This window comes from Marmota flaviventris, chromosome 9, assembly GCF_047511675.1.
Source record: "Marmota flaviventris isolate mMarFla1 chromosome 9, mMarFla1.hap1, whole genome shotgun sequence".
NCBI classification, from domain to species: domain Eukaryota; kingdom Metazoa; phylum Chordata; class Mammalia; order Rodentia; family Sciuridae; genus Marmota; species Marmota flaviventris.
Window position 1 is genome coordinate 70,648,122 of NC_092506.1, and position 144,179 is coordinate 70,792,300.

Here is a 144,179-nt window from a genome sequence, read left to right on the forward strand (position 1 = left end):
TGGCTGCAGACTAAACTGGACTATTTTTCTTTGGTTAATAGTTACAAGAATTCTTTGAGGACTGGAAAAGTGTTTTCTGCGGAGGGTTTCCATTTGTTTCTGCCTAGTGCTTGGAAACACTATCAATTTGTAATTACCTTAAACTAGGTTCCCAACTTGAGGGGTTTTCAAATCCACCAAACAGGTGAATTTGAAATAGTTTGTATTGCTAAACTATACAGGAGTTTTCTCCGTTGCTTTGGGTTTACATCTGATTCGCCCTAAACTGAGGACCCACTGAGGTCCCACCTTAACGAGAATTTCCTAAACATATTAAGTTCCTTACAGAGAGCAAGTTATGCGCTTTATCGTCTGTCCCCAATACCTTACAAGATGATTGGGTTAAGATTATTACCTGAACATTTTGTTCATATTTTATGGCTAAACCATTTGTAAGTAAATCACAGTGTATGGCCTGCCATGAATTATCATTAAGTAATAAATATCCCAGGATTTATACTCTTTGGGAATGATTCTAAAAATCCACCCCCAAATTTCCAGCTTCTTTTATTAACCTCTTGAAATAATTACTGAATTTGTAAATATTGTACCTCATCAATTCTTAGCATTTTAGAACTGGAGAGACCTTGGAAATCATTTAAAGCAGTGGATCTTATCATGAACTATTCATTTAAATCACCAGGGGAACTTTTGTTTTATTTTAGGGGGTTTGTTTGTTTTGTTTTATTTTTGGTACTGGGGATTGGTCCCAAGAGTGCTTTACCACTGAACTAAATCCCAGCCCTTTTTATGGTAAGACAGGTTTTTGGTGCTGAAAGGCCTCAAATTTGCAGTCCTCCTGCCTTAGATTCCCAAGGATTACCAGAGTGCACCACTGCACCTGGCTACCTAGGGAACTTTAAGAGCATAAAGGGGGTGAGGACATGGCTCAGTAATAGAGCACATGTTTAGGATCTTCTATCCTCAGCACCAAAATAACAAGACAAAAAACAATGGTGCCTGGGTGTTATGGTTTAAATATTAGGTATCAGGAGCCGTCCATGGGTTGCATGTGGGTCACTGCGCATGGAGCCTTGTGGAGGTCTGGGAATGACCAGTGGATGTTTCCTCTGGTCAACTGCCCAGGGACAGTGTGAGTCTCTATTCCACTCTGCCAGGGTCCACACAGCACCTGAGATGAGTGTGACTTGCCAAGATGACTGCAAGACATCACAAGCAAGACTCTGCCTTTGAAACCTTATTCCTACCTTTGATGTACCACCTTAAATGAACCACTGGAGCCAATTTGCCTTTGTCAAGTTCCAGAACCCATGTGGACTAGATCTATCAGGGGCTTTGCTTTGTGTAAATATATTTCTGAGTATTTGTGTATTGTTATTCACTAATTATTTGAGATTTTAAGTTTTAGTGTGGCTTACACCCTCTGGGCAGGAAGAAGAACCCCTACTGAGACACTGGTCCTTGACCCCCAATAATTAGGTGCCCTCCAAAAGCTGATGTGTGAGACAATGCAAGAAGGTTTAGAACTGAAATTATTGGGTTATGAGAGCCTTAACCTGGTCAGTGAATTAATTCCCTGATAGGGATTAACTGAGTAGTAACTAAAGTCGGGTAGGATGTGGCTTGAGGAGGTCATTGGAAGTATGCATTAAGGATATATTTTTTGTCCCTAGAGAGTGGAGTCTCTCTTTACTTGATCACTATGTCCTGAGCAACTTTCCTCCACCATTCTTCTGCTGTCATGCTTTGCCTCACATTAATTCCCAAGGAATGGAGCCGGCTGTCTGTACTGAGACTTCTGAAACTGTGAGCCCCAAAATAAACTTTCCCTCCTCTAATTGTTCTTGTCAGGTCTTTTGGTCATGGCAGCAAAAAAGCTGACTAACATACTGGATCTCATCCCAAACCACATTTGTCAGAATTTGTGGGACTAGATGCCATGTATCAATAGTTATTAACCAGATGATTTTAATTTTCAGCCAGGGTTAAAAGCACCTGATAAATGCAGAAACAGACCCTGACTGCTGTAAGTATTGTTAAAGGTCACATTTATATAGCACAAAATTGAAGTTAGTAAGTGAATCACTTAAACTCTTAATCCAGCATTCTATTACCCCATTGTCATTAAGGGGGCTCAGACCCAGGAAGCAAGGTTCAAGCTCAATAGGTAGAAGATATAAGAGGAAGTTAGGATATAGACATGTTTATTCAGAGTGGTAACAGCCTCCAGCTTCAGCTTTAGCCCCAAGCCAGTTCCATTTAGCCCCCTTATTATATACAGTCAAAACAAAGAAAGGACACTGCCATCAGGTTACATTAGTGGGTGCATGCTCACAAGCAAATGTTTATGATCTCAAGTACAAACACTGAATCAGAGTGTTTCTGACCTTGACTACACACCAACCATAACATAGCCAATTAATGGCCTTTGTCACACACTAAAAACATAACATACTTCTCTGGAAGCCTCGGGAGGAAGCATATTTCTAGCCATTTGGGGCCTGCCCCAACACCCATTCTGCCTCCTTTTTTATTACATGTTAAACAAAGATTGTCAATGTTTCTTTGAATTCAAGGATCCATACAACAAACATCAAATGTTTTCTGTGTACTTGGGTACTGATAGTAGAATGAGCAGAAAGATATATACTGTGGACACCTGAGATTGGAAGGATAGTTGACAGAAAAATATAATTATTATTAACATTTTTTTCTTTAGAGTTGATGTTAAAGCCACTTCCCAGTTTGAAACTTCTACAAAAGGTCCCATAAAATGCTTTATTTAGACTTCAATATAAGGGGGGAATCAATAACTGTCTTTTGTTAAAACTGATAGTTAACTAATAAGAGGAACTACATTATTGACTCTCCTTTTTTTTTGCAAGCCAAATATGATACTAAGATAGAGCCATTGAATTAGGCTTTATGATTTGTTTCCTCTTTTACATTGATGTGAATTTTATTTTTAATATAACATAGGAGAATGTTTATTATTAAAAATAGAATTTTTTAAGTAGAAAATAGATATATATGCATATACATGTGTGTGTGTGTTTAAAAATCTACTCTTTAGCCTTAGTTCATTAAGAGATTGTTGCCAAGTGTGTTGCCAATTAATTTCAGTTATTCTGGAGACTAAGGCAAGAAGATGGCAAGCTTGAGCCAGCTTGGACAATTTAGTGAGATACTGTTAAAATAAAATGGACCAGAGATGTAGCTCAGTAGTCCTTAAAGCACTTTTATATTCAATCCCTAGAACTATAATAAAAAAAGAGAGAGATTGTTATCATTTGAGTAAAAGATATGTAAATTAGGGAATTTTTAAATATCCCTGGTGTTTACCTAGGAAAATATAAAAATATAGACACCTAAATTTAAGTAGAGAAGAAATGTGATGTATATAGTTTTCTACATCACCATCATTCATTTTATTTTTAGCTGCTGGTCTTTAGAGTCAATAACCATTTATTGAGCATGTAGTTGTGCAATAGGACTTGTGTTTGGTTCTATTTTTTTTATTGGTTGTTCAAAACATTACAAAGTTCATGATATATCATCTTTCATACATTTGACTCAAGTGGGTTATGAACTCCCATTTTTACCCCAAATACAAATTGCAGAATCACATCGGTTACACACTCACATTTTTACATAATGGCATATTAGTGACTGTTGTATTCTGCTACCTTTCCTATCCCCTACAATCCCCCCTCCCCTCCCCTCCCATCTTCCCTCTCTACCTCATCTGCTGTTGTTCAATTCTCTCCCTTGTTTCCCCCCCCCTTTCCCCTCAAAACCTCTTATGTGTAATTTTGTGTAACATTGAGGGTCTCCTACCATTTCCATATGCTTTCCCTTCTCTCTCCCTTTCTCTCCCCCACTCGACTCTGTTTAATGTTAATCTTTTCCTCATGCTCTTCCTCCCTGTTCTGTTCTTAGTTGCTCTCTTTATATCAAAGAAGACATTTGGCATTTGTTTTTTAAGGATTGGCTAGCTTCGCTTAGCATAATCTGCTCTAATGCCATCCATTTCCCTGCAAATTCTATGATTTTGTCATTTTTTAGTGCTGCGTAATACTCCATTGTGTATAAATGCCACATTTTTTTATCCATTCATCTATTAAAGGGCATCTAGGTTGGTTCCACAGTCTAGCTATTGTGAATTGTGCTGCTATGATCATTGATGTGGCAGTATCCCTATAGTACGCTCTTTTAAGATCCTCAGGGAATAGTCCGAGAAGGGCGATAGCTGGGTCAAATGGTGGATCCATTCCCAGCTTTCCCAGGAATCTCCATACTGCTTTCCAAATTGGCCTCACCAATTTGCAGTCCCACCAGCAATGTACAAGTGTACCCTTTTCCCCACATCCTCGCCAACACTTATTGTTTGACTTCATAATGGCTGCCAATCTTACTGGAGTGAGATGGTATCTTAGGGTGGTTTTGATTTGCATTTCTCTGACTGCTAGAGATGGTGAGCATTTTTTCATGTACTTGTTGATTGATTGTATGTCCTCCTCTGAGAAGTGTCTGTTCAGGTCCTTGGCCCATTTGTTGATTGGGTTATTTGTTATCTTATTGTTTAATTTTTTGAGTTCTTTGTATATTCTTGACATTAGGGCTCTATCTGAAATGTGAGGGGTAAAAATTTGTTCCCAGGATGTAGGCTCTCTATTTACCTCTCTTATTGTTTCTCTTGCTGAGAAAAAACTTTTTAGTTTAAGTAGGTCCCATTTATTTATTCTTGTTATTAACTCTTGGGCTATGGGTGTCCTATTAAGGAATTTGGAGCCCGACCCCACAGTATGTAGATCGTAGCCAACTTTTTCTTCTATCAGACGCAGTGTCTCTGATTTGATATCTAGCTCCTTGATCCATTTTGAGTTAGCTTTTGTGCATGGCGAGAGAAAGGGATTCCGTTTCATTTTGTTGCATATGGATTTCCAATTTTCCCAGCACCATTTGTTGAAGATGCTATCCTTCCTCCATTCCATGCTTTTAGCCCCTTTATCAAATATAAGACAGTTGTACTTTTGTGGATTGGTCTCTGTGTCCTCTATTCTGTACCATTGGTACACCTGCCTGTTTTGGTACCAGTACCATGCTGTTTTTGTTACTATTGCTCTGTAGTACAGTTTGAGATCTGGTATCGCTATACCTCCAGATTCACACTTCCTGCTTAGAATTGCTTTTGCTATTCTGGGTCTTTTGTTTTTCCATATGAATTTCATGATTGCTTTATCTATTTCTACAAGAAATGCCATTGGGATTTTGATTGGCATCGCATTAAACCTGTAGAGAACTTTGGATATCGCCATTTTGATGATGTTAGTTCTGCCTATCCATGAACAGGGTACATTTTTCCATCTTCCAAGATCTTCTTCTATCTCTCTCTTTAGGGTTCTGTAGTTTTCATTGTATAAATCTTTCACCTCTTTTGTTAGGTTGATTCCCAAGTATCTTATTTTCTTTGAGGATATTGTGAATGGAGTGGTTTTCCTCTTTTCCATTTCAGAAGTTTTGTTGCTGATATACAGGAATGCCTTTGATTTATGCGTGTTGATTTTATATCCTGCCACTTTGCTGAATTCATTTATTAACTCTAGCAGTTTCTTTGTAGACCCTTTTGGGTCTGTTAAATATATTATCATGTCATCCGCAAATAGCGATAATTTAAGTTCTTCTTTTCCTATTTTTATGCCTTTAATTTCTTTTGTCTGTCTAATTGCTCTGGCTAGTATTTCAAGAACTAAATTGAATAGAAGTGGTGATAGAGGGCATCCCTGTCTTGTTCCAGATTTTAGAGGGAATGCCTTCAGGTTTTCTCCATTTAGGATGATGCTAGCCTGAGGTTTAGCATATATAGCTTTTACAATGTTGAGGTAAGTTCCTGTTATCCCTAGTTTTTCTAGTGTTTTGAACATAAAGGGATACTGTACTTTGTCGAATGCTTTTTCTGCATCTATCGAGATGATCATATGGTTCTTATCTTTAAGTCTATTGATGTGGTGAATAGCATTTATTGATTTCCGTATATTGAACCAGCCTTGCATCCCAAGGATGAATCCTACTTGATCATGATGCACAATTTTTTTTTGATATGCTTTTGTATTCGATTCGCCAGGATTTTATTGAGAATTTTTGCATCCAAGTTCATTAGAGATATTGGTCTGTAGTTTTCTTTCTTTGAAGTGTCTTTGTCTGGTTTCAGGATCAGGGTGATGTTGGCCTCATAGAATGAATTTGGAAGAGCTCCTTCTTTTTCTATTTCTTGAAATAGCTTGAAAAGTATTGGTATTATCTTCTTGGTATTATTGGTATTATCTTCTTTGAAGGTTTTGTAAAACTCCACTGTATACCCATCCGGTCCAGGGCTTTTCTTGGTTGGTAGTCTTTTGATGGCTTCTTCTATTTTTCTTTGTTATTGGTCTGTTTAAATTGTGTGTGTCTTCCTGACTCAATCTGGGCAGATCGTATGACTTAAGAAATTTATCGATATCTTCACTATCTTCTATTTTATTGGAATATAGGGTTTCAAAATACTTTCTAATTATCTTCTATATTTCTGTAGTGTCTGTTGTGATATTGCCTTTTTCATCCTGTAAGTTAGTAATTTGAGTTCTCTCTCTTCTTCTCTTCGTTAGCATGGCTAAGGGCCTATCGATCTTATTTATTTTTTCAAAGAACCAACTTTTAGTTTTATCAATTTTTTCAATGGTTTTTTTTTGTTTCAATTTTGTTGATTTCTGCTCTGATTTTAATTATTTCTTGTCTTCTACTACATTTGCTGTTGTTTTGCTCTTCCTTTTCTAGGTTTTTGAGGTGTAGTGTGAGTTCATTTATTTGTTGGTTTTTTCTTTTTTTGAGGAAAGAACTCCAAGAAATAAATTTCCCTCTTAAAACTGCTTTCATTGTGTCCCATAGATTTCGGTATGTTGTGTCTGTATTGTCATTTGTCTCTAAGAATTTTTTTATCTCCTTTATGTCTTCTGTAACCCATTGATCATTCGGTAACATATTGTTCATTTTCCATGTGATGTAGGATTTTTCCTTCCTTCTTTTATCATTGATTTCCAGTTTCATTCCATTATGATCAGATATGGTGCATGGTATTATCTCCACACCTTTATGTTTACTAAGAGTTGCCCTATGGCATAATATATGGTCTGTCTTTGAGTAGGATCCATGTGCTGCTGAGAAGAACGTGTATCCACTTGATGAAGGTTGATATATTCTATATATGTCAGTTAAGTCTAGGTTATTGATTGTGCTATTGAGTTTTATAGTTTCTTTATTCAGCTTTTGTCTAGAGGATCTGTCTAATGGCGAGAGCGGTGTGTTGAAGTCACCCATTATTATTGTGTTGTAGTCTATTTGACTCTTGAACTTGAGGAGAGTTTGTTTTATGAACATTGCAGCACCATTGTTTGGTGCATACAAATTGATAATTGTTATGTCTTGTTGGTGGATGGTTCCTTTTAACAGTATATAGTGTCCTTCTTTATCCCTTTTGATTAACTTAGGTTTGAAGTTGATTTTATTAGATATGAGTATGGCCACTCCTGCTTGCTTCCGAGGGCCATGTGAGTGGTATGATTTTTCCCAACCTTTTACCTTCAGCCTGTGTATATCTCTTCCTATCATATGAGTCTCCTGAAGGCAGCATATTGTTGGATTTGTTTTTTTGATCCAGGTTACTAGCCTATGTCTCTTGATTGGTGAATTTAGGCCATTAACATTTAAGGTTACAATTGAAATATGGTTTATACTTCCAGTCATGTTTATTTATTTATTTATTTTAGTTTGGCTAGTTTTTACTTTTTGGTTATTTTCCTCCCCCTTTACTGAGATACCTCCCGCTGTTACTTTTGGGCACTATTTTTCAATTCCTCTTCTTGTAGTATTTTGCTCAAAATGCTTTGCAGTGCTGGTTTTCTGGCTGCGAATTCTTTTAGCTTTTGTTTATCGTGAAAGATTTTAATTTCATTGTCAAATCTGAAGCTTAATTTTGCTGAATACAGTATTCTTGGTTGGAATCCATTATTTTTCAGCGTTTGAAATACATTGTTCCAGGATCTTCTCGCTTTCAATGAAAAATCAGTCGTTAACCTAATTGGTTTACCCCTGAATGTAATCTGCCTCCTTTCTCTCGTAGCTTTTAATATTCTCTCCTTGTTCTGTATGTTGGCTATCTTCATAATTATATGTCTTGGAGTTGGTCTATTACGGTTTTGAATGTTTGGGGTCCTGTAGGCTTCCAGGTTTTGCCAATCCATTCCATCTTTCATCTCTGGGAAGTTTTCTAGGATTATTTCATTTAATAGGTTGTCCATTCCTTTGGTTTGAATCTCTATGCCTTCTTCTATCCCAATGACTCTCAAATTTGGTTTTTTTATGACATCCCATATCTCTTGAATAGATTGCTCGTGGGATTTAAACATCTTTTCTGTGTTGACTATATTCTTTTCAAGTTGATAAACTTTGTCTTCATTATCTGATGTTCTGACTTCTACTTGATCTAGTCTATTTGTAATATTCTCGTTTGAGTTTTTAATTTGGTTTAGAGTTTCCTGCATTTCTAGGATTACTGTTTGATTTTTTTAAGATCTCTATCTCCTGGTAAAGCTCGTTCTTTGCCATTTGAATTTGTTTGTTTAATTCGTTTTCAAAATATACTTTCATTGCTTGGACTTTCTGTCTCATGTCTTCTCTAATATTCCTTTCTGTCTGAGTTAGGTATGCCTTGAGTTCTTTCCCTATCCATGTTTCTGATGCTTCTAGGTCTTCCTGTAGATTTAAGTTGTCCTGCATTGTTTGTACTCCTTTATTCCCTTGTTTTTTCATGTTGTTCACATTACTTTCCAGCTCTATTTGATTGCTGTATTTCTGCTCTCTCCTATAGATTTGTTTTGGTTTTGTATATCTCTGTTGTCTCTCCTTTGTTTTGGTAGACTATGCCTGCTAAAGTGTATTCCTATGGGAAGGAATTCTGACGGCCGAGCTCCAGTGACGTCACCTCTCTGCTATGGCTGGCCCCAGGCTCCTTGCCGGGGTGTCCGAATGGGGGGGTGGGACTGGACTGTCTCTGGTTGGTTTCAGCTCCCGGTCACCAGCGGGCGGGCGGTGTCCAGCCGCCCAGTCGTGCTGGCAGCCGGCGGGCTATCGGTCGCTGGAGGGTGGGCGGACTCCAGCCGCCCAGTCGCACGGGCAGCTGGTGGGCGATCGGTCGCCGGCGGGCTGGCGGTCTCCAGCCGCCTAGTCCGCGACCAGCGGGTTGGCTGTCGCCAGCAGGCGGGCGATCTCTAGCCGCCCCATCGCGCGGTCGGTCGCCGGCGGGCGGGCAGTCTCCAGCCACCCAGTCGTGCAGGCAGTGGGCGGCGATCGGTCGCTGGGCGGCGTGCGGTCTCCAGCCGCCCAGTCGCGAGGGCCTGGCCTCTAGTCCCCTGGTTTCTCCTGCTAGTCCTGGCTTCTCCTGCTAGACCAGTCTTCCCCTGAGTGATGCCTCTCCGCAGTTCAAACTGTACTCTGGGCCTGCGGTTTGCTGGGTGTGGAGGGTGGCTATTGGGAAACCCCGGCACTCTATTGTTTTGATTTTTCCCGCTTGCCCCTCCCCCAGCACTGGCAAGGCAGGTTTCGTTTTCGCCGCTGATGGGAGGGGGAGTTGGAGGTCAGGTGTCTCTAGCTTTCCCCGTGTCTTTATGCAGGCTCGTTCTGATAATCCCTTCCCCGGAAAGCCTAGGAGAGATTTTATGCGAATTCCCTGCTGTATGGGAGATGGGTTGAGTAACACACACCTGTTTTATTGTTGCAATCTGTCGGAGACTGGCGGTAGTTACGTCAGGTCTCCAAGATGGTGGCCGCTGGCTTCCTTGGTGGAGTTTCCGTTGTGGGGGATAGAACTGGACCGTTTCCTTCCCCGCCTGAAATCCCGAACTCAGCCCGGGGCTCAGTGAGGGCACAGCCAGCAGGATTCCACAGAATCCGTAGCAACGATTCTCTCTGATTGCTGATCGCTTCTCGACAGCGCCCCGCCGTCTGTAGCCGTGGGGCGGGCTGCGCAGATCAGTCAGCCTGGATCTCCGATCGCACAGTTGGCTCGTGTTTGAGATTCAATTACCGGACCTCGGTGCTGGAAATCCTTCCTCTAGGTTTCGGTGCACCCCCATTTTGCTGTAAATTCCTAACAAGATAGTTTTTTGTCGTTCTAACTCGTTATTCACCTGCGCAGTGACGCGGTACACGGGGTGTGATGCACTCTATTTGTGGCCATCTTGGAGAGTCCACCTGGTTCTATTTTTCATTAAAAGTATTCAGCAAATTGTGCATTGAATTCCAAATTGTACCTGGCATTATGCAAGTTTTAAAATGATAATGCCCTCAAGAAGTTTAATACACATACCTAACATTATTTAATCCTCATAAAATTTGGTGAAATTGATAATGTTATCCCTATATCCTCTACTTGCTAATTTGTAAAAATAAATAACTCTTCAGGCTGTTCTAAAATTAAATTAAATCAAATTAGATAATGACTGGCCCCTGCTTCCAAATTCACTGTTCTTTCCACACCACCACACTTGTCACTACCAGGACTTTTTATTTGCTTTGATATGCCTCTTTGTTCTTCAGATACCATTTTAAATTAGCATTGCTTAAGAGTTGTAGTACCTTTGTCTGTTTCCAGTTTCTTGTCCCCATGGCCTTTCCCCTGTCTTTCTCCTCCTATTAAAATCCAAGTCTTCTTTTCTGTCGTCTCATACCACCAACCCCCACCCAACCCAACGTATGTTTTGAAAGGGTACCTTATCACTGATCACATTGTTCACTTGTGTTGGCTCATTCAAAATTCAGGTGTTGCCAATATGATAATATTAAGAGTTGGGGCCTTTAAGAAGTCATTAGAGCTCTTCCCTCTTGAATGGGATTAGACCTTATAAAACATGTCCACCACAACTTGGAATGGAACCATCATTTGACCCAGCTATCACACTCCTCGGTTTATGATACAGTTGATGCAGCCACATCTATGTTTATAGCAGCACAATTCACAATAGCTAAATTGTGGAAACAACTATATGCCCTTCAATAGATGAATGGATAAAGAAACTGTGGTATATATACACAATGGAATAGTACTCAGCATTAAAAGAGAATAAAATCATGGAATTTGCAGGTAAAAGGACAGAGTTGGAGAATATCATGCTAAGTGAAGAAAGCCAATCCCAAAAAAACAAAGGCTGAATGTTTTTTCTGATAAGTGGATGTTGATCCATAATGGGGGTGGGAAAGGGAAGCATGGGAGGAATAGAGGAACTTTAGTTAGGGCAAAGGGGAGGGAGAGGTAAGGAGGAAAAATGGGGGTAGGAAAGATAGTGGGATGGACATCATTACCCTAGGTACATGTATGAAGACCCGAATGATGTGACCATACTTTCTGTCCTGACATAGTCTCTGTCCTAATTCCTAGGTCTTTGAGAACTTTTGCAAGATTTATTTTTTCTTTGCTATCAAAGTTAAACCTGTAATGCAACACAGGCATGTTTACTGTAACTTAAGTTTCATATATGTAATAGCATCATCTTACCTTAGGAAACCATGTGGTCAGAATGGAGCTATTTTTAAAAATTCCCTAATAGGAATCCAATCATATCTGTAGCTATTTTCCATGCCTGTTCCAATTTTTTAAAAAATTTTTTTTAGTTGTCAATGGACCTTTAATTTTTATTTATTTATATGCAGTGCTGAGAATCAAACCCAGTCCCTCACACATGCTAGGCAAGTGCTCTGCCACTGAGCCACAACCCCAGCCCCGCCTGCCCCAATTTTAAATTAGCTAATCATGCATAGATTTTTACCCCCAAACTCTTCCTATCAGAGCTAGGGGAAGTACTTCCTTAAGAATAAATATTGGAGGACTGCCCACCCAGGTGTGCTTGCTTGCTGGATTCCCTTTAGGAGCTCACCCTTCTGCTGAGGTACAGTTTTGCCTTGCCAACCCACTTCTGAGCATGTGTTTGATATATTGCATCGCCTCGGTATTTCTAACACACTTTTGTTCAGGATGAGATAGGGATCTAGTTTCATTCTTCTATATATGTATACTCAATTTTTCCAGCACCATTTGTTTAAAGGGCTATCTTTTCTCTGATGTGTTTTGGACACCTTCATCAAGGATCAGATGATTGTATCTGTGTGGGTTTGTCTCTGTGTCTTCTATTCTATTGGTCTGTCTTTTTTATGCCAGTACCATCCTGTTTTTGTTACTATGGCTCCAGAGTATAATTTGAAATCTGATATTATGTCTCCAGCAGTGCTCTTTTTGTTCAGAATTGCTTTGGCTCTTCTGGGTCTTTTTTTTTTTTCATAAAAATTTTAATATATAAATGTCATTAGTATTTTGATAGTGATTGCATTGAATCTCTAGCTTGCTTTTCTTAATGTGGCCATTTTAACAATAATAATTTTGCCTATCCAAGAACATGTTTTATCCCATATTTTAGTATCTTCTTCAATTTCTTTCTTCAGTGTTTTATAATTTTCATTGTAGAGGTATTTCACCTCCTTGGTTACATTTATTTCTTGTCATTTTATTTTCCTTCTTGAATGGAATTGCTTTCATGGTTCCCCCTTCCCACACACACACAGTGGATTCATTATTGATGTATAGAAAAGCTGTTGATTTTTGTATTCTGTACTTTGCTAAATTTTTTTAATCTGTTCTGAAAGTCTTCTGGAGAAGTTTTTTTTACCTTCTGAGGATAGAATCATATTATCTACAAATAGTAGAAATGATAGTTTGACTTCTTCCTTTCCTATTCATATCCCTTTTATTTCCTTAGCTTGTCTAATTTCTCTGGTTAACACCTAGTACTATATTGAATAGGACAGGTAAGAGTAGATATCCTTGTCTTGTTCCTGATTCATGGAGGAACTGCTTTTAGTTTTTCCCTAATATGATGTTGAAATACTTTTTTTTTTCACTAGGTTTTCAGAGCATCACTCTTAATTACCATCCCATTTCATTAGCCAGTTCTTCTGTCCTTGCTGACTGAATGTTTGGAGTGCCCTCAGATTTCACTTCTCAGACCTCTTCTCCACTTATACTCTTTTGATGATGTCAGTGTCAACTTTCAATACCTCTATATGCTGTAAACTCCCAAATTTCTATATCTACCCTAATTTCTTCTGAAATTTCAGACATCTGCCAACATAAAGATTTTTATTTGGATAGCCAATAAACATCTTAAACTCAATTGGTTCTACACCAAATTCTTAATTCACTCCACTAACCAAATCTCCTCCCACAGTGTTCTCTCTATGTGAAGTGTTAATATAATACTACCAGTTGCTTTAGTCAAAAATTTCAGTCAGTTTTGACTCCTCTATCTTTAAAATACATAATCTGGGAATATTAATTATTTTAAGCATTTTAGATATAATTACAATACTATGGTTGTTTTAAAACTTCTTTTAATGATATATACTGAAATAAAAAAAAAAAAAAAAAGAAATAATTGTGGACTAAGTTATATGATGTATAGATGTTGCTTCAAAATATTACAAAATAGAAAAAATTTGTGGAAATATTGATTAAATGAAACTATTTATTGACAGTTGTTGAAAATGTGTCATATGTACATAGATGTTCATTATCTATTCTTTTATCTATGTTTAGCATTTTTCAATAAGAAAGGTAAAATATAACCAGAATATGAGCACTTCTCGCAATCTCCATACCTACTCATATGGCACAGCTCCCCTTCTCTAACCTGGATTATAGCACTAGTCTTCATAGATTATCTCCTTTCTGTCTTTGCCCTTTTCCATCTATCCTCAACAGAGTAGCAGGTTAATTGCTGTTAAAATATGTCAGATCATCTCTCTACACAAGATACTCCAAGGGCTTCTATGTTACTTTGAGTAAATCAAAGTCCTTGCTTTTTCAACCAAGGCATTACAATCTCCACCATCACTTCCCCTCAACCCTCACCTACCCTTTGCCTCATTCATTTTGTTTTAGCCATACTGGAATCCTTAATGCTCCTGGAGCAACAGAATTCTTTGGCCTTGGAGACTTTATACATTCTATCCTTTCTGCCTAGAGACTTTTCACCAAGTTCTACACATTGTTCCTTTCCTCATTTCCTTCAAGTCTGTTTTCAAATGGCACATTATCAATGAGAGCTTCCCTTGACCATCTAATTAAAAAATAGCAACACCTACCATCATTACATCTCCTTCTTGACATGGTTTGTTTTCTCCATAGTAATTATTACCACTTGTCTTAGAGGTATACATTTCTTTATTTTCTATCCCTCCCATACTATGTTGTAAATTAAATTCCATGAAAGTGATTTTTCTTAATTATCTTTGTTGTTGTAGTTTCAGTAACTAAAACACTACTTGGCACATAGTAAGTGGCTGATAAACAAAGACAAGCATTGAGATCCTCATTTTGATCATGAGGAAAATGAAGTAGGCAGAAGTTATGTTACACCAATTGTGCTTTCCATGTTCAAAGCCAGTTCTTAATCATTATCTTCGTCAAAACTGTATGTTTCCTATTCCAGCTGCTGGGACTACTTCATGGGGTTACAATAAAGATTAAATATAATGAGCATCAATAAGCTTTGCAGACTGTTAGTTTCAACAGTTCTTGGGGTTTCCTCTCTAAGATCAGTCGGAAAGACACTTGTTTCTCCAAGGTTACTTTTACCTGAATGTGAAAATACAGCTATTCTCTGGAAGCTTGAATAAATTCCAGGTGTGAAGATTTAGATAGGATGTCTTACATTATTAACATGTAGTTTCTGACAAGTAATGGGAATAAAATATTTTAGTTCATGAAATGTACTACAGTTCCTGAAATATTCAGATGTGAGTGCCTGGCCCTGGCCTTAAGCATACCCATGAGATTGTTGTTTAAATGTAACTCCATTTAAACAATGAAATGTTTCATCTCTCTGCTGCAGATATGTTTGAGGATATGTAAATATGTCAGGTGTTACGTTTGAATGTGTCCCCCAAAAGTTTCTGTGTTAATGCAGGAACATTCAGAGGTGGAATGATTAGATGATAGCTATAACCTAATCAGTCCATCCAAGTTTGAATGGATAATTAGGTTGTAACTGTAGGCAAGTGGGGGCAAGACTAGAGAAGGTGGGTCATTGGGTGCCTGCCCTGAAAGGGTTCATCTGCCCTGAGGCCCAACCCCATCTGTTTCCTGGCCAACGTGAGTTGAGCAATGATCCTCCACCAAGATGTTCTGCCTCACCTCAGGCCCAACGTGATGGAGTGAGCATACCATAGACTAAATCTCTGAAACCAGGAGCTAAAGTAAACTTTCCCTTCTCTAAGTTGTTCTTTTCAGTTATTTAGGTCACAAAAAGCTGACTAACACATCAGGTATAGTCTGCAAGTTAGCAAACATTGAATAATTTAATCAACTAATGGTAGGATCTTCAAGGTTTTTCATGATACTGTTTTCCAATTTGCCAAAAAAATAGTGGTTTTGGAGCATTACATTACCAAATGAGAAGGACAATGATCTGAACATTTAGATATTTGGGGGATAATCCATGTTTATATCTTCCTTCCAGTGATCTGTAATGATTTATATATGAATGAGCATGTTAAAATTTGACAAAAGCCTGCAATTTGCTCCAGTTAGTAATGGGAAAACCAGTATGCTAGGTGAACTAACCCGTCTAAATTCCCTTAGGGGCAATAATGAAACCGAATGATAAAAATTTTTGAATCAAAGTTTCTCCTCCAATTAGTAGTATTTGCCTTCCAGTGTCTGCTACATATAACTTACTAGATCATATTAGAATAATGTGAGATTGCCAATATCTGACTGGTTTTAACCTATAGAAATAGCAACTTCATATGGTTCAAATATTAACAAGAGAACACTTAAAAACCACAATGTACAAAATCAGAACAGAAATTTCTGCAAACTATCTTTTTTAATTTTTTAGCAATGGGGATTGAGCCCAGATACATTTACATTCTAAGCACACAGTCTACCACAGAGTTACACCCTTGACGTTTTTTTAATGAAGGCAGTGAAATAGCAAAGGGCCTCATGTCAACTATAGAGAAGGTGTCATTGGATAATAACACGAAATTATAGCACATGAATTTACAAAGCCTAATACTTTATAAATGCTATATGATGACAGATATGATTACAAATTGCCCATATGCAATTATATAAAAACAAAATGCTAATCCACCATCATAGTTTGATCCCTTCATCACCCTGTTACTGTGCTCCATAACCTACCATACTTTTAAAATTAACAATTAGTTGTAGATATTAATGGGATTCTTTGTAATATTTTCATATATGTAGACAGTATCCATTGATCATACATAATCATCCTTCTTCCACCCTCACCCTCACTCCAAGCATCCTTCCCAGTCCCAGGTAATCACAATTCTACTTTTAGGTTGACTTATTTTTTAAATTTCCACATAAGAGACAACATGTGGTACTTGTCTTTCTGTCTGACTTATTTCATTTAAAATGATATCCTCCAGTTTAATCTATTTTTCTGCAAATTACAGGATTCTACTTTTCTTTATTCTCTCTCCATACACACACACACACACACACACACACACACACACACACCATATTGTATATAATGTTCTACATGTGTATGTGTGTGTGTGTGTATATATATATATATATATATATATATATATATATATATATATATACACACATACATATACACACACACATATAACCACACCACATATATTTTTTCATCGTTTGTTGATAGGCACCTAGTCTGTAACTATTGGGAATAGTGCTATGATAAACATAGGCAAGCAGGTATCTCTTTTGTATACTGACTTCATTTATTTGAATATACACCCAAGAGTGGTAGAGCTGGATCATATGGTAGTTTATTTTTAGTTTTTTGAGGAACATCCATACTATTTGTCATATGGCTATACTAATTTACATTCCTAGCAACAGTATATGAGTTCCTTTTTCTCCACATCCTCACCTGAATTTGTTTTGTTGTTGTTGTTGGTTTGTTTTGTTTTTGTTGTTGTTAATAGCCATTCTAAGTGGAGTGAGATCATACCTTATAATTTTGATTTGAATTACCCTCATGGCTAATGATATACAGCATTTTTTCATATATTGCCATTTTTAATTCTTTTGAGAAGTACCCATTTTAATTTGATTTTTTTAATTAAGTTTGAGTTCTTTACATTTTCTGGATATTAACTCTCAGATAAATATCTGACAAACATTTTCTCACATTCTGTAGATTGTTAACTCTAATGATTATTTCTTTTGCTGTGCAGAGGCTTTTTGGTTTAATGTTATCTTGTTTGTCAATTTTTGCTTCTGTTGCCTGTGCTTTTGGAGTCTTATTCAGAAACTCATTGCCTGTACCAGTATCTTGAAGTGATTCGCCTTTGTTTTCCTCTAGTAGTTTCAGAATTTCAGTTTTTATGTTAAGGTCTTTGGTTCATTTTGAGTTGATTTATTTTACCAGGTAAGAGATAGTTGTTAAGTTTCAATATTTTGCATGTGGATATCAAGTTTTTCCAACACCTTTTGTTAAAGAGGCTTTCCTCTCTCCAATGTATATTTTTGGCACCTTTGTCAAGAATCAGTTGGCTATAGATGTATGGGTGCCTTTCTGGGTTCTCTATTTGTTCCATTGGTCTGTATCTATTTTTATATGATAACATGCTGTTTTGGTTATGATAGCTCAGCTTCTTTTTTTTTTTTTTTTTTTTTTTTGCTCAAGATTGTTTTGGGCATTTGGGGTCTTCTGTGCTTACAGATGAATTGTAGAAATGTTTTCTCTAGTTTTTCAAGGAATAGCCTTAGTATTTTGATGGGAATTGCATTGAATCTGTAGACCACTTGGATAGTATGGACATTTTAACAATGTTTTACCAATCCATGAACATGGGAGGTCTTTCCATCTTTTAGTATCTTCTTTAGCTTCATTTATCTGTTTTATAATTTTCATTGTAAAGGTCATTTACTTCCTTAGTTAAGTTTACTCAGGGTTGGGGCAGTGTTTGTTTTGTGGTTATTGTAAATTATTAAATTATTTCTTTCTCAACAAATGGGTTATTGGTGTATAGAACAGCTACTGATTTTTATATTTTGATTTTTGCATCCTGCTCCTTTTCCAAATTAATTTATCAGTTCTAATAACCTCTGGTAGATTCTTTACACTCTTCTATGTAAGAATCATATCATCTGAAAACAGAATTTAACTTCCTTCTTTCCTACTTGTATGCCTGTTATTTTTTCTCTTACCTAATTGCTGTAAAACTTCTAGTTCTGTACTGAATAATAATGTTGAAAGTAGACAATATTATCTTGTTCCTGATCTTAGAGGAAATATTTTCTGTTTTTCCTCATTCAGTACAATTTTGGCTGTGAGTTTGTCAGATATTTTATGTTGAGGTATAATTCATTGATACTGATTTGTTCGGAGCTTTATTGTGAAAGGATGTTGAATTTAATCAAATGCTTTCTCTTCATCTCTTGAAACAATCATGTGATTTTTATCTTCATTCTGTTCCCATAATGTATTACATTTATTGATCTGAGTATGTTAAACCATCCTTGCATCCCTGGAATGAAACAACTCAATAATGATAGTTTTTTTGTTTGTTTGTTTTTGTTTTTGTACTGGAGATCAAACCCAGGTATGCTTAACCACTGAACCACATCCCCAGATCTATCTTTTTATTTTATTTATTTATTTATTTATTTTTAGATAGGGTCTCCCTAAGTTGCTTAGGGCCTCACTAAGTTGCTGAGGCTGACTTAGAACTTGCAGTCCTCCTGCCTCAGTCTCCTGAGCCTCTGGGATTACAGGCAAACACCACTGCACCTGGCTGATATATGATCTTTTTTTATGTGCTCTTGAACTTGATTCACTGGTACTTTGTTGAGGATTTTTGCATCTATGTTCATCAAGGATACTGGTCTGTGTGTATGTGTCTTGTTGTGTTTTTGTGGGTAATATTGGACTCACAGAATGAGTTTGGAAGGGTACCCTCCATTTCACTCCATGGAGGATTGAGAAGAAAGGACTTCGGTTCTTCTTTAATAGTTTGGTAGGAATCAGCAATGAAGTCATATGTGGAAATTTCTTTTTTATAGACTTAATGATGATTCAGTATCACTACTTGTTATTGGTCTATTAAGATTTGTTTTATAACCTCTTGGTTCAATTTTACTAGGTCATATATGTTCAAAAATTGTCCATTCCTTTTAGATTTTCCAATTTATTAGCATATAGTTTTAAAAATAATCTCTAATGATTTTTTATATTCCTGTGTTACCAGAAATATAATGACCTGCATGATGTTTACTCAGTTTCCTCAAACTAGGGCAAGTGAGTCAGATTAGAAATATTAAAGGTATGAGAAATTTAAGAAATAAAGACAAGTCACAGAAATAAATGAAAAGTAGGGGGCATAGTGGGATGATCCAGCTCTGATGGGGACTGGATGTAACCACAAAATAGAGCCTGTGCTTTATTTATATGGGTAGGAACAACAGCGGGGTTCAGTGTGAAGAACTTCCTGAGGAAAACAGGATGAAAATGACAAAAACAACTTGGTTGGGCTTAGCAGGTTATAGCCTTCCAGGCTGCTGCGTTTGAACCTAGGGCTGTCTGAGACAATGGGCAGGGTGTCAGCATAAACTGAGCAAGCTCCAATCAGTGGGATTTCACTGAGAGTTCTCAGAAGAGCAACACCCCTGCCTTGAGATGGCTCAAACAAACCCATCCTCTTTCATCTCTAATTTATTTATTTGGGTCTTCTCTTTTTGTCTTGGTTAGTCTAGCTACAGGATTATCAATTGTATTTATCTTTCCAAAGAACCAACTCTTTTGTTTCCTTGAACTTTTGTATAGGTTTTTTACCCCCATTTATTTCTGCCCTGGTTTTTGTTATTTCTTTCCATCCCAAGTTTTGGTATGTCTTGTTTATATTTTTATTTGCTTCAATTTTTAATTTCCCTTTGGAATTCCTCAATGACCCACTATTTATTCAAAATTGTGTTGTTCAGTTTCCATGTATTTGTGATCAGAAAAGATATAGGATATGACTTCAGCTTTGTTAAGACTTGTTAAGACATTTTGTGGACCAGTCTATGGGCTATTCTAGAGAAAGTTGCATGCACTGATAGAAAGCATGCATAATCTGTTTAGAATGTTCTTTAAATTTTTATTAAATCCACTTGGTGTATAGTTTAAATCTGATATTTCTTATTTGTCAGGGAGAGGAGTTTGGACGATCTGTCCATTGATGAGAGTGAACTGTTAAAATCCCAAACTATTATTATATTGGAGCCTATCTCTTCCCTTAAGTTTAATAGCATTTGTTTTATAAAACTGATATTTCAACATTAGGTGCATATTGATTTACAACAATCATACCTTCTTTATGAATAAATCTCTTCATAATTATATAGTGACCGTCTTTGTCTCTTTTTAAAGTTTGTCTAAAAGTCTGTTTTGTTGGTGCATTGTAATTATACATAATAGTAGAATTTTTGATACATATTTGTACTTAACTACAATATAACTATATAGGCTAGTTAATTTTGTCCCCAGTACCTCCCATTTTCAACTCTCCTCCTTCCTCCCCCTGGTACCCTTCACTGTACTGATCACCCATCTATTTTCATGAGACTACCCTCCATCTTTTTTCCCCTGGGTTTTTCTTTTCCTCTCTAGTTTCCATATATAAGAAAAAAAAATATGACCCTTGACTTTCTGAGTTTAGCTTATTTTGCTTCACATAATACCTTCATGTTCCTTTCATTTTTCTGCATATGATTTATTCTTCCTTATGGCTATAGAACTCAATTGTGCATATACATTTTCTTTATCCATTTATCCATTGATGGACACCCAGACTGGTTCCATAACTTGGTTATTGTGAATTGTGCTACAATAAACATGTAGCACAGTAATATAGCATGTATATCACTATGGTATGCTGACCTTAATTCTTTAGGATAAGTACAGAGAGGGATATAACTGGATCATATGGTAATTCTATTCCTAGTCTTTTGAGGAACTTCCAGTCTGATTTCCATAGTGGTTATACTAATGCCTTAAAATCTGTTTTGTCAAATATAGCTGTTTCAACTTGCTTTAGGATTCCATTTGTTTGGAATATAATTTTACATCATTTCACTTTCACTGTGTAAGTCTTTACTGGTAAAGTGAGTTTCTTGTAGGGAGCATATTGTTGGGTCTTATTTTACCCAGTTTGACAGTCTATCTTTTTTAAAAAATTATTTATTCTAATTTGTTATACATGACAGCATATGTATTTCAATTCATAGTACACATATGGTGCACAATTTTTCATTTCTCTGGTTGTACACAAAGTAGAGTCACACCATTCATGTCTTCATACATGTATCTAGGATAATGATGTCCATCTCATTCCACCATTTTCCTACCCCCATATCCCCTCCCTTCCTTTCCCTCCCCTTTGCCCTGTCCAAAGTTCCTCCATTTCTCCCATGCTCCCCACTCCCACCCCCATTATGGATCAGCATCCACAGAGAAATATTCGGCCTTTGGTTTTTGAGGATTGGCTTACTTCACTTAGCATGATATTCTCCAACTCTGTCCTTTTACCTGCAAATTCTATGATTTTATTCTCTTTTAATGCGGAGTAATATTCCATTGTGTATATATACCACAGTTTCTTTATCCATTCATCTATTGAAGGGCATATAGGTTGATTCCACAATTTAGCTATTGTGAATTGTACTGCTATAAACATTGATGTGGCTGTGTCACAGAAGCATGCTGTTTTTAAGTCCTTTGTGTATAGACCAAGGAGTGGGATAGCTGAGTCAAATGGTGATTCCATTCCAAGTTTTCCAAGGAATCTCCATACTGCTTTCCAGATTGGTTACACCAATTTGCAGTCCCACCAGCAGTGTATGAGTGTGATTTTTTCCCTCACATTCTTGCCAATACTTATTGTTGCTTGTATTCTTAATAACTGGCATTCTGACTGGAATGAGATGAAATCTTAGAGTAGTTTTGATTTGCATTTCTCTAATTGCTAGAGATGTTGAACATTTTTTATATATTTGTTGATCTATTCTATATCAACTTCTGAGAAGTGTCTGTTCAGTTCTTAGCCCATTTATTGATCGGATTATTTGGGGATTTTTTGGTGTTAAGTTTTTTGAGTTCTTTATATATCTTGGAGATTAGTATGCTATCTGATGTCCGTGTGGTAAAAATTTGCTCTCATTCTGTAGGCTCTCTCTTCACCTGATTGTTTCTTTTGCTGAGAAGAAGCTGTTCAGTTTGAATCATTTCCATTTACAGATTCTTGATTTTATTTCTAAAAGAGTCTTGTTAAGGAAGTTGGAACCCAATCCAACATGATGAAGATTTAGGCTTACTGTTTTTTTCTATTAGGCACAGGGTCTCTGGTCTAATTTCTAGGTCCTTGGTCCACTTTGAGTTGAGTTTTGTGCATGGTGATAGATAGGGGCTTAATTTCATTTTGCTGCATATGGATTTGCAGTTTTCCCAGCATCATTTGTTGAAGAGGCTATCTTTTCACCAATGTATGTTTTTGGCGCCTTTGTCTGGTATGAGATAACTGTTTTTATGTGGGTTTGTCTCTGTGTCCTCTACTCTGTATCATTGGTCTACAAGTCTATTTTGGTGCCAATACCATGCCATTTTTGTTCTATTGCTCTGTTGTATCGTTTAAGTTCTGGTATTGTGATGCCACCTGCTTCACTCTTCTTGTTAAGGATTGCTTTGACTATTCTGGGTCTCTTATTTTTCCAAATAAATTTCATGATTGTTTTTTCTATTTCTGAAAGGAATAACATTGGGATTTTAATTGGAATTGCATTGAATCTGTATAGCACTTGGGTAGTATGGCCATTTTGACAAAATTAATTTTGCCTATCCAAAAGCATGGGAGATCTTTCCATTTTCTATGGTCTTCTTCAATTTCTCTTTAGTGTTCTATAATTTTCATTGTAGAGATCTTTCACCTCTTTTGTTAAATTCATTCCCAAATTTTTGTTTGTTTGTTTTCTTTTTTTGAGGTTATTGTGAATGGAATAGTTTTCCTAATTTCTCTTTCAGAGGATTCATCACTGATACATAGTAGTGCATTTGACTTATGGGTATTGATTTTATATGCTGCTCTTCTCTTGGTTTTGATATTCTTTGTTCTTTTCTTCCTTTCTTATTCATGCTTCGCACAGCTTACTGTATTGATGTTTGATTCTTTTTTCTCTTTTGTGTAATTACTCTTCTAGTAGGGTTTATACTTTCATATACTATCATGATTCTAGTTGTTTTTCTTTCACTTTTGAGTGCATGATTCTATTAAGCATCTTTTATAAGGCTGATCACATAGTCATAAATTCCCTTAGTTTTTCTTTGTTGTAGAAGATCTTCATTTCTGCTTCATTTCTGAAGGATAGCCTTGCTTGTTATAATATTGTTTGGCATTTTTTTCCTTTCAGAATTTACAATATGCCATCCCATTCCCTCCTGGCCTGATGGTTTCTGCTAAAAACTTTGCTCTTAATCTAATTGGGTTGCCCTTAAATGTGGCAAGGTGCTTTTCTCCTGCAAATTTTAAAATTCTTCCTTTGATCTTCTTTTGATAGTTTTATTATATGTACGATTAAGATCTTTTCTGATAATATCTAATTGGTATTCTCTATGCCTCCATATATAATTGTCCATGGCAATCCCAAATTAAAGATGTTTTCTGCTATTATTTCATTGAATATGTTTTCTTAACCTTTATCTCCTAACTTTGAATGTTGCAACAATGCAGATTTTGTGTTTAATAGTTCCCAAAGATCTTTAGTATTCTCTTCATTCTTTTTTCTTCTATTTTCTTGTTTGAATGGAATATTTCCAAAGAATGTTTTCAATCTCAGATATTTTCTTCCATTATTGTTAAGACTTTCAACTCAATTTTTAAATTTGACTTATTGAGCTCTTTTCCAAGATTTCTGTGCAGTTATTTTTCAGAACCTCTATCTCTTGCTTAATATCTTATTCCTATCCTGCATGTCTTCCTAATTTTATTTATTTATCTATATTTTCTTGGATCTTATTGAGCTTTTTAAGAATCATTATTTTAAATTTTTTGTCAGGCAGTTCATCCATTTTGACTTCTTTGGAATCTGTTACTAGAGAATTATGATATTTTGAAAGTGTAATATTGACTTGTTTTTCCACATTTCTTTTTCTTAATGTAGGGACATTAAGATTTGCACATCTGGTGGATCTAACATCTCTACCACTTATGGGATGGCCTTCAGAATCTTTCTCCTGAAAATGTGTCTTGGGGTATCACTTTGTATGCTTTTTATGCAATGTTAGCTTTATGTCAACTGGGCAGCATAGTGTGGTCTCCCTGAAGCTTCTTTAACTGTAATTAACAAATTTGGGCACAATGTGCACTATGTCACAGCTGGAGAAGCTCCACTATCTCTGTATGCCTTGCAAGAGTGAGGACACTCAAGCAGTTCAGGCAGGTGTGGTGTAGACCGCAGAGAGTGTGAAGGGCACATTGTGTAGCTACTCCTACAATGGGCGTGGTGGTCCCTAGCGGGTGATGGGGGTTTCCTCTGGCACTGTCTTATAAGGGTATGCGGCACTGACTATACCAGTAATAGGAAACAACCTGAATCTATTTTCCTTTGAGCAGATAGTGGTTGCAAGCCTTGGTGCTTCATGAGGAGAAGTAATGGCAGGAACTATAGCACCTACACTGTGGTGCTCACAGCTGGTCCTAACAGCAGTGTATAGTTGGAAAAGGTGCAGAAGAAGCCTGTAAGGGGAACTGCATAGGTGAGATGGTAGCAGAAATTGCAGTATCCCTATGTGCTGTTATTGTGGGATTTCCCACCCAGGAGCAGGACTTCAGTCTCTACTCCCCCACCTCCCGGCCCCAGCCATCTGCATCTGGGGGTACCATGACAAATGGGGCTTTTCTCTCCTGACTCCTTTAGTTAAAGTGCCTGCCATGGAGCTACTGGGAACAAAATGTGGTTGAAGCTAGGCAAAATTCCTCTTGGGCCTTCCTTGACTGTTCATGCCCATGGGTGTGGAAGACAGGTGGGAAATTTTTCACCAGCTGAAGTGCCTGCAGGAACAAGTGGGGAGAGGGATTGCAGCAGGCACTAAGCCCAATTGCTCTCCTGACCTTTGGCCAAGCATGCTAGGGGCAGAATGACAGCCCCAAACCCCAGAGCCCAGCCATGCTCAAAACCACCCCAGCATAACTCTGTGTTCAGTAAAGCAGTGAAACTACAGAGCTCTTTCTCTGCCCTGCGAGTGAAAGGCACCCGTGTATGTTGTGCTGAAGGGAAGGGAAGTAAGAACCACAAGAATGGCTGCCTTCAGACAAAGTTCCAGCATGAATCCATCTATAACCTGCCATGCCCTTGATCTCAGAGGGCAAGCTTCCTGATCTCCCACTTCTTAAGTGTAATACCCTTCATTCCCCTCTATGTCACAACTGTCCCCTATAATTTAGATTGCTCAGTGGATTTGAATCACTCTACTTAGCCACATTTTTTCAAAAGGTAGCTACTCATGTGGAATGTATGTGAGGTCCCAGAGATGGTATGTGCAGGGGTTTCTGACCCCTAAAGCAGCCCAAATTCAGACAATAACTCCCTTCTCAACTGCCTATAGCTTCCTGGGGGTTTTCTAGGAGATGTTGTGAAATCCTTTCCCAAAGCAAAACTATCTTGCAGATTTCCAGTTACTTATCTATTAGGCTGCAATACTGTGAGGGTTATAAAACTTTACAATAGCTAGGTTTGCCAGCATCCATGCTGATAGTTTGTTGGAACTCTCTGTTTCACACTTACCCCTACAAGGATATTTTGTTTCTCTTACTGTGCTTTTGTAAGAGGCATTCTTTCAAATCAATGTCACAGGCAAAGAGTGAGAGGCAAAGATTGGGATGGAGACGAATTTCAAGAAAAGGGAACTCTAGCAGTGAAGGTAGAGGACATCTGAAAGGCAGATTCCTGTACTTGCCTTATGCTCAATAAATGGTAAATAAATGAATGGATGAATGAATAAATGTCTTACTAGTGAGTAGGTAGTCTTTTTCTGTGAATTATAACATCTTAGGTGATATCTCTAAAAAACATAGAACCATATAATGTGTTTTAACTGGAAGGAGCCTTAAAAGTATGTTATCTGGTGCCCATATTTTGAACTTGTAAAATTTAAGGCTTGAAATAAATTTTTTACCCCACTGTCTAATAGTACTAGGATTTTTAGCTTCTCGGTGTCAGGACTAGGACACTGGTTCACAGTGTAATACTCCTTCAGTTTTATCATAGGTTAAAGCATCTATACTAGTATCATAAATAGCATAATTCTCACATTCTGAATATAGGAGAGTAGACTCATTTAGTGTTATAGTTGGAAGAGACCTTAAAGGTGATCTAGATTATCCTCTCTTTATTGAAGAGAAAACCATGATATAAAATATTGACTTGTTCCACTAAACCAGTTAGAGAATCAACATTCAAATTCATGTATCCAGATCCCCAAATCTAGTGCACATTCCACAATATGCTGAAGGATATTAGTATATTTAAAACCTATTTGCTTTTTGCATATTGACATGGCATATGACCCTCTAAATGTGGACAACAGGAAATGTTTATTTATGTACAAGTACATGGGAAAGCAATTTCCATTCAACTTTTAAAAAAATTCTTACAAATAAAAAGGTTTTGTTAAATACATTCATTCTTTGCACACAAAATACATTCTTTTTACTTTTTCTCTCGGTATGAATTATTTCTTAATAATAAAAACTTAAGCCACAATGAACAGTCAGATGGTTTGGCAATTTCACAATCTTTTTTCAAGAAGGAAAAATTTTAAAGACAACATGTAAAAAAAATTGTATCTCAAAAACGTTTCACTGAATCCTAAAAGATTGAATGAGTATTCCATTCCACCATGATTTACTGCTATCCTTAAAAACAATGCAAAAGACTAGAAATTCTGTGATGACAATGCAATTTCTACAAGACTGAAGCAGTCTTCAAGAAATTGATTATCATATCTACATGACAGGCTCATAGAAAAAAAATTATGGACATATTGGAGAGTTAGCCACTATTCAAGAGTCTCCTAATTGATCAAATGAACTAAGATCATAAGTTGCATTCCCCAAGTAGTAATTTAAGAGTTATTTTAAAATACAGACAAATGACAAGATTTGTTAGGCTAATTGCTTTTAAGAGATGTAAACACATATGCCCACACAAAAAAAAATTTTACATAAATGTTCATAGCAGCATTACTTATAATAGCCAAAAAAAATGGAAACAACCCAAATGTCCATGAGCTGATGGACAGATGTTATATATACATGAAATGGAATATTACTTAACCATAAAAAGAAACTATTGATTCATGCTACAACATAGATGAGCCTTGAAAATGTTAAGGAAGAGAAGCCAGTCACAAAAGGCCACATATTTGAGGACTATATTTATATGAAATGTCCAAGATAAGAAAATCCATAGAAACAGAAGGATTATTTGCTGTCAGATGTTGGGGAGGATGAAGAAGGAGTGACTGCTAATGGATATAAGGTTTCTTTTGGGGATGACACAAGTTCTAAAATTAGTGATGATATTGCACAACAACATAGTAAATACACTAAAAAAAATTGAGTTTTTTACTTTGAAAAGGACAAATTAATGGTGTGTATATTTATCTTAATTTTAAAACGAAACATAACTTTATTTTAAAATATTTTGTTCAGGTTTGTTTTTTCTCCCTGTCCCCCTTTTAAAATGTTGAGTGGGGGCTGGGGTTGTGGCTCAATGGTAGAGCGCTTGCCTAGCATGTGTGAGGCACTGGGTTCGATTCTCAGCACCACATATAAATAAATTAATAAACAAAGTAAAGGACCATCAACAATTTATTATTTAAAAAAATGTTGAGTGAATTTGCAATAAATTGTTTTTCTACAGAATGTTTTCAGCTAATTGCACTCAGGTCATCAGTGGCTTATATTTCTAACAGGCTTTTTGTTAAGTAAAAAAAATTAATACATGGACATAAAATATACATTGTACCGTTAATATTTGCATGTTAGCATTATAAACAAGTACTATGTTTATATTGAAGCTTATTAGATTCTATATGCTGATGTATACAGATTTTACTTAGATCCTATGTATAAAACCAATAGCCAAATATTAAGAATTGAGTTCATAAAACTCAATGACTAACCTGTGTTAAAATTGTGTATATTAAAGATCGACATTTTAATGGAAAGACAGAAGGGGGAAATCAAGGAATCTCTGAGTCTTCATAAAGCAGCCTCTCTAAATATTTTTAACTAGCTGCTGAGATCTCCAGAATTGTATTTTTGAATTTTATTTCATCCCTATACTAAAAGTCATGCATTAAAATGTGTGCAACAATATATAGGGCACACTTTTCCCCTTTAGATTATCAAAACTCTTCTTAATTCTTTATTAGCTGAATTTTTTAGCAGAGTGGATTTTTTTTTTAGCTGAAAACAAATTTTACTCATGCACTAGTACAAATACATTTATGCAGCTCCTTTGTATACCATCAAGAGCTCCAACCATGTGATATGTCTAGAGGACACTTCAGTGAGTAGAAATTAGAAGCCAGCATTCCAGTCATTTGATTTTTTTTTTCTTTAACAACAGGGACATGAAAACCCCAAAAGACTTAAGGGGATGAGAATTTTTTTAATTGTTTAAAGAAATCATTTGACATTCATTTGTCAAATAACCTACAAGAAATTTCCATTAGCATTCTGTAATTACATAGAACAAGAGAATACTTATTCCTAATGATTACATTCCAGAATGCAATATGATTAGCAGCTGTTTTTCAGAGGGCTTATCAAATTTACTATTGTTATTGAATCAGGCATAATAGTGTAACCTTAAACAAAAGCTGTGCACCATTCAGCCAACTAGTAAATTATGTTATCTGATCAGATTCTTACCTTGTGTTTTTCTGTATATGAATTTTTGCTTTATTAGGCATTTGGTACTCCAACTTTTATTTCAGAACATAGTGCACACATAGAAAGGGGGTTACCCTTTTGGGTATTGGTAATTACATTCATCAAATATTGTCTCATATGAAATTAACTCTTAAAGCAGATCCCAAAACGGGTATTCATGACTCCATTTTACCAAGGGATGGAAACAAGCCACACAACCAGAATTATTCTTCAGAAGCATACTTTGTTATCAATTATATAACTAAAGAAGAAAAATACATGTATAACAGAAGAGTTGATCAACATAAAGATTAAGATCTAAATCTGATATCAATAAGAAGCTAAGAGTTGGGCAGGGGGTGTAGCTTAATGGTAGTGTGCTTTACTATCATGCATGAAGCCCTGGGTTCAATCCCCAATATTGGGGAAAGTGGAAGAAGCAGCTAAGAATTAACAAAAACTTTCCTGACATTGAAGGGAAGAATGATTACCACCTTAATGAGCTTTTACCATTATTTAAGTAAAGTTAGGAAAAAAGAGCAATAATAAGTTGCAAATGTGTCTCCTTAAAAAGAAAGGGATCAACCCATTTTTCTTACCATGGAGAATGGGATCAAAGAGGAAAGAGGTTTAAATTGCACTGTGAGGTATTTCAGTTCTAAGATTAAGTTTCCTGATAAGAAGGAGTTTACAACCCTGCAATTGCCTATTGAAAGAATATATCTTTGCAGAAGTATATAAAGAAACAGTGACGGTAATGCCCAAAAGCAGATCAAATAAGTGATTTTCTTTTAAGGAAATAAAAAATGGAAGTGTTTTCTTTTAAGCCAGGAAGGTTTTTTGGTTTTGTCTCTGAAGGATCTATGCTTGTATCACACCACCCCAAATCTTTTTTGAGTTTCCCCAGATGACCTTAAAGTGAATATCCTGCCTCAGCCTCTCACATAGCTCAGATCACACACACATGCCACCATGCCCAGCTCCAAAATCTTAAGTAAGGAAGACAGAACTAATAGTTGAGTGGTTACTGTTTACTGAGCACTCTGTTCTCAATTTATCTCATCTAATGTTCACAATAATGCTGATAGATCTATCATATATATATATATTTTTTCTCAAGATTATGTGCTTTGCCTAAAGTCACAGCTAATTTAGGCATCTTAGAGCCCCGCTCACCTAAATTAGTGTTCCCCTTCTATACATCTCCCTACCTCAGTCTTTAAAATGTCAGAGTCATCACCTACAAAGGATTTAATCAGGAACTAGAACACAGCATCTTCAAAATTCTGCTTTAAGCTAGTGGGAACGTAACATTTTGACTTGTACGTCTCAGTAGGCCAAATTAGTGGGGGCTAGCCTTTGTGTTCTGACCTCTTATCCAAAGGAGTCAGAGGAAGGCTTACCCAAACTCAAGTATGTTTCTCCCCATACTGATTCAAGACCAGTGACTTTTTGGTTTTTAAACCAATGAAAAGCTATTATTCAGCCTAGCAAGAGTACAAGTTATTTTGTAGGAGGAATCATTTGGGTGATAGGCTTTATTAGCAAAAATTGCTTAGAGTTATCTCATTTAAAAGCAAAGGCCTATGCTTTGTTACTTTATACATGGAGCAATTTGGCCTCAGGTTTTTAAAACTCACTTTCAAAAGAATCAAGGAAACCCACCAAATGTTGAGATCCCAAGGACTGCTTTATGCCAATGACTCACCAATCCATATCACGGAAGCTGAAAAACTTAATGTTGTTTTATTTTGTGGGATCTTAAATGGAAGATTCTGCTCTGTTAAAAATGCCTATCCTAAAATCCTGAAGAGATCATTATCATTACACTGATACAATTTCCATGATTCATATAACTTACAAAAATAATACCTTTTTTAACTCAACAACTAGTTTGTGGTTTCGACACTGGTGAATGGACTGGCAAGCCAATCCCAGCTGCAGATCAGCCTCTTGGCTTAACAACACATAATCAACCTCTTCCCAGAAGGGTGAATATATTTGTGGCAGAAGAACAAAGCCTTTTTAAGAAAAGTATTAGCCATGGGTCAAAAGATACTTAATTAAACATATTATGAGGAGAAAAGTACTGTAATGTAGAATTTTAAGTTAATAGTCATTTAGTCAAACTTCTAATCAATGCTTGAATCTTCTCCACATTCTCTGTGCTCAGTTCTTATCTGTGCTCTGCTTGACAGAAGGTATTGCTTGAAGGTATTGTGGCCCCTTTCTCCCTGAAATAAAGCCTAAACCAGTGGCTCTGTAACTTCTATTCTGTGGGCCTTATTCCACCTTTTTGAACTACAGAGCATCTTGCTATAATAGACTAGATGTATCCACCTCCCCCCAAATCCCTCAATTATTCTTCAAATGTCTTAAATTTTAAGTTCCTTCACAAGCTGGTTATTCCTCGATTTGTTTTTAATTTCAAAGTATGGCTCCTAGGAATGATTATAACATTTCAACATCATGGGACATCAGAAAGAAGTGCCATTTCTCCTCTTCTAACATTACTATTTTAGTTAGTGGTTTGAAGGTATTTCTTAACTCAGTATGAAGAAATTATCAGAGTGTACAATGTAGCAGAAGGCAGCTTTCCTTTCAAATACAAAAGAGGCTCTTGTCAGAAATGAAATCCAAAGAAAATAGATCCTATATCTTTGCTGTTAAAATTAGTGTTTAACAATACTGCTTAGTCGGAATACATTTGTCAGAAAGATGAGATGCAAAATTTTTTTCAGTGCTTTTCTCTAGTTAATTCTAAAGTCTTACAGTTACATCAAAACACACCTGTCAGAACCATAACTGAGGAAAGTAACCAGTTGCAGTTAAAACAAACAAAAATTCTAGAAAAAAGAAATGGCAAATCCTAAATAAACCTCTTCCAGAAATGAATGAGGAAGTGATCCCTAGGTATATATGACCATGAAATACACAAATTCTATAAGGTTAAGAAATAGAACATGTCTATCTTTAAGGCCATTAATATGATACATGGAGGAAAAGAAGCAGTATTTTTTATTATTATTATAGATGACATCTCATTCTGTGGCTTAGTTTACCAAAAAAAAAGTTTAATCACAAGACCAGTTCAAAATCATTTGCAACTGGTTATTTTTGTTTTATTTTTGTTTGTTTGTTTGTTTTGTAACGGGGATTGAACTCAGGGGCACTTGCTCACTGAGTCACATCCCCAGCCCTATTTTGTATTTTATTTAGACATAGGGTCTCATTGAGTTGCTTAGCACCTCACTGTTGCCAAGGCTGGCTTTGAACTTGAGATCCTCATGTCTCAGCCTCCCAAACCACTGGGATTACAGGCATGTGCCACCATGCCCAGCTTGCAACTGGTATTCAGAGTGAGTCATTAACTGAAATTTGATGCTGGATCTGGAGGAACTATGGGACAGCTTAAAGGATAGATGAGGCAAATAATTAACCTAGCACTGTGGGGGTCACCAGTGTCCTCCCAAGGCATGTATTCATGAACAGAAGAAGAAAGAGAGATTCCAGTTCTATGTTGAATCTGTTCCTTCCTCCAACAAGTCTAAAATGATCCTAATCCAAATACCTTATTTTGGTCAGTAGCGTCTACCTTTCTTACCAAATCCTAAATCAGAACTTGACATGTTTTCAAATCAATCAAATTGAGTTTCATTTTCAGTTATTTTCTTGCCACTTTACTCAGGGAGAGATTCTAATGAAAATGACCAAAAGATTGGAAAAAGAAAAGCCAGGAAAAACCACTTAACCCAAATAATGTACAGATATTTGGCCTTTTATAATCACAAATTAAATGTTAATATAATTCAACAGATCTAATGGAAGTATACAAAGGAGCAAAAAGTCTTGCGTAGGCAAAGGAAAAGGCATGAAATCCTTTGAGGATTTATTTATACAAAGCCATGTCATTGATAACAGCAAATTATGATTTCATAGATTTTCCCAAGTCTAATTCTATAACATGAAGATGTTTTCATTGGAAGCTAAAAAGAGTTTTGCTATATATTTAAAAACTTTATTAAAAGAAGGAAAAGATCTTACCAACAATGAAAGGCATGGACTCTGGTCTTATTTGTCAGAGTCAAGCCAAACTAAACAACAATAAAGAAACTTTTTTTGTTTTTTAAATCTACTATTAAATAAGAATTTGATTTTTTCCCCCTAAGGAAGGCTCATCTCAGCAAATATTGCCCTAACAATAAGAACAATTAGGCAAACCAGTAAGTTTAAGTCCTGGCCTAAGTTAAGATGACTTCATTTAATTGTATTTTTCTCAAGTTCTACTTGAAGGAGTAGTTATTGAACAACAACAAAAAAGTCCCTCAGAGCACTAAATCATTTATTTGATATTTATTGCACCTGTCAGAGCTTATTCTCAAACTTGAGATACATTGGTGGACAAATGTCCATAAGGCCTAATCTGAAATTCACAGAACTAAGAAAAACAAAGCCCCACATTCTCATGTGTCCCTGTTGACAGGCCATGGATGGGTGACTATAAGCTACAGAAGACTAGAAGGTACCAAGAAAGAAAAAAGGCCAAGAAAACACTCTAATCTCATTCTGAGTCTGACCAAAGGTATATGGAGAGGGTTAAACCCTAGAGAATAAGATTTCCATAATACAAATATGGCCCAAGAAGCTGTCATTCTGGAACTAAATTAGTCCAATCCAACAAAGCCCTTTAAGTTTGCAAAGGAACTTTATTTTTAACATACTTGCTACTGTGAGATGAAGCTGGGTCATCATATGCTGGGGACATTGGAATTGTGCCAACAAAAAAGTAATAAATCCAGATTTAGGAATATTATCTTGCAGTTTAAAAAACAGGTTCTGCCCACCTTGATTAACTTATTTTTTGATACTTTAATTGCTGACTTAGTGGAAAGATGAGGAGGGAAAGGCAATAATTATAAATTATTTGGGTTTTTATTAAAGTTTTTTTTTTTCTTCTGTAGAGACAGATTCTAAAATAAAGTTCAAGCTTCTGGGATCTGCTTTTCTTTCCCATAGAATCATGAAAAACACAGTGAGGCCAATCAGAAGAATCAGTCTCTTAATGATATATGTAATTCCATGTGCAAGAGATTGGTCATGCTGAAACCTGATACAGAAATGCTAAAAATGCTTTATCAATACTGTGTTCTACATGACTCATTTCTTTATAATTAAATAGCTTTCAAACATCAACATATCAGGACCGAGATTGTCACCATCTCCAGCAACAGCAGAATTACATATCATACCCTTATTCCATTACTTAGCATCAATCAGGTATGCTAAGCAGCAAGCTACAGAAACATCTGACAGCATCAATAGCATTCAGGTTTAATTACTTTCCCAATTTGCATTTATATCAGTGAACAAATTGGAAAGTATCAAAGTATGGCACTGAAGAAACAGCAACACAGATTGAGCAGCACATCTTGCATTTTGAGTCCTCTTTTAAAACTGGCTAAGTAAAGGCATATATACCTCCTTTGAATTGGAGGAGTAACACATGCATATCAGGAAGGGAGAAAAAGAGGACCAAAAGGGAGACCAAGACAGAGAGGAAAAGAGAAAGAAACAGGAAGTTTCATGAGCCGGAGAGTAACCTTATTATAAAGAGATGATAAATGACAGCTCAACCTGCTTCCACAGCAGAATTTTTTTAAGGTTATTGAAGATACAAAAATGATTTGTGAGGCTTTTCATCTGTTGCTACTCGTACTTTTGCTAAAAATATCTACAAAAATCCTAAGCCTTGGTTTGTCCAAGAAGGATAGTACCAGAAAGTAAAAGATGTGACCTGTTATCAAGGACTGTGCTCTGCTTGGAATCCTGTTCTGCAGTCCATTAATCCACAGTATTTTGGTCATATCTTGTCTGTTTTCTCACACTATTAGTAATGTCTAAGAACTAATCTTTTATAGTAGAATATCATCAGTCATTTATACTTTTTTAATTTTCAAACTTTTACTTAAAGGGCAGGAAAGATTAGAGAAGAAAATTTAGAGATTTGAAGGGGAACATGAAAGAAAAAGTATTCTCTTCCTAGAAATTCATTCTAGAAAAGATAGTAATGAGACTTTGAAAAAGAGTGCCGATTCATGGAATTCCCCCATTTTTTTTTTTTTTTATTTCTGTGTAATACATTTAAGGACATCAATGTACTAAAATGTTTGGTCTGTGAAATAGCAGAATCATTAGCACCAAAAGGAGTCATGGAGCTTATATATAATTAAAACAATGATTGTTTTTGTTGGTCATGGGTAAAGGTTTCATATAATTTTTACATCCGAAAGTTCTTGAAAGTGCCTGTGGACAAAAGAAAAAACACTTTTCAGAATCTCCATGGGGTCATCATTATACACCACAGAGAGTACTTGGCCTTCCCAGTTTTGGTTTACCTGGCAGACAAGAAAACCAGGGCCACCAGAATATCATCATTGAAGCCCTAGAGAACAGCCCCCACATGCGCTTACTGATGTGCAGGAGGAATCCCTACAGTACGCTTCCCCCTGGACTGTGTTCAGGAATGCGCTTTTACTTGCTTTTTAAAAAAAACAAAAGCAACATGCTCTGCAGATCATGGAGCGCCTAGTGCAATTTTCTTCTCACTCTAACTCCAGACTGCAAAAGGATGAAACCATTATGTGTTCTGCTAATGCTGGCCTGTGGACGAGGCCCTTGGCCTGCCATGCTTTGTAAGCTCAGGAGCCCACAGGAGTCAGAGGGTCCCAGAGCAGGAGCCACAGTCATCGTCTGATCTCCCCAGCAACTCGTGGCCCATCGGGGCAGCTGCTGATTCCTTTTGCTTCTCCTTGCCTCAGCTGTTAGTTGAAATTACAACAAGTCAAATAGCTGATGCTTTTCCCTTCTCCAGGGAGGGGTGAAGATACATTGTTCACCAGTGTGTTCTGTCTGGCTTCGCTGATAAGTCGGCATGCTAAGTCAAGGAAGAGTTTCTCCACATTATCAGATTCCTTGGCTGAAGTCTCCAGATAATACATGTCCTGAGCTTCTGAGAATTCTTCTGCTCTCTGCTGGGAGACCTCTCTCCTTTCAGCCAGGTCAATCTTGTTTCCTATAACAGTGGTATGATCAAAGAAAGAATCAACACTTGACTTTCTGCCAGCTCAGAAGCATAAAAATTAACTTCCAGATCTGAAGTCAAGCCAGACAGATGGGCTAGTAAAGCAAAGCAAATGTGACTGTGATTACTGGAATGTTTCTTTTAAAATATTAGCACTATTTATAATGACAAAGAACTGGAAACAACCCCAATGTCCATTAGTAGGGTACTGGCTAAGTAAGACTGTACATCCACACAGTGGAATATCTGCCCCTGTAAAAAGCCATTAGGAATATTTCTATATACTACCATGAAATGAGGACACTAGGATATATTAAGCAAAAAAGGCTGAGCAGAAAAATATAATTTACAACTAAGAAAAAGGGAAGAATATGAATATATATAAAACACACATCTTAATTTAAAAGATAATGGTTACCTATTTAAAAGAAAATAAAAACAGGGTTGAGAGGATAGGAATAGAAGTCAGGCCTCTCTGAATATACTTTGTTTTATAGTTTTGACTTCAGAAACTTACAAATGTTTTTCATATTTACACATTTAAAATTATACAATTAATACAAAGTATAATCCCTAAAATTGAAAGCAAAATTAAACAAAGATGGCTTCCATGTAGTGGTATAACCACACACAACTATTTCAAGTGAGTGTAACATATGGTAATTTAACCATACATCCTTAGGTATACATGCTGAAGACAAAGAATTAAAGGAAAAACTCTCAAACAGTTCCACTAATCATTTTGTCAATGGCAGTGCTGCTACTGTTACTATGAGGCTGCTATATGTATATTACGGGATAAAGCAAATAAGTAATTATTCTAGTATCACTGGGAACTAGAATTTTTGTCACAAGAAGGAAAAAATACAGATATAAGATTAATGAAGTTTAGTAAAATTTCTGCAATCCTGAATTATAAGTGGAAGTTTCAGTATGAATAATTCATGATGTATTTTATCTTTTAAAAGATAACAGATGTTTTCAACACCTACTCTCCAGGAAACCTGATAAAGATGATGTCAACTATTTTACCTGGCAACATCTCTTAAATGACCCAATTGATAAATCACTCTGACCTGGGAATTCTGTGTATGAATTATAAAGACCTACTGGAATGCCATAACTTGGGCTTCCTGAGTGTGCTGATTCTGTCCTAAAAATCAAGCTTGTATAGTTGTATAGGATGGCTCCTATGGGGCACTGAGGCTTTTAGGCCAGGCAGATTCCTCACTTGTCTGAATTGAGCCTTGTTTCCTGACACTTGAATTGTCTAGGTGCAGGGAGAGTCCTGGAAAGCTGTGTGGACTACTATGAGAACTCCTTTCACTGAAAAGGTATGCCTAATGCTGACATGCCCGTAAGCCATAATGTAAGTGAATATGATGCCAAATGTAACTTATGAGAGTCTTGTCAGAATATTTAGTGGAGCCTAGTAAGACAACCCTCTTGTGCATGGTACAGAATCCAACATATGCACACACATATATCAGCCCTGCCCACTGAAAAGCCTAAAAAGAATGGCCAACCTACCAATAAGGGGAACTCCTAACATGTAGATTGTGGCCTCTAAATAGAAACTTACCATTAAAAAGAAACTATTTCTTAAACAAATGAGGTCTGGGGCAGAAAAATGCATGGATTTACCTGGAATACTTGTCATTCCAGAAAGCAAAAAAATTATCAAGGAATTCCTAGGCTCATATCAAAAGATTTCAGGAATTCATTTGAAGCAATTTCCACTATCAAAATTCAAACAATCAGTAATAATTGAAGAATCAATAATAATTACAAGGTAGTAGAATACACTAAATATATTAAGTCCACAAGTTCATATTCTATTAAAAATATAAACAAATTTCAATAGTTAATCAAAGGTCCTAGGGAATGAACTTATTACCTTGAAAAGCAGTGAATTTTTTAAAAAATCAGGTGTTCTTCTTTCTTATCCTAGAAGAACTGTACCTGAAATATCATATATGGGGTATTTTTGCTCAAAAAAAAATCCCCTAAAACAAATAAATCTCATCAGGCCTCTAGATTTATTTACAAATCTGTGAGAAATGCAGGTGAATAAGGGACATGTCAAATGACACCACAAAGAAAACAACTTATCCTTATTAACTCTATAGGACAAATGCTTTAGTGATAAATTCCAAGAGAAAAAGAAATGGCAATGGAACTTATAGATAAAGGGAGAATTAAAAGACAGCAATAAAGTATAGGGATTTGGATTTGATTTAAACAAACTTACCAAAAAAATTAGGAATATTTGAACATTGAATTTTTGAGGCTACTAAGGGATTGTTAATTGTTTTAGGTGTGAAAATGACATTGTAGCTCAGTTTTTTTTTTTTTAAATCTTATCAAAGTCACATACTGATATTGTAAGGTAATGCAAAAATTTGAGACTTCTTCAAAATAATCTGGGTGGAAAGAATGGACAGAACAGATAGGGAATAGATAAATAAGATTGGCCATGAGTTAGGTGATACTTTATGAAGTTGAGAGATGTATTCATGGGATTGTGTATACTGTTTTCTCTGATTTGCTTATGTTTGAAATTTCGATACCAAAAAATTTTTAAAGCCAATCCCTTTCATATTGAACTAACTTATCTCTCCTCAAATTTCCATTTAACTTTTTTGGATAAAATCCTAAGAAGTAATGCTTGAATTTGAGGGCTTTCTCTAGAAAGGGCTTTCTGTGTAACACAGAAAACACAGGTCCAAAGCTACAGGCTTTCAAACACTTCATGGCAAGGGCTCACCACTGTACACAAGTGTTTTCAGTAGTGGGCTTGGAACACTAGCTCATAAAGAGGCAGGTACTTAAATAGCAGCCTGAAGGAAAAGTCCAGCAACTTGTTACAAAGCAACATGGTACACAATGTGACCTTGGACAAAGAATTTCACATCACTGAGCCTTTACTTCCTAACTTACAAATCTGGGATCATGACATGTAAAGTTCCTAATATGATTCCTGGCATCTACCAGTTATAATGCTTGTTATAAAAAGTTTACTTAGTGTACTGTTAGCTATAATTTGTGACTTAATGTTTCAGAAGTTCCTTACGCATTTTTTTTTTAAAGTCGGGTCTTGTTAAACTATACAGCAATTCCTTCCCCAAAGGAAAACATTTACAACCATACAATTATTAAAACTTTTCATCACAACTAGGAGTTTTTAGTGATCTGGTTTTTACTGTAATTCCATTTTTAATGAGTATGTTTGTCACCACAGAAAAGCAAGGGTTGGTTTCTGGTTTTCCCCATGCTAGACAGAGGTTGTCTTCCTACAAAATGAAACAAACTGCAGCATTTTTCCCTTAGTGGACTGTTTCTGAAACAGAATTTCTCAAATCGGCAAAAATTTAAGAAAGGAAAAAAATTAATGAAAGTATTTTAGATAATAAATTCATTATTGGAGCAATTGCTTATTATCACCTTAGAAGAGATATTTTTTTTTTTTTAGAAGAGATATTTTAGATGGGTGCGGTGACACATACCCGTAATCCCAACAGCTCAGGAAGCTGAGGCAGGAGGATCACAAGTTCAAAGCCAGCTTATCTTAAAATATCAGTATGTGACTTTGATAAGATTAAAAAAAAAACTGAGCTACAATGTCATTTTCACACCTAAAACAATTAACAACCCTTAGTAGCCTCAAAAATTCAATGTTCAGATTTTCCTAATTTATAATTTTTTTTGGTAAGTTTGTTCAAATCAAATTGTTCAAAGCAATTTAGCAAGGCCCTAAGCAACTCAGTGAGACCCTGTCTCTAAATAAAAAGTACAAAAACAGGCTGGGGATGTGGCTCAGTGGGCTGGGGATGTGGCTCAGTAGTTAAGTGCACCTGGGTTCAATCCCCAGTACCCCCCCAAAAAAACATTTTTTCCCCTTTTTATACTAGCAGTTTCTACCACCTTGTAACTAGGTTTTTAAAAAATGTATAGCAGCCCACATAACTTTTGTGACCACCCAGCTTCTCCCCTAGAGCCCAGAGAAATCAGTAATGTTTTCTACTTTATTTTCCTAAACTATCATGATGAGATAGAACTGATTTTTTTCTCTCTTCAATTGCAGATGAACTAATGTTGGTTGCATGACTTATCTAGCTAGAGACTACATTCTTGTGGGCTGGGGTTGTGGCTCAGTGATAGAGTACTTGCCTAGCATATGTGATGCACTGAGTTCAATTCTCAGCACCATGTGTAAACAAACAAATAAATAAAGGTCCATCTCTAACTAATAATTTTTTTAAAAAAAAGAGAGATTACATTCTTGGAAGATAGCAAGGCATAAGCCGTATGTGATTATAAATTTTCTGATGCCCACAAATCACTTTTCCTCCTCATTTATGCTTACTTACCCACTAACACAGTGATGACCTTGTTGCTGGCATATTGTTCTATCTCCCGCAGCCACTCAGGAAGGCAACGGAAGGATTCCTCACAGGTAATGTCATAGGTAAGGATCAAGGCATTAGCGCTTCGGTAATAACTCTGTGTAATAGAACGAAATCTCTCCTGACCTGCAGTGTCCCAGATCTGGAGCTGTAAAGGCATAACAGAAGAAGCAGGTTGGAGAAGTAGAAAATAAGAGAGTATTAGCTTGCTTTACCTTAGAAATGAGGATATCTTCTCCCAGATAATTTCATGGTCATTTTATGCCATAAAGAAAGCACTTACAATTTGTTGTTATTAATGTTGTTAGGTGTTTCTGGTTAGAAAGAGGAGGTTATTTTGTTTGTTTGTTATTGTTTTCTATGCTATTAAGAGTTCCCTCTTTGTTTAAAAAAACTTTATTGAGTATGTTCCAAGCTCTATTTATGCACTTTGTATGCAGTAACTCGATCTTCATGATAATCCTATAAGGTAGGATATGCTTTCTCACAAGAGGAAACATGAACATAGAGTATAATCACTTGCTTGGTGTCTCAAAGCTCAACAAGGCATTATGGTCCCAGGCTCCATGCTGCTATACAGGGTAAGCTGTCATTCTGTGGCTATTGGTATTTCAGTCAGCAGAGATGGGGGAAAAAAATCCAACCTCACCACTCTTTCCAGTTCAAAATTCTAATGAACATATTAATGTATTATCTTTGTTAATGAAAACAGGACCATGCCATGGCAGACAAAAATTTTCCTTCTACCACTTTTAAGCTCTATGACCTTAGGCAAGTCACTTAATTTCTTTGGGTATCTGTTGTTTCTTTGTACAAATGGGTTGAAAATAAACAACCTGCTGGAAGTTCACATTTTCTAAACTCATCTACTAGTTCTAAAACATAATAATGGATGGTTTTAATAACCAAATAAAAAAAGGCCGAATAGTTCCCTTGATTCTCTGCACATAGCAGGCAAGGATTAGAAGAAACCTGTTTTCCAGAGAGACTGCTGAGTATACAGCAAATCACAGGGCCTTGAGAAATAATGTTAACACAACAGTAATCCCTTCTGACTGTATACATTTCGCAGGTCACAAGTGTATTTACCACCTTTTTTTGTGTGTGTTAATATTTCAATTTTATTTATTTTTAAAATCTTTTATTGATTTTATTTTTTAAATATACGACAGCAGTGGAATGCATTACAATTCTCACTACACATATAGAGCACAGTTTTACATATCTCTGTATATAAAGTATGTTCACACCAATTCGTATTTACCACCTTAACACCACTTCAGGGAAGGCCTCTCCAATCTACAGAATAGGTCAGGTACCCCATCCCCCACTCCCATTCTCCCCAGTGGCACCTGACACATTGAATCATCTAATAATTTAGTAGCTCTATTCCCCACTTGCCTCAAAACTTCATGACAGGGACAATGCCATCTTTGCCACTGCAGACTAATTTAAATGTACCTCTGTATCCAAAGTCGGGTTTTTTTTTTTTTTTTTTTTTTTTAAAAAAAAAAGAGGGAGAGAGAGAGAATAATATTTATTTTTTAGTTTTTGGCGGACACAACATCTTTGTTTGTATGTGGTGCTGAGGATTGAACCTGGGCCGCACGCATGCCAGGCAAGCGCGCTACCGCTTGAGCCACATCCCCAGCCCCCAAAGTGGGTGAGACAGATGGGTGACTAGTAGTCTCTGTCTAGTAGTAATCTTCAGCACAGACTCTCCTTTGATTTGAAGTGACAGCTACTCTTTGATACACATGAAAGTCTGTGTAAGCTAAAGGCAAACATACAGATGGAGTTAGTTTTTGTTGGGACAAAGTTATTTCTCTTCTCTGCCTCAAACCTAGGGACATGGTTCCTTTCTGTTAGGATGTACTTAGAATAGCAGACAATTGTTTTAAAGCCACAATGAGCCTCTAAAACACTTGTGATTGGATTTAGATGCTGTCAGTCTTAAGAAATCAGTATGTTCTCATGACTGGCACATCTTGGGAACAGCTTTGAGCATTTTTCTGGAATAATGATTTTATGACCTTGCCAAGATATGTTATTTTCTCAAAGGGGGCTCCCGACTTCTAGCCTGATAGTTGATTATTAAGGGTGTTCATACTCCACTGTCTTTATCACTCAACTTGGTTTCATTCTCTGCAATCCACTTGCCTTATTTCAGCATTTACAGGACATTAACCTAGGCAGGGCACTGCAGTAGGCACAGAAGGATACAAGATAAAACACAACCCCCATCTCAAATAGCTCAGTCTATAAACAGGCCAAATCCATAGTTAATTAACTAACATACAATGTGATATGTTTCATTATAAAGGTACCAGAAAGATGGTTTCTCCTAATGTTAGTCTCATGCCTGTCAATATATTTTCAGTATTGCAGCCATGGATTTTCTAACCACTCACCTCCAGCATGGGTCTGCTCCACTGTCTACTCTTCCTTGCATACCACTTAACCTCTACTGTCTCACTGTCACAATAATGCAATGTTGTCCTTGGTTTACTAGTCTGTCTCCCTTACTAGACTGAGTTCTTTGAGGATCAAGGGTATTTTCCATTTGACCTCATAACCCAAGTGCCTTCCTAAAACAGTAGAGGGGGACACATTTGAATGAAGATTAACTAAATGAATGAAGGTTTGTGGAATCACAAAGGAGGGATTCATTAATTCTCCTTAAAAGATTGGTGGGATATAAAAGAAAATTCCACAGATAAAATGTTATCAGAGCCAGATGATAGTTAAGTTTTTAGTGGACAAAGATTTACCTACCATAGTGCTAAGCATAAAGCACATACTATAACATGGGTGGATGGGCGAAGAGCTGAAGGAATCAATACTTTTATGAGTTGCCTATCTATGCAACATAGATCTAATTTAAGAGAAATATAGCAAATTTTCTATCATAACTAAGGTTTAAACGTTTTAAACAAAGCTTAGTTTTGCTTATTACTCATTAATTTATGATAAGCCAAAAAATTCAATGTATAAGAGAAAACTCTGTATTCCAATTTTTTATTATGCTTAAATATACAAAAGAAAATTTATCATTTTAGCCATTTTTAAGTACCCAGGTCAGTGGGCTACAAATGTTTTAATTCTATTTTCTGCCTGAGGTCACTTTCATGATGCATTCTACTTTAAAAGAAGGGCCTCTTCCTTAACTTTACCTCCAATGATTTAGCATGTATTCTCAGTAGCTACAAGAATATTTCTAATACCTCCTATTTCCCACTTTCAGTCTGGAAGCCATTCCTGAAAGACTGGTACTAATACGGAGGGACAAGGGGGCTGAAGCAGGAGAGAGAACCTGATTCACGGTCCTGTCACTTGCTGAGTGGGTGATGCTGCACCAACTGATAGTGAATTTTCTTTTCCACTGATTTTACAGGGTTCTGAGAAAACCTACAAAGTACTAGCAAAAAGACACTAAAACATCACCAAGAAGAGGGACTCAATAAATGTCAACAAGTATGACAATAAGACAGACACTGTTTCCTTCTAATAACAGGTTATTTCTCCTATATCCACACATTAATGAGGCTCTTGAATTAATAAGGATGAATGTAGTGATTTCATATCTTGAGTCAATATACTGGGTTAGAAAAAAATCACAGGAGGATTGATTTGAGGGCTGGGGCTGTAGTCCAGTGGCGGAGTGCTTGCCTTGCATGTGTGAGGCACTGGGTTCGATCCTCAGCACCACATAAAAATAAATAAATAAAATAAAGGTTTTGTGTCCATTTACAACTAAAAAAATTTTTTTAATTGATTTGACCTGGATTTAGAGGATTAGCCTACTCTCATTTTTTTACAAAGTTACAGAACCCTGAAAGAAGTATTAGGGACAGGAACTGCACTGCAAATACAAAGATGAATAAGACACAAACCTTGTTCTTAGGGAACCTGTGGTCTTGTGGTGGAGTCAGTCACCATAAAATGATGAACTCTAGAAATGTAGTAAGCTCTTAAAAATGAGGCTATGGTTTTCAGAAAGTAGAATAAATGGAATACCTAAGCCTAGAGATGTAGGGGGGACAAAAATAAGCTGCTTCTTTAACCCTAGGGGCCATTTCTTATTCACCCTTATTTCTGCCCAGTGTTTGCCATAGGTAGGTACTAACATTTCTGGTCAAACAAATGAACTCACGTATACAATGTATAAATGGGAAACTCAGACATCTGGAAGTAAAATGCATGAAACAGTAGTTATCCTTACCTGACTCCAGTTGGCAACTACCCCATCTCTGCTGGAACAATAGAAAGCAATAAAAGGCTCTTTCCACTAATGCCTCTAGAGCACACTCCTGTCTCCTTCCTGTCCCCACACCCTAGTTCCTTCTTCTCACCCCAAACACTATTTTCCTGACTTTCTGGTCGGCATTTACATGGATTTCACACCTTCCAGTTATCTTCCAGCACCCTGAGCTCTCCATTCACTATTGTATTTGTAGATGTTTTTGCAGTAAAGACCCATTTTGATTCAGGGCTGGAAGACATACCAGGAAAGCTTCTGTTATCCACTCAGAGGCCTCAGCCTATAACTTATTTGTGATGGAAAGTATCTATGAAATGCAGCAAAAACATTATGGACCTTCTATGCCCTTCCCAAGGCTCTCAAAAGGAGGAGGTGGATGAAAATAACATGGACCCAAATTTGGAATGCTTAGGTTGGGATCTAGCTAGAAGTCTGATGCCAGCTTTCATCATTGAGCTGCTTATGGCTGGATTTATTACTTCCTTCCATGGGACTCACCTCTAAAAAACCTGACAATGGAATTTCGATAAATGAATGGCAGGTAGAACACAGTGCCTAAGATCAATATCTTTATCCTCTTTTCATGTAATTTAGTCTCATTTCATATTTATTTCCATCACCTTCCTTTCCTTGCTCCAAGGTGATGAGCCTTTTGTAGCTTCATTCCCCTCTTATCCCATAACAGGGGAGATGGCAGGGAGGCAGAACAGGTTCAAATCCTCCATTTCCCTTCCTGACTAGACAGCCATGAATAAGTAAGTCACCTATCTTTTTTTGAAGTCTGTAAAACAAGAATGATGCCACTTACCTCACAGAATTTATAGTAAAAATTAAGGTAACTATAAAAACACATGTAAAAGCACCTAGCAAAAGCACTGGCACATAGTAGGTACTCAAGAACACAATCTCTCTTCTCCTGTTACTGGAAATACCATACTTCTTTCAGGTATATCAAGCCACCCAGAAGTCACCAAATACAGAATAGGGTAGAGATCATGGATTCTTTCTTGAACCCCTCTTTTATTATCTATTACTAGGAACAAAGGTACATGGGAGATAGGATAGTTTTTAATAAGTGACTAATATGGCTTCATTACCTAAAATGAAATTTTTCATGGACCTGCTATTATAGGAGGCAGTATAGTTTATTGACTCAATTCATGAAATCCAAAAAGAAATTTCTTGTTGTTATATCACTTCTGATATGACAGAAGATAGGACAAACTTGCTTTAGCCCTTTTTTCTGTTCTAATCTGTAAAAATATCATCTAAAATCCCTTCCTCCTCCCACAAAGGGACTAGAAATAAGTGTCATAGTTGAATATACTGTTTTCAATGTCGGTTTCAATCAGATTTTTCCCCCACTGCGGATAAAACCCACAGGTACTTTACCACTGAGCTACATCCCCAGGTTTTTTTTTTTTTTTTTAAATTTAGAAATAAGGTTTTGCTAAGTTGCTAATCCTCCTGCCTTAGCCTCCCAAGTAGCTGGAATTACAGGCATGTACCATCACACCTGGCTTTTGGGAGATTTAATAAATGTTATGAAAACATGACTACACAACTTCCCCTAAGCTTACACACAGCACACAAAAGACAAGTTGAACATTTAGCTTCTTACCTTTACTTTTTCACCATTAATCTCCACTGTCTTAATCATAAAATCAACTCCAATTGTTGCTCCTTGACCTGGGGGGAAAAGACCCTAAAGAACAAATAATTGAAACAACAGTTATGCCCATCCTTCAGGTAAATGAAATACTTCTTACATTTCATATTACCAGTACCAGGCTCTTCTTTTGGTTGAGCTAATTGGTAGAAAAAAGAATGTCGGCTGGTCTCATGGAAGCCCTGTTTAATTTAACATTGTATGTATGTTTTAAGAGGAAGAGAGAAGGGAGAACTTGGGATACAGAAATCCTGACAGAAGCAGAAACAGAAGGTGGATCAAAGAAATGGGTTGAGAGAGGGTGAAGGGGGAGAATCAGGAAAAGGCAGTGGGGGAAACCTGATTTTAATAAAGAAAAAGAAAAATCCAGGGAGCCACTGGAATGAGACTAGGATTGTTAGAATGGGGAGAAATGAATAGGCAAAATCAAGGAAGCTCAAAACTAGTTATCATGATTGGTCAACAAATATATGAAAAAAATGTTCAACATCTCTAGCAATTAGAGAAATGCAAATTAAAACTACACTGAGATTTCACCTCACTCCAGGCAGAATGGCAATTATCAAGAAAACAAGTAATAATAAATATTGACAAGGATGTGGGGGGAAAACGTACATTCATATATTGCTGGTGGGACTATAAATTGGTGCAACTACTCTGGAAAGGAGTATGGAGATTCCTCAGAAAATTTGATCCAGTTACCCCACTCCTTGCTATATATCCAAAGGACTTAAAATAGCATACTATAGTGATGCAGCCACATCAATGTTTATAGCAGCTCAATTCACAATAGCTAAGCTGTGGAACCAACCCAGATGCCCTTCAACAGATGAATGGACAAAGAAAATATGATATACATATATATATATATATATAACTGAACATTAGTTAGTCATAAAGAAGAATGAAATTATAGTAAATAGATAGAAGTGGAGACTATCTTGCAAAGTGAAATAAGCCAATCCCAAAAAACCAAGGCCAAATGTTCTTTCTGATATACGGATGCTAACATACAATAAGGTGGGGGAGAAGACTAGAAATTCATTGCATTAGACAAAGGGGAATGAAAGGAAGGGGAATGGGGATAGGAAAGATATAAACCATTAAACCAGGAGGCAGCAGACTTAGGATCTCCAGGTGACCTCAGACTAACCACCCTCCCTCTCTGGGCCTTGAATCTGATGAGCTTTACCTCAAACTGGAAATATAGCAGTTTCCAGAGGATAGGATATTAGCACAATTACATGCATAATGTAATTTACTATTGTATAATATTTCCTGTAAGCTTAGAGAGGAAGTTGTGGGTAGCAAGGAATTCTATCAGGAAAGAACTCTATACCTAGTCTCTCCCCTCCTTATTCATCCATATTCTAGAATGTCCAGAAATTAAAGCAAAATGGACATTATTAGCTCTGACATCTAAGACTGGGGAATCTCTAATTAAGTCCATTTCCTGACAAGAGCTCCTTAATTAAAGTTTGAACTTAAAAGGCTGAGCTTCAAACCAAAAGAAAATGTTCCATTGCATTTCTGCAAAAAATGTAAATATAAACATTCATAACTTTACTTACAAATATTGAATCAATTTTCTTCTACTTTAGCTTGGCTCAGATACAAGGTTGCCAAGCTTCAAGTTTATAGCTCCAGCTGTTTTGCAGCCTAACAAATGCCAAAAAAATAAATCCTTCCCAGTGCTTTTCCCCACCACTTTGTTTCCTAACCCTTCATGTCTCAAAAACAGCTGAATCCAATTCATTTTAACTGCTTACTAAATAACAAACAAGCTTGTCTATGAAATATGAACTTTGGGGGTAGTTGAGGGACTGGGAGGATAATAAGTAGACAGAAAAGAAAAATGTGCTTGTTGGTAAAAATTATTGTTCAAGAAGGAAAGCATTTTCACCTTCAATGATAGGGTTTGTGTTTTTAAAGAGAATGATCTCAGAGGTTAGAACCCACAGGACATAGAAATATCAGGCTGAGAACTAAGAGACCCAAATTCTAATCCCATTCTTGTCACTAGTATGATGTGAGATCATAAGCATGTCATTCACTCCCTCTACATCTAAGGTTTTCATCTGTAAAATGAGAGGACTGAATTGAATCTCTGACCTTTCAGTAATGAAACAAGGTCAAGGGAACTTTTGATAAAGGGATTGAAAATTTATCTGTATCTTTGCAGTTCCACAGTCTTGTTCTTCTCTTAAAAGCAGAAAAGATTACTAATGTTAGACAGATGTAAAACCAGTTGGAGTTTCAATGTATCTCCAAGGTGGTTAACTGAGCCCCAGATGCCTGTTAGCTTTTTGCTTTTGATTTCACCAGGCCAAGGCTTAGTAAAAAGCATGAGTTATTTTCTGTGTTTCTTATCATGGGAAAAACCCTGACATTTCCAAAGTGACTCTGAGCCATAAAGCTGTTTGTGTTATCCAATCTGCCTCTCCAGTTTTCCACAGACTTCAGAGCTGAAAGGGGCCTTAGAGTTTATTTGGCTCCCTCATGTGGAGCTGGGAGACCTGGGAAGGGGAGGAACTAGGACAAGGACCTGTGTTTCAGCACGAGCAGTGCTCTTTCCATGGCACCATGTTGCCCTAGACCTTAGAGGAGCTAGTCTTAACTTTCCCAATGTGTACTTTAGCAAAATACAAGCTGAATGAATGATAGCCCAGAAAAAGGCTTCATTCTCCTTTTCATAGGAAAACACAAAAGGTCAACTTTAGAATGATTTCTGATTTTCGAATTTAAAACAGAATGTAATCTTGGCTAGTGAGTTTCAAGAAGGCAGCCCCAAAGGAAACTTGTACTTAGGTCATATGATAAGGCTTCAAACCAGAAAGGACATTCAGTTCAGAGAGTTCTTCACTGTTCTCATCTCATCCCCATTTATGAGGTTTAGAAAAATCAGCATATTTGGTTCTAAACCAAAATGATTCACGCAGTTTCTTGGGAGGAAATGAGGCATAGGCAGGGAGTTTGAGTTTAATTTGCATTAATTTATTTCTACCTTTGGATTATTAAGAACTAATCTATTTTTTATCCAATAAATTTTGAAACTTCATACTGAAAATAAAACCACTTGCTCCCAAGAGGTGTGGGAGGGTTGGTATTGACCCCCACAGCCAAGCTCCCTTGAGGGGATTTAGAAAAAGCCTAGGCTACAAAACTGATACCACTTTCAAAGGGTGTGTTAAGAATGCACAGCCTAGAGGCTGGCCCTGGGACCAGGCACCCAATCCATAAGATTCCTCTAAGGCAGGCTAGACAGATAAAACCCACTCTGGGATTCTGAGTGCTCTTACCTGAGTGAACCGTCGGACTAGGCACGTCTTCCCCACACCAGCGTTGCCAATTAAAACAATTTTGAACAGGAAATCATAATCTTCCATACTCATTTACACAGCTGCAAGGCAAATACAGGCAAGAGTGAGAAAGGCCCAGAGAACCCAAGGTGCACCAGCCCCTTCTCCTCAGGAATAAGAAATCTGACTCATTTGAAGAGCAATTTAATGTTCCCCTCTGGTGACCCTGCCAATGAGAGAGGAACACAGGTGTCTAGTCACAGATAGACTTCATTCCTCCCAGCTATGTCATGCCACAGGAAGTAATGACAGATGTCCTTTCACTTGGTAACCTTTATTCCTCCAAGCAGTCAGGTCACAAGTCCTCAGTGATAAGATCCATTTTCTTTCAGTATAAGAGAAACATCACCAGGCAAGTAGGGAGTGGTGCAGAGAAACAGGGACAAAGGAGAGTCCATCCAGAACTTTAAGGATGTTTATGTATTGTGCATGGCTCTGGAAAAAGTACTAGCAGCTAGGAGACTGAATGGACTGTAACTATGAAGGACCCTTTTGGTCTCCTTCAAGTCCTGGGGGTCTTACCAGTGGAAGTTATAGTCATCTTGTCCTCCGATCCCCACCTCATTCCTATATACTTTCTCCAACCACACAGATGCTAAAGGGACCCTGAAGTGCCTATCTTTTCATTCTTCTGGGCTTTGGCATTTATGAGTTTCCCCTGTCGGGATGCCTTCCCTTCAACATTATGAAGCCCTTCAAGGCCCAATGCAAATAGCTATTTCTCTCTGAATTTTTTACTAATCTTACTTAAATAAGGCAAAACACTTCCACCAATCTTCTGTCCTAAGACTTCACTTCCTATACACAGTTATTCAAATATCTGTCTCATCCTTGAGGGAAGTAACTATGTCTTTCAATTCTATATTCCCACCCTCTGGGACCGAGTTACCCTTCATAAATTTTTACTCTATAGAAGGAAAAAAATAATGGGCATATTGTTTAAGTATAGGCCTTAGTTTCTCCAACTGTGCTGAAAAGAATACTGTAAACTGTCTACTTGAGAGGACATTTTTTGAAGATTTTAAAAACAACCTCTCAAAGAGCCTTGGTACCCTATCCTGGTGAAAGCAAGTTACTTATTAAGTGTTTCTATAGTACTCTATCACCTGGGAGGTGGGCCACCTCAAAACCAACCAAGGAAAGTTAACAACAAAAAAGTTAAATAAATCATAGAATAGGTCCAGTAGACTCTAGAGGGAGAGGCAATGGATAGACAATGAGCCCCTGGGGTGCTTGAGAGAGTTAGAGAAGCCTCAAGGTCACTCCTACCAGGAACTAAAGCTCAAATGGCTGCAGGCAGAGAAAAGAGCCCCAGGGGTTGAACCTGTCAAATACTGCTAGGGAAGTAAATCCACTGCATACAAATGTGGTATCCAGTGGACTTAACTAGCTCTTGATAAGATGACTGGCAACCAAGCCAACACCCAGGTGGCCGCTCTTAGGGTTCTCAGTTCACTTAAATTGTGGAGGAAAATCTTTCTTTGTGTAAGAATCTGAGTCCATAAGCAGTGGTTTGTGCTGGCCATATGTCTGGCACTATGTGGCCCTTTATGTATATTTCCATTTGTTTCTGCAGTCCAGAGACTGAATTCTCAGGTAATATACAGTGTTAAGGTATATTACCTGAGCAAACTGAGATTAAGGAAAACCAAGGGGGCCCGAAATCATAAAACAACCAGACTTCAAGTTCCAAGACCATGTGTGTCATCAAAAAAACTTTGGAGCTGAAGAGACCCAGGTTCAAATCCTGCCTGTGCTGCTTTCTAAGTGACCATTTTCCAGAGCTTCAACTTCCCTATTAACAAAATGAAGCTTATATCACTTATAACAGAATAATGATGCGTGAAGAAATGAATGGAAACCTCAAGGACAGGACCAGGCCCTTAGTCATCCAAACTCCTTCTCTTGACTCACAAGTTTTCCATCAGCTGGTTTCCTCCTTCACTGCCGGCCTCATCTCTCACCAGCCTCCTTATAACACACACTTGAAGCTCACTGGATTTCTTCTCTTCCTTAAATACTGTAGGATTGATTTTCTCTTCAGATGTTCACACATACGTCTGCCCAGAACACATGACCTAATTTCCCATCCCCTCACCTAGTCCAGATAACTTTTACTTCCCCTTTAGGTCTCAGCTGAAACATCCCTTTCTCTAGTTACTTCTCTAACTTGATAGGGAGCAGCTTGGGCCCCCTATGAAGGTTCTCCTGACACCCTCTTCATCTCCTATGATAATACCCACCACACTTTACTATTAAATGCTTGCCTCATATTTCATCCCCATCCATAAGCACCTCAATACTACTGACACATTCATGACTGTGCAGCATGAGGGTAATGAAGTGAACTGCACCCTGATCCCAACCTATCATCATCATCAGCAGCAGCAGCAGCAGCAGCAGCAGCATCTCACTGGATATAAAGTCATCTAATATCACAACTATGGGGTAGACACTTGACATTCCTAAATTACAGCACAAGCGAAGCGAAATAAGAAGGCACTGAGGTTCCACAGATGCTAACTAGTAGGGTTGAGATTCAAACCCAGACAACCTGGCTCCAGCACCCACATCTTCGAACCACTAGATAGTGCCTCTCACTATACCTGGCTCAGAGTAAGACCTCAAGAAAGATGTGATGAATTGAATGAGGGAGGACAAGCATTTTTATAAATGTGATTTCCCTTTTCTCCTCCCCTCTAGCTTCAGGCCCAAAATTCTACCACATTATAATAGTTCAAGTAAGAAACAAAGTCAAACTCCTGATAAATTTCAGGGATGTGAGATGTCAGTTAAAACTCACTGTTAAAAATAAAAAGAAAATAAAACTCAAGCATATGCAAGGTTAGCAGGAAGATGAAGCTGTGTGGACCAGGACTCACTGCTCCCATGAGCAAATGAGAAACAGGAAACACCGGACTGAGCTGCATTCTTTTCCTGTGTTTTGCTTGTTTGATGCACATTTATTTCTACATCTTTGCCTGATGTCAAAAGAACAAAGTAAGAAATACAGAGAATTCCAAAAATAAAGAACTCAGAAACAGTGCTCCTAAGAGAAAGTTATCAGTGCCCAAACTATGTATCTTTATGAAGAGAAGAAAGAGGGGGCTCTGTCAATGCTGTGTCATGTGGTTACCACCTGGAGCAAACCACAGAAAAAAAGACATTTCCCCTTTCTAAAAGAAACTTACTTTCATGCTTTGTTGAATATGTTTCAGTTTGGGGTTTTTTGTTTTTGGAGCTGGGGACTGAACCCAGAGGCTCATGCATGCTAATCATGTGTTCTACCACTGAGCTATACTCCTAGCCCAAGTATTTTTTAAATGAACCTCTGAAGAAAATGGTTGTGAGTTTAAAACTGCAGGCTTAAGCTGGACTGAGAACTCCAGATTACCTGCTTTGATTAATGTTCTGTTTCTAACAGAAAACATGTGACTGTATGATTACACGACTGGTGTGATTCTACATCGTGTACAACTAGAAGAGTGAGAAGTTGTACTCCACTTATGTATGATGTGTCAAAATGCATTCTACAGTCATGTATAACTAATTAGAACAACAACAAAAACTTCTCTTAAAAAACAATCATCTTAGCTGGATACAGTGCTGCATGCCTGTAATCCCAGCTACTTGGGAAGCTGAAGTAGGAGGATAACAAGTTCAATGCCAGCCTTGGCTGCTTAGCAAAATCATGTCTCAAAATAAAAAATAAAAAGGCTTGGAATGTAGTTTAGAGGTAGAATATTACTGGGTTCAATCCTCTATACCAAAAAAAAAAAAAAAAGACAAATATTCTAAATAAAGGGAAGAAGAAACTTTTAAAAAGAAAACACATCTGAATTAAATGTTCATAGATTCTCTGGAAAAACCAAGCTTTGAGTAAGCTCTTCTGTGTAGTCCATAACATAACAAACAGCCCAGGCATCAAGGAATCACTTTGTGATGAGAAAGTATCCAAGAGGTGGGGAGATACCCATTCAGAAGTAAACTAGTTATAACCAACCCTAAACTGACAACAAAAGTCACACCTTGTCTCACATTTAGGAATGCCAAGTGAGGATCAATCAAGCACATTACGAGATGGTCTTCTGCCAAATTCTGGGGATTTCCCACTCTGTTACTGTCAATAATAACAATAATAGCTAACACTTATTCAAAGCTTATTATGTACCAGGTACTGTGTCACATGTAGTTATGCATTTAATCCTCACAACTCTATGATGTAGGTAATCTTTTTTAAATTTTTTTATTCTAATTTGTTATACAGGATAGCAGAATGCACTACAATTCATACTATACATAAAGAGCACAATTTTACATATCTCTGGTTGTATACAAAGTATATTCACAACATTTGTGTCTTCATACATGTACTTTGGATAATGATGTCCATCTCATTCCACCATCATTTCTAGTCCCATGCCCCTCTCTTCCTCTCCCACCCCTCTGCCCTATCTAGAGTTCCTCTATTCCTCCCATGACCCCCTTCCCTACCCCACTTATGAGTCAGCCTCCTTATATCAGAGAAAACATTTGGCATTTGTTTTTTTGTGATTGGCTAACTTCACTTAGCATGATATTCTCCAACTCCATCCATTTACCTGCAAATGCCATAATTTTATTCTCTTTTATTGCTGAGTACTATTCCATTGTGCATATATACCACATTTTCTTTATCCATTCATCTATTGAAGGGCATCTAGGTTGGTTCCACAATTTAGCTGTTGCGAATTGTGGCTATAAATGTTGATGTGGCTGTGTCCCTGTAGTACGCTGTTTTTAAGTCCTTTAGGTATAGACCGAGGAGAGGGATAGCTGGGTCAAATGCTGGTTCCATTTCCAGTTTTCCAAGGAATCTTCATACTGCTTTCCACATTGGCTGTACCAATTTGCAGTCCCACCAGCAATTTATGAGTGTGCCCTTTTCCCCACATCCTCACCAACACTTATTGTTGTTTGTATTCTTAATAGCTGCCATTCTGACTGGAGTGAGATGAAATCTTAGAATAGTTTTGATTTCTCTAATTGCTAGAGATGATGAACATTTTCACATATTTGTTGATTGATTGTTTATCATCTTCTGAGAAGTATGTGTTCAGGTCTTTGGCCCATTTATTGATTGGGTTATTTGTTTTTTGGTGTTTAGCTTTTTGAGTTCTTTATACACCTTAGAGATTAGTGCTCTATCTGATGTGTGAAGGGTAAAAACTTGCTCCCAAACTGTAGGCTCTCTATTCATCTCACTGATTGTTTTATGTGCTGAGAAGAAACTTTTTAGTTTGAATCCATCCCATTTATTGATTCTTGATTTGTAGGTAATCTTTTTATCATCACTAATTTACTACAGAGGAAACTGGTATACCGAGATATTATCCTAGATATAGCTAATTAGTGTTAGGATAGATACAAACCCAAGTCCATCTGACTCCAGAGCTTTACTGCTTCTCAAACAGAATACTGCTGCCTCCTGTCTTGTGATTGACAATATCACTATATCGGTCACTGGGGCTGGAGGCTCAGTTGAACTGATCCCCAGGCTCCTTTGAACTGCAGGATTCTAGAAATCCCCCAGCTCTGAAAGCATCACTCCTACATTGATGGGGATGCACACTGGTTTCACATCACATGATGCTCCTCACTGTGCCCCGCAGTCCAGGTCTCCCATAGGAACTAGAGTTAGACTTCCCTTGAATGCCACTCCCACAATTTAGTCACCAATCATCTGTGTAATTAAGTACCAGGTACAGAGGAATAAACAGGAACACCACTCAGATGAACAGGTAAAATCTCAAATATAATCACCACCATAGTTCTAAATAAATGGATATATGCATGAGATTCAAAAAGGAAAAAAAATCAATGAGGAAAAGAAAAAAATTAACTTCAAGACAATAACAGGAAATGAAAACTAGTATGAAAAGCTTAAAAGGAAGAAAACCATTCTAAGCAATATAAATTTGGTAACATTAACATAAACCAGTTTTTAAAAACGACTACATTCACTGTTGCACATCTATGTATTTCCCCCTTGCCCTCTGGGACTCAGCATAAGTCAGCAGCCAGGTCCCCTCCTCCCACCTCTAACCCCAGACTTTACCCTAAAAACATTGTGAACACTTGTCCCTGGTTCAAAAAACTGTGTGTCTCAGGCACGTTCTTTTCCCTTCCAGAACTTCCACTTGGTCTGTAAATGGAGAGTGTTGACACACAGGTACCATGGGCCCTTCCCATGACAGTATGTGGCACTGTTCTTGCACACCATTGAGGCTGCAGAGATGAAACCAGGAGGCCTGCATCTGCTAGAGAAAAGTTTCTATATTCATAAAATGGAAATAATAAACATTAGAACCGGGACTGGGATTGTGGCTCAGTGGTAGAGTGCTGGCCTAGCACACATGAGGCACTGGGTTCAATCTACAGCACCATATAAAAATAAAAGTATTGTGTCCATCTACAACTAAAAAGTAACTATTTTTAAAAATAAATAAAATAAACATTAAAACATATATTACTGAGTTGTTTGAGAAGCAAATAATATATGGAAAATGTCCCTTTAAAAAATAGAATAAAAATTTTTTAGTCCTTCTGTCAAGTCATCTTTATCAACTGTAGAAAATATAGACAAATATAAAGAAAAATGAAACCATCCATAATCTTTCCCTACCCATACCTCCTCCTAGGTATAAATAACATTTTGCTATACATCCTTCTAGTCTCTTTATTTATATACCCTTATAAGTACGTATATTTTATTATAAATTTTTGGATTTAAAAAAAAAACAGCATCATAGGATCATGTAAAGTTTTTTTTATATATATAAATTTTGTGTTTTCCAAAACCCCAAATCAGAACTTAGAGTCTGCAAAATAGAACTCATTATCAGACACCCTCAGCATTCTTTCAACATCTGCTTCTATAACCCTAACTACTCAAGAAGGGAGGGTTTGTGGAAGATGACTTCACAGTGACATAACTTTGAGGAATGCTAAATACTATAACCCAATCCTGAAGATTTAAAATGTTCTGGATCACAATTAGAATAACTTATACTCCATTTATATGTGTCAAAATACACTGTGTTTGGTATATCCAAAAAGATTTTTTAAAAAGCAAATTTTCAACAAAAAATAAAATGTTGTGAAAATTCTCATCATGAATGAAACTGGCTTTGTTTAGTTCATATTTACAAAATATGATTTTAGCTGAGAATTCTTTTCTCATGTAACGCCTTTCAATATCCCTTGCTATATAGGGTTGCATGACACATGAATATGTTAAATGCTATTTTGTATTACTTAAAATCAGGGCTGCCCAGGCTGGGTTGCCAAAGAAAGTCAAGATATCACTTAAGTTTCAGTTTCAGATAGTAATAAGTAAATTTGAATATGTTTGTTCAATATGTTGAATGAGATAAATGAATGACTTTTTAAGATATAAGTGTAGCCAGGCACAGTGGTGCATGCCTGTAATTCCAGGCTCAAAAGGTTGAGGCAGAAGGATCGCAAGATCGAAGTTAGCCTCAGCAACTTAGCTAGGCCCCAAGCAACTCAGCAGAGTCCCTGTCTCTAAATAAAATATTTAAAAAGGGCTGGAGATGTGGCTCAGTGGTTAAGCACCCCTAGGTTCAATCCCTGGTACCAAAAAAAAAAAAAGAAAGAAAGAAAGAAAAAAGGAAAAAAGATATCAGTGTGATCCAAATATTACATAAGACCTACACACACACGCACACACACACACACAATGTTGTTTATTTAAAATTCAAAATTAATTAGGTAGCCTATATTTTATTTGGAAACCCTACCCAGGGAAATTGATTAGCTAGGTCATAGCAGAAACAGAGGCCATAAATACACACCACTCCCATAAAGAACTGTGAAAGGAGATGAGTAGGGCATGAAAAACAAGATATCTCTACCAATCTAAAAGAGAAGCAAACAGGAATAACAAAGGACAATAAACAAAATTTCTAGAAGGCAATACTAGGCTGGGCTTCCTTAGAATCTGAGCCAGACTTCAGGGGCTGGGTTTAGACCAGTATACAGTGAGCTGCTCCATCCTTGACAGTTCTAGAGCACTCTGGACCTTCCTCTGACTACGTTCAGCATGTGCATCTACCTGGTGAAGGGGACTGTGCCCTGCATGTCTATCTTACCCCTACCGTCCTTAAAGGTAAAGACTGTACGCCAACAAGACACTCATCTCTGCTTACTCTATTACTGTGTTCAATTAGTATACATTGAACTGAAAGCATTTGATCCATCTTTCACTCTAACGAGGTTCTGTCCCAGGAAGCTCATTATTGCTTAATTACGAGGAGGCAATTACTAACCATTACTATAATCAACTGCTGCAAGCTCACTTGCTTTACATCAGCTGCTAATTTCATGTTATTGCAAGTTAATTATTCTCCTTGGCCATGGATGTCAAATACCCACCTGCACCATGGCTGCTCCTCATTCACCAGGCTATAAACTCCCAACATTTTGTTATATGGCTCTTTATAGTTTACAAATGCTTTCACATGCATGCTCTAATATGGATATCCCAACAACTTCATGAACTACTTCTTATTCACTATACAGGTAAGGAAACAGGGATTAGGTAATGAAGTGACTCACCTTAAGTCACACACAAGTGAGATGCAAGGTGACAATCCTGGCCACCCAGAACTTCTCTTTTCTAGAATACACTATTTTCCCATGTTCCTAGGACCTTGGACCATGATTTGAACACACAGGGTGCCAGAAACAATGCTAAATGTTTTTCATATTTCATCTTATGTAATCCTTGCTCTAGCCCTTTACACAGGCATTATTATTCACATTATATAAGTGAAGAAATTGAGGTTCAAAGAGGTAAATTTATTCAGAATCATACAGCTCATGAGTAGAAAGTGCCTTGATTCCAAACCTAGGTCTTTCTGAAAAGAAGTTAATTTGGAATTAGGTATCCCTCTTTATACTAAAATAAACTCTAAATAGATTCAAGGTTTGAATCTTTAAAAACTGAAAGCATGGGGCTGGGGTTGTGGTTCAGCGGTAGGTGCTCGACAAGCATGTGAGAGGCCCTGGGTTCGATCCTTAGCACCAAATAAATAAATAAATAAATGAAAAATTGGGGCTGGGGTTGTGGCTCAGGGGTAGAGCACTCGCCTAGCACATGTGAGGCCCTGGGTTTGATCCTCAGCACCACATAAAAATAAATAAACAAAATAAGAGTGTTGTGTACAACTAAAAAATAAATATTTTTTTAAAAACTGAAAGCATGGAAATACTAGAAAAAAATGTGTGCATGTGTGTGTATAAAATCTTGAAGTGGGGAATTACTTAATATCAAGTCTAAATTGCAAAATAAATGATTAATTTTACTAATTTTAAAATAATTCTGCAAAACAGTAAAAATGAACTAAAATATCTGTAACACATGTATTTAAGTCTAATTCCATTAATTGCATAAAGAATTCCTATAAATAAAAAACAATAACCCAATAGAAAAATGGACTAAGGACATGAGCAGAAAGTTCACAAGAAATAAAACAGAACTTTAAAAAAAAAGATCAGCCTCACACATTAGTAACTGCAAACTAATTTTTGAGCTATAAATTATAATTAAAATAATCAATAAATGGGATAGAATCAAACTAAAAAGTTTCTTCTCAGCAGAAGAAACAGAGAGCCTACATCCTGGGAGCAAATTTTTACCCTCACACATCAGATAGAGCACTAATCTCTAGAGTATATAAAGAACTCAAAAAGCTAAGCACGGAAAAAACAAATAACCTAATCAACAAATGGGCCAAGGACCTGAACAGACACTTCTCAGAAGAGGATATACAATCAATCAACAAATCATCATCTCTAGCAATCAGAGAAATGCAAATCAAAACTACTCTAAGATATCATCTCACTCCAGTCAGAATGGCAGCTATTATGAAGACAAACAACAATAAGTACTGGCGAGGATGTGGGGAAAAAGGTACACTCATACATGACTGGTAGGACTGCAAATTGGTGCAGTCAATATGGAAAGCAGTATGGAGATTCCTTAGAAATCTGGGAATGGAACCACTATTTGACCCAGCTATCCCTCTCTTCAGACTATACCCAAAGGACTTAAAAACAGCATACTACAGGGACACAGCCACATCAATGTTTATAGCAGCACAATTCACAATAGCTAAACTGTGGAGCCAACCTAGATGCCCTTTAGTGGATGAATGGATAAAAAAAAAAAAGTGGCATATATACACAATGGAATTTTACTCAACAATAAAAGAGAATAAAATCATGGCATTTGTAGGTAAATGGATGACATTGGAGAAGATAATGCTAAGTGAAGTTAGCCAATCCCAAAAAAACAAATGTTGAATGTTTTCTCTGATATAAGGAGGCTGACTCATAGTGGGGTAGGGAGGGGGAGCATGGCAAGAATAGATGAATTCTAGATAGGGAAGAGGGGTGGGAGGGAAAGGGAGGAGGCAGGGGATTAGCAAGGATGGTGGAATGAGATGGACATCATTATCCGATATACATGTATGAAGACACAAATTGGGTGTTAACCTACTTTATATATAGAGATATGAAAAATTGTGGTATATATGTGTAATAAAAATTATAATGCATTCCACTGTCATGTATTTAAAAAATAAAATCAATTAAATAAAAAAAAGAAAGGACATTTTTCATCTCAAATTGGGGCAAACTTCATTCTGTACCGGGATACAGAGAAATGAGGCATTTGTGTACTACTGGTAGAAGACAACTCAACTCAAATATGATGCAACAAACCCTTGCTCCAGCAATGCACTTCTAGTAATCTAGCATATATCCATACTCACTGATACACTGATAACTCATACCTACATGTGAACAAAGGAACATGTAGTAGGATGTTCTGCATTTGTAATTACAGTTATAAAAATCAACCTAGAAGTCCCTCAGCAAAAAAAAAAAAAAAAAGAAGAAGAAGAAGGATTATGGCAACGATAAATTATGGCATATATGTCAATGGGCCACACAGTCTGCTTTGGATGTGTGCAAGGTGTATTATGTGAAAGAAACAAGATGGAAACAGGGTGTGTATAATATAGAAAAAGGGTAAGAGCATATAATTCTACATCTGTTGATTCATACGATATTTTTGGAATGAAACCAAAAAAACTAGCAAGAGTGGTTTCCCCTGGGAAGGCTGTAAGATTTAGCTTTTTCTAGGAAAGAAGAGAACCTCTAACTCTTGAATTATATTCTACCCTTCCATTCACTATCCAGTAGTGCTTGAAAGGAAGACAGTTTTCCTAATATAGTAAGAAAGGCCTTTTAAAAAATCAGTTTGGGGAATTCTGTTTCTATCTTTCTCTTTGTCTGCCCTCTTGGATCCTGGATCCAGGGAAAAAATATTCCACCAGAACTCCAGTATTGCCTTTCCTAGTTCATTGTGTATACCATTGCTTTCTCTGTTAAAGCATGCCGCAGTACAGCAGCTCCCTAAAAAGGAAGATTCATTCTTGGAGACCAACATCCCTTAAAACCAAGTATCCATTATATAAAAACCAAAACCAATGGATCAAACAATAGTTTATTTGTGACACTAATTTAAAAATACATTTGTACAGCTTGGAAATTGCTCTCACTGCCCTTGACATAAAATCTTCCTGAGTAAACATGAGGAGTCTGTCTTTTTCTCCCACTTCACGGAGAAGGCATTTGAAACCAAGAAAGTAACTATAGCCTTAGGCCAGTGGCACATAAGCAATGAACTACACAGGTCCTCTGACTCTGAAGCAGGACTGCTGCCAGTACAAATAAAGTCCACAAATAAAAACCCCTACTATGAAAGACCACGGGCATAACCATCGTAGGTGGCTGGCATGGATTCATGCCATGATTAGGGGTGGAATAAGGACAAGGGAACTCAAAAGCAGCCCTTAGAATATTTTTAAGACATGCAAAGAAATAAAAATGAAAAATAATAATACCATATTATTTTTAAAAATCAAGACAATAAAACACTTTATTTTATTCTTGGTATATATTGTCTTTTATATTCTCATATTTCCTGGAAACACAAAATAGATTTGGGATTACAAACATGTAAGAAAGATGAAAATTAACCTATGAAACAGCATTTCATCAGCATTAACCAAAGCAAAAATCTGAATTATCTTCCAGTGTTTTCACTTGCTATAGTGAAAACCACACAGATTTGGTTTTCCATAGACAGTTGGCCCCCAAAAAGGGGCTACTGCTTAGGACCCACTTGGGCTCCCACTCAGTTCCCCAGGCAGAACCAATTTGTTTTGTACCACAGCACCTAGGAGCAGGTGATTGTCAGAGAGACTTGCATGCACCTGGAAATACTGGCATTTTCTTTCCTGGGGAAAGGAAAATGGATACCCTTCCCACTTGCTAATCCCTCTCCAAGTTGGGGAGCTTCTGTCTGCAAAATATGTTTGTTGAACAGATCTAAAAATGGTACTTCCAAATCTAACTTGCTGTTTCCGTCTTTTGCACAAGCAGGCAAGGCTCCCTCTGTGGTCCTCCTTCAACAATAACAATACCACTGTAAAGAACTCTGGGGTTTTGCCCCACTGCCCTCCCATCTGTGTTCTCTAAATCAGGGCCTGTGTCTAATCTTTCTTCTGCAGAAGCTTTTCTGTGACTGTTTGGCTGGACCAGAAGGGCCCCCTTATCAGCCTCCTCAGTCTCCTCCCACAGACTGAGCACACAATGCAGCCTGGCCAGGCAGACAGAGGTCAGGGCCAAGACCCAGAACTGGGCTCAAGCATTTCCCCTGATGGTCCTCGCCCCAGAGGCCTATCAAGGACAGAGGTGTCTCCTCCTAGCAGGAAGACTGTCCAGTGAGACTGGATGCTTCCCTCACCTGTTCAAATACATTCCCATTGGAAGTAGGAGAAAAAGTCAAAGCAACATAAGAGTCTACATGCTCTGGCACCCAAATGGATGAAGATAAAATACGGGAATTCTCCCAAGTTTGTGACAGTTCTTAGGACATTCAAAAGAATGACTATTCGTCTAAAGCCCAGACTTTACACACACTGGCTCATTTCATCCTTAAAACAGCCCTATTAGGTAGGATTTTGTAGGTACTGTCACTATAAGTAAGTTTTTACATCTACAGATGTAAAAAACAGAGCACTTGTAGTTTACTAAGGGCTTTCCTGTGCATTATCTTGTTTGTATCCTGGCAAATTCCTGTGGGGAAGGCAGGATACAAATTCTTCCTCAACATGGCCTTCCAATACACACACACACACACACACACACACAACGCATGCTCTAAACCACCTGTTGCCAAGGCCTGCAAATTTTTTTTTGTCAGAAATATTGCTTGAATGCCCTCTGCCCCCCACCACCGGTTCCTGCTGCACCAACAAGGCTCAGGCCTTCGTTGGCTCTCACCCAGCCAGTCTACTAACGACTTCTAACCAGGTTCTCTGTGGTCAAATGTTTTCCCAAAAGTATCTGCCGATTCTCAGTCTTGAGGATGAAGTTTAAATTCCTTAGGGTTAGTATGATAAGGCTTTTTTTTTTTTTTAAGTTGGACACAATATCTTTATTTATTTATTTTTATGTGGTGCTGAGGATCGAACCCAGGGCCTCGCACATGCTAAGCGAGCGCTCTACCGCTGAGCCACAACCCCAGCTCCCTGATGAGGCTTTTTATAGTCCAACACAATTTACCTTTCTCCAATCCCCACATCCTGTAAGCTCTATTACATAGATTTTTCTCTTTTCTCCAAACACCCCATGTCCTTTCTGGCTTGTAGAGCTCTGCACATGTTCTTGCCCCTCCCTAACCTATCCTTTCTCCTATTAAAAAATTCCTTTTTATCTTTTCAGAAGCTCAGATGCCCTTTCATCCATAATTTTTTCCAAATCCTACCATGTAGAATGAAGGTCTTCTTTATTTTTTCTTTTTAGTTGTAGATGAACACAATGTCTTTATTTTATTTATTTAGTTTTCTATAGTGCTGAGGATGGAACCTAGTACCTCAAACATGGTAGGCAAGTGCTCTACCACTGAGCTACAATACAACCCTAGCGCTGAATGAATGTCTTCTTTCTCTGTTTCCAACTACCCTCTGTAAATAAAATAACCCCAGCACCCATTACACATTGTACTTATCCATCATCTTTAAACCCTAAATTCCTCAAACTAGAATTCAACAACTATTTATTGAAGAAATAAGTGAGAATGGAAAATTTTTTAAGCAAAAATAGGAATTGTTTTTCGAAGAGTTCTAGATTTCAAAAAGTTGAAGAAATCTAGAATTCATGTAAACATGTACAGGCCACAGTTTAAGAACTGGGTGGAAGATACAGATGAGTTAAATTTACCAACAGATGGAATCTGAGGGAGAGCCTCAATAAAATAAATAAATAAATTCTAGGATTCTTATCCTAGGAACAACATGCCCAGGGACCAAAAAGCAGAGGTCCAAACTTCATTTAAGATAAATAAACGATAAATGGCCACTGATAACCTAGTGAAGGCAGGAATGACATCCAAACATTAACAGGTGAAAAAAAAAAAAAGTGAAACATAAAGAGCACAACTTCTCGCAATGGCAAGTTTTAAAAATTCATCAGAAGCCTTAACAAGGTATTGGAGTATGGCTCAGTGGTAGAGTGTTTGCCTAGCATGCACAAAGCCCTGGGTTCAATCCCCAACACCACATAAATAAATAAATAATCCTGAGGTGATTCTTAAAGAAAAAATAAAAAGCCTTAACAAACTGACCCAGCAATCCTGCTTCTAGAAATTGTCCCAAAAATCATTCCAAAACGTGCACAAGGATTTATTCACAAGAAAGTTAATTCTGATAAAACTCAGACTAGACCCCCAAGATAGAGGAAGGACTAAAACCTCCATCTAAATGTAGATAAGTGGCCATGCCTCTCCACTGAGCCACATGATGTAATATTATGAAATAAATGCTTGGAAGAAATAAATATATATATATATATATATATATATATATATATATATATATATATATATATTAGTGTTGGGATTGAACCCAGGGCCTTATACATGCAAGGCAAGCACTCTACCAACTGAGCTATATCCCTAGCCCCAAGAAATACATTTTTAAAAAATCCTTACCTCTGAGTGGTGGGAACTGTGAATAACTTGCCTCATTTATACATTCATATATTTTTTAAATTTCAATAACATAATTTATTCACTAAACTTGACTTATTTAAAAACAAAGCACATTATTAAAATATAATAAATGCTCAACAGCCATGAAAGAAACACAGGGCAGGTACATATGTACCATACTAGTAACCATGAAAATTCAAACAGCCCTTCCAGAATGTAGAACTTACCAAACACCACAACTGAGCTCAGACTTTTCATGCAGTGAATTCACTGTTGAGAATTCACTTTAAGGAAAGAAATTAAGAAACTCAAAATGTTAAATGTACAAAAATTCTCATTACATCTTATCTAAAAGAGTTAAAGAATTGAAAGCAATACAATGTCCAAAGAGGGAGAGGCGAATTCAGCATAGAATATACGCACCATGGAATTCAGGGAAGCTATTAGAAATGCCAATTATGACAACTATGCAAAAATATTAAATAATGTTGACAATAGGCTGTAAAATGAAAAGAATACACAAAACTGCATTTGTTAGGGCTGCAGTTATGGAAAATCAGTGTATATATGAACAAGGGAATTCAAAAGTAAAAACATATGCTGTGTAAGGATTATGGGATTCCAGGGAGCTTTTTATGTTTTAAGTCTTGTCCTCATTTTTCTTTAACAAATGTTTAACATTTTGCATGTACCACAGACACATTTTTTTTTTAATTTGGAAAGGAGAAAATAGATTACCAGTAGGAACACAATCACTGTCAGCATTTTGATGTGTTCCTCCTTTTTCCTATGTACTGGGTGGTTTGGCTTCATTTTTATCATCATTGTAATTATATTAATATTTTCTTTAAAGTTGTTTCACAATCATTTCTATCTTAAAAATGACAGAACTTGGATTGATGATGTAACTTAACATGAGCCCTATATGAGGACATAGCAGGGGTTTGCTTTAAGGGTCATTAAGAGTACCCACATAATGTCTGAGTTTTTTAGAAAAAAAAAATATATATGTGTATATATATATATATATATATATATGTGTGTGTGTGTGTGTGTGTATATATATATATTTTAGAAAATATGTATAATATATATATATATACTATACATATATAGTAGTTGGATACGACACCTTCATTTTATTTATTTTTTTAATATTTATTTTTTAGGTGTAGATGGACACAACACAATGCCTTTATTTTTATGTGGTGCTGAGTATCGAACCCGGGTCCCACCTGTGCTACGCAAGGGCTCTACCGCTGAGCCACAATCCCAGCCCCATTTTATTTATTTTTATGTGGTGCTGAGGATCAAACTCAGGGCCTCACACGTGCTAGGCAAGCACTCTACTGCTGAGCCACAACACATTGTAATTATATTAATCATTGTAATTATATAATGTCTGTTTTTAAGCACAGAACAAATAATGTGCTCTTGTGACGAAATAGATGGACTTATCAAAGTTCCTAACATTATAGATGATCCTTAGGTTATATCAGTAAGCATAAGCCAAGAGCTTGGAGAGTACTGTGTCACTAAAGTTGATGTAGTTGAAAATTGAGGATTTTTAAAAATTTATTTATTTATTCTAATTTGTTATACATGACAGCAGAATGCATTTCAATTCATAGTACACATATAGAGCACAATTTTTCATGTCTCTGGTTACACCATTCGTGTCTTCATATATGAACTTGGGGTAATGATGTCCTTCTCATTCTGGCATCTTTCCTACCTCCGGCGCCCTCCCTTGCCCTCTCTCCCCCTTACCCTATCTAAAGTCGCTCCATTTCCCCCCCAGTTTCCCCCGCCATCCCCATTATGAGTCAGCATCCTCATATCAGGGAAAACATTTGGTATTTGTTTTGGGGGATTGGCTTACTTCACTTATAATATTCATAATTCATAATATTCTCCAACTCCATCCATTTACCTGAAAATGCCATGATTTTATTCTCTTTTAATGCTGAGTAATATTCCACTGTGCATATATATTCACATTTTCTTTATCCATTTATCTACTGAAGGGCATCCAGGCTGGTTCCACAATTTAGTTATTGTAAATTGTGCTGCTATAAACATTTATGTGACTGTGTCACAGTAGTATGCTGTTTTTAAGTCCTTTGGGTATAGTCTGAAGAGTGGGATAGCTAGATCAAATGGTGGTTCCATTCCAAGATTTCCAAGGAATCTCCATACTGCTTTCCATATTGACTGCACCAATTTGCAGTCCCACCAGCAGTGTATGAGTATGCCTTTTCCCCCACATCCTTGCCAACAGTTATTACTGTTTGTATTCTTGATAGCTGCCATTCTAACTGGAGTGAGATAAAATCTTAGAGTAGTTTTGATTTGCATTTCTTTAATAGCTAGAGATGTTGAACATTTTTTTCACATATTTGTTGATTGACTGGGAAGGATTTTTACTAGACATTGAAAACAGAAAGATACAATGATGTAATAAGTTTCAGACCAGAAAAATGTTAAAGGGAACAAACCTGCTTTCCATCTCTAATGTTCGTTTCTCCTGTTCATCTGCCCTTCACTGAAGCCAAACGCTCATAGCAGGCAGCAGCTGCTGTGCTCAGCCTGCTCCCCTTATCTCTTCTGGCTCCCCCCTTGCACGGTCCTTACTCCATGCTGCGGCCCAGTGCACTGCAGATTGCCACACACAGACCTAACATGCATCTGTGCCACATGGACTCCTAGAAAAACAAGGATGGGGGGAATAGGGAAAACACTACCTAAGCAATAAACTGCTCTGCTGCCTGTGAAATGAATATGGCCTGAAGAAAGTGAGGAAAAGCTGAGTATTGCCTCCAAGGAGGGGCTCCATGGCTGCAGAAATGTGAATCTGTAGTGCTTTCAAACAATAGGGTTCTTCAACACAAACCAACTATTCATTTATTACGTGCCTGTCTGCCAAGGACTCTGCCTTCTGTTCCAAGAACAGAGGAAAAGCTGTTGTGTTGGAAAAGCTATGACATGGTTTGCCACCACTAAGGGAGCTAACCTCCTTAGAAGTCCAAGAGAAATGGAACTTGGCATTTGTTGCTTTAGATGCTTTTAGACACGAACCTCTGTTCAAGATGCAATGTGACTCCACTGCAACCTTTCTGAAGAACTAATCTGATCGTGTCATTGCCACACTTAAATCTCCTCAGTGGCTCCCAGCTGCTTCCACAGTCATCTCTAAAAAGGAAGCACAGTGCCCTGGTTCAGACGGTGAACTCTGGAGTAAAACTGAGTCAGAATCCTACCTCTGCCCTTTGGGAGCTGGGTGAGACCTTGGGCAAGTTTGATCCTCTTGGAGCCTACGATTCTTTATTTGCACACAGGGATTTTAACAGCTTGTACCTCCTAGGGTAGATGTGTGGATGAAAGGAATACAATGAAGCACAAAAAAGGAGAGCCTGGCATATAAGAGGGGCTCAGTGTTAGATGCTGCTGCTGTGATTGTTACTGTTGGAGAAAGTTCAAATCCCCTAGCAGGGCACACAGAGCACCTGTGACAAGCCCCTGTATGCTCTCCAGCTTTGCTTTTCATGACCTTGTGCCATCACCTCTGCCAAGCTCCCAGAGGGCAGACTGAGATAGGTTTCTCCCATCACGCATTTACTCACAGGGCTCTCCTCTTCTTGACTGGTGTGAAAGGGGTCTCTGAAGACTCTCACCATGTGAGTTAGTCGCTCCTCACTTTGTGTCTCCTGTGTCCCTCAGAGAGTCTTCATAGAAGCTTTATATGCTCCTTGGTTTATGTATCCTGTTTCATCCACTAGGCCTTAAGGACAGAGTCCCTGTGAGTTCCTATCTGCATATCCATTGCCTGGCACTTCAACAGACTCTAAATAAATGTTTATTAAATAAATGCAAAGGAAAAACTGACTAGTACACAGTAAAACTAGGGATGCTTTTCAGAGAACCTGAACACTAGGAAATCAAATCCCCAAACACCCCAAACTGTTACCAAAGGAGAGTTAATTGGCAAAGACCATATAACCAAAGAGAAGAAGAAAGTGATAATTTCCCAAGAGAAAGCTAAGTCTTGTTATAATGCAGTGACTTTGTACTGGGAGAGGGGAAATAGAAGTGACAGTAAAAATAGTTTTAACCTAGCTGATATTGACTATTCATTAAACAGTGCTTTTTAAAACCTTCTTTGGAAAAAAAAATCTAGAATCATAGTTGACTGGGAAAAGGAAAAGAGTGCTAGTTATTTAAATATAAAATATAGAGGACCCAGAATGCAAAACAGAAAGAAAACGAATCTTTGTTCAAAGTCTACAATACTTAAAAATAAATATAGTTTCTACTTATTAAACAATATATGCTAGACACAGACATATTTACTCTATGTGCATTATCAAATTAGTCAATGTAAGTCCTCCACAATTCTGAGACGTAAGAATTAGCTTCCATTTTGCAGATGAGAAGAACACTCTCAGTCATGCTATACCTTTATACTAAGCATTTATTTACTCTACGCAAGTCACAGACCCAGAAGCAGGGCACAGGATGATGAACAAGCAGACAAGATCCCCCCTCCCATACAGCATAAGAAAGCAGCAATAAATGCCTGGGGAAATGTAAGTATACATAAGTGAACAAGAGAACTATCAGATAGTGACAGGTGCTGGTAGAGAATGAAAATAGGACGCAGGGATTATTTTAGTCTGAGTTGTCAGAGAAGGCCTTTCTGAAGTGGCTATATTTAAGATGAGATTTGAATAAGAAAGCCACACATGCAAAGACTGGAAGAATATCTCAGGCTGAAAGATCAGCTAGTGCAAAGGCCCTCTGGTGAGAATGAACTGGTGTGGTCAAAGAACCAAAAGGAGACACAAGGCTGAGTGCATCATCAAGGAAGAGAGGGCAGAAAGACTGATGTGGGGCAGGTCATGTAGATCAGGAAAAGCCAGCACAAGGAGTTTGGATTTCATTCTGAGTGCAGTAGGAGGCCATGGGGTGGGATGGGATGGGGGGGGGGGGGTGTTAAGAAATGTGACACAAACCAATTAACATTTAAAAAAGACTTCTCAGATCTCTACAAAGGAGGATATTGTGGAATAGTATAAGTATAAGCAAGGAGACTAGTTAGAAGTCTACTGCAAGTAGTCTAGTTGAGAGAGAGTGTGGCTGGGCCTAGGGTGCTAGTAGTGATGAGGAAAGAAGAGAGAAATTTGGAAAAAGTTTTGAAGACAAGACAGAACTTGCTGAAGGACTAGCTGAGGATGGAGAAGAAAGAAGGAAATGAAAAGCAATGCCTTGGTGTTCGGGCCCAAGTATATTGGGGTTGATGGCACCACTTACTGGAGCAGGGATTAGAAGAACAGAAGTCTGAAGTGGAGGCTGCTTCAGGGGTCCTCTTTTGGCTGTGTTAAGCTTGAAATGCCTCCTTAGACATCTATGTGGACATGAGTATGAGGCTCCAGAGAGAGACTGAATCATTAGCAAATGGATGTCATTTAAGGCCCCTGGATTAAGAGAGGATATCTACGGAGAGTGAATAGAGAAGAGAGGGGCCCACTTCAGAACCTCGAGTATCCTATCCATTAGAGGCTGAGCAGAGCCTAGAGAGGTGGGAAGGAACCCAGGAAAGTAGAGTGTCACCAAAAATAATGATCAGCTTTGTCAAATGCTGCTGAGAAGATAAGTAACAGATAAGTAACCTTAGATTTGACAACTGAAGGTCAATGGTTGACAGAGACAAGGACAGTACTGGTAGGATAATGGGAAATTATTTGAGAGGGAAAAGTCAAAGCCAAAAACATAGACAATTTATAAGTTTTAATCAGAAAAGGAACAGAGAAAGGAGGAGCTAGTGACAGGTGGATACAATGTCAACAGATTTGCAAATTAAAAAATGAATTTATTTTGCAATATTTGGAGAGATGAAATTAGAAAAGATTTGTGAATTTGGAGGAGTTGGTTTGTCCTAGTAAGAAGCACTAGTGCATGAGTATTTACTACTGAGGATTATCCAGTGGTGAGGGTAAATTTAATGATGGCAGAGAGATGGAGGTTGTACCAGAGGTTAAAAACAACAAACAGCAAAAAAATTGGTAGGCAAGTTTCTGGAATACTTACTAATCCAGGTCTGTTTTGATTCCTAAGTGTATCTTCTTTCTGTCACATCATTAACTTTAATATATACAGCAGCATTTGCAAAAGATCCCCACTCCAGGCTCTGAAGATAATCAGAACAGAGTTGGAAGGAATCTTCAGAGAACTTGAGAGAGCCAACGCAAACACACACCCCCTTCTCACTTCTATGTGAGCAAGCTCTGTTCCTCATACAGACTTCTATTATTGCATTTTCTCTCAAATGTCACTTATGTTTGCACATCTGGCAGGGGTCCTACAGCTAGCTGTAGGACCCTCGATTATTGCCCTTCTATGTTCAGATTGGGTTTGAAGAAAGGATGGGACACTAAGAAAAATCACAGTGCAATATATGTGATAAAACTATAGGGAATAAACTCTCCAGTACTTAATAAAGCACTAAAATGATTTTTAAAATACCATTTATGTACTTATATTCAGCAAAACTGAAGATGAAAATTATAGTACATGATCATTTTGCTTCTTTCCCCTATGCTTGGCTATCTCAGGTGGCAAGTGGTTGGGAATGTCCTAGGAAATGGCCTTCAGTCTCCTCCTCCCCAAGCCTCCTCTGTTCTGCCACAGGGCAGCACAACCCCACCCCCCTCCTTTCCGCAGCCATTCTTTTCCTAGCTTCCCATTTCCTGTCCTAGGTTGCCTCTTCCTTCAGGGCAACAGAGATACCATCTCCCCCTCAAAATTCTTCCTGGCCTCTCCTCTGAAGCTTTATAACATGAGGTTACAGCTTTTGATCATATTAGGTTATAAAACTATTCTGATTCAAATATCAGAGTAGGAGTAAGAATACTTTTCAGTAGGAAATTTAATGTAATGTTGGCCACTGTCACTTTGAGATTCAAAGAAAGATTCAGATGGATTTGATTTGAAATTATGGCTGTGTTCCATCTCTTACAAACTTAATGACTTTGGGGCAAGTCACTCTCTGAGCCTTGGTTCCCTCAGCTAGAAAATGGGAATAAGATTACCTACCGTAAGGACTACTTACTATGAGATTTAAATATTTTTGTAAATAATTTGCCACAGTACCTGGGAAATTATAAGTGCTCCATAAATATTAATTCCCTTCCTTCTAATGACTTTGTAAATGTCAGTTTTATCTCTTCAATGAGATGTTCTTGGAGACTGATAACAATTTACATATTTCAGTAGATTGTCCACAGTCCCTAGCACACAGTTCAAGACATTGTAGGCACTTCTTTTTTTGATCATAAGTAAAATGATGATTGTAGCTACACCTCACAGCACACCAGAATCTTCCCAATGATGATACCTGGTAAATTACATAAAACTAGCCTAAAGAGTTTCTTAAAAATAAAATTGCTACATCCCTTTCCTAGATACTCTGACTAAGGAAGTCTGTTTTGTTAACTTCCAATAAGTGAGAAAAGGCTTTCCATTTTAATTTAGATATTGTTTACTTTCTCTGTTTTCACTCTTTAAGTTTCTTATAAATATGATTTATTTTGTAATTTTTAAGTAAAAAAAGAAAACTGGAATCAGAAGTAGAACCTAGACTATTACAAAGAGGTTCTTCCATTAGTAATCAATAATCAAAAATATAAACTAAGTAAAAGCATTCCCTGGTTACAAAACTAGATAAAGATGAAGATGGTCTTATAGTAGATGATCAGTTTGGTTTTTGTATTAGACACAATAATTTTGTTGTCTCAAATATTTCTTGGAAGATAGATGCTTCATTTGGAATTAAGTATAACAATGTCCGCAACTGACTTTCAAATGGTTCAGCATACACACACACACACACATACACTTGAGAAATAAGGTGAAAATGTTAAAACTCATCTACTCAAAGATTGTTGAATATTTGGATGTTCATTTTATTACTCAATTTTTAAGTATGAATAAAATTCTTTTTCTTTTACTTTTTGAGGTGCAGGGGCTTAAACCTCTTGCATAGAAGTCAAGCACTCTGCCACATATCTATACCCCCAGACCTGAAATATTTCATAATTACATGTTGGGGGATAAATAGTCTCAAGTGATCTGTGACAATCTGGTTTAGGAACCACTGCTTTTACCTAAGAGATTTATTCCTAGAGTTGTGAAAATAAGAATTCTGATATGTATGATATATTATAAATGTTCTAAAGTCAACAATATTTAAAGGAATCTTATGTCACTATCTCTTCATAAAACATTATCTCCCAATTAATGTTCATAAACCTACAAAAGTAGACTTGAAATGTCAATTAGTGAAAGAAGAGGGACACATAAACAAAAAGCCTGGGAGTTGAATTTGACTCCTCTCTGCTTCCTAATACCTACCAAATATTTATCAAACCAGCCCCCTCTCCCCTCCTGTCTTGCCCTAGCCCAGGGACAGACTTCATCCTATCTCACCTATAGAACCTGTGAGAACTACAGGTGATTGCCCCATCTCTTGCCCTACCCAGCTCAGATTTACTCTCCAACAGGTTGACACATGCTAGACAGTTCGGTCTTCCGTTAAAAAGCCTACAGTGGCTTTCCATAGTTTTTGAAATCAAGTCCAGAAATCTTCAAACTCCTCTCAACTTCTCCAGCTGTACTTCTTACACATCTCACACTTGAAGCCCCAGTAACACTGAACTACTCACGGTATTTCTTACCCTTATGCTTTAGTTTTCTGTTGTTGCTGTTGTTCTTATATTTGTTTCAGTCCCTTCTGCCCCCAAATGTTTCCTCCACCTTGCTTAGGCACGGCCTTCCTCCTTTCCTGGATTTGCCACCTTCTACCTCTCTCCTCCCACCTGCCACACATACCTTTTCTATCTGATTCTCCCATAGACCTTGAACATAGTTCCATTACTGCAATTATTCCAGTGTTCATAATTATTTATTTTACAGAACCTTCCACTCTATAAAATGGGGGCTTTGGGAGGAAATGGCTGAGTTTAGTTGATTGATTGATTGATTGATTGAAGCCCCAGAACTTACTTCTACTTTGTCTTTCTGATGCTCTACTTCTTCATTTATAAAATCGGAAGAATATCATGTACTCAAAGGTTAGGATTAAGTTTCAGCATTCAACGCTTACCACAGGCACACAATAGGCCTTAAGCACATTTGATTCGCATTCTCTACATCTCCTGTTTTTGCTTTCTAGTTCCGCCCTTCAGGAGCTGCCTCTTACACGGGCTGGCTACCTGTCCACGTGCCTGAGCAGTGAGAGTCTCAGGCTCCAGACCTCTCCTGGGCTCCCTGTCAGAGCCTCTGGACTCTAGGATGGCTCACCAAGGGAACAGTGCAGGGCTGCAAAACATTTCTTGAATACTTTTGTGCAGGACACAAAAGGGAAGAGGTAGGAAGTGACAAAACACATCCAAAGAACAGGGAGAGACAGGGAGGCAATTAAATGATGCAGGAAGTACAATTCAAAAAAGGAAAAGATTCTGTATCTCTGTAAGTAGATAGGACATCCTTGGGAGGAAGCACCATTTGAACAGGACCACAAAGGATGGATTCAAGCTAAGGAGCCGTTTCCGTAGTTACACTCTTGCTTTTACATCTCACAGATGAAAAAAAAAAATCAATTTAGGAAATGCTGCTTATATACAGCCCTCTCAGAGGTTCACAGTGCATGACAACGAGGCTCTGGGAAGTCTAAAAGTAAGGGAACCCTGTTTCACTGTGTTTATCCAACATGCCAAGTTTGTTTGACCACTACTTCCCTATTTCTTTCCTCCTGAAAGATATGGTTAGCATCTTGAGGAATATACCTGAAGAAACAAAAGGTTAAGTGTTATCCTTTCAATGTTATATATTTGCATTTTTACCAGGATCTCACATGGACAATATGTTAACATCAGACTTTTCAAGAACATAATTGGTAATTTCTAAAACTCTCCTGACATTTTGTCCAAAGGGGAAGAGCAGTGGAACACACCGCAGAGCTAAGTAGCTGTCTGAACAGAACACATTCTCTTTCCCTAGTATAAAGCAGAGTGCAGAACACAGGCCTTTCTCTTGGGGAGGGGAACAGCACATGTCCACTGGGTCCATTCTTTCTTTGTTAGGATGTTTACACTCAGAAAGCCGCCCTCCCTCCCTCTCCAACCTGCTGACTGGGTAAAAAACACCAGACTTGAAAGCAAAGGGGACAACGTTGTATAACAAGCCAACAAGGCATATTTTGCTCTAATTTTACCAAATAATTGTTCTTGAAAAAAGACAAGAAGGAAAGGGGCATTGTATGCTTATCTGTCTCCACCCCCAGAAGCACAATGCTGAATTATCCTTTCAGTGAGGTTACAAATGTCCACTGGCAGTGAGGTCCTGTGCTCATGACACAGTGAAAAATAAGTATTCCCAAGCCCTGCTTCACAGGCCAACAGGGTAGATAGATAGGTAAACAGACCGCAATGCAGCAAATGGTGTGCAAGCAAAAAATTCTATACGAAGAAGTGAGGAGAAATATCAGGGAGGCACAAAAGCAGGACTCCTTAACTTTGCCTGGACTTAAGAGTCAGAAGAAGCATCATGTTAAACCAAGAAGACTTCTCTTAGTTCTTAGAAGATTAAAAGGGAGTCTCCAAGGCAAATACATACTCACATATGTACATGCATACATAAAATAGGGTTACAGAGTGGAGTAGAATAGGACAGGATATGGCAAGATTGAAAAATAAAGATAAGTAGCCACCTTCCAGAGAAGCTGGCACACAGAACAACTGCATCTGACTTCACTTATTCCACAAGCCCCACAAAAACTCAGCAAAGTCTTTTATTCCTTACTTTTGTTCCTCACAAACACAAAGATAGATGAGAAAAGAGAATGGTATCAAACTCTGGAAGTATGGGAAGCAGATAAGAAGTAATAAATGACTTAAGAAACGCAACAAATCTGTATCCTAAACCAAATGCAGGGGAAGCTGAGAATTCAGCTGACTGAAACCACTGAATCCTTAAAAAAGCACAGGAACTGGCAGTACCTTGTACTCCTAGGGAAGGAACAAAGGAGGCTACGATAAAGAACACAAGAAGGAAAACAGCGCAAGAAGTTAGAGCTCTAGATGCCTCCTCCTCATAGAATTCTGCAGGCTCGTCTCTGGAGAGCATAACACAGAAATGTTTAGTATTTGCTTAAAAGAATCTAAGGAAGGCGACTGGTGGATACAGATGAAACAAAAACATCCATGCACTGGTAACTGGTACACATGGATGCTGAATACATGGCAGTTCATTGTACCACAATGAACTCTCTACGTTCGTAAACCTGGGGATTTTCCCCAATAGAAAGTAGAAATGTCTCTGGTCTGGGGGTACCCAACAGAGTTGAAGAGGAAACATACAACAAAGATATGGCATTAAGGTGTACTGAAGTTATAGTGCAAAGATCACCCTATTCCCTCTCCTCTTGACCACTAGAGCATCATCAGGTAGAATCTTCCTCTGCAAGGAAAGAGATGCAAGCAAGGAAAAACCTGAAGGTGCAGAACCAGAGCCCACAAAGATCACCCTGCAATGAAGCTGAGCTAATCATCTACGTCCCACATTCAAAGTGTCCTGACAGCATTTTAAAATAATTTTTTTGAAATATAATTCACAAAGTACACAATTACCCTTTTAAAGTACACAATTCAGTGGTTTTTAGTACAGTACAAACATTAACACAATCAATTTTAGAACATTCTCCTCTCCCTATGCCCATTAGCAGTCACTTTGCACCCCACCCCCCTGCCCCAGGCAGCTACTAATCTATTACCTGTCTCTACAGATTTGCCAGTTCTGGACATTTCATATAAATGAAGTCATATTCTATGTGGTCTTTAGTGACTTCTTTCACTTGCCTTAATATCAAGGTCTTAACAGCCTCTTTCCTCCCTTTCTTAATCCGGAGCAACACAGCCAAGGATCACATTCAATGTGACATTTTCTGAAAGTCACTAATGAAGATACAACTACAGAAAGTGCAAGAAAAGCAACTCAAAGGAAACAGATACCATGGGTGGTGGGTGGGGAGAGTACCATTAATGTTCTCACAAAAATGAAATAAAACTACATTCATGAAACAAAATTAGAATACTATTAAAAGGAAATACTAACCAAAAGAGCTCTTAGAAATTGACAACATAATAGCAGATTAAAAAAAAAAAGAACTCAATGAAAGGATGCCAAGATAAATTTGAGGACATCTTCTAGAGAGCAAAATCAAAAGGCAAAGATATGTAAGACAGAAGAGAGAAGAATATTCTAGAGCACTACACTAGTACAGGGGACCAATAAATGATTAATTCTCAAGAAAAAATGAACAGAAAAATAAAAGAAAAATCATAACAATATAGTTTAATAAAACTTTGAACTTAAAAATGCAGGTTGCGGCCTGGCGTGGTGGTGCACGCCTGTAATCTCAGCTGCTTAAGAGGCTGAGGCAGGAGAATTGAGAATTTAAAGCCAGCCTTGGCAAAAGGGAGGTGCTAAGCAACTCAATGAGACCATGTCTCTAAATAAAATTAAAAACAGGGGGCTTGAGATGTGGCTCAAGTAGTAGCGTGCTCGCCTGGCATGTGTGAGGCACTGGGTTCAATCCTCAGCACCACATTAAAAATTTAAAAATAAAGATATTTTAAAAAATTAAAAATAGGGCTAGGAATATGGCTCAGTGGTTGAGTGCCCCTGAGTTCAATCCCCAGTATCCAACCCCCCCAAAAGAATGCAGGTTGCTAGGTTGAAATGGCCCTGAACAGTGTGACATTTCCATGAAATTCCAGAAAACTGAAAAAGAAACATTCCATAAGCTGTCAGGAAAAAAGAATCTATATACGAAGAATCAAAAATAGAACCCTTCCAGCTTGTCTACAGTGACAATGAAGCAATGCCATTAAAAGGTAAAGGAGGAGCTGGGGTTGTGGCTCAGGGGAAGAGTGCTCACCTAGCACATGCAAGGCCCTGGGTTTGATCCTCAGCACCACATAAATAAATAAAATAAAGGTATTGTGTCCAACTACAACTAAAAAATAAATATAAAAAAAAATAAAGGGAAGTGACTTCCAACTACAGTGCAATACCCAGGTAAAGCACATCAAGAGTGAGGACAGAACAAAGACAAGTACACAAGCTCTCAGAAAGTCACATCCCAAACACGTGTTTTAAGATGCTCCTGGAGCATTTCCTTCTTTGGGTGGCATACAAGGAGCAGGGGATCTAAGGCAGACAGGCCAAGGACCCCAACATGACTGCCACTTGGAGAAGCCAAGCAGACTGGAAGCATAATTCAAGGCACACACATGCTGCAGATGGCCATCACCAACAACCCCACTGCTGTTAGATACTCCCTTATGTTGTATTTCTAAATATTTTAAATATATAATTATAAAATTTTCAAACATGCAAATATGGAACCCCATACCCATTAACCAAATTCAACAATTGTCAAGAACTTGGCATATTTACTTACCTTTTACCCCTATTTTTCTATTTAAATGTTTTAAAACAAATTCCACTTCATACTATTTCATCTTTATATACTTCAGAACCCAACTCTATACTGAAGCCCTAACCAGTTCCCAAAACCTCAGAATATGACACTGGTGTTTTAAAGAAGAGGGGATTAGGATGCACACAACATAGACACCAGGTGAGGGGAAAGCAAAAGGGCAACCATCTGCGAGCTCAGGAGAGAGGCCTCAGAGGAAAGCAAACCTTCCGGCATATAGATCTAGGACTTCCCGCCTCCAGAACCCTGAGAAAAACTATGTTGAAGCCAATCAGGGATTTTGTTATGGTAGCCCTAGCAAACTAATAAAACATAGATTATCCAAATCAAAACAAGGTTCATACAGTACATTTGGTTATAATTCTCTCTTTATTCTCCCTTGAGACTGGGTCTATGTTGCTCAGACTGGCCTTGAACTCCTTCCTAGGTTAAAGCCAACCTCCTACCCCAAGCTTCTGAGTAGCTGGGACTACAGGAGTGCATCACCATGCCCAGTTCTGGTTATAATTCTTAAGTCACTTTTACCCCTATTTTTCTATTTAAATGTTTTAAATTGTTTCTATTTAAATGTTTTTAAATTTTTTCATGCCATTGACTTGTTGCAGAAGCAAAGTCAGTGTCCAAAAGAATGTCCACAGTCTGAACTTACCTGCTTGCTTCCTTGGAGTATAATTCAACTTGCTGTTCCTTCCTCCATCTTTCCAAAAAATCGAAGTTAACTCTAGAGCTTGATTATATCTAGTGGTCAACTTCTAGTTAGAATATTCCACAGGTAGTAATGGATACTCTCTTATTAACCTGACAAAGAATGCCCAGGTTCTTGGTCCAGAGGCTGTTCTGACTATTTGTTTTGACCACATGTGGCTCGCCTCTTCTTGCTGCCTGTCTGGATTGGCTGATACTTTCACTTCACCCTACTGAGGAGTTTTGCTTTGGCCTTCTTCCTGAGAGCTGGAGGTGGGCTACTCTCTGTGACCACATTACAATCAGATGTTGAGCTGAAGCCCTATCAGATACCCTAATAGTGGTAAGCCTTATATTTCCTCGCATTTGCTCACAACTTGCCCACTTACATCCTCTTTAGGACCTTTTGTAACTCCCAGGAAGCAAAAGCCAGACAAGACACACAGTTTACAGCTTATTAATAGTGGCAAGGTTGCCCTTTTCTTTTCTTTTTTTTATATTTATTTTTTAGTTTTAAGTGGACACAATATCTTTATTTTTTATTTTTATGTGGTGCTGAGAATCGAACCCAGTGCCTCGTGCATGCTAGGCGAGCGCGCTACCACTTGAGCCACATCCCCAGCCCTGGTTGCCCTTTTCTTACAAAGCTTGCTAGGTTTGTGCTTGCTTCTGTTGTTAAAAAATTAAACAACATTTGTTTTAGTAATACAAACATGGGGTGGCTAAAGCACAAAGAAAATCAGGGAATGACCAACACAAAGGTCAAAGTAAACATCACCTCTGGTAAGGAGGATACATGAGCCGCTTCTGGGTATCCATAATGTGCAGTTTACTAAACTGGAAGGTAGATACATAATTTGCATTTTGACCTTCTTCCTTAAACTGTAAGTGTATATTTAAAACACTCTTGGGTATGTATTGTATATTTCAGGTTAATTATTTTTTCTGTCAGCAGTCTGCAGTGGCAAGGACACAGGATTTGAAGAAAGAGTAACAGCAGAAAAGATTGAAAATGGGAGTTTACTCTGAAGGCAAATAGGTACTTCAGGGACACTGTCTTGGGTGTGTCATCAGGAGACATTTATACCCAAGATCAAATGGCTTCTTCACAATCTATCCATCAGGAATGATAGGGAAAAAGCCCTTCTTTCTACTAAGTCACCTAGTGATGAAATAGCTGATGAATTAAGCCTCTTACTCAGAAACATAATAATATGGTTTTGATGTATTTTTCCAGGGAGAGGAGTTCCAGCTTGCCCGAGGTAACATACTTGCCTTAAATTCACAAATGACACAAAGCTGGGAGGGATGCAGAACAAATGTTTTCAATGACAGAAGCGGGATATATCTTGGTGAGCTAGAATGACAGGTCAAATCTAGCCCAATTTATAATAACATCTCCCATTTGTTGAGAACATATGACATGCCAAGAGCTTTACATAATTTAACTCATTTAATCCTCACAATCACACTGTGAAGCTGAGACCCAGGAACATCACTTGCCCAAGGTCATAAAGAAAGTTAATAGCAGAATCATGATTAAACCTAGGTTTTCAGACTCAAGTTTCAATTTCAAGAAAGATTCCTCCTGCAACCAGAAATTAACATTTTAAACTAAGTCTTCTTTAATTCAGTTTGCCATCCTCAGAACTGCCCTCAAATCCAACCCTCTTGGGTATATGAAAGTATCAGCACCTCTGAAGAATGATCAGATCAGGCTGATTTAATTAATATGACACGTGGGAACCCTATGACAGCTGCCAGGGAGCCTCCATCTGCCCTTAAGAGCAAGCTGTAACAGGATTCTCTCTGCTACACACTCCCAGATTAGCTATGTCTGCCTCCTAGTCTGAATTTAAGATTTTACACATCTCACGCTCTGCATTTATAGACGGGGGTCCCTCATTGCAAAGATTACTGAGCAAAAAACCCTCAGCCAGGCTGTTCCCCACCTTCAATATTCTCTTGTCCCAGATTTGATGGGTGTGTTTAGCTGGGAGAAGAGCATATAAACAGCTCCCATGCACAGTCATATCCAATGGAGCAATCTCGAAAGACAGCCAGAGAATTTTAATGAAAACCAGAAAACCCCTGGCTGCTAAGTCCAACTGTGATCTGGGCCTGCCAGCCCCTCCCTCTGCAGCTCAGAATCCCTGAGCCAGCTTCCTCCCAAAGAGCAGGGAAGAAAATCCATTTTGCATTCAGTAACGCCTTTCACAGTCACCACTTTCCAGGGTTATTTAGGTTAGAGAAGGGTTACATGTTAACTGCAACAGGACCCAGGGACCCTGAGAAGCACAGGGTGTGGCTGCAGCAGATCTGCACCAGCAGATTATGAAACAGTCATAAAAAAAAAAAAAAAAGGCTCTTTCCTTCTGCCAAAGCTGTCTGCCCACAGCTGCATACAAGGCTAGTGGGGAATCTTAACAAGTTTAAAGGGGCCGTATTTCAAATACTTGAGAACCAAAGGGGAAGAAATGAGTATTTTGAGCACTTACTGTGTATCAGGTGCTCTGGTCTCAGCTCACCTTCACTATGAGACTGGAATTCTAAACTGCATGTGCCAGATAAGAACACTAGCTCAGAGAGGTTAGAAAACCTGTCCAAGACACACAGCTGGTAAGTGGAGAAACAAGACTCAAAGTTCAGTATGGATGAGGGTTATCAAAAATACCAAACTCGAAATCCTGACTTGCCTCATCCAATAAAAAGAATGATCATTTACTGAACATTGGCTATGTGCCCAGCACTAAGCTAAGATTTTTACATTCATTATTTAATTTAATCATTAGCAATCAGATAAGATAGGGGTCATTATTATGCTCATTTTAAAATAAGCAAACTAAGCCTTAGGTATTAAGCTCAGCCGGAGGACATGATGTTACCAGATTTGAACCCCAGGTTATCTAATTGAAGAGCCTCTACCTTAAAACACTCAAACAGCCTACAGCAGGAAACTATTTAAGCCATTCCACCAAGCAAGCCAAGTCACCTTGAGATTTCTGCTTCCCTTCTTGGCAGGAAAATCCAAGTTCTAGGCTTACCTTTCAGTTCCTCCTAGCACCCTTGGTGGAGGCACAGAATCTCTGGGATAGCTGATAGCTACATTTCTAGGTTTCTAGGACCCTACATGTGTAAAGGAGAAGGTTACTATCATGATACTGGCTCCCCTGAGCAGAGGCAGACAGCCCCTTTGCAGGCTCTGCTCCACAGGCCCATACAGCCTCACAGCAGCCCCCACCCCAACAGCTCACAGGCCATTTTGTATTCTTAACAGGAGACCACGTGCTGCCTCCTGGAGTAACTGTGATTTCCCAGGGGAAATGACTGTCTAGACAGAGCATCTCAATCCATCTTGGGAAAAAATGGGCAATACGATGTAAGGATTGATCACAGATTTTGGACTCTGTGTTCAGCACCCCAGTGAAGGCTCTGGGCTTAGTGCCTCTGGGTTATCAAACTGAGCATCATCGCTTGATGTGGATACCCCAGTTGAGAACAGTCTTTCCAGCTGCACAAGTGTGACCTGAGGGGCATCTAACAACCAGGCTTATGGCTGTGCACAAAGGCATATCACACCATTCCATTAATCAGGATGAAACCTGATAGACCACTTTTATGCATGTTCAGAATTAAGCACTATGCTTTGAGGTGGACTGAGCACCTAATACGTGCCGGATACTATAACATTAATTAATATGTCTTAATTAACCTTCACGACATTCTGTGAAGTAAATAGGATTGCTATTAGGCAAATGAGGCAACTGAAATCCAGAGAAGTAATGTAATTTGCTGAAAGTCACACAGGAAGTGGCAAAGCTCAAATTCATATCTGTTTTTAGCATGACCCCATACACTTTCATTCAGTCAATACTAAGTCCACTCATTTATTCCTCAGATATTTATTGAGTACTTTCTATGAACCAGCTACTGTGCCACTCAGAGAATGTAACTGTTCACATACATGATAGTTCCAGTTACTAAAAATCTTGTTTTCTCATAAGGAACAATGAGCATGTAGATTGGAAGGATAACTAAGATGAGTGATCAGGGCAGGCCTTTCTGAAGAAGTAGTATCTGGGCTGAGACCTGAGACATGAGAATGAGTCAGTCATTTGTAAGCCAGGAAAAGAAAAGTGTAGATAGAAGTAACTAGAAGTACAAGAGCTGGATGCAGGGAAAAAGTTTTGGCATGTCCTAGGAGCATAAAGAAGACTGCTCACCAAGGCTGAGTGAGCAACAGGGAAGATGGAATGGTTCAGATGAGGCAGGGCCTTGACCAAGGAAAAGAGTTTAGATTTTGCCCTAAGGGCAATGAGAAATCAAAGGAGAGTTTTAAGCAGGAGGAAGTGGAGCATGACTGTAGTCCTAGCTACTCCACAGGCTGAGGCAAGAGGATTGCTTGAGCCCAGGAGTTTGAGAGCAGCCTGGACAACTTGGCAAGACCCCATCTCAAAAACAAAACAAAACAAAAAAATTTTTAAATCAGAAAAACGACATGATATAATTTGTGCTTTAAAGGGCTAAAGTTGATTGCTATGTGAAGGAGGGACAATAGGGAGGAGGCAAAAGTTGGAATCAAGGAAGAGATGATGGTGGCTTGGACCAGGGCAATGGCAGTGGAGATGGACTTCATATTGGGGGATAGGACTGAAGAGACCAAACTCAGGTTTCTAACTGAACAACTAGGCCAATGGTAGTACCAATGGTAGAGAGAAGTTATGAATTTAGACTTGAAGCTGCTTAACCTAATGAAAAGGAGGTGGTTGGGGGTTAAAACAGAGTAAACTGCAGGGACCTAAAACAGATTCTACCTACTTCATGTGGCTATCGCTGACAAATGGTGGCCTATGTGCAAAAAGCAAACAGAGGAAAGGAGCTCAGGTTGATGTGGGAAGCACTGTCTTATGGTCAAAGCTATGCAAAGAGAAAGCAGTGAGCTGCCTTGGGAGTGGAGGCAGAAGGAGATGAGGACTTAACCTTCTTTGGAAATATTACAGAATAAAGCAGATGACCTTGACTAGTAGATTGAAGTTCAGTATTTGGGTGGGCAGAACACTGCCTAAAATCCTTCTAAACCCTGAAATTCTGTAGTTTTATAGTAAAATTAATTTTATCTTTTGGACTAGAGTTTCTCTAACAGCACAGAACTTCTTTAATATCTCTTACCTCTCAGAAGTCAAATGAACACAAGGTCAGCTAATTTCAGTCACTATAAAGTGATTCCTACTTCACTTCTAAGTGTCATGTGAGATGCTGAGAAGCTTTATGGTGTAAGGGAAAGGCACAGTTATAGAACTGGATATTACATATCTGCAATTTATTAGTTCTGTATCCTCTGGCAAGTTATTTAAATCCTGTGAGTCTCAGTTTCTGTCTTTGAAATATGGGGAAAATCATGCCTTATTCAGGATGTTTGCTGTAAGACTCAAACAGCAATGTCTAATATATTCTGGTAATAATAATTATCATCATAGCTAACATCTATTACTATAGATATAAAACTATATGCCAGGCATATGTTACATGCATATATTTCATCAAATCCTTAAGCAATACACAAAGTAATAATCACTATTATTATCCCTGTTTTGAAAATTACAAAACTGATTTCCAGAGGCTACAATAAGTCATATAACAAGCAGTTATGAAAATTAGGTAAAAAACAAATAAACTTCAATAAAGGTCAAAAGAAAAAGACAGAAAACCATATTTCGGCAACTTGAACAAAATACTATTGAATTTAACAATTCAATTCACTGACTAGATACTTAATAAATATCTATTGAATATATGAATGAATGATTCCAACAAACATTTGTTGAATTTCTACCAGGCACAGCATTAAGAAACTGGCGTTTCAGATCATTTACATCACTTTAATTGAGAGTTGCCATTAAAACCACAATCTTCAAATGGCAGATAAACTGCCAATATAAAAAGTCCTAAGAAATGTCATTCTCATATACAGCCCAAAAGAAGTCAGAATTACTACTGTTCTTTCCCATGGAAGTCTTTCAATTAGAAGATCATTCAGAACAGTAAGCAGGAAACCAAGAGCACACAGAGAATGGAAGCCAAGGGAGCAGATATCTCAAAGACACTCAAAGAGTGATCAAGTTGGAAACACTATTTTTAGCTTAAAATGATATTGATTCTCTTGGATCTTTCATTCAAGGTGTCTTTGAGATATCTTTGGACATAAATGTCCCCCCACAGACCCATGTGTTAGAGGTGTTATTGGGAAATGGTAGACACTTTAAGAGGTGGGGCCTAGGGAAAGGTCTTTAGATCACTGGGGCATACCATTGAGGGAGACTATAGACCCCAGATCTTTTTGATCTGTGGCCATGAAGTGATGAGTTTTGCTCCTGCACACACTCCCTCCGTGATATGCTGCTTTGCCACAGACCCAAAAGCAATGAGTCCAATCAATCATGAACAGAATATCCACAAGAGTGAGCCAAAATAAACCTGCTGTCTTTGTGAGTCTCAGTTTCTGTCTTTGAAATATGGGGAAAATCATGCCTTATTCAGGATGACTTTTGTTAAGTGATAAAGTATTCTGTTATAGTGGTAAAAAGCTGACCAATACAGTAAGATTTCCAAAGGAACAGAAATTTAAGAGGACAAAAGCTGAATAAAATGATAGTCTTAGTAAATAGGAGCTTCCTAATGGCTGTCACTGGAATTGGGGGGGGGGGGGGGGAAGGAAACCAAGTTTCAAAGGGCAATTAGATGGATGGATTAAAGAGGAAGATGAGGCAAGTTTTAAGTTTGGTAATAAAAGGAAGGAGAGGGAAAAAATAATAGCCTGGTGAGAAGCAAAAGGACTGTGGGTAAGGAGCCAAAAGAAGAGGAAAAGCTGAAGACAGAAGACAAGTGGAAAAGATACCAGAAAGAAATAGGAGGCCAGACTCCAGGAAGTGGAAAGACACAACACAGAATGCATAAGGAAAGTAGAAGTGACCTTCTACTCTGAGACAGCAATAAAAGAGAAGAGACTCTGACATATGGACATTGTAAAAAATTATTCTGAATCAAACTTGGTAAATACAAAGATATTGGGCTAGGGTTCTAGCTCAGTGGTAGAGCACTTGCCTAATACATATGAGGGACTGGGTTCAATCTTCAACACCACATAAAAATAAATAAATAAAATAAAGGTATTTTCATCCATCTACAACTAAAAAAATTCTTAAAAATACAAAGAGTGATCAAGCGGGATAACACTATTTTTAGTTTAAAATGATATTGATTCTCTTGGATCATTCATAAATTGGCATTGAAAAGAACAATAGTTATTTGGATTTAAGTTCTGTACAGTTCAAAACCAGGCTTACTGAGATATTAGTTATAGTCAGTTTCTTAACCTGGTGCTGGTTATACTGATAATGTTATTTGAAAACTTCATCAAGCTATACACATGATATGTGCAGTTCTCTGTATGTATATGATATTTCAATAAAAAGTATTTATAAATTGATCATTAACTTAGAATTACCATTCCTCTACTATTGTTTAGCATTTAAAAGAATAACTCAAGAAAACTATATGTTCCTTCAGTCAGGCAACATTCATTACCATTCTTGCAGATTCTCTATAATACTAAATGAGATATCTAGATAAGTAGTAGGTATCTAATGAATATATATTCATGTAATTGTAAAAATGTTAACACCAAATGTCCAGACTTAAATCTATCTCCAGGAAATAATACACTTACTGTCGCCAATAATCTGGACTAGCTAATAATAATATATGTCCCCTCTTGTGATGCAATAAGAAATATACAACATTTTGCCCAAAAGTTTTACCTGCATACAATCATGGAGAAATAGACAAATTCAGACTGTGAGATATTAAGAAACTGGGCTTATAAATTTTTAAATATCATAAAACACACACATGCACACACACACACACACACAAAAAAAAAAAAAACTCCTTATAGACACTTAAGAGATTTAAAGAGAATAAAGAAAAAAAGAGTAAAGATAGATAATAACTAGATTTAATGTATAATCCTTAATTGCATTCTGGGAGTAAAACATACCAACAGTTATATTATTAACATTATTATTATTTGGAGAATAGGAATGTGACAGGTTATTTGCAAAAATGGCTTCAGTTATTCATGCTCTTGTATCCATGCCCCTCAGCAATATGACTTTTTAGCTCCTCCCATCAAGAGGAACTTGTGACTTGCTTTGGCTAAAAGACTACCACATAAGTGGTGCTGTGCCACTTCCAAGTCTAGGCCTCAAAAGGCTTTGCACTCTTCTGCTCGCTCTCTCTTGGAACCTGCATGCAAGCCATGGGAACAAGCCTGGTCCAGCCTGCTAGAGGATGAGAGACCTCTGGAGCAAACATGAGCCATCTGAACTGAGGCCAACAGACACCAGCCAGCCCCTACTTGGTCCAGCACTGACTGTAGATGTATGAGGAACCCTAGCCAACCAATTGATCCTGAGCCATCTTAAAGATACACCCAAATGACCCACTGAAGTATGAGCATTAATAAGTGGAGGTTGTTTTAAGCTACTAAGTTTGGGCATGGTTTTTTTACACAGCAAAAATTAGACGATCAGAGATAAAATTTCAAACACAGAAAATTTCAAACATAGACCGTGCATTTTACAATATCACAGAATCAATATTAAATTCCTAGAGCATGGTAATGGTATCATGGTGATGTAGAAGAAAAAAGAGTTAAAGAGTACCATGATGTCCCCCCCTCCAAAATGTGAATATGCATTTATCTTTCTCTAAAGACAAAGCAAATGTGGTGAAATGCTGACAATCAGTAAATCTAAGTAAAGGGGTTTTGAATGTTCTTTGTACTCATCTGTTTGAAATTTTTCAAAATGAAAAGATAGGAAAAAAACATATGCCTCTTTGCAGAACATGGTGATACAGAATATTTACCTGATATTTACCAGAGGATGTCACCAGGTTGTAAACAGACCCTTCTTATCCTTTCTTGCCAGCCTCCACCTTCTTACTGGAGGCAATGAACTACTGCTATTGAGGGGGAAGGGTAACAGATAAAAACTGCAGTACACAGGAATATACCCTGATACAGTCATGAGAAAAACTCATTAATAATAAAGGAGTTTTTAAAGGTAGGTAATAATAGCAAGCAATCACTAAGTGAGATTTTCTTCCTGACATAATCAGAAAAAAAAATGTGTAAAGTTGAATGAAACATGAAAAGAAAAAAGCTTTGACAAGAAACATGGGTAGCTCTTTGAACTGTTCTGTTAGAAAACAAATATTCATGTTCCTCTATTTAAGGGATTTCTCAATGGCCTACAAATGAGAAGAGTATCTTGTATTACATCTCTTCCCCCTGAAAATCTCTAGAGAATCTTACCAATACAACCTAAATCTGTTTTTTTCACAGCCTAATGAAAGCCTTCTTCATATAACTTGGATTCCCCCCGCAAATAATATGAAGCAATTATTAATGCTGTCTATTGACTTATATGAACAAACTCAGGGGCCTAGGTTCAAAGGATACAACTTTCTGAACTAAAATTCAAACTTCTTGGTTTTATTATGCTGTATAGAGAATCTCTGCTTACAATGAATGGCAAACAAAGCCCACACCATTCTTTATACAAAAAAAATAGTAACCTGTGCACAGATTTTTTTTTTTAAGAACAATCTCTATAAATCTGTTTTTCAAAGTGTTTTACTTCAAAAATCTCCAGTGGAGCAATCCTATGCATTACTATTGTCAGGTGAGAAAAACATTCAACTTACAAAAGAAAGGGAAGAAAATGTGGCAAGATACTATACATTTTATGAGTTGCTTGTTCTCATTTGTCAGAACTAAAACATGAATGCAGCAAGGACAATTGTTCCAGGCATTATTTGACTTGAAGCCAAACCCATTCCTGATTTCTTAAGGAATTCCTCAGTTCTCTGCCTCACAAACTCCAGGATGCATCAGGATATAGTTTGAAACCACAATCTTAAAATGGCTGTGCAAAAGGAAGAAGTTTACCACATGCAGAGAGAACCTTCCAGTTGCCTACCCCAATTTCAACAAATTCAGAGAAACCAACCAGGCTCTCATGTCTTCAAGGAAACTTTGATGTTCAAAGAGAATTCTACTGTCTATTAAGTCTCAAAGTATTGATAGACACGGTTTAAAAAAAAAAAAAAATCTGCAGAGCAGTAGACTTTCCTGGCCCACATCTACACATGAGCCATTCTGTCTTGTAAGAGGACTAGACATCAGTGGACTTAAACATCAGTGGTCTGGCTCAGTCACTGAGTTCCCATGCACTGGGCATCAGGAGTATCAACTGTTTAGAGAAGTAGACACTTATTGGTTCATTTTTTTTTTTTTTTTTTCATTCTACAAACACTTACGGGCAAATTTTACAATGCCAGGCCCAGAATGAGGAAACAGGTAACGGGGACACAGCCCTAGCCCACAAGTCACTCACAAACGAATGGAAAAGCACCGTCTAAGCACTTAGCCAAGTTGGAATAAAGGGTTACAAACAGGTAAATGGTTAAGCACTTGAACCTGGGCCTGAATCCTGACTCTACCACTAACTGGATGGATGGCCTTGGACAAATTTTACTTAATCTATCCAAGCTTACTTTCCCCAGCTATAAAATGGGGATATATGTAGGTATCATCAGACTTAAATGAGATAATGTTACTATATATATCATACTAAGCTTTAGATAAATGTTAGCTGTGATTATTTATCTTTATTATTATCTAGGTAGTTATACCATGTACTTTTTTCCTTTTTGGTGGGGAAGGGACTGGGGATTGAACCTGGGGGCACTCAACCACTGAGCCAGAGCCCCAGTCCTATTTGTATTTTATTTAGAGATAAAGGTCTACTGTGTTGCTTAGTCTCTCACTGTTGCTGAGGCTGGCTTTGAACTCGTGATCCTCCTGCCTCAGCCTCCCGAGCCACTGGGATTACAGGCATGCTCCACTACACTCACCTACTACTATATACCTTTTTAAAATCTAGAATCAACTCTGAGATTCTATAAAGTGGCTGCATAACCCAGAGTTAATATATTAACATCTCTAAGTCTCATGTTTTTTATCTGTTTAACCACAGGTTATAGCTTAGTGATCCTAAAATTCTCTCAAGTCCTACAATATTAAAAGGATCTATGATCAATCTTGTCTGGTTCCATGTGTATCTCAATGTCACTGCTCACATAAACTTGTGCTACAAAGCTACTGCCAAACAAACCATCTTTCTCTGGTGGCTGCCTGAATCTTTCTCATTTTGGTTCCTTAAATCCTATTACCTATCCATGTATATATGAGATGTACACAGGCTATTAGTCCCAAAGAAAAGAAACAAGCAACTGCAGGTGAAGCTTGGTACCTGTCCCTCTAGTTTAGGTTGGGCAGTGGCTTCCAAAACATAAGTGGGGAGGGTACAATGAATGAATGGGTTCCTTCATTCACCCACTGAAGGGTCCACCTCCTCAGGTAGCAGTGCCTTCCTGTTCTTTTAATGTATCCACTATTTGTCTCTACATGACACTTTCCACATGGCCATCTTATCAGCCGGCACCAAAGCTGATTGAGAACTGGACCCTATTGTACTGAATTTTGCATCTTCAGTCCTCAACAGAGTACCTGGAATGTGGTAGATACCAATAATGTAACAATTGACTAAGATTCATATCCCTGTGGACCAAACTATACATTTGCAAAGTGCCTACTTATTTTGAGCTGTGGGTCTGGACTTAGGATCCTTTACTAAGGGTCATCAATCCAGCTGTGTCAAGGACTAATTGTGTGACCTGGGGGGATGGGGTCATTTCCCCCTTTGGCCTTCAGTTTCCTTGTTGGTAAAATGAGGGTAATCTAATAAATCAAGGGTTGGCAAACTGTGGCTCATGGCCAAATTCAGCCTATGCCTCCACCCCTGCTTAAATGGTTATAAAGACAAAGCATAGTATCCATCAGAGACAATATGTAGCCTCCAAAGCCTAATATTTTACTTTCTGGCGTTTTACAGAAAAAGTTTATTGAACTCTAGGTTCAATTATCTCTATGGTCCTATCAAAGCCTGGCATTTTACCATTCTAATTCTGCTGGGTTTCCTTGAATCACATTCTGATTCTACCTCTCCACACATTAGTATTTCCAAGTCAGAAACAATACCCCAGACACAACAGGAGCTCAACTGCTATTTGTTTAATTGAATAAATGGATTTGCAGAACCAACCCTAAGAACTAAATTCTCCACCAAGACAGTAAGTTGGGTCAATATTTATCAAATGCTCACCTAATAAATGCCCTCAGGATGGATGCCACAGTGATGATATACTGGGCCTCTGGATGACATGACCCGGAGCTCAGATAACCAAGATCAGGACACACCTTGTTTCACCAAATAAAAAATACCTGTAAAGCCATCCCCTGAACATCTCAGAGTTCTTTCCAGCCTCTTCAATAAACCCTCTGGGCAAATTATAAAGTATCTAGAAGAAGCTATCAGAAACACAGATTATCAGAACAGATTATCTTAAAAGTCATGGACAAAGGTAAACAAATCCTATCCACAATAAAGCTCATACGGTAATTTTGCTCATAACATTGTTTCTCTTTCTGCCTGTTGTTAAGAATATATAATACTAAGACAAGGTATTTATTTTTGTCAGTACAGTAAGCCAAGCAAAGTCTAGAATATATGATCCTATTAACACTAATAGGAGAGCAAGGTAAAAGAGAAAATAAAGCTCCCTGCCTTGATTCACACTACACATTTTTACAAAATAAACAGCTGGCAATTATTCTTTTAATGTTCCTCCTTGGTACACTGATAAATCATTGCTGAGTACAAGCCTTTTGCTGATTTCAAAGGATGGTTTTCTTTCCTTTTCCTTTGCTCCTCCTCATTTTATATGCTCACAAGAAGTCCTGAAGAGGGCTCAGGTGCCTTCCCCATGCTTCCATCAAGCTTTACTTCTACAAGTGCAGTGACCTCCAACCACATACTCTACTCAGGCTGTTTCCTAGAAATCACAAAGTTGATTGGCAGATTCTACCCTTTGCCCTTTTCCCCAAAGAAGATCCTTAGAGCTCTCTTTCTCGGGGGACCAAAGGGAAACCTGCCTCTTTCCATAAGGCCCCTATGCCCAAGGATAAGGTAGATGCACATGCCTTACCCACTTCCCAACTACCACCACTGCCAAGTACCCTGCTCTGGACAAACTGGCCCAGAAAGTTAAAAAAAAAAAAAAAAAATCCTCAACATCTCAGAGTTCATTTCCAGCCTCTTCAATAAACCAGAAAAAAAAGAGGATAGTTTAATTTTGGATTTTTTCCCCTGATTCATTAGGGAAGCTTTTTCTCATTGCCAGAATAGACAGACATTGGCTCTCTCTGCTGACCTCCCTATGAACCTCAAACAAATCTCTCTGCTTCCCAGAATCTTGTTGTTTTCGTTGTGAGTTTAACCAATAAAAATGGGTTCAACCTTAGCTGGTATCCTTGCTTAAGAGATGAGAATTCCATACTCTCTGAGCTTTGGGACCCTCTGAGGCAGGGTCCTGCCATAGCTATTCTCTGATCCCAGGCCCAAACAGCCTCACCCACATTTTCTCCAAATTCCATTCCTGTAATCTCTGCTGCTGGGATCCAGCATGACCCTGAGTCAGCACACAGCCCTTCTTGGCTGACCCTGCTCTTCTGCCTGCTGGAACACGTGACCCAGCATACCCACTGGGCCTGAAAGAACAATCACATGGTTAAAAAGAATCCTTTTTAAGGTATATAATTAATATTTAAGATGCAGACCGCCTCCATAATAAAATCTGATTATCTCCTCACTTTGTTTCTATAAAAGTCATCTCAGACTACTCATTAATGTTTGCACCAAGAAAGGAGACCCACATGTGCCTTTTGAAGGTCAAGTTTAATAGGAAGTATGAGGTGATTCAAATAAGCTCTGGAAAACACAGTGGCCTAATTAGTGATTATTATCAGGTATCTTTGGAAACAACTACGTATTAATACTCAAAACAGATGACTGTGTTCTCTTTAAGTAGGGTACAATCATCTTAACTGTAAGCATGGAACAAACATTCTCACTCTTCAAGATCATTCCCCTATTTTAGGAGCCCATGGTAGCCTGTAGACTTTGACAAGAGGACCTGTAACTCTTCATTTACTCACTTGTTTGTGTGATTGTCTCCCCACATCCCACTTCCCTTACAACTCCATGCTATAAGTCCCTTAAGTATTCTTTCTTGAGTATAAGTCCCTATCGTATTCTTTCTTGCGCCCTCAGTTTCCAACAAATTGCCTGTCACACAGTTTGCACTTCATAATACTAGCAGGGGAAAGGGGAAAAGGAGATACTAAATGCTGTGGTTTGAATATTCTGTCTCTCCAAAGGTCTGTGTGTTGGAAACTCAGTCCTTGGCTGATGGTGTTGGGAGATGGTGTGGATCTTTAAGAGGTGCAGCCTAGGAGGAGGACGAAGGGGGTACAGTCCTGAGAAGGTATCACTAGTCTCCCAGAGTGAGTTCTTATGAGCACCAGTTGTTATGAGAGCCTGAGCCCTGATAGCTCTTTGACTTAGCTAGCACACCCACCACTTCCATCATCCATGGGGACCATGCCACAGCCTGAGCCATGCTCTTTGGACATTCAGCCTCCAAGACTGTGAGCTAAATAAACATCCTTTTCTTCATAAGTAAGATGCCTCATTAAGTTTTCATTAATGAAAATCAGACTAATACAGTGAGGACATAAAGGGGAGAGATAGTAAGAGTTAAGCAGTAGAACCTGACTCTGTCTTAGTGACTGTTACCTGGTTTTTGAATTAATGGATGGACTAAAGAAGCAAAATGAGCAATAGTACCAAAGCATGAAAATTCAGATCTTTGTTGTGGAGTAATAATGTCATTTCCACCGATTCTCAAAACTTTTTTTCATTACATGTTGGTAGCTCGGAAATGAAAATTGATGGCATCTTAGCATTGTGTTATAGTTTATTTAGAACCTGAGTTTCTCTTTCTTTGTCAGTGATGCATCAAATAGTAGCACATGTTAAAAAGAACAGTATCCTAGATACAATGAAATACAATTATCTAGTGTGCCTATGGCAAGGAAGGTTGGAAAGATCATTGTAAAACTGTAATATTTTCCCTAAGAGGAGAAACAGAGAGGTAGACCTGTCTAGAGGGTAGCAAAAGGGATAACTGCATCTCACAATGCCTCTCCCTTGCCTAGGAACAGTCCAAGTGGGGTTCCAGAGCGAGAGTTGTGGCTCAGTGGTAGAGCGCTTGCCTAGCACATGTGAGGCACTGGGTTCGATCCTCAGCACCACATAAAAATAAATAAATAAAATTATAATACTGTGTCCAAGTGGGGTTCCCACGGGCTACATCTATGCTAAATCACTCAGTCCTTCTGGTTAATAGTGATTGTCTCAGGATGGTCACATGATCTGAATGGAGCCAGTCATTATTCTTTGAGATTTCCTACTTAAGTCAGTTCTTCTCTGAAGTTAACAAGAGTGAGATTTAGAGTTCAAGAGTCAATTGGCAACCATGCTCCCTGCTGTGGTAGGAGAGAAGCAAAAACAGAGACAGAATCTTGGCAGCTTTTTGAGACCCTGTGTAGTTCAACCTGGCTAAATGCTCACCAACCTTTTCTTTTTTCTTTTTTTAATTTCTGGGCAAACAGGCCACATTTCTCAACATCTTTTACTGTTAGGTGGGGCCACACACTGATTATAGTCATAGAATGAGGACAGAACTGAGATAAGCCACTTCCAGACCTGGCCCCTGGAAACTTCCCAAATAAGATCCTCCAAACTCCTTCCTAGACTGCAGGTTAAGAAAAGAAAAATCAGAATGAAGGAGAAGCTACAAGATATAAGGTTCCTGAAACATTAAAATCAGCCTAATCAGGAACAGCCATGCTGGATGAATAAGAGAAATAAACTTTATTTGTATTAAGCCCCTGAAATTTGGGGGCTGTTTGGGCAGTTTTCTACTCTAATACCTCCTGGTTTCAGCTGATTCATGCCATAGTTACATAAAAATCTCAATATTCATCGCACAAATTCCCTCCTTATCAGTCAGAGTCTTTCATTTACAACTCAGAGTTCTAACTAACATCCAAGAATGAACAGCAGTCATTTGAAGCAGACGTTAGAAGTTTGTAACAAGTATGTAGGGGAGATCTAAAGATATCTCAGAACAAGGTAATAATTTCAACAAACTGATGACAATATACAAAAAAAAAAAAAAAAAAAAAAAACTTTTCGGTTTCCAGGGCTTCTAGTTTTAAGCTCACAAAACTATGGTAAACTACTCTCTTCCCCATTCTCTGCATTCCCAGAAGCCTGCAGGAAGTCCTAATTGCCCTGCCTTATGCTTTACCTACTAAGATGCCCTCTGGAGTTCTCAGTCATCGAGAATTCCAACAAGCAAGATAAACCTCATCTATCATAAATAGCCAGCCATAAATAGCTGTCCCAGAATTTATTGGGAAATGGATCCACACACAGCTCCAAGAATTCAAATTATTACTCTGGAGTAAATAAATAGTTCTGGGAGTGAGTGTACAAGCTTGACCAGAGTTTTCAAAGATGAATATTCATCAAAGGTTCTTAGTAGCATTTACAAGGTTATAAATGAGAAGATTACAGAAATAAACAAAGAATGATGCTATGAAAGTCTCCCTGGGCAATGATGAGATTTGGCAGGAACTGGGACCAGTGATGACAGAGTGGGTGTCCTGCAGTGTCCAGAGAGGCTTCTCATGGAGCCAATCTGGTCTATCACTACAAGCACCAACATTTGTAATATATTCTACAGGCTTATAATAAAGCCCTTTTATTCTACACATTCAATTATTTGACTCTCAGAATAAGAGAAGGAAGCTGGGATCATCATCAGACCTTCATTTATAGCTGTGAAAACAGGCTCAGGCAACTCAATGCTCACAGCCCCAGAACATGTGACTTAGGCCAAGACTCAAGTTCCATCTCCTGAACTCAGATCCTCTGTCCATTTCACTGTACCCCAAACTCTGGAACCCCAGGACAGAGAAACAGCCTGGAAGGAGGAGACTTTCCCCATTTTTGTAATTCATCAACCCATGTTATAGGTTGGTTTTCCATGTTTCATACATCATATGTGGGAACTCCCTAGAGGGTTAAAAGGCCTGGGACAGATGCATGGCCTCACTCCAAAGCCAGCCAGAAAAACATGCCCACCAGGTACCTTGAGAGGGAAGGAAAGACCCTGAGGCAGACGATTAGAAGTGCTCAGACCTTCATGTGACCCAGTGAGGATCTTACAGGTGAAGGCCTCTGAGAGCCAGGTGACAAGGTCTCTAAGGACCCCAAAGATAGAATCCGGAAGAAATAAGTTGAAACTCTCCTTTGCTGGGGAGAAAGATGGGATCAAACACATATACCCAGCTGGCCTCAATCAGCATTCTCTCAGATATTGATAAGTCACTTCTAAGAGACAAATTACCAAGACCAAATACTATATACTACCTGGGAAAGAAATAAAAGGGGAGGGGTTTCATGCTTTAGTAAGAGCCATGTATCCCTGAGAGTTGGTGCTCTACTACTTCAGACGGATGACCCAGGAAGCTGGAGGAGGTATTTATCCTCCAGTGTGTTAGAAAAATTTGAAGAACTGTCCTTCATGACTAATGTGACCCTCCTGCATGGATGGGGGTTGGGGTGGGACCTCATGCTCTGGCACAGTTCCTTCAGAAATACAAATGTCTAGGATCGTGAAGAAGGCTGGGGTAGAAGAAGGGGCAAAGATCTTGACTTTGACCCACTTGATTTTGAACCAGTCTTTTGCTAGTCCCAATATCTTTGAGCTCAGTTCCTGTATCTGTAAAGCAAGAATAAGAACATCCACCTTACAGGATTATGGAAATGATAAAATAATAGCATGGTGCCTGACTTACTAGCTACTCAATTCCTTAGTATTACAATTCTAATACTCAGTAATTCTAATTCCTAGTAATTCCTAGTCCTTAGTAATTAAGAGAAAGATCATACATCTCACCCAGAATCTTGGCCATTTTGCTTGCATCTTTAAAGCATAATAATCTATGACTTTAGTTGTAAATGTCTTAAATAACTCTTGGCCCTTGGGCCTCTTACTAGTCTGCTCCAGGCTTCCTAAACTCCCTTAAAAATAATGTAAGCACCAGATCTCTCTTTAACTCCATAATCTTTCTTCAATCTGAAAGAAAATCCAGGGTTGGGGTTGTAGCTCAGTGGTAAAGCACTTGCCAGCATGTGTGAGGCACTGGGTTCGATCCTCAGCACCACATAAAAAATGACTAAAAGTGTTGTGTTCATCTACAGCTAAAAATATTTTTTAAATATTTATTTCTTAGGTGCAGCTGGACACAATGCCTTTATTTTATTTATTTATTTATTTTTATGTGGTGCTGAGAGGATCGAACCCAGGGCCTCACACGAGGTAGGCGAATACTCTACCGCTGAACTACAACCCCAGCCCCCTAAAAATATTTTTTAAAAAAATCCAAATCTTACATTCAGTATATAACTGCACTTAACTGTCAAATTCAATTAAATTTTTCACAAAATGAAAGGGAGTTTTGAGTTCAACAAAATTTTAGTAAACTCAATTATGTAGTATGTTTACGACCACAGGAACAGTAGGAAGGATTAGGTTCTTGTGGTCTAAGACATGGTGAGGTGCCCCTCCTCTATGCTCCAGTATCCTCTGTACATACCACTACCAGTGCTATGACCATAATGTCTCTGTTTCCCTCAATAGCCTATAATCTCTATATAGGCAAGAATAGTGTCCCACCAAATCTCAACTGCCAGAACCCAGCAGCAGAATACCTGGTATATAGAAGATACTAAATTAGTGTTTGATGAATGAATGGGATTTTTAAGAATGGAAGAAAGTTTAGAAATAATCTGCTTTAATACAAGTTTTCATTCACAGATGAAGAAGCTGAGCCCCAGAAATGTCAGACAACTCAGACAAAGGACTATTAAAAGAAGCAAGAGGACAAGAGGTGGCAGTCATCTCCAAACTGACTTTGAGTTCAAAACCAGACATCACTCCACACTCACCCACAAAAGGAGGCAGTGTAGCTAAGTTGACATAGCATGGGCTTCAGGTCAAGTCTTGCTTTCTGCCACCTACCAGTCATATGACTTTGGGCAGGTTTCATCTGAGTCACAACTGCCACATCTGTTAATTGAGCTATTAATAACTCCAGAGTTGTTGGGGATATTATATCTGCTGACATAGATAAAGTGCCTAGCATAGCACCTGGAAATATGTGCTAAATAAATGTTTACTAAATGAATCATAAGTGACTCCCTATCCAGTGTCCCACAATTTCAAGAACTTGATTTAGACTTTGTTCTTAACTCTGCCTACGTAGAATGTGGCTGAGTTACCCACAATTATAGAACCATACACTTGGAGATGTATTTCTTGTGAAGATTAGATCTCAAAACTGTTCTACAACTTCGCTCGCTATTCCCTTCACCTGAGTTGCCCTTCCTACCTTCCTTATTGCCACGAAAATCTTACTGTCTTTTATTTCCTGGCCATACTTACCCTGTCTAGGAAGCCATCTCTAATCCCTGTGACATCACTGGTCATTCCTTGCCTCACTGATCACATTCCAACACATAGTAAAGGGTGTATGTTTTGAATGTTTGTGTCCTCTCCAAAATTCATGTTGAAACTTAATACTCAGTGCTAACAGTAGTAAGAGGTGGGATCGTTAGCTGAAGATTAGACCATGAGGCCTCTGCTCTCATAAATGCCTTATGGAAAGCACTTGGGGCAAGTTCACTCTTCAGCATGTGACAACGCAGCAGCAAGGCACTATCTTGGAGGCAGACAGTAGCTCTCACCCAATACAAAACCTGCTGGCACCTTGACCTTGGCCTTCCCACCCTCCAGAACTATAAGAAATAAATTTCTATTATTTATACTAAGTCTCAGGTGTTTTGTTACGGCAGCACAAACAGACTAAGACAAGGGGTATATCTGTTCAGCTTTTTATATTTGTACAACTAATCTCCAGAATTTTTTCATTTTGTAAAAATAAATCTCTATACTCATTAAAACTTCCCATTTCTTTCTCCTCACAAGCCCTACTCTACTTTGTTTCTATGAGTCTGCTAATCAAGATACCTCATATTAACGAAATCATAAAGTATTTGTTTGTGATTGACTTATTTCATCAGGCATAATATCCTCCAGGTTCATCCATATTAGAACATGTGCCAGAATTTTCCTCCTTTTTAAAGCTGAATGATATTCTATTGTATGTATATATCACATTTTGTTTATGCATGCATTTTGAGCTGCTTCCATCTTTGGCTAAGGTGGATAATGTTGTTATGAATGTAGGGGTGTAGGATGTATCTATCTTACCTCTAACTGAGTATGAAATCCTTAAGGATAAAAACTAAGTCTCAATCATCTCTATAGTTTTCAATGTGCCTGACGTGCTAGGCACTCAGTGAATACCTTTCAAAATAAGATAGGACTCAGTTCTGAAGGTAAAGTGAAAAAATAATCATCTTCCATACAAAATTACAAAATGCACAGCAGAAAACTAACAAAGTCCATCAAGATCGTCTTGATTTCTGGTCCTGAATCTGCCTCTTACTAGTTCAATGATCTAAGGCATGTAACTTAAGCTCTCAGAGATACGTTTCCTCATGTGGTTTTTGTCACGATTAAATGATATGACTTATGTAAAGCAGTCAGTACAGTGCTTGCTACATCATAAAATTTTTAAAACTTCAGTATTATTATTATAAAGTTATATAATAAAAGTGATTTATTGTACAAACAGCCATTTCACTTCCTGGCCATAACTTCAAAAGCAAAAAGTATACAGAATCCTAAGATCAACCAATTTATAATAGTCAAAACAGAAGGATAGTCCTTCAGTAATAACAGTGAATCCAGATGGATTCACTGAATTTCGAATCTTGAGTTACAGTTGCAGCTCCAAGAGTTGGAAGTTTTTGTTACTTCAAAGAGACAAATTTAAATGTCACACTAAGGATCATCTCAGCAAAGTAGCCTGTCCAAGATCTCATAAATGATGTAAATCAAGATTGATGTTATATTTTTTTTGCAGTTGGACTAAATCTATTTAGAATTTAATCATTCACATATTGAGGCTTTCGGCAGAAAGATGAAAAATAAATAGATCTTTATTACTATTTCAGACAGAAGTATTTCTCTCAGCCTCTCTCAAAAGAAATTGAACTCTCTATCCCCTTCACAGTTCCTCTAGGACCTGAATTCCTTTTGAGGTTACTACATGAATTTTCCAGAGTAGAAGCACTTCTTTCTTTCCCAAAGTTGCTCTTAGAAAGCAAAATTCTTGAGTATTGAAAGGAAAAGATTATTCAAGTTTCTTTTGTCTGTCAAAATAATTAAAATTTGACATAGCAAATTAAAATGGCTAAGACAAAATCAGAAATGTGAGTGGGGTGGGGGACAGAGAGAGGAAGAGGAAGAGAAAGTAAGAGGCAGTTACCCAAATGCTAGAACTGGCCTGAATATGGCCCACATGCAAAATGACCATAAACCCTAGCTTTCCTAGTACTATCACAACTTCATGTAAATTTCATACTATACTGAGATGATTTCTTAAATGGATAAGTAACTGTGATTTGATTCATGTGCTTTTGTAAGACTTTGCAACTAAATGAATTTGCAAGTAAAGAAGAAAACTCCTTGTCAGACCTGGAGTCCCAATTATGGATTCAGAGCAGCACTGGCATTATATGCCACAGTGGGTCAATTTTAATTTGCCTCCCACATAATAGCTAAGCATTATTATCAGCCTCACCCATAATAGGATGTCGACCTGTACTTCCAGGAAACAGGTACCATGCTGAGACCTGGGCCTTGTTTAATCCTCACAATCACCTTATGCCCTAAGTATTGGCATCTCCCCTTCTTCTATTTTTATCTTTTTGCTTTTAATTAATTTCAGACTTGCAGAAAGCTGCAAGAAAGTTACTAAGAATTTATATACACCCTTCACCCACATCACCCAAATGTTAAAATTTCAGATTTTCTTACATTCTCTCCGTCTCTGTATACAGATATTGCTTACCCCTAACTAAATAGTATTTCCTAAAACACAAAGACATTCCCTTATATTTTCACAGCATAATCATCAGAATCAGGAAATTAATATTTATACTAAATTATTCTCCAATTTCAACGCTTATTCAAATCTTACCAACTGAGTAAACAACGTTCTTTATGTCCAAAGAAAAATAAGTTTTCTCTGGCCCAAGAATCAGGACCATGTGATACATTTAGTCTTTATCTGTCTTTTAGTCTCCTTTAATCCAGAAGCACTCCTCAGTATTTGTCTTTCATATGACCTTGACACTTGAAAAATAACAGAAAAAAAAAGATAATAGAAAAACAATGTTGGGCTGGGGATGTGGCTCAAGAGGTAGCACGCTTGCCTGGCATGCGTGCGGCCTGGGTTTGATCCTCAGCACCACATACAAACAAAGATGTTGTGTCTGCCGAAAACTAAAAAAATAAATAAATATTAAAAAAAAAAAAAAGAAAGAAAAACAATGTTTGTAGACTGGTTCTCAGTTTGGGTTTGTGAGATGTTTCCTGTGATTAGATTCAGGTTATGCATTTTTAGTAGGAATGCCACAAACTGATATGTTCTTCTCAGGCTTTCTGCCCATTATTGATGTTAATTTCCATCACTGAGTGAAGGCGGTTCTGCCTGCTTCTCTCCCATAAAGGTACTACTTCCCCTTTGTAATTTTTAAGCATCTTATGAGGAGCTACTGTAAGGCTAGACATCCCCCTATTATAGATAAGGAATAGGATCCTTGAGAAATTGTGACTTGTCCAATATCACATAGCTTGTATGCACCAGAACACAAATTCAAACTCCAATTTATGGGCTCCCATACTCGAGCTTCTCAAAGCATCCCTCTGCCTTCTAGACCTGTTACCAGTGGTTGAAGCAGACTTGACTAATGCCCTCACCGTGTTTACTGAAGAAATTAACACGAAGACATCATGGTCCGCAGAATTCTGGTCCTAAGAACAAATATGGTCCTAGTTACAGTCTTTATTGCTGCTACTAAAGCTCAATAAGTCCTGAGGCTAGCACTTATATCTAAGCTGTCTACCCTCTGGGCAATGAAGCTGGGAGCATGCTAGAGGAGGAAAAGTCAGGTGGTACTAAAAAAAAAAAAAAAAAATGAATATGTGTGTCCATTAGGACACCAGGCTGAAAGGGGAAAACTTGGAGTTTGTCTATACCCTGGGACTCTCTCTGTGTATCCTGACCCTTCAGCTGGCCACCTGGAAATTTCTTTCTGAGCCCCCATTTCTTTCTAATTTTTAAATGTAATATTATTTTGGAACAGATATATTGTTAATATACTGATATGGTCAAAAACAATCTATGTGACACACCCACTAGAATGGTTGTAATAATAAAAGTAACAGATAATACAGTGTTGTCAAGGAGGCAGAGAAATTTGTAACTCTTACACATTGGTGGTGAAAAACAATTTGGTAATGTCTCAAAAGGTCAGAGTTGACCAAGAAAGTCCACCCAATAATTAAATAATTATATGTCCACCAAGAAATGTGTATAAAATATTTATAGCAACATTATCCCTAACAGTGGAAAAGCAGAAACGATCCAAATGTCCCCCAAATGCTAAAAGGGCACATAAAATATGGCATGCCTATATAACGGAGTATTATTTGGTAATAAAATGTTAGGAAGCACTGATACATGATACATCATGGATGAACTCTGAAAACATTATGTTAAATGAAAGAAATGTACAGAAGACTATATATGGCATTATTCAGTTCATATGAAATATTCAGAATAGGCAAATTTACAGAGATAGGAAGTAGATTACTGATTGCCTTGGGCTGGGAGGGTGGGAGTGAGGAAAATGGCCACTGATTGCTAGTGGGTCAAAGTTTCTTTTAGTGGTGATTAAAATGTTCTAAAGTTGATTGTGGCTAAGACTGCACAACTCTACGAACACATTAAAAGGCAGTAAATTGCATACTTTCAATAGGGGACTTGTGCACTATATGTGAATCATATCTCAATAAGATCATTTAAAAATCAACACTACATAAAATAATAAATCTTGATATTTCAGTACACATACATATACACACATACACTATCCACCTCTTCCACTCTCTGTTGGAAACCAGTTTTTATATCCTTCCATGGTTTCTTTGTGAAAATTCAAACATATTTATCTATCCCCTACTTCTTTCACAAAGTGTGCACTGTTCTACACTTCCTTCTTTCACTTAATATATCTTTCGAGATTGTATTCCATATCAGTACTTAGAGAACACCCTGATTCGTTTTTATAGTTTCAGAGCTTTTCCTTTTGTAAACATATCCACTTACTTAACTAGTTTCCTATTGTTGCACACTTAGAGGTTGTTTGCAATCATTGCTATTAGCAACAATGATGCAATGATTGTTCTTTTATTTTTTTTAACTTCCTTTCAGCAGGTGACATTCTGTTCCTGGACGCCAGGAGGCAGTGTGGAGTAGCAGGAACCACTTCAGAGTCAGAACTGGATTTGCAACTGGTCTTCTCTGTTAACTAGCCATGTAATCCCTCACATAGGTAGTTTTCTGGGACTTAAGTTTCCTCACTTGTATGAGTAAAATATCATCTACTTTATCTGAAAGCTTTAAGCTAGGCTCCCCTGGCTAAATTTGGGAGAATCTAAATATGAAAAGGCATAAGGGGGAGGAGGGTGTGTGGAGAGGATTGATAATGGATTTTAACACATTGAAGTATAAAGAATACATGAGTCCAAGTGACATTTTTTTTTTTAATTGTGGAGCAGGTGGAGGGTCAGGTGGCAAACACCTGTAGTCCCAGATATTCCCAAGGCTGTGGCAGGATTGCAAGTTTGAAGCCAGACTCGGGAATTTGGCAAGACCCTGTCACAAAATTAAAAATAAAAAAGACCAGAGATATAGTTCATTGATAAAGCAACTGGGGTTCAATCCCTTCTGTGGGTGGAGGAAGGGGGGGAGCCTCAATGATCAGATTATAAATATAAAATGAAAACATTAGAAAATTATCCTTTTATAAATACCAATTGACCTATGCCAGGATTACGAATAGATATTACAACCATTGGACAACTATTCAAATAACTTCAAGATATCACTTGACAAATAATTTTATAATTACAAAGGAGAAAAGGGTGCCTTTTCAATAGAGAGAACTGGCCTCATTTCACCAGTGATATTACAAACAACGTCATGTGTCACCTATCAAGCAAGAAGAGAGATATAGCTAGTAGTGGTGGCACACTCCAGTGTGGAAGGGCATCTAGGTTGGCTCCATAGCTTAGCTATTGTGTACTGAGCCTGGGGTCACGCCCAGTGCTACACAGACCTGTAATAATCCCAGTGGCTTGGGAGGCTGAGATAGGAGGATCGCAAGTTCAAAGCCAGCCTCAGCAAAAGTGAGGCACTAAGCAACTCAGTGAGACCCTGTCTCTAAATAAAATACAAAATAGGGCTGGGGATGTGAATCAGTGGTTGACTGCCCTTGAGTTCAATCCCCAGTACCTCCCCACCCCAACCCACCCCAAAAAAAGAAGAGGAGGAGGAGGAGGAGGAGAGGATACAACATTGCTAAGAGAATTGTTACCACATGTGGTTAACCTGAATCTGAAGAGAAAAACAATTGGATAATTCCAATTCCAGTCCACAAAACAACAAACTTTAGATCTTCAAAATTTTCAAGATCATAAAAGACAACAACAATAAAAAGCAGAAGTACTATGTTATATTAAAGAAAACTAAAGGACACAAATTGTTTTAAGTAATTTTTAAAAATTTTTTAAAGTAATAAAGGATATTAGAAAGACTGGGGTAATCTGAAAAAAATATCATTTCAATGTAATGATGTATAGTTTCATGGAAGAATGTCCTTATTCTTAGGGGATACATGATTAAGAGATAAAGTATGGTGATGTCTGCAACTTAACTTTCAAATGCTTTATTTAAAAAAAAAAAAGTGTGTGTGTTGATGTGCAGAAAGAGAAAGCAAATGAATTTAGAAAAAAAAAGTGCAGGGCTGGGAATGTGACTCAAGCGGTAGCGTGCTCGCCTGGCATGCGTGGGGCACTGGGTTCAATTCTCAGGACCACATAAAAATAAAATAAAAATGTTGTGTCCACCAAAAACTAAAAAATAAATTTTAAAAATTCTCTCTCTCTCTCTCTCTCTCTCTCTCTCTCTCTTTAAAAAAAAAAATTGCAGGGGTGTACTACTTTTACAATTTTTCCATAGGTTTAAAAGTTTTCCAAAATAAGTTGGAAAAAAATAATCAAATAAAACATATGAACTACCTCACATCTAGCTAATGCTATGGCAGTGCAGTAATACTTCAGCAAATCCAACAGGTCAGCAGAAAACTCCCTGGGTGCCTGGTGGTAGCACAGAAACAGACCCCCCAGCCAGTCTTGACTTCATGAAGTTATAGCTTCAGTCAGAAGACAAAGCAAAAACAGGAAGCAGCTGGAGAAACAGTATAGTTTTTGGTTTCAGAAAATTTACCTAGGGTCTACATCTGCATTTTACTTATTTCTTTATTTACTGCTAGGTAACCTAAAAAAAAAAAAACATTATTAAGCCTGAGAATTGTTTTTTCATTTGCATGTAAAAAACACAGCTAAGATCTACTGCCTACCATTGAGAATGAGACAGCAAACACAATATACCTCCATAAAGCATCTTTTATTAAAGACCCTCATTAAAAGATATCAGTCTCCTAGAATGAAAGTAGGGAAGAATTCCACCTTTGTTTTTGTTTCCCTATCAGAACACCCAGGGCCTTGTGTTTAGCCTGTCATTAATGACCTATGACCCTCATAATTTCTTTCCCAGGTCTGCTGTTAGGGCAGAGTGAGTAGCTGATAGCCACTCCTAAGCTCACACCTACCATTCCATGGGGGGGAAAATGCCAAAATATCTGTTTTATTATTGCTTCTACTGAAATTCACAAAGATGAACATTCAGACTTTAACCGCCTGCCAGATAGTTTTTAAATGGAGATTAAATTCCCCCTTTCCAATGTGGCTGTGTGACTGAATTGCAGAGGAAGTGAGCAGAGCAGGTTATTTTCATCTCAAGTTAGATGATGTCCTCATTTTAGTGAAGTTAACCATAACTGAAAAATAAAAATTTTCTTAAAATTTTTCTGGGGAAACCCCTTGGCTGCTTGTTTCACTTTACTCTTTAAACAGTACGCTATGTTGTAGCAAGAATAATGTATTCTATTTCTCTCTCCCGAAGAATTATTTACACATCAACCTTTATTACAGCCTCAAAAAATCCAACAGAAACTCTGTGATTCCATTTTTGCTCATTCTGTCTACCCTTCACAAGTTTCCTCTCTTAGAGAGTAGGGCCAAAGTGACTAATAGACTTGGCAAAGGTGTATAGAAATAGCACTCCCAAAAATTGCTAATAAGAATTTACATCAGGGGGCAATTCAAGGGAAATTTTGTGCCCTTTACACCTCTAGAAAAGTATCCTACAGAAATATTTCTACAAATTCATAACAAAATGATGGGCACTTAAAGATTCACTGTGGCACAATTTCCAACAATTATTAAAACACCTAAGTTATAGTAGCGTACAAATACCTGGGGGAAATGCCCAAAGCATGTCAGGCAAAGGAGATCAAGCAGAATAATATGTATTATAAATTATTGGCATATATAGGGGAAATGACTGAATAATACATCAAAACCTGACAGTTGATTTATCTTTGTGGTACACAATTAAAAAGCACTTTTCCAATGTAGTTCATTGAGTATTTCTGCAATCATTTTAATTAATCTTGTGTTATTTATAGAATCAAAACACAAATTTAAAATAGATATAAATGTGTGCCCATTCCCATCCTTTCCTCCTCACTTTGGAAATAGTGAATGTCCTCCAGGCACAGTGGCACACACCTATAATCCCAGTGGCTTGGGAGGCTAAGACAGGACAATCGCAAGTTCAAAGCCAGGCTCAGCGAGGCACCAAGCAACTCAGTGAGACCCTGACTCTAAATAAAATATGAAATAGGGCTGGGAATGTGGCTCAGTAGTCAAGAGCCCCTGTGTTCAATCCCCAGTAATCCCTCTCAAAAAAAAAATAGCTAATGTCTCACCTATATTACTACTTCTAGTAATATCAAGGTCAGACAACCAGCTGTAGATGTTTCAGTCTCAGAATGACAAGCTTGTGTCTAGAATGGACATGAAAGGGACATACAATATCCCAACAAATGGTGTCCTAACCCACAGGCTGATTAAATACTTGCTGTGACCAAGAAGATCATTCTCTTCGGAAGCAGTCTGAGCCATCTTCTGGCTTTGCTCTGATGTTCCTGAAGACCACTCAGAAACACAACGGATGTACACACTAATATCCACATATCAGGCTAAAGTGTGAAACTGTCATCACCTCCAAGAAACCTAGCATTGTGACTGACTGTCTCATATGCAGCTCCCATGCCCATTCCTCCACCATCCCCAAACACCCTTTATAATAAGTTTTCCTTTTTCTTTAATTTTTTTTAAGAGCGAGTGAGAGTGAGAGAGAGAGAGAGAGAATTTTTTAATATTTATTTTTTAGTTTTCAGCGGACACAACATCTTTGTTTGTATGTGGTGCTGAGGGTCGAACCCGGGCCGTACACATGCCAGGCGAGCGCGCTACCGCTTGAGCCACATCCCCAGCCCTCCTTTTTCTTAAAGTTCAGGATCCAATGAAGTTTTACCTGTTGCACTTGGATGTGTTACTTTAATATACATCAGTTCCCGATGTCTTTTTTGTTTGTGTCATTCATGATATTGACATTTTTTTAAGATCACAGTCCAGCTGTTTTGCATTATGTCTCACAATCAGGATTTGTCTAATTTATTTCCTCATGATTAGATGTAAGCTAAACATTTCTAGCAAAAATTCCATGTTGATGATGTGTACTTCCCCTTGCTTTGGAACGTATCATTACACTGTTATTTTTTCCCTCATTTTCTCACTATGGGTTCTAAACAAGCATCACCCAATAAATAAAATGTTAAAAATCATCAATAAATATAATGTCAGAAATAGCTGCCATGAGCACCAGCTATACCAGGCATAGTGCCAAACATTTACAATACATTCTCATTTAATCCTCACAACAATTTTACAAAGCAACAGAGGTTCAAAGAGGGCAAGTAATTTGCCCAAGGACACACACATAGTGATAGAAAAATGCAGGATGCTCATGTGAATTTTAGCACATGAACACGTACACACACAATTCAATATGTGAACTCATGAGTCATAATCTCCCTGAGAACCTTCCAGGGACCAGTCAGGAACCCCTATGTTAGACTAATCTTGAGGAAGTCTACCTAGTGCTCAAGGGTTAGATTCCTATGAAGAAGAAACTGAAAATAAAGTATCTGTGGACAGGTTTGTTGGCTCCCACCTGTAAACCCAGCAACTCAGGAGGCTAAGGCAGGAGAACTGCAAATGTGAGGCCAGTCTCAGCAACTTAGCAAGATCCAGTCTCAAAATAGAAAAAAAAGAAAAGAAAAAGGGCGGGGTGGGGGTGGGGGTGAGATATAGCTCAGTGGTAAAGCACCTGGCTTCAATGCACAGTACCTCCCCCAATTCTCTGTGTATCAAATAAAACTCCTCTAAACTTGGAAATGTTCTTATTTAATAATGAGCAACATTTCTACCACAGCCAAGAAAATAACTTGTCAACAGCCCACCTAACTTTATTGTATTATTTGTGTGTGATTTTACTTATCTATAAATCTCAAAAAAATGAGATCCACTGATTTAGGGATCTTTATGCAATTAGAATGCTTTTTGAGAAACTAACTTGAATCAAAGAAGTTAAGCCCCCCCCCCCAAAAAAAAAAAAAAAACAGAACTGAAATATTTCTGAATTTCCCTAAAAGTAATCCACAAAACAACTCAAAGTCTGCAGGTCTCAGGAACTGATTTGTTAAAAGCACTTTACATTTGACATTTGCATTATTACTAATTGCCCTCTTCCAATGTGTTGATATTTCCTGCTTTTGAAGAGGCCCTTAGAGACTTAGTCAACAAACATTCACAGTCCCTAATTTGTAGAAGACACTCTCTTAGGTGCCTGGGACCACACTGTTTCTTGCCTTCATGTTTAAGGTCAAAAGCTACCTGCCAATTTGTGGACATCCCCATCCATAAGAAAGGACACCTCCTGTGCTCTCTTGGCATTGCCTAAATACTTCCCCATATGTGATTATTTGTTTGTCTTCCTCACTTTGGTGAATTCCTCCAAAAAACGAACACTATCACTATCAATGCCATATTCCTAGCATAGGGCACATACACCTGGGGATCCATATAACTTAGTGGAATAAATACACTTAAAATATATGTGTTTCCACATACTCACTCCAACCAATCCTTTCCTCCAATCTCTTCTTAACAGTCAGGATGACTTTTTACTATTCCACATGTCATTCATCCGGCTAATTAAAGCCCCCATTGCCCTTAAAATAAAGACAAAAATTTACCTGTAGCTCAGAAAACCTCCACTCTACAGCCTCTGTCCACCTCTCCAATCTCATTCTTCCTCATTTTGGTCTCTGTCCCCTTGCTCACCACTATTCCTTTGTACTTTGACCATGCAGTTCCTTCTGCCAGAAACCCTCTTCACTCCATCCTAAGCACCTCTTGTGGTCATTCTGAATTACTTCCACTCCCTTTTTAAGTGTTTGGAAGTGTCATTTCCAACAGGATACCATCCCCGGTTGCCCCAGACAAGAGGAACACCACACATTATGGATTTTGCCCCATCTTAGCACACATTCTTCTTTGGAAGAAACATTTATCACACCTACAATTGTTCAAGGATTGTCTCTCTTGTTAGAATATAAGCTCTATAAGGACAAGAGAAGCATTTCTTTCCACATTTCATTTCACATTGTGTTGACACAGAATAGCTGCTTAACTACTATGCTGTCAGAATAGTTTGGGGTCAGATCGTGGAGGGCTATAACATCAGCCCAAGTAAACCAAACTGCAAAGATCATTATCCCTTTGCGAATAAGTAAATTAAAAAGAAATGTGTAGTTGGTCAGGGTGCAAGAGATGTCCTGAATGACAGCTTGAATCTTCCTATCATAATAGTTGCCTTCAAAGAGACAGCAGTTAGACTTGCCAAGCCTTGAAGAAACACTACTGTTAAGCAAAGTAACACAACTACCACCCTTTTCCTACAAGAGGGCTATAAAATAACAAACTTTCCTCCAATATGGGAAGAAATAACAGGAAGAAAGCTATTGCACTTCCAAGTATCTTCAAATAACAAATGGGCAGTTTGGTCCCTGATTGCTCCTTAATAATCAACAAGAAACAGCAAGGGGGAAAACAGTCTTCCCATTCCCACCACTTACTGAAGCAGGGATAAGAAAATTAAAAAGTGTATCAGTAAGGCAGAAGCTATTTGAAAACTATTCAAAAACTTTGCTAACCCATTGGCAGTTTTTGTTTTTCGTTTCTTGGTACTGAGGACTGAACCCAGGAGCACTGTACTGCTGAGGAACACCCCCAGTCCCTTTAATTTTTTTTTCAATGGCATCTGGCTAAATTGCCCAGGATGATCTCAAATTTGCAATCCTCCTGCCTCAGCTTCTCAAGTTGGATTATATGTGTGTCCCACCTCACCAGTACATTGGCAGTTCTTCACAGGTGCCAGCAAAAGAAAAAGTGGCATGAACTCAACAGCAACATTTCATTGTCCATAAGCTGCAGGGGCCAGACCATGTCTATCACAGAAACCACAAACCAGGCCAAGGGTCAGGATTGTTGCTGGTCATCCTGCCAAATACAGATTGCAAGAAAAAAGAATAGCTAAAGCCTCTTCAAAAAGGACTCAATAACTATCCACACAGTCTACATTCACCCTGGGGTTCCTGAGTGAAGAGAAGGAGGATCGGGGAGGGTATTCTGAGGTGAAAAAGAGACTTAGAGAAAGAGGTGTGATATATTGAGAATAAAGGGGAAATTCTAAAACAGGGAAAATGTGAAGCGCAAATAGGGAAAGAAACAATTTCAAGAGATGTGGGTGGGGTAGGCTAAGAAGGAAGGTATAGAAGAAAAGGGTAGGTTCTCTGCAAGAGCAGAGTAAGCATCAAGAGATGTGGGAAGAGGCAAAGGCAGACTGTTGGATCTTTTCCCTATTCCAAAAGCTGCTCATTGCATCCCAATAAATCATTCTACTACAAAGTCCATACAATGGATTGTCTTTGTATTCAGTAACACACAGCATTTAACCAAGTATCACCGGTCTGCAACTTTCGAGACCAAAGGGTCTTAATGAAAATATGAACAAAATTGGTTCACTACAGCAGAAAACAGCTAGTAATGACTTTCCCCAATCCCTGACTCAGCTGTGAAAAGGTTTAGCATTTTAGAGTTAAGCAAATATTCTGGCACTTCTCCTTCTTTTGACATTCCAAGAGGGGGTGTGGTTGACCCCAGGTCCATTCATTTCCAAGGTTGTAAATCTCTCTGCTAAGACTGGCCCCATCTGTTCTAGAGTCTGCCAGCTGTTTATCTCAAAGTAACATATTTATTGCACTGATCATCTCTTTACCTCTTAAAAGACAGCCAACATCATACAAGCTCTTATTCCCCTATTAAATGTGTCAGTTTGTTTAAAAACAACCACTACCACCAAACTGAGCACAACACCACTATGCTCCTTGGTTTCCCTGGCCATGATCACTCTTCCTATCAGCAATGGCAAATGAAGGTTGATAACACTAACTTTCCCTTTCCCTAACGCGTTAAAATAAACCCGGGTTTCCCTAATCGATCCAGTCTGCAAACCGTTATTTGTGAGTGGTGACTGTGCCTCGGGATACAGCAGCTCATTATGGTACCATTGTCAGTGGCAAGGAGCCTATTGCAATGTAATTTAAAACACTCACACAAGCACAAATCTGTAGGCTCCACTTCCAAACAATCCCGAATTCTGCAGTCAGGAGAACGGAGAACACTTTAAAATGCTGCTTCCAGCAGCCTAACAGAACCTTCCTCAGACACGTGAAATGTTTCTGACGAGCACGGAGTGCACCATTAAAGGACACTGTCACCTCAAATCAGCAGAAAAGGAGAGACAAACGGCATAGGCATACACACATAAAATAAAGCCCTACGAAACTTAAGCTGCTCAAAAAGAAACATACACCTCTTTAAATTGAATAGTGTGTGCTCGTCCAAGCGACATATAAATGTTCTAAAGTAGTGCGACCGCATTAAATCACTGTCTCCATTTCTCCCCACGCATCACCCCTTCCCACTCAAACCTCAGGACTCGGGCTGTGACAGGACTGCAGTCCCCCACCTCTGCCCTCCTCTGATTTTCCAAGAGCACTTCCCAACATCCTTCCCAGCCCAGCCCCCTCTGCCAGCCTCAAAAGGATGAGGGGAGTTGCGACTAGGGAATTGGCAGGCACCGGTCCTCTGGCGGGTGTACGTTACTGGAGTTCTTTGCAGTGACCCAAATTGCACAGAGCTTTTCCCTTAGCAGCGCCCGTGAGAACCTCCAATTCCCCCCGCCCCCATCTTCCCAAAAGAAAGCCTTAAGAACTAAGCGGGAGGAATAACTTGGGAGAACCATTTGAATAAATCACTTTAACTCACCTGGTTTGGGATTTTTCTCCCCACCCCAGGCATAAACAGAAATGATGTGCGAAAGAGTCACGCACGCAAGGGAAGGTACTGCGATGTCCTAAGTCCAAGGGCTGGAGTCGGTCCCTGCCCTAGTGCTGCTGCTACTCTGAGCTCAGCTGGAGCGAGCGGCAATCGCAAGCCCAGCAGCAGTAGGGGGGTGGATAGACCGTAGCACAATGAATGCAGTGGGGTTTTTGCAATGACATCATCCCTCTGTCCACAGCGGCCCCAATAGCCATGCTCGGGAGAGGTGCATTCTGGGAATGGTAGTCTTCTTGCGTCCGGGAGAGACACCGAGTCTACCTCCGGAACTACAATGCCCAAAATGCGCCAAGGTCGGACGCGCCCGAGCGAGGGAGCGGAGGCGACTCGGCCGCCATGTTAGGAGTGCCGGGAGGACTCCGCGGAGCCGCCGGGAGGTTCAGGGAGCGCGGGATCCAAGTGGTGGTGCGGTGGGGACGGTGAGGTGGAGAGTAAGCCGATGGGAGAACCTTGGGCCCCGATCCGGTGGGGAGCCGGGTGGGAGCCGCCCTGGGGACTGATGTCCTGTGGGTCCAACTGGGGGTGGCATCTGGATGGAGGCCGAGTGAGCCTCCGCCTCACGGTCCTGCAGGGTTGCATGGAGCCCCACGCCCCCCGCCCCATTTTCTAAGGGATTGAGGGAGTTGTTTTACTTCTGGGAGTGGAGGCTCCCTTAGACTGGCTAGCAGGACCGTCGCGGTGGTTGCCTCTGCTGAGGTGCTGGCGGCGACCCGCGCGTCTTTAGATGGAGAAGCCGGCTTTCACCTAAGGAGTTGGGGGAAACTTTGTCCTTATTTGTGTCTTCTTGCTATTTATTTGCAACAATCATGCCCCCTCTACTAGGTTTGGGCCTTCACTTATTTCTCATACGGAAGTGATTTGCAAAGGTCTTAAAAGAAACCGTTATTGGAAGGTACGGGCTAGAAGGGAACATTGCTTTGGCCTTGAAGATGAGAAAAAAACATGGAGCAGCCTAAAGGAGAAACACCCAGTTGAACGACAACTCACTGACTGGAGAAAGCAGGGAGGTTGAAAGGGCATATTATTTATAGGCTTACCGAGGGCGGGTGAACTGATCCGGAGTAACACTGGTTCTTGGATAAACGAAGCGTATGCTAAGTTGATTAACATGGATTGCCAGTTTATTTTAAAAATTCATTTAGTATGTGGTATTCCATACGTATGACTGCTTTAAGAACTTTTAAGTCATTTTGCCCAGTCTCTTAAATGAACTGTATTTTTTTTCCCAATTGTGTTACTAAAACAGAATTGTATGTTTGTTCTTTTCCAGAGTCTGTCTACACTATGGAAAGATGGGAAATTTCATTTCCTGCTGAGGGTGTCTCAAGGGTTAAAGAAAATGCTGTTATCTGTGCTTCCCCCACCCACTTCTCCCTTTTGCACTTTATTCTGAGAACAGAATTGACTGTGGTTTTGGGGGGGTTAGTGGAGGTATGCACTATATCTATTAGGACATAATAAAATTAGAGCAGATAGTTTCTCCTATTAAAAAAAAAAGGCTAGTCAGAGTGATTTAAAATGACCAAAACAGGCAGAAACAGTCTTTCAGATGTATGCAGATGATAATTATAAAAACAGAATTTGAAAGACTCAACATATGTCATGTTCCTGGGAACAAGCCACAAGATGAGTCACTTTGTTTCATTCTTACACAAAGGTAAATTGTTGGTGTCATTTATCCATGAATACAACCATGTATTCTCATACAAATACAAATAGTATGTTATTCAGAAACACTTTTGCAAATACTGATGGTAAGTAGTTGGAAAGAAGCAAATGCTTACTTTTTTTTTTTCTGACCTCTGACTTACCTTAGAAATGTTTTGAGCTAATAAATCTTGTGCATTTTATAAGACAGTTATGTAAGCAACAGCCTTAGTTTGAGTTACTGTGAAAGGCCAGTATATAGTGGGGAAAGGAACAGAATGCTCAAAAATCTTACGTGTGAAAAATAAGAGTGATATCTTTTTAAGTTTAAAGTTTTTAAGTTTAAAGTTGTTCATCTGAACATCTGGCCATACATGAAACGAATGTATTTAGTATCCTTAAAATTGTCCATGATTTAATTCTTTTTTTTTTTCTTTTAAACTTTTTTTTTTTTTTTAGTTGTAGTTGGACACAGTGCCTTTATTTTATTTATTACTATGTGATGCTAAGGATCGAACCCAGCGCCTCGCACATGCTAGGTAGCACTCCACTACTGAGCCACAATCCCAGCCCCTCCATGATGTAATTCTTACTTTGATGAGGGGGAAAAAATTCCACACTCCTGTTTAGAAATTTGATTTACAAATTAATATCTGTGGGTCTGTGATGCTAGCTTCTGAAAGAATAGCCTGAGGAAAATATTGAATTAGAAAAACATTTTAAAATTGGAATTAGGAAAGAGATAAACTACATTCAAGTATCATAGGTAGCACATTTAAGAGTATTGAGTCAGTTGCATTTAGAGCAGAGGTTTTTTTCAACAAGGATAAGTGTCAGGATTGCCTATAAAAATCTAAAAATATATTACTACTGCCCATCCATCCCTGTTGAATTGGAACCAACTATTGAGTATTTTTAGAACTTAATAAGTGTGACTACAGGGCTTGGGTGGAGTAGTCTTCTGCATCCTGTATTTGTGTTTTTGTATTATCTAAAGCAAGGAATAACAAAAAGATTTTGGCAAAAACTAGTTAATTGCTGATTTTATCCATGTGATTTCTGAAAGTGTAGATGAGGGATTCACCTGGTGATCAACTTAAACATGGCATTTGGGAAGCAAATGCAGTTAAAATTGGGGAGAAGAAATCAATGTTAACCTTAAAAGTACTGCCATATCATCACTTACCTAGATGTTTCTGAGAGTGAAGGTTTAGGCTAATCCTAACAAAGCCTAATAATAAGAGACACCCAGTAATAGCACAATGCCAGTAAGAGCTCATTGCCATGATAAAATCATGGTAGTTATTCAGAAAGAGGCAACATGATATTTTGGTTTGGGGAATTTTCTGGAAATAACAACCCTTTGCCCTAAATCTAGAATTTTTTTAGATTATTGATATTGTAACGTTCTTGATATTTGAGTATCTAAAGTCATATAGGCCCCTTTTTAGAAATGAGAAATCTTACAGATCGTCTAAGACATGTTCTACAGAAGAGGAAATGGACACAGTAAATTTTAAAATTACTAGTGGTCACACTGCACACTAGTGGTAAGACGCATAGCTTAAGGTGAAATCCAGTTCCTTCCATCTTTAGTGCTATGCGCATTTTTTTTAAGCTCCAGATTTTTTTCCCCTATGATACTCGAGGGTTTATACATTTCAGTATATATTTGATTTTAGTGTTGGAATCTCAGACAATTTAAAAAATTGTAAAATAGAAGAAACATTTATTTTTTAGGTTTGTTGTCTTGTGATGGGGTCTTGTTATGTTCCATGCTGACCTGGAACTTCTGGGTTCCAGCCAAGCTATCCTCCCACTTCGATGTCCTAGAGTCACTGGGAATACAGACATGTTCCTGGTGCCTGGCTTCTGCAAATTCTTTGGTTCACTGAATTTGTGTACAGTCTTTACATTCAAAGTCCAGTTACATTCTTTTCATCCATATTTGCTGATGATTAAGATAAGACCTAAGAGAATAAGCAGTTTAAATGTTTAAATTAATCGCAGGATTTAAACAAACTTTAATACATCTTTAGAGGAGGGAGGTACATTTGGAGATACTATTAGCCTGAATTCCTACTGTTTTAGTTTGAAGTCCATTTTTTTATTTTTAGTTGTAGATAGACACAATACTTTTGTTGGGGAGGGGGTTAATTTTTTTTTTTTAATTTTAGATGTTGATGGACCTTTATTTTAATGTGGTGCTGAGAATTGAACCCAGTGCCTCACACATGCTAGGCAAGCACTGTACCCATGTGGTGCTGAGGATCAAACCCAGTCTCTTTCATGTGCTAGGCAAGTGCTCTACCACTGAGCTATAGCCCCAGCCCTTGAAGTCCATTTTTAATGGTTTGCTTTTATCACAAAAAAAAATTTATAACATTCTAGGGCTGGATTTGTGGCACAGTGGTAGAGCACTCGCCTTGCACAGGTGAGGTACTAGGTTCAATCCTCAGCACCACATAAAAATAAATTTTTAAAAATTTCTATAACAAAGCCTTGACAATAGATAATAGCAGGGGTGTTGGTGAAAGTTCAATGAAATAGGACTGGAGTTGTAGCTCGGTGGTAATACGCTTACCTAGCATATGTGAGACACTGGGTTTGATTCTCAGCACCATATATAAATAAATAAAGATCCATTAACAACTAAAAAAATATAAAAAGAAGAAACTTAAGTGAAATAATCTGTGAAGCATTTAGAAGTCCAGAATGTGGTAAAGTTTATTGTGGATTTTAAGTTATTAAAAAGTAGTTTGAACCCCAAAGATAAGGATTACTTTCAAAGATTCTTTTAATATAAGTCAAATTTGTATGACAAGTTCACATTAAAATATAGCACCATTTCTTCCTTTGATATAATGACAATATAGGGCAACAGTCTTTTAGCCTATAACATAAGAAATGTGGCATGCCTATTGCTGGGTTGCGTTACTATGTAACTATGGTTATGCCTGGGATGGCTTAACTTGAAGAAAATTACATAATGATTTTCCCAGTTTACCTGGACAGTTTGAAAAGCCTCACAATTGATTATGAAAATCAGGCCCTGTCTTTACTGAAAATCAGTAGTTAATTCCCTAAAAGAATAGTTAGAATGCCTAAATTTATAAAAAAGTATTAGAATTACTTTGTACCTTACCAAGTTTTGAAATAATCCTTTTCATATTCTGACCTATGAAGTTTGGAAAACCTGCCATCTGCTATGTTGCCTACCCTTCCGGTTCAGCAATTGTCTTACCAATTCCAGAAATGCAGTGCCAATAACCCAAAGGTGATAACAGGCCCAGCAGTTACATTAAAACTTTGACCAACAAATAAAAGTAATCAAGACAATAAGCAAACATAAAGGGAGAAAATAAAAACATTACAAAAATGTCTTTTCAGACCTCCCCTAAGATTGAGTTAAAGGTTTTCAGCCAGTATTTTCATAAGTAGTTACAGATAAGCCTGCCATTTAGGTTTAGTAACTAGAGTTTCTCCAGGGAAGGTCTTTAATTCTGTACAGGAAGAAAAAAAATTTCCCCCTTGGTATGGGGGATTGAACCTGAAGTCTACCACTGAGCTTCATCCCTACCCCTTTTTAAGTTTGTTTTTGTTTTGTTTTGTTTTTTTGAGGCAATGTCTCACTAGATTTCCCAGGGTGATCTTGAACTTGCAATTCTACCTCAGAATCTTAAGTTGTTGATACTACAGGAATGGGGTGCCACACCCAACAAGAAAAAAGTTATGTTAAGACAGAAGAGTATGTTTTCTACTCTTGGGTAACCCAACCATCGTGGATATAATGGATTGACAAGTTTAGCTGCTGGGTTTAATGTACCACTGAAGATTAATGTTCCAACAGCAAGATTTGAGGTTCACATATCCATAGTTAATGATTAACCAGGAAAGGTGAGCTGTCTTTATCCTATGATTTTTGTTCTCAGTTTTTAGCAGATTTGGGTAATAAGGGAGCCCCAGAAAACATTTCTTTGAGTACATACAGTTGAAGCTGTCAATGTAAGTATGTTTTATGAACAGCCATTTTAGGAAATTCAAACATGCAGAGATGCTCAAATTGAAGTGAGTAGATACATAGTCATAAGTCAATTTGCTAGCAAATCTTTGAGGGTGAACTTGCTGTTAAGGTTAATCCTTTTAGTTGTATCTTAAAATCTTTTATAAATGGCTTTCTTGAGATGAAATTCCTCTGTCCAGCCATTTAATGTGTGCAATCCACTGGGTGTTAAATTTGTTCATGGAGTTGTGCAACCATTACTATAAACAAGAAAACAAAAAGGTTTTTCTTTTTTTTTTTTTTTAATCATGCTGAAATAAAAGTTATCCAAGGATTTTGTTTTTGCCTTAAGGATAGTGGTGCAGGTAATTTGACAAGAATATTTGCATTATAACTTCAATACTGTAAACAGTTATGTTCCATATATGTAAGATATGGTCTTCACTGGTACAGCTTTTACTTGTTTACCTTTGGCAATCTACATACAAGAGAATCTCAGTTCCAACTCTGTATTCTGCACATCTTTAATGTTGCACGTTATATGTCTTTCTTGCCTTCCAGTCCCATGGACGTCTCTCTTCAGTGTTCATGTTTGGGTGTCTTTTCTAAAATTGTTCTGCTTTTTCATTTTGTTTTGTTTTTCTTCTGGGGTCTTCACAACCACTGTTAGAGAAAATAGTTGGTATCCATTTGAACTAGGAAGTTTGACTTAATCAGGACTTGTCTGTTCCTGCTTAGGTACTTTTTTTTTTTTTTTTTTTGGTACCAGAGTTTAAACCCCAGAGGTGCTTAACCTCTGGCCCACATCCTCATCCTCAGCCCTTTTTATATTTTATTTAGAGACATGGCCTCACTAAATTTTTGAGGCTGACTTTGAACTTGTGATCCACTTGCCTCAGCCTCCTCAGCCACTGGGATTACAGGCATGTGCCACCATGCCCGGTTCAGCTACACTTATGAACCCTATTACTTAGGGGAGTAGATATCTGATACAGATGAAAAATGCATATGGAGAAAAGCAATTGATAACAAAGCCCTCCTCAAAAAGTAGGGAATCAGTGCTAGGGATATACCTCAGTTGGTATAGTGCTTGCCTTGCATGCACAAGGCCCTAGATTCAGTTCCTAGCACCACCAAAAAAAAAAAAGTCAATTTTAACATAATTAAGAATTAACTTTTCCACTACTTGAAGTCAGTCTCACCTCATTATTTTCTCTCTAAGAGATTTAACTGGCAAAATAAACAGGAGTCAGCAAAAGAAGGGAGCAGCTTAGACAAGTTCAATATAATTTTAAAAATATATTAAAGGACATTGCTTGTAACTAGATCCTGGCAGTGTGACCCAGTATGTTCAAATATGATTTCTCCGGAGATACACACAAGGAGGAATACACTGGAGAATTGAAAATGTTTGCCAGTTGAATTGTTCTCTGCTGTAAAATAAGACATTTTGAACTACAATGAAAGCTGCAAGACCTCATATATCTGGAGTAAATTCCCAGATCTCAAAAATTTAAGCTAAAGCCTAACTTTGTCCAGGTTAGCATCTATTCCTGACAAATTTAAGACTGAATCCAGCAGCCCTACCATTTCAACTGTTCAAGAGAGAGGGAAAGGCATGAAAATAATAAATTTAACTGCTTATAGCCATGGGCCCAAAAATACCCAGATTTGGAGAACTATTTCACACCACTATTTCTAAGTTGATTTGAAGGTAATTAGTTCTTATGTTAATTATTAACACCTCCTCAGTAGTTTGAGATAAGAGGTAAGCTTCATATAATTTGTTCTGAACCTAAGTAGAGGCTCAAAAGTCATATATAGTCCACTGTAGCCTTAATTTTTAGGGTGTATCAGAGCTATGGTGGAGTTCACTTAAAATGTTATTGAACAGTTTATAAGGGCTGGGAATGTGGCTCAGTGGTAGAGTGCTTCCCTGGCATGCATAAGCCCTGTGCTCAATTCCTCTGGTAACACTGGTAGGGACATGTTATTAAAATATTCATGTACCAGTTGAGGTCAAAATAAAACTACAGGCTACATCCACTGTAATCTTAAGATCATCTTCATGTGGTCATGGGAAGTTTGTTTGGTCATTGAATGAGGCTTTGAATCTCAATACTATAAGACTTGGGCATGTCCATTATGAGACTTTAAATCCTATAAGGAGAAAATATGCCTACTTCTTTGAGTTTTTTTTGAGAGCTAAGGAAATACATGAAAATGCTTAATACTCAAAAGGCAGAATGGTACAGTATATCTTAGAACATAGACTACAGAGCCAGTTGGCCTGGATTGAAATGACATTTCTGTCACTGTTGACTTTGAGCAAATTTTTTATGCCTCAGTTTCATCTAAGTGGAAATACTGATGAATAAATGAGACTATTCTTTTGAGACAAAAATAACTTCATGAGGGTTCACTGAAAAACATTAAAAAACATTCAGGGCTGGTGTTGTGGCTCAGTGGTACAGCACTTGCCTAGTACATGTGAGGCACTGGGTTCAATCTTCAGCACCACATAAAAATGAACAAAGGTATTGTGTCCATCTACAACTAAAAAAAAAAATGTTTTGGTTTTTTCATCATGACACTATCTCTGCCTTAGGTGCTAGAAAGCAGTATCCCCTCAGTTTTAAGGTATCAGCCAGATACCTTGCTTAGTAAAGTATGCTTTATATGTTTTGTAAAGTGTGTGTGTGTGTACACATGATTTACAATTAACTGAAGGATTATACGATTTAGAGACAAATATGGTGAGTATTGATTGACTAATTTTCAGGATCTGATCTGCAGATACCTAAAGTGAATTCAAGCTCTGTGGTCTACTTGAATGTTGGAACTTCGAAGACAAAGCTAAATGAGAACTGCTTTAGAGTCAAAACTGGGTTCTTGATTCCTGCTCAAATGGTTAGCAACTGTAGTGTCATCTTAGGCAAATAAACTTTGAATCAGCTTCTTTAACTTTAAAATATGGTAGCAGTTAGTAGAATACCAAATATATAGTAGTTTGTCATGTTCTGTAGCACAATCTATAGGCTCCAGCATTAGAATCTCCTGGAATATATTATTAATATGTAGATTTTGTTATCTCAACCTACATATGTTGCTTAAAAATCTGAGGGTGAGATTCAGGAATCTGCATTTTTAATAATCTCACCAGGTGATTCTTCTAACCCAATCCCTAATTTTACTTGAAAGCACTAAGGTAAAAAGCTTGCCCAAATCAGATCTCTAAATACAGGCACCCTTTTATTTGTGTTTTCCTAATTCAATCTTATTTTTATTGTGCTCCAATATCTCTTATCCTTGCTGCAATACCAAGACATAAATGCCAAAATTTTAAATGTTTCCAAGTGCATAGATATTCAGTGAAGAATATAGTCCAACCACCACATGAGTATATAGAAAGATGAAGTTCTTTTAGGGAAATTATAAATTCTGTAGTTTATTCCATGATTCTACTAAAGCATTAAAATGTTTTTTGGGGGCTGGGGATGTGGCTCAAGCGGTAGCGCGCTCGCCTGGCATGCGTGCAGCCCGGGTTCGATCCTCAGCACCACATACAAACAAAGATATTGTGTCCGCCAAGAATTAAAATAAATAAATATTTTTAAAAAATGCTTTTTTAATAAGAAGCAGCACTACAGTACTCTATTATAGACATCTAAAGTAGCAATATTTGGGGAGCACAGTTTCAATCAGTTTTAAATCTGTTTGATTCTGTAGCTATGTATTGAGTAAGTACCAAGTACAAGACCCTGGAGGTACAATGATGATTGTGGCCCTCTAAAACATAAGGTTTAACCTTTTTAGTGTCATAGATCTCTGTCAATCTAGTGAAGTCAGTGGATATTTTTTTAAAAAAGAAAACAATAAAACAGTTTTTAGGGTCTAAGGATGTAGCTCCGAGGTAGAATGCTTGCCTAGCAAGCGTGAGGCCATGAGTTTAATCATCAGTACCACAAAAAAATAGTAACAAGTTTTTAAATGCAGAAAGTACACTGCATTAGATTACAAACGGAGCAAATAATATTGATATAGTTATCAAAAATAAATATGTGCTTTATTAACTCCTTACTTAAAATCTAGCAGTGGCTTAATTATAATTTCAATAGTGGTGAATGAATTATTTCAAGTTATTTACAACAATCGCAATGATATGAAAATACTCAGTGCAATTGTGACGGTCAAAATTGTACTACTCTAAGCTGCTACATTCAAATTTTATTAGTAATTAGTGAAAATAGAGTTATAATTTTCCTCCATACAAGTTCATGGATTCTGAATTATGTCTATGGATCCCTGGTTAAGATTTTTAATAAGAGGTCGGGCATGATGGCACATGCCTGTAACCCCAGTGGCTTGGGAGGCTCTGATTAGAGGATTGCAAGTTCAAAGCCAGCATTGGTAACTTACCTACACCCTAAGCAACTTAGTGAGACCCTGTCTCAAGTTTTAAAAAAAATAAAAAGGCCTGGGGAGATTGCTCAGAAGTTAAGCACCCCTGGGTTCAATTCCCAGTACCAAAATATATATATATATATATATATACACATACCACACACACATATATGAACATATATGTTCATATAACATATATGAACCTAGCTATCTTCAAGGCCCAATTAAGATCTTTTTTAAAAAAAAAAAAATGTAGTTGTGGTTGGACAGAATGCTTTTTTTTTATTTTTATGTGGTGCTAAGGATTGACCCCAGCGCCTCACACATGCTGGGCAAGCACCCTGCCACTGAGCTACAGACCCAGCCCCCATTAAGGTCTTTAGAGACCTTGGCACAGAAAATTTGTGGTGCCTTAACCCATATAACTCAAAATCATAATGTGAATTAAAGAAAGTTCTTACTGTCCCATGGTGAAGATTAAGATATTTTTAGAAAATGCTAAATTATCTCCATTTGTTTCTTGGGCAGGAGAATGTAGCTGCTTTGCTGATATCTGAAAGTGTAGGTTTAGAATCCAGGCTTGGCTGTGTCCACTGCACTTGGTACATATAAGAGCTTAATAATAGAATGAGTGAAATAGAAAAAATAATCATGAAATTCATCTGGAAAAATAAGAGACCCAGAATAGCTAAAGCAATTCTAAGCAGGAAGAGTGAAACAGGTGGTATTACTAAAGCAGACATTAAACTATACTACAGAGCAATAGTAACAAAAACAGCATGGTACTGGCACCCAAACAGGCTGGTAGACCAATGGTACAGAATAGAGGACACAGAGACTAACCCACAAAATTCCAACTACCTTATATTAGACAAAGGTGCCAAAAGCATGCACTGGAGAAAGGATAGCATCTTCAACAAATGGTGCTGGGAAAACTGGAAATCCATATGCAACAAAATGAAATTGAATCCCTATCTCTCACTATGCGCAAAAGTTCTCAAAATGGATCAAGAATTAGGGATTAAACCAGAGACTCTGTGTCTAATAGAAGAAAAAGTAGGCCCTAATCTCCATCACGTGGGGCTAGGCCCCAACTTCCTTAATAAGACGCCTATAACACAAGAATTAAAACTAAGAATCAACAAATGGGATGGATTCAAACTAAAAAGTTTTTTCTCAGCAAAAGAAATATAGGTGGGGCTGGGGATGTGGCTCAAGCGGTAGCACACTCGCCTGGCATGTGTGCGGCCTGGGTTCGATCCTCAGCACCACATACAAAACAAAGATGTTGTGTCTGCCGATAACTAAAAAATAAATATTAAAAAAAAAGAAATATAGGTAAACAGGGAACCTATATCCTGGGAACAAATTTTTACCCTTCACACATCAGAGCTCTAATCTCTAGGGTATATAAAGAGTTCAACAAGATAAGCACCCAAAAAACAAATAATCCAATCAATAAATAGGCAAGGACCTGAACAGACACTTCCCAGAAGAGGATATACAATCAACAAATATTCGAAAAAATGCTCATCATCTCTAGCAGCCAGAGAAATGCAAATTAAAACTACTCTTAAGACATCATCTCCAGTAAGAGTGGCAGCCATTATGAAGACAACAAAAAGTGCTGGCGATGATATGGTGAAAAAGATACATTCATACAATGCTGGTGGGACTGCATATTGGTGCAGCCAATTTGGAAAGCAATATGGAGAATCCTTGGACACCTGGGAATGGAACCACCATTTGATCCAGCTATTCCTCTTCTTGGACTATACCCAAAGGACCTAAAAACAGCATACTACAGGGACATAGCCACATTAATGTTTATAGCAGCACAATTCACATTAGCTAAACTGTGGAGCCAACCTAGATGTCCCTCAGTGGATGAATGGATAAAAATAAAAGTGGCATTTATACACAATGGAATATTAGCAATAACAAATAATAACATCATGGCATTTGCCGGAAATGGATGGCATTAGAGAAGATTATGCTAAGTGAAGTTAGCCAATCCCCAAAAAACAAATGCTGAATGTCTTCTCTGATATAAGGGAGGGGTGACTCAAAATGGGGTTGGGAGGGAGAGCAAGGGAGGAAGATTACCTCTAGATAGGGAATAGAGGTGGGAGGGAAAGGGAGGGAGAAGGGGAATAGCATGGATGGTGGAAGGAGACCCTCATCATTATATAAAATAGATGTATGAAGATGTGAATTTGGTGTCAACATACCTTATATACAAACAGAGATATGACAAATTGTGGTATCAAGGTGATTTTAAGAATTGTAATGCAAAAAAATAATAAGAGAAAAAAATTATAAAAAATATAGAATGAGTGAATAGCAGTAATTTTAGAGAACATGAAATTCATCAAGGGACAATATGAAAAATGGAATACAATATTAGGTATTATATGCTCTTTTTGCTCAATTAATGGAATAGAGGGGTTGTTTGTAACCCAAGTAGTATCCATTGCAGGTAGAATTAAAGAATAGGGATACTATCCTCAAATGACCCACTAATGTGTAAGTTCTGTGAGAAAGATATTTGAATGTATCCATGTGTTCCATGTATCCAAAAGCATAGGACAGTGCCATAACACCCAACTAATTTGTCCTGCCTGGACCAGCCTCATTTCTAGGGTATCTCTCTGAGCTCTGCTCAGTTTAGCATTAACCTATCTCCATCTGTGGAAATTAAAAATGCCTCTTACAATTTAATAGGCATTCAGTAAGCTAATGAGAAGAAATGTTTTATTTTCTCCTCAACAGAAAGCAAATAATTACCATAGTATTATATTTAGCTAAGATTTTCATTACTTCAGTGTAGGAATTTCCTCCATTTTAAAAGTAAAAGCACAAATCTGTCCATCGTTACTTTATTAACAAGCAAAGACATTGAGCATAGAACCTAGGATTGTTCAACATTTAAAATTCACTACACAGAAACTGCTACTAGTATCTTTCCTTTTAAGGAAATACAAAATAAAACACTTTTTGTTTGTTTTGTTTTTGTACCAGGAATTGAACCCAGGGGCACTTAACCACTGAGCCACATTCCCAGCCACCACCACCACCTTTTTTTTTTTTTTTTAATTTTTGAGACAGGTTCTCACTAAGTTGTTGAAGCTGCCTTGGAACTTGTGATCCTCCTGCCTCTGTCTCCTGATCCACTAGGATTGCAGGTGTGCACCATCACATGCTGAGAGCCATAGTCAAGTAGGAATGACATTTTGGGTTGAAAGGTGACCCTGCTCAGGGATTAGGGTGGCTCCAGGTTTAGGGTGGATCCTGCTGGGATTAGGGCTATCCTGCTGCCTCAGGCGCCCGCTCCTTTGGAGTTCTCGAAGGGGTTCTAAGAGACTGGGGGGGTTCTGAGAGAATTGGTGCGTGGAGCCGAGTGGAGGCAGGGTGTTCACGGGAAGTGTGTGTAGAGTGTCGGTGAGAGTTCGGGAATAAAGAGTTGCTGTTTGAATCTTCAAGGCTTTGTGGTGGCTCGGTTATTTGGTGCCCAGCCAGACTGCGGCAACCACACCTGGCATAAACAGCATCACTCCCATCCCCACCCTGTACTGGGGATTGAACCCAAGGGGGCTTAACCCCTGAGCCACATCCCCAACCCTTTTTATTTTTTACTTTGAGACAGCATCTCGCTAAATTGCTTATGACCTTGCTAAATTGCTGAAGCTGGTCTCGAAATTGCAATTCTCCTGCCTCAGCCTCCCAAGTTCCTGGAATTACAGGCATGTGCCACCATACCTGGCAAAAAAAACAGCATTTTTGACCCTAAGTATTTCAGTGCTCAATTTATACAAAAGAAAACCATCACAGCCATGACTACAAATGTGGTTTGTTTTGTTTTATTTTGGTTTTGTTTTTTTGCACATTTCACAATCAGATGCAACAACCATTGTGAAACTAACACCAGGTGACAAATGTTCTGTAACTATTTAAAACACATCTTTTAAAGCTATTTAAATTAAAAATGCATAATATTTTTAAAAATTTTATACATAAAATCTATGCTGCAATATTATACCTTCACAGTGTAATTAACAGCTCTTTATCTTTTCTAGTCTATGCTCTAAGAAAAACAGTTCAAAGTGAAAAAACAGCCTCTATCTCAGAGCAAAGCCTGTCAAAGGAAGGGACATGACCTTAGTCCTTGGAAAAACCCACAGAGCACTCCTAGGCACATTCCTGTAAGGGTCCGGCGGACGTCATGAAAAAATGGATCCAAGTATTTTTTTTTCATTCACGTGATTTAAATGGTTTAATTTAAATTGGGTAAACAGCTGTTGAGGATTGTTTTAATATGTGAACAAAAAAGGACGTTAACAGATCTGTTTGTTTACTTTCACCAGGAAGAGACCACCAAGAGACCGGCTCATGCAACAGCAAAAGGGGATTTATTGAGGATCCAATCCAGCGCGCTGGGGCTCCAGGCTCACTCAACAAGGGAGAGTGGCCCAGAGCCCCGAGCAGAGGTTAAGCAGTGCTTAAGTACACTTTTTGGGGAGGGCAGGGGCTTTGCATACATCAGAACAAATCATCATGAGGCGCGGGAAAATCGAACAACAACTCTCAAACTTGATTAGCACATTCATTGACGGGAACAGGTCGGGCGGGGGTGATAGGTCAGTTCTAAAGCGGGGTACACATTCAAACTGATTGGTTTAGGCCCTGAGATGCCTACATGCCAAGCTGCACAGGGTCCTAGGTTATTAAACAACTAGATGGTCAGGGAAAATATTTACTGGGCAGTCCCGGGAATTGTCCTAACAGCTACAGGAATTTCAGGTTTTGGGTGTAGCATAGGAACTTAACAATACCTGGTCCTTTACATTTTAACTCAGGCTTTGCAGCTTAGAAACTTTACGATACCCGGTCTTTTACACTTTAACTTCAATTTCTTTTACTCTTACAATTCCCACCCTGCTAAGTTGTTTATCTACAAATAACAGGAGAGATCTGCTGCACCAGGTGTCCTGACTCAGTCAGGCTAGGTGGGGATCCATAGCAGCCCCCTAGTAGCCACCAATCAGCATGAGACAGGGAAATACCTGGGATGCCAGATGACCCTTCCAGTATTTTATGGTGGTTGATAACAAGTTGGGAAACCATGTAGTTCAGCATGTACACCCCTCTTGGCTCAAACCAATCAGTTCAAACGAATACCCCTTTTGTACTGACCAATCACCCCTACCCAACTTGTTCCCACCAGTGAATGTGCTAATCATGTTTTAGAGTTGTTATTTGATTTTCCCGTGGTGTGTGATGATTTGCTAAAAGAGGCTATGATGTATGTGAAGTCCCTGCCCTCTCCAAAGAATGTATAAAAATGCTGCAAACCCTGGGCTCGGGGCCTCTCAGCGTCACCAGTTGCTGTGTGTGCGTGCGGAGGACTGAGCTAGCTTGCAATAAACACCTCTTTGCTGCTTGCATTGATCTTGGGTCTCTGGTGGTCTTTGGGGGTCCCGAATTCGAGCATAACATAAGCTGGGTGTGGTGGCACACACCTGTAATCCCAGGGACTGGGGAGGCTGAGGCAGGATGATGGCAAGTTGTAGGCTGGCCTTAGCACCTAGGGAGACTTTCTCAAAATAAAATATAAAAAGGGCTGGGGATGTAGCCCATTCAGTGGTAGAATGCCCCTGGGTTCAATCCCCAGTACCAAAGAACAACAACAAAAGTACACAGTTCAAGATTTCTGGGGTTTGTGTTGGTAATTTACACTATTTGGGTTTTTTAAGCCCTCCCCTAATAAATAATGTTTTCACATAGCTTTTGTAGAAGGAATAAAACAGTTCATATGAAAGCATCATTGTTTAGACTGAGAAAATGCTAATGGAAGTGAAGAGTGATTTCTAAGTCCTCTGATTCACCTGGGAAGCATGAGACCATTATCTCTAAATTAGCGCATGATTTAGATTATTTTAGTTCTGACTCAAGCACTTGTGTTGGTCAACACATAGCCTGAAGAAGTTAAATACAACTTGATTTTACAGATGAGGAAATTAGGTACCTGGAAAGTAAAACCTGGCCTGATCTGAACTGATAGTGAAGCCAGATTTAAAGTTAGGTAGTCAGTGTAGTTAGGTAAATCGGGTCTAATATCGAGTAAGATCTAAAATGGAGGCCATGCTGACAATGATTCCGGGAAACGCAGGACAACTCATGGAATGTTAATGAAGTCCCGAAAGGCCCTAGGCCAAAGTCCACCCCAAAGAAATGTTAATGGAACCCAGGAAACAGCCCCAGCAGATTTGAAGATAGCCCATCCCAAGAAGTGATAATGAAGTCCTTCCTGCCCAGATTACTTGTTTGGCCCACCTGTGTCCCACCCCTCAGGCCTTCCAACCTACATTCCATCACCAAAACTATAAAAAGAGACAACCACACTTCCACGGATTCCACCTCTTGGTTCCCCTTCTTCCTCCGGGAGAAGTCTTTTCTGCTGTTCTTTAATAAACTTCTAATTTCTACTCTGACCTTGCCTCGGCGTGCTCTCTGGTGTTATTCTTCAACATTGGAGAAGCAAGGACCCATCACCGGTCAACAGCGGTAACAATAGGAAGGTGTCTGCAGGCTGTACTCACCCACAAGTGTGAGCATCATTCTCTCCCCAGCAGAAACATTGATCACAGTATCCTGCACAGACCCTTCTGGGTACATTCCATGATACAGTGTGTGGACCTTATTGCCATTCTAAACTCTAAAGACTCATGAATTCTAGATTACACTGACCCTAGGGTTTTAGAAAAAGGATTGTTGACTTATAGTTATTTTCTTTCCAGAGCAATCATCTAGGCCATGTGGTGTTTAAAGAACAAATACAGTTACAATACAGCACAATTTCAATCCTAAATATTCCTTTTTAATGTTCAATCTTCATGCAATTCATATGACCCTAGTAAAGCATTAAGATAACTGGGTTCCATGGTCAGACTATGCTCAATCTTTCCCTTCCTTTGTCTTCTTATTTACCCATATAGATGGTACATGACCACTAAGTCATAGCTTCTTTGCAAGCAAGAGTTATAACACATTTATTTTCACATTTCCTTCTTTGCTTAAAACAGGACTTTTGTTTCTTCAGCAAATATTCATTGGGTATCCACTAGGTGTCAGATAATATACTAGGTAGATCTGGGGATATGAATATAAGTAAACACAGATGTGTTCATACAAGTTTGACAGTCTTACGGGGAGAGGTAGAAAAATAAATCTGCAAGTCCAAAACATTGCAGTGTAATGTAAAGGTTATAATGGCAAAAAAATGCCAGAACTATTAATTTTAGATTTAGTAATCTATCAGTATCAATTAAATGAATCAAATGCATGTGTTAGCATGAGTGATGTATCAAAACATTGGGTAAGAACTGCGTAGAAATCAAACGATCAACCAACAATGCATAGGAAAGAGGACTACTTGATCCCAGGTAAGCTATCAAGCAAGATACTTTTTTAATTGGACTTCTGAAGTAAAACCTTTAACTTAAAAACAAATCACTTTTTCATCATTTAATCCAGTTTTTGGTTTTATTTGGAGCTTTTTGGCTTTACTTGTTCTAGATGTTAAAATTCTTTTGTCTTAGTTCTCACCTACCTTCTCCAGTCCTCCTAATTGTCCCATTTTCATTTTCCCTAATCAATGCCAACCCCTAATCTTGAGTAGAATGGGGATTTTCTGATTTAAGAGAACTAAAAAGTAATTTCCAAACATAGCTCCCCAATAAACCTCCCTCAGTGACTAAATTTCTACCATTAGAATATTTCTCTTTAGAAGCCTAATATTGCATTGTGGTTTTCCCTGGTCATAAAGACTAAGGAGCATCAACAGACCATGAAATTACATTTTTTCCCCTTTTTTCAGATTTTTTAGTTAATTTTTAAATTTACATACAATAAGTTTCTTTTTGGTGTATAATTCCAATTTTAACAAACACATAGTCATATAAACACCACCATAATCAAGATTTAGAAGAGTTTCATTATCCCCAGAGAGTTCTCTTGTGCCACTGCATTTATAATTTTTCTGGTTAAAATTACTTATTTTTCCAAAAATCATTTATGAATGTTTCATGACAAAAAGTATGTCTTTGAGAGTTAAGAGTATCTTTTCTAATACACTTCTATGGAAACATACAAAGAAAGGGTAAATCATTACACCGTTATTAGACATTAGCAACTTTGTAATTTAAACTATTGAAAAGATTTAAGAAAAGGTGAAGGAAGTATACATTGGGTTAGATATTGGTTGGAGTCAAGGGGTTGTAGAGATGATTAGGAACTGACTATGGAGCAGTGTGCATGGAAGGATAGATAAGGGTGGTATGTTTTGAGTAAATAGAAGAATCCTTGATTCTCAGATATAGGGGGCACTAAAGAAAGAGATGAGTCCTGAAGAGGCATAGCCTTCATGTAAAAATTCATGTTTTAATCTGAAGGCATAGCGTGGAATTCTAGTACTGATTCTGTCAGTAACTAATCCTTGAGAATAAATTTCTGGGCCCCAATTTCATTATCTCCAAGATATTAAGTTTGAACTAAGTATATTCTTTCCCCCCACACTTTAAAAATAATTTATTTATATAAAAAACATACTTGTGTTTTTTTTTTTTGGGGGGGGGGTGGGGGGGTACTGGGGATTGAACTCAGGGACACTTGACCACTGAGCCACATTGCCAGCCCTATATTTTATTTAGAGACAGGGTCTCACTGAGTTGCTTAAAGCCTCACCGTTGATGAGGCTGGCTTTGAACTCATGATCTTCCTGCCTTAGCCTCCTGAACTGCTAGGTTTACAGGCATGTGTCACTGCGCCTGGCAAAAAAAAAAAAAATTACTTGTTTTTGAAAGAATTAACAAGAGAAAAAGAAAAAAGGTATAGAGCAGATGGACTAAGTATATTCTAAGGTCCATTTCAGTGTTCTCCAACTAGACACAAACCCTTATATGTGTGTGTTGTTTCTTCTCTAAGATTTTTGTACTCTAGTTTTAACTGAAGAGATACATCTATAGATAACAGAAATCAAATTCTAGCAAGCAATATGATTTCTTCAAACTGCATGCAGTTTGATATCAGATGCTGCATAGCAGAGTTAGTTCTGATCTAAATTGGGTTTGAGTGAATGTAACTCTGAACTTCAGCCTTCTCATTAATAGAATGGATGTACTCTAAGGTTCCTTATAACTTGTTAAACTTGCCAGTGTTCCTTCTGGTCTCATTTTCTTTGGGTATGAAACTGCTATTTAACCTTTTGTTGTTTATTTTTACGAACTACTATTCATTCAGTGCCTTATATTGTCAGAACTTTTGGCATTTATCTACATTATTTAAAGACTTCTATAGCACTGCCACACTTTATGAGCATAAAAATATGGGGAAAGTCACACCATACCTTCTACTTCTATCTGGGTAACATTCCAACAGCAAGATCTCATTTCAATTAATAATACATGAAGCCCTAGATAAGGAAAGGATAGAAAAAGATATATGTGACATTAAACTGATAAGTAAAGGGAAAGGAGCTAACATTTGAGGGCCTACCATGTGCTAGGCATTTTATATAAGTTATAAAGGTCATTTTCTTAGGTCATTGAGATGAACAGGCAGAGTGACTTCACAAGGCAAGTTTGCTCGTCTTGATAACAAAAAATGTAAAAAAATTTTAAAAAGATTTTAGGCCATAAGTCACTAAAATTATTCAGAATACTTATTTTTCATGTCATTCTCCACCTTGAGGGCAGAGATGACATGAAGCCTCTACATAGTGTTGAACGGATATTTGTTGAATAAGCATTTTTCTTATGTTCTCTAGAAGTGTTAATGTTTTGAGTCCATGGACCTCTAAGAATTTTATAAAAACTATGGAGGGTTTTGGGATGTTACCTCCCCCGCCTCACACAGGAAGAAAGAGCCAAGATCCTCTCCTGGCCCTAACCACTGAATATCTATATTTGTATAAGACCCATTATTTTAGAATGCTAGAAGCTGCTCTAGGATCCATTCATGTACTTTAGATTAAGGACTGGAAATGTGTGGAAATCTACACAGTCTGGAAGCCATTCCTTGATGGTGGTACATAGTGTAGTATAGAGCTGCCTTGCTTTATTGGTCCTTTATAGATGAGAAAATTGCACCATGCCTCCTGACTGTTAACTAATGGGCATGTTCAGTTTTCCTTTTATGAGTAGGAATTATATCCTCAATAGATTTAGATTCATGAATATGTGCTATAACCCAAAGGTCAGCATTACATACTTAATCTTTTTTAGGTTTTTTGAAACACAAATTATGTAATATTACAGATAAAAAAATCAAGATCTGTCCCAAAGTTTATCTCACAAGGGTAACATATTACTAGCTCTCTAGATAGAATGATTCCTATTTCCTTTTCCTCCACTCCCTATTCAGAACACTTGGAACTCTGTTAGGACAGTGTCTTCATCTGTAAAATCTTATCTGAGTAAAGAAAGATGACAAAAAATCATGTTTCACAGTGGAGCAGAAGGACATGTAAAACAAGTATTTTAAATAATTCCAAACATGGTATGAGAACTGTTCCATGAAGTTTGAGAGTCAAACTTGTTAAACAAAAACAGTGCTGTGTGCGCTAGAAAGTTTTCTACTTACCTATCTGACCGTTGCCTTGCTGCAGAATCTTCAAGGGCTAGTACAGTCTAACCAGAGTAGCTATCTGAATGTTTACCTAATCTCCAAAAGCATTTTCCCTTTTGTACATTACAGCAAGACTGCATCTCTCCTAGGCTTGTGATGGAAGAAATTCAAGTTGTTTACTATTATTATTAAAGTAGAATCAATAGAGCAGAGAAAGAGAGACAGGGGGAAGGAGAAGAGATTAAAGGGAAGTACTGGGGATTGAAATGGAGCAAATTATGTTATATGCATTTATGAATGTCAAATGAGTCTCACTATTATGTATGACCATAATGTACTAATAAAAGTTAAATAAATAAATGTAGGCAACAGAGAGAGAGTTTTGTTGATCAAATGTATTAATGTTATGAACATTCAATATGTGCCAGGAGTTTTTTAATTTTCACATAAATTATTTGGGTAGAGAGTGATAGAATCTTCTAAGTTCACTCGCCCCAGGCCATATAGTTTTGACTAACATTTGAATGCTCGCTGTAAGCAAAGGCACAGTTCCAAGGGCATTATAAGCATTTCATTCATGTTTCTCACTTAATATTTCTGACAACTCTGTAAAATTCTGTTAATCTTGTCATCCTGAAACTTAAAGAATTTAGAAATTTAAAGAATTTAGTATTTGCAATATGCACAACATATTGCAAAACTGAGACTCTGAACCCTGGCTGTTCTGACTCCAAAGTCTGTGCTCCATTCCATTAAATTGCCAAATCTTCTGGCATTATCATTAACCTTCACTATAATTTATGAGGTAAGTGTCGCTGTCTGTGTTCAGTAGTCGGGAAGGAATCTTTTGAAGGGGAGTTACTGTGCCACTTCTGAGAGATGTGCTACCTTCCCTCACAAATAGATTTCCTGTGGTGAAATCAAGTCGAAAGGATACAAAAGCTAAAGGAGGTGGAGGTAGTGTGGATGAACCTGTTTAGGAACTGATTATATCTGAGCCTCTGGCTCTTTTGCCTACCAGCTGACTCAGAGCTGGCAGATGGGCCAAAGCCCAGGCAGGTTGATTTCATGGGCTGAATACTTCAAAGGATCTGATTCCTGGCACTGCTATGTACCTTGCTTTTGAGAGGGCACAGACTTGTGAGGGAGGGAACAGGATGGTCTCCATGAGTTATTTGCAAAAGCCCTAGGCAGTGTTTGCTTTGAATCCAAATGTATACAGCTTGTTCTGAGTTTGGCAATAAAACCACAGAACCAGATCTAAGCAGGGCTGAAAATTGGATATATTTAATTTTTTTTTAGTTGTTGATTGACCTTTATTTTATTTATTTATATGTGGTGCTGAGAATCAAACCCAGTGCCTCACACATGCTAGGCAAGCGCTCTACCACTGAGCCACAGCTTCAGCCCTGGATATTTAAATTTTAAGCATTCTACAGTACAACAATCCTCAAGTCCTGGATTCCAATCTTGGCTTCAGCATTTAACTGTAGATAAGTTACTAGGCCTCAGTTTTCTTAGGTGTGGAATTGGGATTTTAGCAGTACTTACTTCAAATGGTTGTTGTGAGAATTATACAAAAACGAATAGAAAGCATATACCACAGTTCCTGACATAGGAAACACACTCAAACCATTAGTCATTATTCAATGAAAACTCCTATGTTATAAGAGATCACAGGACATGAATACGATAATTTATTCCTCATTCTTTCAGTTAAGATAAATTCAAAAAGGCAATGATTGTATTGGGAAGGAGGGATGAAGAAAATAGCAATAACTTTCATTGAACACCTAAAATGAGCTAAACATTTTTAAACTACATATTGTCTCATTTAGTGCTCACAACAGCCCTAAGAAGTATTTACCCACTTTATAAATGAGATTGCAGACTGAGAGGCACTTAGTAACATGTCAGAGCCCATACAGTCTACACTGTCTAACTTCAAAGCCTATGAATAAAGTAGCCCTTATCTCCACTGGAGCATGTTATTCAGTAGGTAGTCAGACACATAAACAAGGGTGTACATTCAAACCGTTGAGGTTTATCCCAGATGCTTAGGAGCACAGAGCAGAAAGGGTCAACCCTGAGGGGTAGAGTGAGGGCAGTCTCCTTCACAGAAATCAGTGCTCAGAGTAGGACTTTAGGTGGGAATGAGTTAGGGGCTTTTGCTGGTGGACGGGTTAAGGGAAGTCTTTCTGGTTTTCTTCAAGTCATACTAAAAGAGAAGGATTAGAAGGAGAGCTTTCTAGGATTCTTCAAGTCAATATGACTGACTTTTATATCTGACATTATAATCACAGACAAACTGTCTCCAGAGAGACCAGATTAATGTTGTTTACTTGAAGTGAAATGGTGGGAGTCACATTTAAATGATATCTGTCTGCATCAGAATTGCTGTACTTCCTTGAGCTTTGGGACTAAGCCTAAATATTAATTGTGTAAGTAATTCTTACTGCATGATTATTCTGTACTAATCACCACTGTGTTCATAGGTTAAAACTCTCAGCTGGTGAAAGGTGGAAAGGCTTTGTCTAAATCAGTACATTTAATTCGAGCACATACTATATATACATATATATATTCATAAGTTATACATATTTACTACTATGGTAGTACTAGGATATGCATTATGAAAAGCATACAAAAATTGGAAGTGACAGAGTGAAGTTGAAATTAGTTTATTTCATGGTAAAATATACTTAGATTTCCTTTTTCTTTCTGTTCATTTTAGATATATACTTAGGTTTCTATACCTTGTGGATAGTCAATATAAATTAATGTTTCTGATAAACTTTATAATAGTTTTGGATATTTTTTCAGCATTTTTTGTTGTTTTTGCTATATTTAACTTACAGGGTTTTACCCCCCCCCCCCCAGCAATTTTTTTAAAACAATAGTCCACCATGTGATTTGATTTAATTAAAATTATATTTTAAAATCCAGAAGTATCAAGTTCAAAGCCAGCCTCAGCAATTTAGCAAAGCCCTAGGTATCTTAGTGAGACACTATCTCAAAAATAAAATGAACTGGAGATGTGGCTCAGTGGTTAAGCGCCCTGGGTTCAATCCCTGGTACGAGAAGAAAGAAAGGAAGGAAGGAAGGAAGGGGGGAAGATTCTGGTTTTTAAAAGAGTGGACCTAGATTCCTAGATTTAATCCCAGCTGTACTATTTACTAGCCATGCAACTTGGGAAAGCAACAACTTCTTGGAGCATGTTTTTCATCTAAATGAGAATGATTAATATTATATTATATTATATCCACCTCACTGAGGAGAATATAATGTGATAATATTAAACCCTCACTATGTGCACAAAGATGCCAAGCTAAAATCTTTACAAACTTTAATTTAATCTTCAATATGCTAGTGGGTAAAGGCTAACTAGTTCACCAAAGGATTTTCCTTTTCCTCCTGATCACACAGAAAGTCTGCATTTCCTGGCCTCTCTCTTATAGTTAGCATGATCACATTACCATTCTAGCCATTAAAATAGGGGCAGAAGTGATCAGCACTACCTCTAGGCCTGTCCTCTAAGGCATTCCCTTGTAATTCTCCATGCTCTCTTCCCTTGTCTGCCAGAAGACTGAGCAGAACCATTAGGTGGAAGGAGCTCTTTGCTTATCTCTCTACCTCCATCCTGCACTGGATTGTGACATGAGCAGGATATTAACTTTTATTGTGTTACATTATTGAGATGTGGGGATTGTTTGTTACAGCAGGTAGTGTACCAAGACAACAATATTGGCACAAACCTAGAGAAGTGAGAGAGTTATTTACAGTGTCTGCCACATATCTACAATAAAAGGGGTTTGGCCTCATTCACTTTAGACAGATGAAGATTAATTATATGAAATAACTATGAGCAAGTATCTGTAAAAGTTCTTTGAATAAAGCGTGAGAAATTGTCAAGAATCACAGATACCACTGGGAACACCTTAAAAAATGAAGATATCACCCATTCAAAATCTCATGGCCTATAGCCTACAAAGTCAGTTCAACATATTTCTCCAAGTTTTATAAAAATGAGTAGTGAGTTTGAGTACATATTTTATATGACATCAAGAATCCTTCCTCTGTGTTGATGAAGTGTTCTCTTATCTATTCAATTCAAGAGTTGAAATGTGTTTTGGAATTTTTTCCCCTGAAGTTAGCCCATATATAATCAATAGTTTCCTTTACCCTAACAATTTTTCTGGATGTTACATTATGGTATCTGTCTTGATTCATATTTTTAGCTGGAGTAATTGAATTCCTGTCATTTGGATTACCCTTGATCACTGAATGATTTCATATCATATTTTTTTAAAAGAGAGAGAGAGAATTTTTTAATATTTATTTTTTAGTTCTCAGCAGACACAACATCTTTGTTTGTATGTGGTGCTGAGGATGGAACCTGGGCCGCACGCATGCCAGGCGAGCGCGCTACCGCTTGAGCCACATCCCCAGCCCCGGTAATGGGTATCTTTTAAAAGTATATTATTATTGAGCTGGGAATATAGTTCAGTGGTAGAGCATTTATTTGCCTAGCATGAGCAAGGCCCTGCCCCAGATTTGATGCCCAGCACTACAAAAACAAACAAAACAAAAGTATATCATCAAATCTAATAGAGGATGAAAAGTTTCCTTATGAGTTCAAGAATAAGAGACTCCAACATATGATTGTCCTTGGAGGACCTAATAAGCTAAGTTAAAGTAATATAGATATAGATATAGATATGTATATATAGATATATATATAGATATAAATATATATATATATTTATATCTATATATTTATATATATACACCCACACCCACACACACACATACATACACACATATATATATATTCTTATATATATATTCTTAAATACCATTCTTATAAAAAAGCCACAAATACCTTTTAATTTTTTTTTTTTTTTTTAGAGAGAGAGAGAGAATTTTAATATTTATTTTTCAGTTTTCGGCAGACACAACATCTTTGTTTGTATGTGGTGCTGAGGATCGAACCCGGGCTGCACGCATGCCAGGGGAGCACGCTACCGCTTGAGCCACATCCCCAGCCCTAAATACCTTTTAATTTTTAAAGATAATTTATGGTAGCATTAAAATTTTTAATTACTTGGGAATAATATAACAAAAGATATGCATTTCTCTAGGGAGAAGACTAAATTCAGAGACATTAGAGAAGACATAAATAAATGGAGAAATACACCATGTTCAGATTCATTGTCTCCTCATGCCAGTACATACAATAACCTAACTTATGTGGAAACCAAGTCCTGGTGCCTCAGAAAGCTTCCTGCCTCCAGCTCCTCCATGAGAGGGTCAGTTAGCTATAAACACATATGTATACAGAAATAGCTCCTAATGGTCTCAGCACAGTTGTGTCCACTCCTGGACCCACACTCAGGGGTGTGCCTTTCTCTCAAGTTTTGGAGGATTAAATAAATCAGACATGGAAAGGTCTTGGCCCAGGGCCTACTGCCTAATATGTGCTTCATAAATGTTAGCTATTACTAACAACTATTGATTAGCTGTTGGTAACAACTACACCAGTAGAAGATAATCCTGCATTTTGTATAACCAGAGTGTTCCCCAGATGAGGGCAGGGGAGGCACAACACCAGACTCACTGCGGCCTCCTTTGACTAAGTCTTTTGTGTGAGTCTTGAGGTAATATCCTGCCCCTGGAGAACTGATGCAGAGAAAGATGCCCAGGAGCTGTTTTTTTTTTGTTTGTTTGTTTTGTTTTGTTTTTAGAGTGTGATTCATAAGAGGAGCCACATTGTTTAAAACATCTCCTTTGCTCATTTGTTCATTCTGTTCTTTAAATTCAGAATGTCCTTACTGGAGAGTCAGCCATGCATCAAGATCTGTGTTAATCACCGAGAATGGAGAGAAATGCACCATGAGAGCATTGCAAAAGGAACTCTGATAATTATCTTCGGCTTCACAGCTCTAGGGGTCCAGGACTGTTCATTTGGAGGAAGAGGGAACAGGATCTCAGTTAAGATGGAAAAAGTATGAGCTTTGGCATTAATGGGATCAGGATTTCAATCAGGATTTCAACTTACTTCCTTTGTGAACTTGAATAAAGCCTTCACTTCTCTAAACCTTTCTTCTCTCATCTGTTAAATGGAAATAACATACTTTCTATGAAAGATTATTATTGGGGCCATTTAAACACAGTGCCTAGGCCTTAGTGGCTCCTCCTCAACAAAACAGCATGGCCCTCTGCCTCTACAACTTCTCCACTGCTAGTTGCATTTTTCTCTTTTGTGGCATCTTTCTCCCCTTTAAACTTGACTTTAATTTATTGTGAAAACTGCTCTTATACATATAATGACAATAAAATAAATGGACTAGTGGAGCACAGTGTACTTTGCCCCTAACTAGGAAGCCGCCCTCCCATTCTGCTTCCCACAAAGCCATCATTGTTTTAAGCAGAAATTACTGGGGCTCAAAGGCCAGCCGTCCTTAATGGTCCACGCCAACCATTTCTGATTAGTACAACAAAGGGAGTCCATTTGGTGCAGGTGGACTATTTCCGCATTTGCTCTTTTTTTCCCTGAGTAACTGGTCAGAATATTCAGAGCAGGGAAGGGTCTTGTAAAGAAGTTGACTCCAAAATATGCTTTTTTTTTTTTTTTTTTTTTCGTTCTTGGGTTCTTGATGTATCAGGACAAATGTCCTTTTTCCTCTCCTGGATAGTGGTGCATTGGTTCTTTTCTTTTCTTTTTTTTTTTTCCTCCCTAATACTGGGAAGAACCAAGGGGCTCTTTGCCATGGAGTTACTTCCCTATCCCTTTTTATTTTTTATTTTGAGACAGGGTCTTGCTAACCTGCCAAGGCTAGCCTTGACTTTTTAATCCCAAATCGCTGGAATTAGAGGCATGCACACCTAGTTTACAATGGTTCTTTGTAAATATTAGAATCCTACCCTGAGCACCAAAAAAACTGCTTTCTTCATTTATTCATTTTAAAATTATATTTACTAATTCAGTAGACACTATTGAACAATAAATATGTGTCAGGCCTGTGCCAGATCTTGGAAATACATCAGCGAGATAGACTGGGCCACTTCCCTCATGAAGCTTACATTTAATGAGGGTAGACAGACAAAAAGCAAAACAAATACAATATGTCACCAAATCAATTAACAAGAAAATTGTGATAAATGCTATGAAAGACATAAGCAGGAAAATGTATTAAAAAATAACGGGGGGGAGGGTTGGGGGGGCTAGGGTTGTGGCTCAGTGGTAGAGTGCTCGCCTAGTGCATGCGAGGCCCTAGGTTCCATCCTCAGCACCACATAAAAATAAAGGTATTGTATAGAACTACAACTAAAAAATAAATATTAAAAAAAAAAAAAGTAACTGGGGAGCCGGGGTTGTGGCTCAGTGGTACAGTGCTTGCCTAGCATGCATGAGGCACTGGGTTTGATCCCTCGCACCACGTAAAAAATAAACAAATTAAATAAAGGTATTGTGTCCATCTACATCTAAAAAAACTTTTTTAAAGTAATTGGGGGGAGGCAATTAGAGTGGTCAGAGTGGACCTTTCTGACGAGAGGAATGAGGAATGTGAAGAGTTGGAAAAAAACTTTCTTGACAGAGGAGAGAGCAAATGTTCTCTGAATTGAAAAACAGCTTGATACGTTTAGAGAAACGAAAGGGGTGGAAATGAGAGTGGGGAGGCTGGCAGAAGACAAATTAAGCAGGGTTTTTTAGGCCAGGACTATGGATTTTACTCTAAGTACAATTCATTAAGCACTCAACAACCACCGATGGAATGTCTACTGTGTCCCTTGCACTGTTCTAAACATGGCACATGCAGCAGTGACAAAATGTGAAACTCCCTCCCTTTTGGAAGTTACCTTCTAGTGAGGGCAAAAGGCAAAAAGTGAGACTACATGAAATAAAGGGTATTTTAGAAATGTTAAAGAGAATATAAAGAGGCTGGGAATACTGTTCTGTGGTAGAGTGCTTGCCAAGCATGTGTGAGGCTCTAGGTTCTATTCCCAGTACTGAAAATAAATAAATAAATACATTCTTTGGCTCAATTTGTTGTTGTGGGTTGATTTCTTCATTATATAGTAAAAATACAGCAATATTTATTTATTCACTCTATTGTTTGTGGTGATATTGGTTGTTTCTAGTTTTCTTTCTTTCTTTCCCTCTTATGAAGAATGCTGAATACTAGTATGAACATACTTGTTTGAGTCTTTTGATGCACATGTGCATGCATTTCTAATGGGCATATTTCATGGAGCTGAGTTGTATGTATCTAGTCTGCAAACCTAATACCAGAATTTTCCTCATCAGTTGTACTGACTTTTATTCCCACTGGCAATGTCTGAGAGACTGGAAATAAATTATGGAGGTAAAATATATGGCAGAGAACAAGCTGACCACATTAGGCTAAAGATTTGCAAACTTCTTGGAAACCTTAGAATATAAGAATCAAAGTTAGCTGGATTAGACCATGAATACAATCAAATGTCTTCTTTAACCCCATGATACTCAGGTTCAGTCCAACTTCCTAGCTACTTCCAACAGTAGAGAACCCCCTATTCTATCCATTTATTCAATTCACTACACCTGTTCTGCTCTGTCAAGTGTCTGTGGAATCCTAGGCAACATGGATAATCAAGGTTCACTCCCTTCTCTGGAGAAACTCTGAGAAAAGGGCAACTCTCTTAGAAAGTTGTTTGATTCTGACCTGTTCTCCAGCCTCTTGTCTAAACTTTTTTTTTTTTTTTTGGCACTACTGGGATGGAACACAGGGGTTCATACATGCTAGGCAATTGCTCTACCACTGAGCTGTATCTCCAACCCACTCTTGTCTGAATTCTTAAAATCCTAAGAACTGAATTATTTTATAGGCTATACTCTCTTCCAATGCTGCTTGCTCCTCAGATTTTTGCAAAGGTGATCAGAGCTTTTGGGGGTTCTTAGCCTGTCTTCCTTCTTGTTCTTATTTGATCTGGCATCAAGTTCCCTCTCTATCCTGGTCCAAATTTGACAAACTTGAAACTCCTACTTTCGTGTTATTTCCTAAAGAGTTATGACGTAATTTCTGTACCTCTACTTCGTAAGCCAATATCTTGGGGAATGAATATTCCTTTATTTATAGTTAGATATTATTGTTAATATTTACATTTTGGGCTTAATGTTCAGTTTTTTTAATGTCTTCTTTAGGGACTTAGTTTATTAAGTGTATAATTAGCTTTGGGAACAAAATAGCAAGCAGCCATACAATCAAATAGCTTGCTAGGCTCAGCAAACACTAGCTGGTTACAATGATAAAGGCATTTGTACACTGAAAAGGCTGACAATAAAAAATAATAGTATGCGTGGAAGGAAGCTAGCAAGTTGATGAGTGCTAAGAATAAAATATAAATATATGATTTGTCCAAAACAGACAGTGATACAGATTCTACTTTTATACACATACAACTGTAACATCCAGTTCCAAGTAATCAGACTCCTCCCCATCAGCTCATTATTCTTTCAACGTCATTATGTTAATTATGGATTCACAATCCCAATCCTTTTTTTTAATATTTATTTTTTAGTTTTCGGTGGACACAACATCTTTATTTTATTTTTATGTGGTGCTGAGGATCGAACCCAGAGCCCGGCACATGCCAGGCTAGCTTGTTACCGCTTGAGCCACATCCCCAGCCCCCCAATCCTTTTTAACAGTCAATATATGTATAATGAAGATGTTAACTTCTTGGTGAGGCATTTTCAGGTAACATTTTGATATGACTATTACATATTTATTGTCATAAATCTTAATAATTTGACATGTTTTTCCAAATGAGTTGCAGAGTGATGACAGAAAGTAAAAGAAAGAACAATGTAGGGGTTTTGTTTGTTTTTATTTTTTTCATTAAAAACAATCCAGAATGGAGACAACTGTAAATTATAATCAGTTCCTCCGAGAATCATGGTAGTTAAACTAAACCAATGATATGGATCACTCAGGGACTAATCCCTAGTGGTTTACACACATTGCAAGCAGTTTCCTTCCCTGCATGATGTAAGATAATTTTTTTCCCTGAATGTTTTTTTTTTAAGCCTAGGTAGCTTAGACAAGTAAAGAACATTGATTTTGCCACCACATATATCAGACTTTGATATGATTCTGATATGAATCCTTCTGAGAAAACCAATAGCTTTTTATTTTGCATATGTTATCTGCCTAATTAGGATTTTTCATGCTTAAATGGATTATAATACTTCTCTATTAGGGCTGCTGTGAAATTAAGTTAGTGCACTATATGTATATATTTTCATTCAATTTTCATGTATGTGCACACACACACACACACACCAAAAGTCCTTAGTAAGTGCTTAGTAATGTCAGAGATCAAATTCCCTGCCATATATTCCTTTTCTTTTTAACTCCTTCATTTGTCTACATAATGTCTTTTTTTCCCTTCGAAT

The 144,179-nt window shown here is 38.0% G+C and overlaps 1 protein-coding gene and 1 long non-coding RNA gene across 3 annotated transcripts; one reads left to right on the forward strand and one right to left on the reverse strand.

Moving 5' to 3' along the window:
* Positions 1 to 26,471: 26,471 nt before the first annotated feature.
* Rab30 (RAB30, member RAS oncogene family) lies at positions 26,472 to 113,191 on the reverse strand. 2 transcript variants are annotated; one of them, XM_027942773.2, is made up of 5 exons: positions 112,993 to 113,191; positions 49,784 to 49,884; positions 46,437 to 46,520; positions 40,519 to 40,702; positions 26,472 to 36,139 (listed from the first exon to the last, which is right to left on the reverse strand). In XM_027942773.2, exons 2-5 carry the CDS (start codon positions 49,874 to 49,876, stop codon positions 35,889 to 35,891), a joined length of 612 nt encoding a protein of 203 aa, XP_027798574.1. In that variant the 5' UTR covers positions 49,877 to 49,884; positions 112,993 to 113,191; the 3' UTR covers positions 26,472 to 35,888. The 2 variants fall into 2 exon arrangements, with proteins under 2 accessions (XP_027798574.1, XP_071472657.1); XM_071616556.1 differs by lacking the exon at positions 112,993 to 113,191 and adding an exon at positions 71,058 to 71,093.
* A 205-nt stretch (positions 113,192 to 113,396) lies between these two features.
* LOC114098466 (uncharacterized) lies at positions 113,397 to 114,798 on the forward strand. The gene is made up of 3 exons (XR_011708582.1): positions 113,397 to 113,495; positions 113,887 to 113,956; positions 114,335 to 114,798. It is a non-coding gene; the product is annotated as an uncharacterized lncRNA (long non-coding RNA).
* The last annotated feature ends 29,381 nt before the right edge of the window (positions 114,799 to 144,179 follow it).

Bases quoted from the DNA above. Each gene is read 5' to 3' on its own strand.
- Rab30 (XM_027942773.2), bottom strand. From the start codon at position 49,876: ATGAGTATGGAAGATTATGATTTCCTGTTCAAAATTGTTTTAATTGGC. The intron at 46,521-49,783 runs GTAAGAGCACTC...TTTGTTCTTTAG, and splicing joins TAGTCCGACGGTTCACTCAG to GGTCTTTTCCCCCCAGGTCA. The intron at 36,140-40,518 runs GTAAGTAAGCAT...CCACTGTTATAG, and splicing joins GGTCATCACTGTGTTAGTGG to GAAACAAGATTGACCTGGCT.